General features: G+C 38.2%; 4 protein-coding genes and 1 long non-coding RNA gene across 18 annotated transcripts; 2 read left to right on the forward strand and 3 right to left on the reverse strand.

Moving 5' to 3' along the window:
- Positions 1 to 755: 755 nt before the first annotated feature.
- LOC109256555 (zinc finger protein 585A) lies at positions 756 to 23,170 on the reverse strand. 6 transcript variants are annotated; one of them, XM_053906325.1, is made up of 6 exons: positions 21,139 to 21,300; positions 20,110 to 20,325; positions 16,731 to 16,817; positions 9,812 to 9,938; positions 9,460 to 9,552; positions 756 to 7,733 (listed from the first exon to the last, which is right to left on the reverse strand). In XM_053906325.1, exons 3-6 carry the CDS (start codon positions 16,776 to 16,778, stop codon positions 5,398 to 5,400), a joined length of 2,604 nt encoding a protein of 867 aa, XP_053762300.1. In that variant the 5' UTR covers positions 16,779 to 16,817; positions 20,110 to 20,325; positions 21,139 to 21,300; the 3' UTR covers positions 756 to 5,397. The 6 variants fall into 6 exon arrangements, with proteins under 6 accessions (XP_053762300.1, XP_019287490.1, XP_019287491.1 ...); XM_019431945.2 differs by lacking the exons at positions 16,731 to 16,817; positions 21,139 to 21,300 and adding an exon at positions 23,083 to 23,170; XM_019431946.2 differs by lacking the exons at positions 16,731 to 16,817; positions 21,139 to 21,300 and adding an exon at positions 23,092 to 23,142.
- LOC128778076 (uncharacterized) lies at positions 2,457 to 11,664 on the forward strand. The gene is made up of 2 exons (XR_008423472.1): positions 2,457 to 2,568; positions 11,301 to 11,664. It is a non-coding gene; the product is annotated as an uncharacterized LOC128778076 (long non-coding RNA).
- An 18,720-nt stretch (positions 23,171 to 41,890) lies between the features above and the next one.
- On the reverse strand, positions 41,891 to 76,650 carry ZNF570 (zinc finger protein 570). The gene is made up of 4 exons (XM_053906485.1): positions 76,618 to 76,650; positions 61,214 to 61,337; positions 42,193 to 42,816; positions 41,891 to 42,108 (listed from the first exon to the last, which is right to left on the reverse strand). Exons 1-4 carry the CDS (start codon positions 76,648 to 76,650, stop codon positions 41,891 to 41,893), a joined length of 999 nt encoding a protein of 332 aa, XP_053762460.1.
- Positions 76,651 to 88,840: 12,190 nt separating this feature from the next.
- Positions 88,841 to 113,288, forward strand: ZNF383 (zinc finger protein 383). Of its 9 annotated transcripts, none has more exons than XM_053906397.1 (7): positions 88,841 to 89,188; positions 89,961 to 90,028; positions 101,604 to 101,679; positions 103,084 to 103,144; positions 105,299 to 105,425; positions 105,734 to 105,829; positions 110,822 to 113,288. In XM_053906397.1, the coding sequence occupies exons 4-7, from the start codon at positions 103,136 to 103,138 to the stop codon at positions 112,015 to 112,017; spliced, it is 1,428 nt and encodes a 475-aa protein (XP_053762372.1). In that variant the 5' UTR covers positions 88,841 to 89,188; positions 89,961 to 90,028; positions 101,604 to 101,679; positions 103,084 to 103,135; the 3' UTR covers positions 112,018 to 113,288. The 9 variants fall into 9 exon arrangements, with proteins under 9 accessions (XP_053762372.1, XP_053762373.1, XP_053762371.1 ...); XM_053906398.1 differs by having other exon boundaries at positions 88,841 to 89,146; positions 103,052 to 103,144; XM_053906396.1 differs by having other exon boundaries at positions 88,841 to 89,146.
- A 5,335-nt stretch (positions 113,289 to 118,623) lies between these two features.
- On the reverse strand, positions 118,624 to 119,067 carry LOC109256560 (60S ribosomal protein L35a-like). Its single transcript, XM_053906434.1, has one exon. It carries the CDS (start codon positions 118,996 to 118,998, stop codon positions 118,663 to 118,665), a length of 336 nt encoding a protein of 111 aa, XP_053762409.1. The 5' UTR covers positions 118,999 to 119,067; the 3' UTR covers positions 118,624 to 118,662.
- Positions 119,068 to 144,179: the final 25,112 nt, after the last annotated feature.

The raw sequence follows: 144,179 nt of genomic DNA on the forward strand, positions 1-144,179 counted from the left end.
TTCTGGGGTGGATGCTGACAGAATGGTTCCCTGTTGGTTCCCCACTACTGTCCCTCCCCACTTTACACGGCCTGCCCACAGCAACCAGGAGACTGAGTACGGAGACAGCACGGACCTTGTGGACACTGGGGAAGGATGCAAGTCAGATACACTGGGGATGGGAAGGATGGGTGGTTGGGTGAGAAAGGGTTAGGGCTTAGGTGTGCTGAAGTGTGGGGAGGGGCATTAAATCTTGAATTAGGGGACTGTAACCAACCCACCCTCCCTTCCTCATCCCCTACCCCTGGAGTTTAGCTCACTCAGTGTGGGGCACGTGGTCAACTGTTATTACTATCATTCATTTTTCCACTTAAACTTATACTGAGTGTCTACTTTGTGCTAGTGCTGTGCTGGGTGCCCTGAACACAGTTGAAAGAAGACAAAGCCTGGGCATCATGAGGTTGACAGTCCAGTGGGGAGGGGGGAATGATAAACCCAAACCAGAAACATTTAATATCAGGTCAGATAGTGGTACTTGCAATACAAATATAGTACAAAATAGTGATCCCAAGAAGTGTGTTACTCCACATATAATGGTGGAGATGGTGGTGGCAGGGGGTTCTCCAAAGAATAGAAAAGGACAGCAAGCTGCAGCATGGGCGCTGGGGAAGCAGAGTACTCTCAGAGAATACAGCTGAGCAAAGGTCCAAAGTGGAATAAGCTTTCTTGATGCTTGAGCTGCTGACAAATAATAAAAATGCTGACCAGCTACAACCGCAGGCTCTCCAGACCGTATGCCCCTTTTATTATAGTTATAACTTTACACTATAAACATTAAATGTAAACATGTAAAAATATAAATAACTTAAGTGTGAAAGTCTGATATAAAAGTTACATAATTCAGTAATCATACATATTAGATATTATATAAATAAACATTTTAATATACAATAAATATAATGTGCTATATATTGTAAATATACATTACTATAATAGTAATATGCACATATAAAATTATACAAACCTATATTTATAATCTAATATCTAATAATCTTTTATCAAATATAATTTAAATTATCACATGGTAAAACATACTTTCTTGAGATTCATCCATATTGTAACTTGTGTCAATAAATTATTCCTTCTTATGTGTAAGTAGTATCTCATTGTATGTCCTACAATTTATTGAATTATTCACCCACTACATTTGGGTTGTTTCCAATCTTTTGGCAAGTGAATATAGTTTCTGTCAACATTTGAGTCCATATATAATTTTTCATTTCTCTAGGTTAAATACTGAGGAGCAGAACTGCTGGTTCATAGTATATTGTATATGGTTAATTTTATAAGAACCTGCCAAATTTTTGTCCAGAGTGGATATATCATTTTACCTTCCCAACAGTAACGCATTAAAGTGTCCATTGCTATGCATCCATGACAACTTTTGGTACTATTAAAAAAAAAATTATTTTAAGCCATTCTAAGCGTGTAGTAGTATCTCATCACGGTCTTAATTTGCATTTTCCTAATGACGTTGAGCATCTTTTCATCAGCTTATTTTCACCTGTATCTCATACAACCATGTGGATGAATCTCAAATACATCACAAAATGAAAGATGTCAGACTCAAAAGGATACATACATATGTACATACAGATACCCATATATTTCTGTAACACTGTGGAAAAGGCAAAACTATAGAGACCAGTAACAGATCAAATTAGTGACTGCAAGAGGCTGGAAGTAGGGAGACTGCCTAAAATGGGATAGGAAGGAATGCTGGGGAGTGAAGGAAATGTTCTCTGTCTTGACTGTGGTGTTGATTACATAATTGTCATTTGTCAAAACTCTCAGAATTCTACACTAAAAAGGGTGATTATCCACACCTCAATAAGTCTGACTTTAAAAATATCTCAGTACTATAATATCATAATACATATAAGAGAGAAATAATTGGAATTGACAAAAAAAAAATAACATGTTTCCCTCTGTGAGGTTTGGGCACAGTCATGCAGATGTTGGTCAGATGCTGTGTCCATTTATAAATAGTAATGATATTAACAACAACAGGATACCCTAATTGGTAACCACTAGCCCTGCTCCCTTATTCAGCCCTGATTAAGTCACTTCATTCTCAGTAATTCCATTTTACAGGTGAGGCAATTGAGGCTCAGGGGGAAGGTTTGCTGGACTGGCCCAGAATCCTCAGCAGATCAGTGTCGGCACCAGGATTTGAATCCACATCCACAGCCTTCTCTATTCTGGTTGCATCATGGGAATCCCAGCTGGTGGTCTCCTGGGCCCCTCAGATCCTCCCCAGCCCACTCTGGGTCACTAATTCCCCAGAGGGGCCTATGAGGCTAGGACCTCATCCTCATCCCTTCTCTCTCTTCCAGGTTTCTTGTCCATGTAAACAGTGGGGATGTGGAGAAGCGATGCTGGAGAACTTGGCAGTAGCCACACAGGGGCCTCATGAAGCAATATGGGCAATGGGGAACCAGCATTATGTTAGTGGAGACCAATGGGGAAAAGCAAACTACCAGTATTTAATGGAAGGTTTAATGGAAGGTTCACAGACACTCTTAATAGGTAATGGACATCAGCAGACTTTTTGCTGGTTATTAATGTAGGTACTATAGAGGGGGATAGTGGAGGCTCCAAAACGCAGATGGATAATGTGGAGTTTATGGTGCATTATCAGTCATTGCCCTTACTTGTGTGGAGGGAAGCAGGTTAACGACACCAGTGTTCAGAGAAGGTATTGAGGGCATCACCACATGCTGGGTTGGGGACAGTTACAAACAGTGCTAGATGGGGAAATGGGAGATCATTAGTCACCATTGTTGCAATGGACAAGTAATGAAGGGGGATCACAAAGCATCCTACTAGAAGTGTAGTAAAAGTATCAGAAGATATTATTAATAGTTGGATTAGGTGGGGTATATCACAGCTTCCTATTCTGAAGATTGTAGGAAGTGGTCATCAGTTACTACTTACGTGAAAAGTGGGAATAAATGGGGAATATGGAGATTACTAGGCTTTGTCACAAGTGAAGTGACAGACATCATGCTGGAGGTTAGTTGTGGAGGAGGTAATGACATCTCCAGGACAGTATTTCCTGGAATTAAGGAGGGGTGATAAACGTAGTACTGAGTGAAAGAGGGATAATGGGTGTGCAAATACTGTGCTGCAGTGGGGTAAGAAGTGGGGGGGGGATGTCCTTCAGACACTCTCTTGAGGGGGTCAGCAAACACTGTCATAAATTGAGGCATAATGGTGGGTTGCAAGACATTTAGTGAAGCCCCAGATACAGTACTGAATGAGATAAAGGGGGTTAACAGTGGATCACCTACCATACATTGTTCTAAGACAGGAATAAGAGTATGGTGGATCATCAGATACTGTCAAAGGGTGAGATGAAGGGAGTTAGTGATGGATCAGACATCGATCCAAGGTGGAGTAATGGCACTACCAAATTTGGGTGAGAGGGTTCAGGAGTATTCCCAGCCTTGCCCCCTGACAAGGTTCTGTCCCCATCCCCAACCACAATGCTGTTGTTCACAAAGGCAACAGCACCTTGCACAACCCTATTACTTGCCACTCCCAGTTGTTACCAGTGGACTGACCTAGAGGAAACATTCTGCTCTTTCCAATTTGGCTGCCCAACAGCTGAGTGTTCAGTCAGACCCTCTGCCTGCATTTGAGAGACCACTGCTGCCAGTCTTGGGTCAGACACCTAACTTCCCAGGAAGGTCTGCCCTGCTCTGCTCTCAGCCCCTTCATACTATTAGCTGTGGGCCTGTCGGGACACGAGGAGTGGGTCTATAGGTGAGGGTCTGGGGTGGGGTATTTGGAGCTGCGAATTTCACAATCATGGTAGGAAATCCTGAACACCAAGCATCTACGCGGGATTTCCTGTCTCAGTTTTCCCTTCTTTAAATTGGCTGGCATCAGGCAAAAGGTTTATAATAATGTTTCAGCTTTGGGGAAAGGAGGCAGAGGCCAGGTAAAAACAAGCTGAAAAAGCCTGGTGTTTTAGGCAAGTTGGTTCTCCCCATTGCAGCATCGTATGCTGCAATACAGAAAAGATTAAAGGAAAGTTGTGATGAGCAGGGTCAACACTTCACAGTGTGCATTCATGGAATGCCTGTTGTTGTCAGGCACGGGTCAAGGTTCAAAGTGGTGAATAAAACAGAACATTCTAACATAGGAGCCACAGACAAGTAAAATATACAGGGCATTGTGGCAATAAGTGCTATGGAGAAGGATAAAGGATAGAGGGGAGAGGGTCAAAATTTTAAACCAGGCAGGAAAGCACAGGGAAAGCCTCTGTGAAGAGGTGCCATTAGAAGACATGAAGGAGCTAACCACACAGATATGAGTGCTGTAGATGCAAAGGCCCTGAGGCAGGACCTGAACTGATGTGTTTGAGGCACACGGGGAGAAGGTGCTTGTGGAGTCCATGGCATAAAGATGGGACACAGAGAAGACTTGAACAAATGTTGAGGTGTGTTTTAATATGAGTTTCTAATTTGTTATTATTATAAATGTCAGGGCATTAAGGCAGACAAATAAGCTGGAAGAACTATGACAGCAAAAGGGAGATGGAGATGAAAAGTTGACCAAAATGACCTGAAAATTCTTTTCAGAAGCTTTCCTGAGGGTAGTGGAGGTTCACAAAACACTATGTTGGGAGCTAAATGAGATAATGGCAGTCAGCAGACATTAGTATTTAGCACTAATGCAATTATGTGGGTGTCAGAAGACAATATTCTAGGAACTAATGAGGGTCAAATACACTTTAGTGGTAGAGATGATAAGGGGTGGGGTTACAAGTCATGACGCTAGAGGATAATGGGTCAACATACACTCAGAGGTTTGTGTCTGCATACATAAAGAACTTTTTTACTGAGTTATCTCTTTCTTGATGGAAATACTCAATGGGGGACCAGACACACACAACCATGTTAGATTCAGCAGAAGAATGAGAAAACACCCCAAACGGTGTTAGATAATGTGTTCTGCAGCAAACATCTCACAGAACTCAGGATCTGTCACTATCATATACATTATGTTGTTGTACCATTCAACCTGTTGGTAATCTACCTATTCCACAGTAAACAGGATTATCATCAACATGACTTAATATAACCTCTCCTATGCAGAATCTGGTAACAATGTCCCATCATATTTTTATGAGAAGCCTTCTATCAATCTTCCTAGTATGAACGCTTCAAGGTTTAATGAAGGTGGTGGTAATGTGGGAAGGGCCCCCTTCATTCAGGGCCCTATTCCTTACAATAATGTGAGACACTTTGATGGGGTATTTCTACTTATAATATGCATATTTTTCTGCTAACAAATTTAATGATATACAATCAGACCTGATCTCACTGAGGTTTTCTCACACTGTTCTTCTCAAGTGTGAATACTCTGATGGACATTGAGCACAGATTTCTGGACGAAGCCTTTCCCGCAGACTACACACTTATAGGGTTTGTCTCCAGTGTGTGTTGTCTGATGTTTATTCAAATTTGACCTGTCTGTGAAAGCCTTCCCACACTCAGCACATACATAAGGCTTTTCTCCTGTGTGAATTCGCTGATGCACTTGGAGTTGTGATTTCTTAGTGAAAGATTTGCCACAGTCACTGCATTCATAAGGTTTCTCTCCAGTGTGGATTCTATGATGTATAATCAACTCTGACTTCTGTCTGAAGGTCTTCCCACATTCAGAACAGATGTAGGGCTTTTCTCCTGTATGGGTTTTTTGGTGTTTACTGAGATTTGATCTGCCACTAAAGGCTTTCCCACACACAGCACACACATACGGTTTTTCTCCTGTGTGAATTGGTTGATGCACCAGGAGCTGAGATTTGGACGTGAAGGATTTCCCACAATCACTGCATTCATAAGGTTTCTCTCCAGTATGAATTCTCTGATGAGTAATGAAGTTTGACTTCCGGATGAAAGCTCTACCACACTCACCGCATACATAAGGTTTCTCTCCTGTATGAATTTTCTGATGCACAATAAGTATTGATTTCTGGTTGAAGGCTTTCCCACATTCATGGCATTCATATTGTCTTTCTCCGGTATGAATTTTCTGGTGTATATTGAGGTGTGACTTTTGGGTAAAGGCTTTTCCACAGGTACCACATTCATAAGGTTTTTCTCCAGTATGAATTCTCTGGTGTGTAATCAAATCTGACCTTTGTGTGAAGGCCTTTCCACATTTAGGACATATATAGGACTTCTCCCCTGTATGAGTTTTCTGATGTGTAATGAGATTTGACCTGTTGGTGAATGCCTTCCCACATTTAGCGCACATATAAGGCTTCTCTCCTGTGTGAATTCGTTTATGTACATGGAGTTGTGACTTGGAAGTAAAGGATTTCCCACAGTGGCCACATTTATAAGGTTTCTCTCCAGTATGAATTATTTGATGTGCAATCAAGTGAGCCTTCTGGATAAAGGCTAGTCCACATTTCATGCATACGTAAGATTTTTCTCCTGTATGAATTCTCTGATGCACTGTGAGTGCTGACTTCTGAGTAAAGGCTTTTCCACAATCACTGCATTCATAAGGTTTTTCCCCAGTGTGAATTCTCTGATGTATAATCAGTTCTGACCTGTACGTAAAGGCCTTACCACATTCAGTACATATGGACGATTTCTCTCTAATTTGAACTTTCTTATGTGTAATGAGATTGGAACTATTGTTGAACATCTTCCCATATTCAGTATATATAAAGGGTTTCATTCTTGTGTGAATTCGTTGATGTACCTGGAGTTGTGACTTAGAAATGAAGGACTTCCCACAGTTATTGCATTCATATGGTTTTTCTCCAGTATGGATTCTTCGGTGTGCAATCAAGTGTGTCTTCTGTATGAAGGCCTGTCCACATTCAATACATATATAAGATCTCTCACCTGTGTGAATCTTCTGATGCATCTTGAGCGTGGACTTTTGTGTAAATGCTTTGCCACAATCACTGCATTCATGGTGTCTCTCTCCAGTATGAATTTTCTGGTGTATACTGAGATCAGAGTTGTAAGAGAAGCCTTTTCCACATTCACTGCATTCATAAAGTTTTTCTCCAGTATGAATTCTTTGATGCCTTAAGAGAGAAGATACTTGGAAAAAAGCTTTTCCACATTCACTGCACTTATAGGGCTTCTCTCTAGTATGGGTTCTCTGATGTATAATGAATTCTGGCCTCTTTACAAAAGCTTTCCCACAGTCAATGCACACATAGAGTTTTTCTCCTGTATGAACTTTCATATGTACCCTGAGCTGTGACTTCTGGGTGAAGATCTTTCCAAATTCAGCACATTCGTAAGATTTCTCCCCAGTATGAATTTTTTGATGTTGAGAGGGTGCTTGTTTATAGCTGAGGATATTTCCACATTGATTATGGTCCCATAACTTCTCTCCTGTTGGAGAACACTCAGGGTCAGTAGAGGAAGAAATTTTACCATATTCAGTAATCTTATTCATGTTCTTTGATGCACTGTTTCTATAATGACTGTGTAAATCTAAATTATGCTTCAAAGCGTTTCCAAATGAATCACACTGATGGGCTCTTTTGGGGGAAAGAATGTTTTGGCTCACATGGATTATTTTTCTAATGTCCTTATATTCATAATCCTTCTTTGTAGTCAGTATTTTCTTGATGAAAACAACATCTCTTAAAGATTTGTTTTCTCTTTGCTGATAGCTTTCTGTCTGGTCATCAATCTGCCACAATTCTTCTAGAATGAAATACAACAAAATATCACTTGTAGCATCACCTTCCTTCTCAATGTAGAAAAGAAGCTTTTTCATGAATTCTCTGCTGTGAAGTCTGCAATCTAAACTCTCCTTCACAGAGGAGAATGATGGTTTAGCTGAAAGAGCAGCTAGCAGAGGCTAGAGGGGAGGGTCATATGGATCATCCAAGTTGAACACAGAGAAAAGGGTGAGGGTGACTCATTTGAGGAGGAGGCGGGTAACAGTGGTGATAGGAACATTCTGGGATACAATCAAATGGTTAGAGGAAATAAACTTTGTGAACATAATCCACCATGGACAGAAGTAGAAAAAGTAAGGCAAAACCCAAGCTATATAGCACAGTAACATTTATATAATAATACATACCCCAAGTCACTTTAAATTTTAAAAGAATATGCACGAATTAAAAAATATGTTTCCATCACATAAAACAGTTGCCTACAGTGAGAAGTGAGATGGGTGTGGGGAAAAGAAAGAAATGGGAATAAATCAAAAAACAAAATACAGGAGTCCCTTCCCTTATCGGAACGGGACATGTTCCAAGACACTCACTGGATGTCTGTCTGAATCCTCAGAGGTACCAAACCTGATTTTTTTTCTTATTCAGTGAAGAACGTTTTAGCTTTTCACTTAAAGGAAGCACTTTATGGCTTCTCTTTGGCATACCACAACTGCCACCATTACTACTCTTTTGCTCTGGGGCCGCTGTTAAGTAAAATAAGGGTTACTTGAACAGAAGCACTGCAATATGACAGTCAATCTGACAAACGAGAAGGCTACTAAGTGACTAGTGGTCAGGTAGTATATACAGCGTGGATATGCTGGACAAAGGGATGATTCAACTCGTGGGCAGGATGGAGTGGGATGGCATAAGATTTCACAAGGCTACTCAGAAAGGCACACAATTTAAAGCTTGTAAATTGTTTATTTCTGGAATTTTCCATTTAATATTTTCAGACCATGGCTGACTGTGGGTAATGAAAACCATAAAAAGTGAAACTGCAGTCATAGAGAATCTTTACCCAGACTGATAATGACAGTGTGCCCTGAATGAGGACCACAATTAAACTCAAATTTCATCACGTGAAGTATAGAAATAAAGCAATTACAAAAATCAGGCAATGAGGCAGAGAGACCCCAGTTAGTGTAACGTCAACCAATATTGGAAGGAAATAGCAGAAAAGTACTTCTAAAGGTTAAGTGACAATTACCCCCAAGTCATCAGTTGGGTGAAAGACATGGGGAACAAGGAAGTAAGAAATCTTATGTCAGTGCCTATGGAGAAAATAGGAAGAGAGCCTGGATGGACATAATATTCTGAAGCATCTCATAGTAGAAAAAAAGAAATGATAGAGGACTATGAGAATGGGAGTGTGACATATAGTAAGTTTGAAAGAAAGCAGATCCATGAATGCCTGAATGCATAAAGAATCATAGACAATGGGGAAGACAGAAAGAAAAAAAAAAATCCTTAATGAGGCAGATTAGCATGTGATCCAGACTCCAAAAAGCCAAAGAACATGGTTAGAAATGATGAAAGCATTTAGTTATTTGAGAGGCCAATGTCAAGGGTCCTCAAGCAGTAAATTAGAACAAAAAAATTAGAACCTTCCAAAAGAGTCATCTTAATAGCATTTTAAAGATGCCAGTCTTTTTCAAGACAGCTGAGAGCTCCCCTTTCTCCCACCTCTGGTCATGCACACTCACCTGAACAGCTCTGATGTGGGCTCTCACCCTGCAATGCCCAGGGCTCCTTTCCTTGCTCCAACATGAAAACTTCTGGTTGGGGAACTTCATACCCTGTTTATGAGAAATGATAAAAGACTGGATCCAGCTAATTGTGTTTCAAAATGTAATCAATAGTCTTGTTCAATGAAGTTTTGTTCTTCAGGAATGTAACCATTTATTTCTTGGAACAGAGTAACGTTCAGAATGCCCAAGGGGATAAAGAACCCTAGACAAATCAAAGTCAAAATCATTACATACTTCAGATATCTCACAGCATTCAGCAACTGAGAACAGAAATACTCTCACTGTGGATCTGAGTAACTGTGCTTACCTACTGAAAGCAGGTGACTGTAGGTCTCCAACATCACATCCCGGTACAAGTTTCTCTGAGCAAGGTCTAGATGCTGCCACTCCTCTCTGCTGAAATCTACAGCCACATCCCTGAAGGACACCGATCCCTGTAAGGGAACATTTCCTGTTCAATATGAATAGTTAGCTTTGGGGGATGGAGACTAGGAATACGGAATGTGGGTTTTGTTGTTATTAATTTATTTCCTCTTTCTAAAAACTCACCTCCCATTTCCCTGACATTTTATTATGGAAAATTTTGAACATACAGAAAATTTAAAAGAATTTGTAGAGTGAAAACCTGTTTCCCAACCACTTAGAATCTATCATTAACATTTTGCTCTATTTGTTTTATCATACATTTATCCATCCTTTTATCATCAATCCATCTCATTTTTATGCAGTTCAGAGTAAAGTGTAGATGCCAGTACACTTCATCCTAAATACGTCAGAATGTAAATCGTTTAACTAGAGTATAATGTTTGTTTACCTTTTTTAAGGTAAAATTTTCACACAATGAAATGTACAAATCCACAATGTACCATTTGAAGTTCTGATAAATGCCTACACCTGTGTAGTACAGAAACTTTTAAAAAATGGTATTTCATTCAGGGTGCATATTAAAATATCTAGTTTTACACAATCATTTTGTGGGAGAAAGAAATCTAAGAAAGAATTTCTGCCATTTATTCTATACTACAGTCAGTCAATTACTTATTTTTCAAAACTGAAGAATGAAATAGGCTCTCTCTTAGTCTTCTAGCAAGTGGATGAATGACCTATGATACAGTTTCTGAGCAATTTAGGACCAGCCATTATGCTAGTCCTGAGAACAAAGAAATGGATTATTTATGTTTCTAATCTTCTAGCAACTTAAAAGACCTAAGATTTAAAAGAAGGGAAAAAATAGACACAAGTTCACTTAAGTGTCAAAAAGTAAATCTCTCAAATGGAACAACACACTGAGGACCCAAACACACTGAGGCAGTGAGTTTGTATTAGTTGAATTTAAGTTGAAATATGATAAGTGTAATACAGAATGGGGGGTAAAGGAGGTCACTTCCCAGAGAAGACAGAAGCAAAGGTGAGGAGACAGGAAAATACATGATGAGTTTGGGGAACACCAATAATATATATATATAATGGAGAGAAGTCTGCATGACATGTCAGGAAGGTGGTTATGGAAAAAACAGTTTGATCATAAAACAGGGATTTTTTTTACTTTTAGTAAAGGTGATTAAGGTAATCAGATTTATGTGATTTTTTTTCCATAGAAGCTCCCTATTGCAGGATAACCAAATAAATGATGAAGGAAGTTTCTTACATAACAATTCTAGCAAATAAATGAAGTTGTTAGGGTAGAATTAGAATATCATAATTTTGTAATTCCTAATGAAATAATGAATTTATTCAGTAATCATTAATTTATTCAGTATTCACTAATTCAGTAAACAATTGCTTAACTGTTTCAGGTGAAAGACTGAAGAGATGTTTACAATGATAGACCAGCTAATAACATCTACATTCAACAATCAATTTTAACATCACAAAAAGAGAGATAACCAAATATGTGCTTCCTGACATTATATAGTAATTGATTTCATTATACCATCTATTAAGTATTCTTAACAAAGAAAAAGAAAAATCCAACCTGAATCTCATTCAGCCTCTAAATCTAACAAATCATTCACAGGTAAAGTGAAAGTGAGAGAAACATATTGAACAATATTAAGACTGAAACGTAAGCTAATCCAGAAGGCAGAAAATGACCCCTTTCTTCAAAAAATAAATTATAAGGGCGCCTGGGTGGCTCAGTCAGTTAAGTGCCCAACTCTTGATTTTGGCTCAGGTCATGATCTTGCAGCTCGTGGGCTTGAACTCTGCATCAGGCTGTGCGCTGACAGTACAAAGCCTGCTTGGGATTCTCTCTCTCTCTCTCAAAATACATAAACTTTAATAAATAAATAAATTACAATAGAAAAAATAATAGGAGGGAAGCTTTTCTTTATTAAAAGAAACTTCAGAGTCATACTAACCAAATGCAACTTGAGGACCTTGTTTGGCCCTTCATTAAAACAAACCAACATTGGGGCGCCTGGGTGGCTCAGTTGGTTAAGCATCCGACTTCGGCTCAGGTCATGATCTCATGGTCCGTGAGTTCGAGCCCCACGTCAGGCTCTGTGCTGACAGCTCAGAGTCCAGAGCCTGTTTCAGATTCTGTGTCTCCCTCTCTCTCTGACCCTCCCCCATTCATGCTCTGTCTTTCTCTGTCTCAAAAATAAATAAACATTAAAAAAAATTTAAAAAACAAACAAACAAACCAACATTAATAAGATATTTATGATGGGTTTTATTTTATTTAAAAAAAATTTTTTTTTAATGTTTATTTATTTTTGAGACAGAGAGAGACAGAGCATGAATGGGGGAGGGTCAGAGAGAGAGGGAGACACAGAATCTGAAGCAGGCTCCAGCCTCTGAGCTGTCAGCACAGAGCCCGACGCGGGGCTCAAACTCACGGACCGTGAGATCATGACCTGAGCTGAAGTTGGACGCTTAAGCGACTGAGCCACCCAGGCGCCCCTATGATGGGTTTTAAAAACCTCAAACAATAACCAGGTATTAGATGATATCTAGGAATTACTGTTGTTTTAGATGTGATAAAGGCTTAGTGGTTATGTTAAACAAAAAGAAAGAAAAAAAGAATTCTCATCTCTTAAAAATGCATGTCAAATTATTTACAGATAAGATATGGTGTTTGGGATTTGCTTTAAAATAATCCAGCAGCTGAGGGAGTGGGGGGGGGGGGTGGTTTTAGATGGAATTTAAATGGCAGAATATTGATGACTAATAAAGCTAGGTGGTAGGCACGAGAAATACAAGGGCTCCTGATACTATTCTCTTGACTTTTGTATATGTTTACTTTTTTCATAATAAAATGTTTTTTAAAAACATGATCCTCCATATTTAAAAAATTTCATCTGTAAATGCATAATTGAAGGAATGGCTATTTCTACCTAAAGTCATGAACATTTTAAAAAAGAATTATAGGGGTGCCTGGGTGGCTCAGTCAGTTGGGCGTCCGACTTCAGCTCAGGTCATGATCTCACAGTTCGTGGGTTCAAGCCCCACGTCGGGCTCTGTGGTGACAGCTCAGAGCCTGGAGCCTGCTTCCGATTCTGCGTCTCCCTCTCTCTCTGACCCTCCCCTGCTCATGCTCTGTCTCAAAAATAAATTAAAAAAAAAAAACATTAAAAAAGAATTATATAGACCTGAATACCCACACTTAGCAATTTATAGAAACAGTAGACAGGAAATAATCAATGATATAGAAGAAACAAACAATTGGATCTAACTGAAATTTACAGAATATTCCAACTAACAACAGTGGAGTACACATTCTTTTCAAACACCTACAGAAGAGTGACCAAGACAGACCATAACCTAGGCTGTGAAACAAACTTTAACAAATTTAAAAGAATTAAAATAACACATAGCATCTCTGATCATAATGGAACCAAACCAAAAATCGGTAACAAAGACAACAGAAAAATCTGCAAAGGAATTATATTACAAAGTAGTAACAAAAGCTATCCGGAAAGCCACAAAATATTTGGAAATGAAGTAACACATTTCTAAATAACCTATAAATCACAGAGGAATTCTCAAAAGAAATTTAGAAAATACACAGAACTGAAAGAAAGTGAAAATATATCAAAATCTGTGGGATGCAGATAGAGCAATGCTGAAAGGGAAATTCATAGCACTAAATGTTTACATTAGAAAAGGGGAAACAATTTAGAAAATGGGCAGAGGATCTGAATAGATATTTTTCCAAAGACATATAGAAGGCCAAAAGGTGCTCAACATCACTAATCATCAGGGAAATGTATATTAAAACCATAATGAGATACCTTACACCTGTTAGAACGACTATTATCAAAAAACAAAACAAAACAAAAAATAAGAATTAACAAGTACAGATGAAGATGTGGAGAAAAGGGAACCCTTGTGCACTATAGGTAAAAATGCAAATTGGTGCAGGGGTGCCCGGGTGGCTCAGTCAGTTGGGCGTCCGACTTCAGCTCAGGTCACGATCTCACATTCCGTGAGTTCGAGCCCCACGTCGGGCTCTGGGCTGATGGCTCAGAGCCTGGAGCCTGCTTCTGGTTCTGTGTCTCCCTCTCTCTCTGCCCCTCCCCCGTTCATGCTCTGTTTCTCTCTGTCTCAAAAATAAATAAAAAACGTTGAAAAAAAAATGTTTAAAAAAAAAATTTTTTTTTAAAATGCAAATTGGTGCAACCACTACAGAAAATAGTATGGAGGTTCCTCAAAAACTTAAAACTAGAACTACCATATGATCCAGCAATTTCATGTCTGGATATTTATCCAAAGGAAATGAAAACAAACTCAAAAAGATATATGCATCCCTCCATGTTTACTATAGCGTTATTTATAACAGCCAAGACATGGAAGCAACCTAAGTGTCCACCAGTGGATGAATGGATAAAGAAAATGTGGTATATATATACAATGGAATACCATTTGGCCGTAAAAAAGGAGTCTTGCTATTTGCAACAGCATGGATGGACCTTGAGGATATTATGCTAAGAGAAATAAGTCAGAAAGTAGAACAATTACCGTATGATCTCATTTATATGTGAATCTCAAAATAAAAAAAACCTAAAGTCACATATACACAGGACAGACTGGTAGTTACCAGAGGTGGGGAATGGGTAGTGGGCAAAATGGGTGAAGGCAGTCAAAAGGTAAACTTTCAGTTATAAGATAAATATATCATGGGGCTATAATGTTACAGCATGGTGACTACAGTTAGTAATACTGTAATGTATACTGAATGTTGCTAAGAGTAAATCTTAAAAAATTTTCATCACACAAAAAATTGTAACTATGTACAGTAATGAATGTTAACTAGACTTATTGTGGTGATGATTTCACAACATATAGAAACATATTATGTTATATACCTGAAACTACTATAATATTTTATGTCAAGTATGTATCAATTAAGAAAAAAGGAAAGGGGAAAATTGTTAAATCAAGAAACTAGAAAAAGAAGAGCAAAATAGACTCAAAGCAAGGAGAAGAAAGAAAATAATAAACAGCAGGTATCAATGAAATTAAAAACAAAAATTTTAAAAAACACAAGAAAAATCAATAAAATACAATGCAGTTATTTGAAAAAAATCAATAAAATTGATAAGCTCTGTTGACTGAGCTATTAGACTGGCAAAGATAAAAACAAGATACAAATCACCAATGTCAGTAGCGAAATAAGAAATACTGAGGCACCTGGGTGGCTCAGTCGGTTAAAGATCTGACTCTTGATTTTGGCTGAGGTCATGATCTCGTGGTTTGTGAGATCAAGCCCCAAGTTGGGCTCCATGCTGTCAGCTAGGAGTCTGGTTGGGATTCTCTCTCCCTCTCTCTCTACCCCTCCCCCACTTGTGCACATGCGCATGCTCTGTCTGAAAATAAATAAATACTTAAAAAAAGGAAAAGAAATATTATAGATGCAGCTGCCATTTAAAAGGAAATACAGAGAATAGAAAAATCCTATGCTAATAGATCCAAAAACTTAGAAGAAATATATTACTTCTTCAAAAACCACAAACTAACAAAACGCAACTATTATGGAACAGAAAAGATGATCCTATAATCATGAAATTAAAGTCTTAATTTAAAAGCTCCTGAAAAAAAGAAATCTCCAGGCCCAGAATGCTTTATTAGAGAATTCAACTAAATATTTAAAGAAGAGTTAGCCTTATTTTTACAGTCTTATCCAGAAAACAAAAGAGAACACTTTCCAAATAATTTTGTGGGGCCAGCATTACCTTGATATCAAAATTAGACAAAGATAGTACAAAAAAGAAAACTACAGATCACTATCTTTCATGACCTTACATGCAAACATCCTCAAAAAATATTACCAAATTACAACCAGTAATGAAAAAAAAAGAATCGTGCACCACCACTGTACTATGTTTCGCAATGCCCTTTTAGGATCTATAATTGTTTCAAAATAAATAAAAAGTTTAAAAAAATATATTGAAGAAAGTGTATTCTTAAAACAGAACATTTGGAATAGACAAAAGTGGAAAATCAGTCATGAGACCCACTGCACAATTCATGTGAGAGAATATGAATTTCTTACTTAACTAAACTTAAGACTGGAGTAGTAAGGCTATAGAAGGAATTGATATTAAGAAGATAAAACTGACACCAACTGTGAAGGTGAGAAAAAGGGACTCAAATAAATATTAGTTATTAGTTCAGTCCAATATCAGTTATTAGTTCAGTCCAACTGTAGATTTTGGTGTCACTGATGGATTTAAGGATTGGAGGAGGAGGCTGGGGGAACAAGAAATAATGATTTAAATTTTGTATGTATTGAAATTTAGGTGATAAGACATATACAAGGGTATATACTAAGTAGTTGAATAGAGAGATAGTATGGAGATAAAGATTCAGGAGTTGTATGTACACAGCAGGCCACTGAATTCAGGGGAGGGAATGAGCATAGAGGAAGGACAAGGGAATACAGAAGTATATCTCTCTCTTTGGGAAGTATATCTTAGATACCTGTGGCTTTTAATGACTAAAATTATGTTATTTGAAGCTATCTTTTTTATTTCTTCATTTAATTGTGTTCAGAGATTATAGTCTGCTTCTTTATGATGTGTTGATTATGGGGCTTAAAACACTGTCATTTCTTTGAAAATGTTCCCTATGTACTTGCAAAAATACATGTGCTCTGATTTTTCTCTTTCACACACTGGCATAGTCATACCCTACATACACCAAAACCCCAGCCCCCAAACCCAATATCATCAGAATTAATGGCGAATAAAGAAGATGTTATATTAGTAGCTTTGACTCCTTACCAAAATGAGCTTCTTATAAACAGTTTGTCCAGGAAAAAATCTCCTCATTCAAAGATAATAATAAACATCTCCTGATGTACAAAGATACTATAAGTAAAAAGAATGAGAGAAAAAAAAAGAAGAAATTAAAAGGAACATGCTAGAAATAAATTGTCACATGACAGAAGAAAACACATTCACCATGATTTCAAGGAATTCACTAAAACAAACAAAAAACTACCTAAAATAAATAGGAATCTCAGAGTCCAAGGAAGAAATAATGGAAAAACAGGCTACAGCAAATGGTTATTCAAGTTTTTGAAAAATAAATTGGCAGCACTCTGTAAAGAAGTGAAAAAGAAAAGCAACACAAAAATGGAGGTCTCTCTGAAAGCAATAAAACACCACGTGAAAACACAAAAAGCGACAAGGATAAGATTAAGACAACTGAGCAACGTGAAACTTTTAGAGGAAAATAGAAAAAAATAGAATTTAATAAAAACATCTAATAAACAGAAGAATCCTTGAAGTGGAAACATAGAACTTTTATCATTTTTCACAGTATAAATTTAATAGATATTGTCTAAAACAAGAGAAAAGATTTAGTTCAAGACGTTAATGTGATAAAGATCACACTAAAAGGGCCAACCATACAAAAAAGAAACCAAACCTTCCAAATTACTGAAAGGGACAAAGAAACAAAAGCAAGAATACAAGGTCTAAGGTGAAAGATCTATAAAAGAACTATCTTTATCAAAAGTGTACATAAAATATATCTTTTCTAAATGCTATACAAAAAAAAGTTCACAAGGACTCCGAGGACAGAAAAAGGATGAGCAAAAGTTGTATCTCAAAATGCCAACAGGAAGGAAACGAGCCTCCAAACATATAGGGCTGAATTCTAGGGAAAAAATATTAAACATAACAAGAACGTAATCCAAAATTAATTTCAGATGTCATTACTATCACTACACAAATTTCATAGCATCCAAATTCATTCACAGAAACTACAGATAAATATAGACAAATATATTCATGGTGGGAAACTTAGTATCTCTCAGATACTGTTAGTATCAACAGATACTTAGTATCTCTCAGATCTGTTAGTATCAACAGATAAAGGAAAAAATAAATAAACCACATTTGTAAAACTTCATAACTACATAAGATAGCTTATTGATAAGACAGCAAATTCTGTATCCTGAGACAGTCTTTTCAGGTGCCTATGTAACATTCAGAAATATTGAACATAAAATCTGCCCACACACACGTACGCACTTTACACAAAACTTAACATTCCAAGAAGCAGAATAAAATCAGTGCAAATAAATCTCTCCAAAGCTGCAATCCTAATTTTATTAAAAATAGAATTACTTAGGGAAACTAAAATAACATAAAAACAGGGAGGGGGACAAAACAGAAGAGACTCATGGAGAACAAACTGAGGGTTGCTGGAGAGGTTGTGGGAGGGGGGATGGGCTAAATGGGTAAGGGGCATTAAGGAATCTACTCCTGAAATCATTGTTGCACTATATGCTAACTAATTTGGATGTAAATTTTAAAAAATAAAAAATAAAAAAATAGAATTACTTAAATAAAAATCTTAATATCTAAAAGTGAAAATGTGGAAAACAGTAATTAAAGATTTGGTGAGAAATTTACTATGTTTCTAGAAAATCATCCATTTCATCTAGATTTTTACATTTATTTGCGTGACACAAATTATTTTTCTAAATTATCTCTCAATGCTGTTTTGCTATATATTTTGATATACAGTATTGTTATTATTGTTGTTTTAAATATTTTACTATCTTAACTTCTTTGATTTGGAGTTGACTACTAAATGAGAAAGAAGTGTCGGCTTCACATGTGTCCCTATGATAAGCCCTATTTGGCTACTGTTTTCATGTATTCTTGAATTCAGTTAATTAATACATCTGACTTCTGAATCTATGTTCATAATTTCCAGTTGTTGTTTTTTACTGTCCTTGATTAGTTTGGGCATCAAGTTTAAGGTAGTAAACAAAATAAAACAAATACCACAAACAAGGCTGGAAATATTTTTAGATACCATCTTTACCCAAACTTTGGCATACGGGTCAAATGTAAATCCCCATGAAGTTTACCACCACTTTTAACTGTGTGTTCAATAAACATTTTAATTTCTTGAAAGGCTTCTGAACCATTTGTATCCACCAATTTTGACATTTAGTTTTTGTAAAGCTATATTCCTGTTGTTTATACGATTTTATATAATTTTCATTCACAATTGTTTTCATCTTTTTTTTTTTTACAATGGTTTTAATCTTTGATGAAGCAGTAACTGTCTCCGATGTTTTGTTACACTCTTTAAGTGTATCTTTACTCTCTGTTCTTATCAGCGTGTAGAAGCCACTTATGCTTCTATTAGACATCTTCATCAATTAGTTTTGTTCTCCATGTGACTAATTTCTTCCCTTAACTGTTTTTTACTCCTTATTGTTACTTTATATTTATTGAGTTCTTTTTTTAACTTCTTCAGTTTTAAGCATTACTCATATCTTACGTCTTTTCCCCCCTAAACTTCAAGGATTCCTTAAAAAGGCATTTAAATCTATGATTTGCTCCTCTGTAGTTTAGCTTCACCACCAACTTTCAAATGTAGTTCTTTATTTAACTGAAATTCAACTCAAAGAATTTTCTAAGACACTTTATGGTTTTCCCTTTAAAGAATATTTATGTAGAAAAAAAATGTTCAAAGTTTTCACATATAGGGGTTTCTTTTGCTAGCCTTTTACTTTTTTTAAATTGTGGTAAAATATACATAACAAAATTTACCATTTTAAAATGTATAGTTCAGTGATATTAAGTCTATTCCCAATTCCGTGCAAAAGTCTTTTACTTCTTATTTCTAATTTAATGCTCTTGGTTAGAGAATAAAATCAATATTATAGCAAAGTTTCATATTTTTTATCTGCCAGGATTAGTAAGTTTTTGGAAGTAGCTCATAAAAATGATCAACAGAGAACCAACATCTAAATTTCAGAAAGAGAATAGAGAAATATTTATGTGGGGAGAAGCAGTTTAAGAAGAAATAGAGAAATAGTTTCAACATCGTGCACAAAAATTATTTCTAATCAGTAAGTTTATCCTCAGCCAAAAGATCAATATAGCATGAGGACAGAATAAAAGACAGTTTTTGACATTTCACCTCTCCACTATCATACAGTTGGTCTCTAGATGTGGAGACAATACCCATGTGTTTCTTATTCTTGGCAGAAAGATCAAGATTTGCTTCAGGGTAGTAAGAGAGTGTGGCTGCTTCCTGTGGCCCATCTGCCACTGCCCAGAGGCTCTGGTGACATATCAGAGGTATCTACTCCCAGGATGAATTCTTACCCCCGACATTCTTCCTTCTCACCTCATATGAACTGTCATATTCCTCTGGAACCAGGATCAGGGATTTTTGGGGAGAGGTCTGATTAGCTGACATCGTCATGGTAGGTCTCAAACTTTATTCTCTCAGGAGCCTAAAGCCTGGTAGACATCTGTAAATCCAAGCAGAGCTGCTGGGGGGAGGCAGGCTGGAGTCTGGAGAAAGATCTAACCCAGGGGCTCCCCAGAGACAACAAGAAACCTAGAAGACAATGTCCACATGGTCACATACTCAATATTCATCACATAAACATTTCCTGCCAACACCAAGGCACCAAGGTGAAGTTCCCTGAACTAGACACAGAGAGCAGAGGCTCTCAAACTTTAATGTGGATTCAAAACACTTCGAGGGCTTGTTAAGATACAGTAAAAACCCTCCATCTCACTCCGTTTCTGATTCAATAGGCCTAGGGTAGCAACTTTCTTAGTACAGTCAGACTGCTATAATGAAACACCACAGACTGGGCAGCCTATAAACACCTGAGATTTATTGATCACAGTTCCGGAGGCTGGAAAGTCCAAGATCAGGGCATCAGTGTGGTCACATTTCAGTGAGAGACCTCACTAAAGGTTCACAGCCAGCACCTTCTGTGTGGGATCTATTTTACAAGAGCACTAATCCCATTTATGAGTAGTCCACCTTCGTGACCTAATCAGTCCCCAAAGATCTCACCTCCTTATACGGTATTTCTGGATTTCAACATATAAATTTTGGGGGGACATAAACATTCAGACCATAGCAGGGCCCAAGAATTAGCATTTTGAAGTAGTCCCCAGGTCATGTTGATGTTGCTGGTCCAGAGACCACACTCTGAGAACCACTGCTGTGGAGAATGTAAAGTTTAACAAAACCTGTGATGAGTACTGGTCAATGAGATACGGAGTAATATTCCTTAAGATTTGAACTGCAGCTCTGCTAACTTTCAGCTATGAGAATACGAACAAGTTACTTCCATTTTAGTTTCAAAAATGAGGATGAAAGTACCTATTTCAAGAGTTATAAAATTAAGGGCACCTGGGTGGCTCAGTCAGTTAAGCGTCCGACTCTTGATTTCGGCTCAGGTTATGATCTCATGGTTCATGAGATCGGCTCCGTGTCTGGCTCTGCACTGACAGCATGGAGCCTGCTTGGGATTCTCTCTCTCTCTCCCTCCCTCTCTCTGCCCCTCCTCTGCTCACTTTCTTTCTCTCTCAAAATAAATAAACAAACATTAAAAAAAAAAGGTTATAAAAATTAAATGAGATGATGCTTGTAAAGTATTCAACATCTTCCTGGCACACAAGAGGCATACAATAAATATTGGCAATTACCATTCTCTATTAGATATTAAAACTTAAATATAAAAACAATGTAATCAAAACAGAGAAAACAATACCTCAGACAGTACTGACTTATGTATGTAATAAAAATGGCATTCAACTGAGTGCGCACAGAACATTTATTGTATAAGTGGCACTGATATAATTGACCATCCACCTAGAAAAAAACAAACCAGATTGCCATCACACACTATATATTAGACTGAATTCCAGCAGAACTAAACATTTTAAGTATTTGTATTTAAAAAAATGAAATAAATTTTAGTAGTATATGTTTGTATCAACATTGTGGTGGGGTGGGAGGAATTTTTAGTACACATGTGAGAAAACCCAGATGCTGTAAAAGAAAAAAAACAGATATTTCTGGTTAGATGGCATTTCCTAATTACATGTTAAAACATACTTTAAAAATAAAAATGAAGGGGCGCCTGGGTAGCTCAGTCGGTTGAGCATCTGACTTTGGCTCGGGTCATGATCTCAGGATTGGTGACTTTGAGCCCTGCATGACTCTCTGCTGTCAGCATGAAGCCTGACTTGGATCCTCTGTCCCTGTTCTCTCTGCCCCTCCACTGCTCATGCTCTCTCTCTCTTTTTCTCAAAAATAAATAAAAATTTAAAAGATATGTAAGTAAATAAAAATAAAAATGAAGAAATATATATATATTTTCAAAATGTGAAAATAGATTATCTCTGAATTTAAAAAAAAATCTAGCAATCAATATGGGGAAAAAAAAAAAAAAGCCCCGGAAAAATAAAAACTGAACAGAGGATATGAAAATTCACAGAAAAGGAAATTTAAATGGTAAGTAACCAAAAAGATACCATTTTACTAATAGGAAAATGCATTAGAGCAATTAGATATAATTTCACCTCAGAATAGTAAAAACTTATTTTAAAAAATCCACTGCTGGAAATTGGGAAAATGACCCCTTTTATAAATTATTGGTGACAGCTTGAATTGTTACTGTATCTTTTTAGTTATTAGTCATATTTATTATTAAAAATAAACAACTGATCTTAATAGTAGTTTCAAATATACAAAGCAGAAACTGACAGCAGAAAGGACAAGTGAACATATCACCTCCACGAGTTCACCTTTCTCTGTAATTAGTTAAGCAAACAAGATAAACTGTGAGACTATATATGAAACACAATAGAGGACACACACTGCTTTGATGTAATAGAAATGACATTTATGAAAACTGACCATGAACCAGACCGTAAAGCAATTTTTAAATTCGAGCATTACCCAGAGACATTATTTGAGATAGAGAATGCACTTCTAAATAACTCATGACTGAAAGAAAAAAATAACTAAAACTGAAGAAAAAAACAGTACTTAGATTTGAACAATAAAATGCTACACACCACAGCTTACTAATGCTTAGAAAGCGAGCTCATCACAGCCCTCACAGAGCCCCATAGCTGACGCCACAGATCAGTCACTGACCACAGACTCCCATCACTGAGCCGACAAATCCCACACTCATCTCAAGATCCCCATCATTGAACCAAGAGACTCCTATCATTGCCCTCACAGCAACGGATGCCACAGACCCAGAAACCACCATCATTCACTCCACGGACAACACACCCGTCACGGACCCCCAGAATCCCTAATCACGACCAACCAAATCACCTCAGAGACCTCTCGGAATTAAACTGCGGAGAAGCTACAGACATCATCCGCGAAAAAGCATTCGAGGACCGCTTCCGCTTCCGGTTTGGCCTTCGGCACCTCCTCTCACGGACAGTCGCTATCGCGCATGCTCTGAGTTACCTTGGAAGCCGCATATGCCAATAGCCAACATGGCGTAGTTTCCGTAAGAGACGCTGTCGGGCCGAGAACATGGCCTCGCCTAATGGTGCTTCTGAGCGCGAGCCGCCATCTTTGAGGCGTGTCCATTCCGTACGGCGGAGGAATAGGCCTCCCGCGCGTTTTCTTAGCGCGAGGCGGGGATTGCAACGTAGAATACAGGGGTGGGGCCCTGGTCGAGGTAGGCTTCTGGGAGGAGGGAGGTCTTGGCTATGGTGTATGGTGCTCTGTGTCATATTTAGAAAAGCTAATTTGCCTTCCGGGATAAACCTCTCGGCTGAGAGTTAATTTTCTGCTGGAAGAAACCACCGGGGATGAGGGGAGCAAGGGAGGAAAAATCACCAAGTTATAAGGACAAACGTTTTATATGCTACGGCTGAATCCTGGGAGAAATCGGCGGATGAGGGAAGTCGCGACAGTACAATCTGAATTTTGGAGACACCGTCGGGGAGAATGTGGAGAGGTCAGAGTGGGAGCCCCGTTTCTGGGCGAAACCACCGTTAACATAGATGTCAGAATGGGCAGTCGGCTGCAGGCAGGGTAGTTTAGCCTTTTGTGGGAGAAACCCCTCCGGGGATATAAGGTACTAGTCGGTGTGGTCTAGTTCTCTCCTGAGGGATGCCGCCAGGGCAAGATGGCACTTTCCAAAGGGCTGGTGGAGGGAAATGGAGCCTTCAATCCTCATTAATTTCCATTAGTAGCGACAATTATAAAAATAATAATAGTTTTTAATACCGTCAACGTGTGACAAAAAGCACCTAAGGAAACTGCTATTTTTGTTTATTTGTAAATTAAAATCTAAGAACAACGTCATTATTATGTCAATGAAGCCTAAAGTCCACGGGGGTGCTTATGACTGGGAGGTTGTAGAGACACAATTCCTTTCATCTGGCGAATTCCTAAACATTCTTTAAAACCCAGCTAAATACTGGCTTCTGCCAGGACGTTCTATCTGACAGTGGTAGGAGGTTCTACTGAAAGTCTTTTAGCAGTCGCAGCGGTGGGATAAGCTCTGATGTGGGCATGCTGGGTGTCTTCAGGCTATTTATGCCCCTCTCTGGGCTTTAGCTTCAAAATTGGGCCAGTTACAGGGTTGGACTGTGCTTTCACCAGCTTGTCTTTCTTCTCCCAAAACTGGTTTAAGGAAAAATCTGTGGAAGTCTATTAGTGAACACACATTTTTACCAGAGGCCCAAGAATTACTGTTAATTTTGTTGGTAATATGATTATGTTTACAAGAAGACTTAATCTTTTAGTGATTTATGTGGAAATACTAGCAAAATGTCAGCTTAAAAAACTTCATTGAGCAGGGTAAAAGGATAAAACAAAAATAACAGAATGTTGGTAAATGATGAAAGCAGCTGACAGGTACATGAAGCTCATTATAATGTTCTCATTTCTTTAGTATTTGTGTGAAAATTTCACAGTAAAAATTTAAAAAGGAAATGAATTTAAGAATCATTTACAAGGGCATATTATCAAGAAGAAAGCAGGTGTGTTGATAGTATTAGATTATACAAATTTCAAAGCAAACACTATTAACAGAGATGTTCCATGTTTTAATAAGATGCAGCTACCAAGAGCATACAACACTAATAAAATTTATCTAACAATATAGCTCTGAAATATATACAGCAAAAGCTGGTAAAACAGGGAAATTTTGAGGAACTCACAATCACAATAACTAACATATCTTTCAGAAACAGATCAAATAGAAGAAAAGTAGGTATAAGACTATATTGGGATAACATAACTAATTTGTTTGATGTGTATCTACGTTTTATTTTTATTTTTAACCAGAAAATTACATTTTTTCAAACATACATGGAACAATCATAAAAATTCTCCAAAAAGTAGGCTATAAAAGACATTGTAAAGCCCCCAAACTGATATCACATATGCCGTGTCTCAGACTACATAAAAATGAAGATAGAAACCAACAACAGACAACAGAATATGTAAAATGTTCCAAATGCATGTACATTAAAATACACACATCTGAATAACCCTTGGGTTAAGGACAACATAATATGGGATGTTGGGAACTATTTAGAATGAAGAGGGAAATGATAGTACTATATACATGAAAAATCTAAGGGATGGACCAAAGTGATATCCAGAAGAAAATCTAACCTAAAATTAGGATGCCAGGAGGACTGAAAACATTAATTAAGCTTTAATTCCATCACATTCTACTAAAGTCCTATTAAATACTCCCAAAGAGGGGCACCTGGGTGGATCATTCAGTTAAGCCTCTGACTCTTGATGAAGGAAGGCTCAGATCATGATCTTGTGGTTCGTGGGATTGGATCCCACTGGGCTCCACACTAACAGTGCGGAGCCTGCTTGGGATTCTCTACCTCTTTGCCCCTCCCCTGCTCACACGCTTGCTCTCCCCCCCCCCCCCTTAAAATAAATAAATAAACTTTAAAAAAATACTCCCAAAGAAATTGGGAAGGAGTAATCAATGTGATAAGCAGATGTTAATAAAACAAATAGGAAAAAAACCCTACTAGAGATAATAAAACCATGAGCTGGTTGTCTGTAAAAGAGTGAAGTCATTTTTAAGAAAGATGAAAAAAAAAATAGAGAAGATACACACAAACAACATTAGGAAGAAAGGGGGACATTCCTATAGAGAAAGAATTTGAAAGTCAGAATTCTATGGTTATTTTGAGTAATGACTTTGAAAGCCTTACTGAAATACAAAGCTTTCTAAAAAAAGCATAGAGGAAGAAATTGCCATATGAAGGGAAGCTGGTCAGGCCAAAAACCATAAAGAAAATGGTTTTGGCACCATATGAAAAAATCAACCCTAGAAGGATTAATGATTCAAATGTCAAAACATAATTTTAATAAAACTGTTAGTAAAAAATATCAGCAAATATTTTTTAGACCTTATGGTAATAGATTTCTTAAACAGAACACAAAAGAAATATGAGAGTAATAAATTTGACTATCTTAAAATCAGTACTTCTGTTCCTCAAATGACAGTAAAGAGAATGAAAAGATAAGTTATAAACTGGGACAGATAGAATACAAGCCTATAGGAGACTGGTAGCAGGAACAACTCCAAATCATTTAGTAAAGCGTAACAAGGGGCACCTGACTGGCTCAGTCGGTGGAGCATACGACATTTGATCTTGGGGTTGTGCGTTCGAGCCTCCCGTTGGGTGTGGAGATTACTTAAAAATAAAATCTTAAAAAAAAGTAAAGCATAACAAACCCAATACATATACAGCAAAAGATACAAAGAGGCATTTCATAGAAGAGGAAACTTATGTAGCCAATACTATGAATATTATAAAACATGAATATTATATGAATCATGTGAGCGTCTAGGGAGTGTCCAGAAAGAACGAACCACAGATACAAAGACTTTTAGGAATATCAAAGAATCCAGTGCAGTGGGAGTAGAGTGAGCCAGGATAAAAATGATAAGGAGATGAGGTCAAAGAGGTGATGAGGGAGCCAGGTTGCAGACCTTGAAGACCATTCTAAGAATGTCAGTTTTGGGGGGCACCTGGGTGGCTCAGTTGGTTAAGCGTCCAACTTCAGCTCAGGTCATGATCTCACAATTTGTGAGTTCTAACCCTGCGTCAGGTTCTGTGCTCAGAGCCTGGAGCCTGCTTCAGATTCTGTGTCTCCCTCTCTCTCTGCCCCATCCCCACTCGTGCTCTGTCTCTCTCTGTCTTAAAAATAAATAAATAAATTTTTAAAAGAACATCAGGGTTTTTTTTAATGTTTATTTATTTTTGACAGAGAGAGAGAGAAAGAGAGAGTGAGCATCCAAGCAGGGGAGGGCAGAGAGAGAGGGAGACACAGAATCTGAAGTAGGCTCCAGATTAGCTGCTCCTGTTAGCACAGAGCCTGACATGGGGTTTGAACTCATGAACTATGAGATCATGACCTGAGCTGAAGTCAGACACTTAACCAACTAAGCTACCCAGGCACCCCCAAAAACATCAGTTTTTACTGTGAATGAGACCCATAGAGGATTTTGAAAAGAGGAGTGACATCATTTAATTAACTTTTTAACAGGATCCCTTTTGCTGCTTTTTATGAGTTGAGGGGAAGAAGACAAGGGAAAAAGCAAGAAGATCAGTTGGGAAGATTCTGCAGTAGCCCAGATTGCCTACTGCTACTTCTACCTCCACTGTGCACAGGTACCACAGCTTGTTTTGCTAACAAAGATATGGGATATAGCAGTTAGGACTATGGCCTCTGGTGCATCTTTTTGACACTCATCAGAATCAGTTCTATGTATGTCTTTATTCTCCACATCATTCTTCTCTGAGCCAAGGGTACCTTACCTTGAGGGGAGTTTCTGGTTAGGAGCTTCAGGAGATGGGTCTCATGATGTAGCAAACCCCGTGAATATAGGGTGTGCAAAATGTGCCAGGCAGCCAGAAGGCATGACTAATGCCCACTACAGTCCATCCCTTTGTTGCCCAACATCAGTATGTACTCTCCCTCCAAACATAAACCAAATAAACAAGCAAATAAACAAAAATGCTCCCTCAAATAATGCAACTGTAACTTGTACAAATCAAAATATGCAGTCTCCAAAAGAGTGAATCCCAGGTAACATTAGTGAATACATCTAACTTCACATTTGGAATTTCTAGGTGATGTTCATTCATTTCCTGGTTCTGTCACAATCTTATCTTGTGGAATAATTGGTTAAGATATGGTGTGCCTGGGTGGTTCAGTCAGTTAAGTGTCTGACTTTGGTTCAGGTCATGATCTCGCGGTTCGTGAGTTCAAGCCCCATGTCGGGCTCTGTGCTGACAGCTCAGAGCCTGGAACCTACTTCGGATTCTGTGTCTCCCTCTCTCTCTCTGCCCCTCCCCTGCTCACACTCTGCCTCTCTCTCTCTCCAAAATAAATAAACATAAAAAAAATTTTTTTAAGATATAAATAATATGCCCCTTATAAAATAATAGGGGGATGGGTGACAGGTAATAATAAATTTCTAATATATTATGAATCTGTAGAAGACAAAGTATGAAAGAAAATATAGGTAGAGCCAATAACCTTTTTTTTTTTTTTTTTAATGTTTTTATTTCTTTTTGAGACAGAGAGAGACAGAACATGAGCAGGGAAGGGACAGAGAGAGAGGGAGACACAGAATCTGAAGCAGGTTCCAGGCTCTGAGCTGTCAGCACAGAGCCCAACACAGGGCTTGAATTTACAGGCTGTGAGATCATGACCTGAGCCGAAGTCAGAAGCTCAACCGACTGAGCCACCCAGGCGCCCCGAGCCAATAACCTTTTAAAACTACCTGGAAAACCTGTTACTTGCCTTTTGGGTAGCAGGAACCTTATTTCCTTGTGCAAATCAGAATTAATCATTAAATGCTGAACCCTCTTTATATCATGTTACTCAGTGATTTTGAGGACACCAAAATGGCTATGTGGCACTCTCAATTTCGTATTCAATGGAATAAATATGAGGGAATAGTTTCTCCTTGAACATTAAGACCTCACCAGCAAAGCCCGTAGATGGTAATTTTTTAAATAGGAGGGAGCAAATATTTTAGTAGTAGATAATTAGGTGTTAATACTAATAGGTGCTATCCCAGTCTCCATTTTGGGTACCCAGACCCTAAAAAAATACCACATATTGGTTCTGATGAGACCATGTACTGGATGTGAGGGCAATACCCACCTTTGCAAGGTATAGTCTTCTAGATGGTACTCTTTTTCAGTTTTTAACAGTTTTAGAATAGTAGAGCTCTAAAATGTCTGAGCTTTGTGGGTGATGAGGCACTGAATAAAACCAGCAAATCTCAAGAGCATCAACCCAGCAAATCTCAAGAGCATCAACCCATTGCTTTACTTTTTTCACTATAAAAGAAGCTCTTTGGTCCAAAGTAACGTTATGTGGGAAGCATGATCATGAATAAGGAATTCATAATATCCATAGATGGCAGCAAATTTAATTTCCAAGGAGTATCTACCCCAGTAAGGAGAAAAAAATCATCACCTCTTTCATAGTGGAAGAAATCTAGCTGACTGGTCAACATGGTGATGACATAATCCTGTTGCTCATGGTTGGATACTATAGCAAACTGACAGTAGTGAGGTAATCCTTAGTAAGGGTAAATCCACACTGTTAATACTGTGAATAACTATATGGTTCATGAACCCAATGAGCAAGCATTGGGGTGGCTGGATGAAGCTAATATCCACAGAGCATGTCATCCTCACCTCTTAATCACAAAACACTTCTACAGAGGTAAGACAAAGAGAAGAGATACAAATATTCTCACTCTCTCGATACATTCCAAAGTGTCCTTCCACATACTTCTTCCCAAATGCACTCACTATCAGTACTCCCAAGTGTGCTCTTTTCAAGTCATTTATCCTCAAAACTAACCTCTGGATATGAATCAGTGTAGATACCTCATGCTGTCTTTTTTAAATGTAGAACACACATGAGATTTAGCTCTCCAAGTTCTGGCCATTGGGTGAATTTCCCTTCCCAGTCAGTCTATAAAACTCCCTATGAGGGGTTGCAAATCTCCAGCAGTATATTTCTAGTGGTTGTCAGCATATCGTGCCATTATCTAGAGATCAGGCTCAACTTTTTGCAACTGATCATACAGAACTCTTCATGAATCTGTAGCTCTGAGAGAGGCAGAAGTAGCAATGAGAGTACACACACTGGGGGTATGAGACATTTTAGGACTTGCTTGGGCCTTTCCTATTTATAACCCTCCACTTGATGAAATGTTGTTAATAACATGGTAGACCAGATGACATTCTGCTTATAATATGGACCCAGGTTGCAGTTGTCTGTGTACCATAAATAGGTGTGTAGTCTCTACCAGGGACCCAATGCAAGGCAAGAGCTAGTTCACAAAAAAGGATGATAATTTCTTAATCAAGTGAGTGTGGATCTACTCCAAAATCCTAGGGGCCTCTGCCATAGTGTCTCCTACTTGGGATTTCCACAAACTCCTTCAGCATCCTGATTGGCTACAGACATTCTCAACACCATTGGATCCTTGATTAAGGACCAAGTGGTCAAAGAGCTTGTATTGCAGCCTGGACCATCTGCAAAGCCTTCTCTTTCTCTGAGTCCCACTCAGACCATATAGCCTTATGAAGCACAGAGTAAATAGACCCAACCATGCTGCTCTCCAAAATCCAAAGAAAACAAGCATTGTCCCTCTGTCTTAACAGATATATGGTGGGAAGTTCAGGAACTTTTCTTTCACCTTGGGAGGAGAGATACCCTGACATCTGGCAGCAGAAAGCCCATGAAAATACAAGTCTCTGTGTAATTGGGGGTTTTATTTCCTATCGCCTTCATTCATTTGTCTTACCAATGCAGCTAAAAAGCTGCTATTTTCTACTCTCCAGGTCTTATTGGCATGCTTGAAACTGGGCAAGGCCTTCACCACCAGAGCTAGATTTTGACTGCTGTACAGGTCAAGTTGGATTTTGTGGTCCGTTCAGTGCTAATGGTCCCTGTGGGTCAAATTGAGAGTAGGGTGCAAAATATCAAAATTTTAAAGAAAGACAGAATCAGTATTAATGTTTTCTTTTAGCCTCAGGCTTCAATATGGCTTGGCATGATACTGATATTTTGTTCATGGGGCTTTTGGGTACTAATTTTGAATTTAAAAAATACTGCGTTAAAATATTATTTATTTTGATTACTGAGTTTTTTTGGTGTGATTTTACATTTTACACCCATGGCAAGTATCTCACTTGCCTCATCCTAGTCCCAGCCTAAATTATCATTAATCAACCTTCAGACCCTGCTGCCCTTAACTGTAACCACCTTATTTCTAGCTGTTAATTGTTTTTCTTGGTCTCTGCTGGCTTTTAAATCCAACCAGGCCACAAAAACAGTCCCATAATCTCATTTCCTTAAGGTCTGCTGCTTGCTATCACATCCAATGCCACTTCTTTGTACTAGTCACAGTACTTGGATGCAAACAGAACAACCTACTCTTGCTAATTTTAACCCCAAACAGGATTTGTTAAAAGATACTGAATAACTCACTCTCTGTGTATGAGGGCCAGAGAATGAGGCTTGGAGGCTATGTGGTCAGGAATTAAACCATTAGACCCCTCCAAGGAGAACAGTTGCTGCTGATGCTGGGCACAGGCACCGCCAGTGCTAGGCACACAGTGCAAAGCTGGTACCACAGAGACCTGCTGCACTTGAATGCTGATGGCTGATAAGGATCAATTCTGCATGGCACCGCATCCCCCAGTGGGAAATGAAAGGGAAATTCGGTATGGAAGTAGAGTGTGGGATGTTGCCCAAGAAAGGGGGGTGTGTGTAAAAAAAAGCCACAGTTACTGTCCAGGGATATGGGGACATGGCATAAGACAAATTACACTTCACACTAAGGATGGCAGAGCAGAAATAGTGGAGCCTGGGACACAGATGACATCGTGGTTATGTTGTTCCAGCCTGGGGTGTCTCTCCGCAGATTTTTTTGTTATATAAGAAAAGTTGCCCTGGTTTATAGTTTGTAGCAGATGAAGGTATTCTCAATTGGTGATTGACCAAGAGGAAGCCATTCTGAGGAGGTAAGAAGAAAGCAGAATCCTGATTGAGGGACCAAATTATAAAGATACTTGTGAGTGAGGAATATACCAGGTAAATGGACAAGTGTGAATGAACATGAAACCACAAGCGCAAGAATAGTAAACAAGAGAAACCAGGAAGAACTCATACAAGAAATAATAAACATAGAAATCTATGAAATACTGGGGAGTCTTCGTGGCCCAGATGGTTAAGTGACTGACTCTTGATTTTGGCTCAGGTCATGATTTCATGGCTCGTGAGTTTGAGCACCGTTTTGGGCTTTGTGCTGACAGCATGGAGCCTGCTTGGGATTCTCTCTCTCCCTCCCTCTCTGCCCCCCATACTCCCGCCCCTGCTGCTTGTGTGCCCTCTCTTTGTTTTGAATACATTACTGAACATTCATGAAGGTCAGGGATTCTCAGTAAGGGTGAAACCAATCCAAGAATGAGGAGCTGGACATTTGTGGGACAACTGCTGCCATTAAATGTGGGGAGCCCACAAATGCTGATGTTCTGAAATGCAAAAAACATTCTTGTAAAATGAAGAATTGTCCCACACCACCACAGTTTTTTAATATCCTGCTGGATATTTAAATAGGTGAAAACCTGCTAATGATTACCTGAGCCTATAGCCTATTTTACATATAAACACAGTGGTGTTTTTTTTTTTTTTTTTAGATGGTTTCAATACATACCAAATTTTCTAGGTATGTAACTACCAAGGCAGTTGAGGCAAAATTGCACTTTCTATTCGGAACTTTATCATGAGCTTTGTCGTTTTGGAAAAATCACGTTAACGGTGGCAACACTGCTTACAGTATTTACATCACCAACATGTGTAGAAGTCTGCATTTGTAGCTGTAATGTTTATGGTAAGTGTATATACAGGTGTAACAATATGTTAGTTGTCTGGCATTTTTGTATTACAATTTTCTTTCCATTAATGTTCCTATTTATGTCAAGTTAGGGCATTATATTGAGTTTTAAAAAATTATGATTGGTGAGGGATTATACTACCTGTGAACTTAATTTTAGGAAGGCAAAGAGTTGTAATAAAATATTTGTTGCGAAAAGGAGACTGTGTGTAATTTGAGAATCTGCACTTGAAAAAGATCAATAGCTTATAAATAAGTTAACTTTAAAAATAGTACAAGAGAAAATATTGTCAACTCATAGAAGGCAAGAAGGGAATAAATGAAACAAGAAACATGTTAAAGGAAAAACAAAACAAGATGGCAGAAATAATTCAAATATCATACTTACAATAAATACAAAGAGATTAACCTCACTTATTAAAAGACAGAGATTAGGGGCGACTGGGTGGCTCAGTCAGTTGAGCGTCCAACTCTTGATTTTGGCTCAGGTCATGATCCTGGGGTGGTGGGATTGAGCCCCACATCCCTGAAGCCACTTAAGTCAGTCTCTCCCCCCCCCCCCCCCCCCCGCTCTCCCTCCCTCGCCCCTCCCCCACTCACGTGCGCACGTGTACTCTCTCTCTCAAAAAATAAATAAATCATCTTAAAAAAATAAAAGAGATTATAGAAAAGGTGACAAAACAAAACTAGGTATATAGTATTTATAAAAGATAAACATTAAGAGCAGATTGAAAGAAAAATAAAGACTGAAAGTAAAGGAAAAAATGTCCTATGCAAAAAAATACCCCACCATAAAGATTTAATAGTGAAGAACGTGTATGGCTTTAATAAAATCTCAAGGTATGTAAAGCACAACTTGAGGGAATTACAAGGGGAAAAATTAACAAATCTACAATCATAGATTTTTTTAACATAAGTCCATAAACTGATAGATTAATTAGAAACAGTAAGAATACATTAAAATTTAACACAACTATCTTGATTTATAAGCTATATTTTGAAAGCTTCTCTGCAAAAATACTTTTTTATACTTTTTCACAAGCAGAAACAGTATTTCTCCGAAATTGCCCATACTCCAGAGATTAAATATCCTATGGCCCACCTGCTAGACTACAAGATAATTAAATTGGAATAAATAAATAAATAAATAAATAAATAAATAAATAAGGCACATATGTTTGGAGACTCAGAACAATCTTAAAATTTTAATAGGTTAAAAAGCAATTGTAAAGGAAATCAGAGAACATTTAAAACTAAAAAGAACTTTATGTCAAAATGGACATCTAAAATTAATAGCTTCAAATACATTAACTACAAAACAAGTTGAAAATAAAGCATTTTTCTATTCAAATAGTTTTTAAAAAGGAAACTCAAAGAAAGAAGAAATGAAATAATAAACATCAGATGTTAATGAAATAATAAGTAGCAAGCAAAAATACTGAAGGTATCATTTATAACAATGCAAACTGGTTTTGAGGGAAAAAAATAAACAAAACTTTAATATAATTCATCAAGCAAAAGGAAAGCTATAAAAATAGGACTATCAGAGATTTAACTAACTGTAGATAGTTACGGGAGGTATTAAGAATCAGTAAAGGGAGGGGTGCCTGGGTGGCTTAGTCAGTTGAGTGTCCAGCTCTTGATTTTGGCTCAGGTCATGATCTCACAGTCATGGCATTGAGCCCCTGGTGGGGCTCTGTGCTGGGCATGGAGCCTATTTGGGATTCTCTTTCTCCCTCTCCTTCTGCCTGCTGCACCCTCAAAAAAATCAGTAAATGGATTTAATGCTAATGTTTTAAATACCTAGGTTAAATGAACAACTTTTTAAAATTATCAAAAGTTTCTCGAGAAGAAACAAAATCTCAATAGGCCACTAGCCATTGAAGAAAAGTAATAGTAGTTTAAGAACTCTCCAGCCAAACATACCTTGCATAAATGGTAAGGTTGGTTTTTTTTAGTTTTATTTTTAAGTAATCTCTATACCTAATCTAGTGTTTGAACCCACCCCACAACCCTGAGGTCAAGAGTCGCACACTCCACCAACTGAGCCAGCCAGGTGCCCTGATTATAAGTAAGCTTTTAACCTCCAAGGAAAAGATACTTTCAAATCTTACAAAAATTGTTTCAGTGACTACAAAAAGAAAGCTACTGAATGCACTCTGAGATTACTATAACCATAACAGATACACAAAGAAAACCCAAGGAACAAAAAATTATACACTGATATTATTTATTATCATATATGCAAAAATCCTAGATAAAATATTAAGAAATAAATTATAGCTGTGAGTTAAAAGAAGGCATACTGTGACAAGGTAGTGTTTATTCCAGAAATGCAAAGATAAATTTAATATCAGGAAATATATCAGCTGAACAAACTACACTTTCAGATTAATGAAGACAAATCATGTATTTCAGCAAAAGGAGCAAAAATGGTTGATAAAATTCAAAATTACTTCATGATAAGAGCGGGGAAAGCCCCTTTTGGGTAACTAGAAATAGGGGACAACTTGTTAATTTCATAAAAGCTTAATAAAACCCATTGGAAACATCTTCCTTAATAAGAAAACTCTAGAAGGCACACCAGTAGACATAGAAAAAAACATTTGAAACTAGTATTACACTGTATGTTAACTAATGAATTTAAACTAAAACTTTTAAAAAAGAATTTGATAATATTAAATGCGACTTCCTAATTTGAAAACAAAACAAAAAATTTACCCAACCTGATATAGAAGAGAACATTTTAAACCTGATAAAATATTTCTAACAACAACCCAAAATGTATTACATACTTTAGGATGAAATACTAGAGGTATTTTTTTTTAAGTTTTATTTTATTTACTTTGAGAGAGAGCGAGCGAGCAAGTGAGCTGGGAGGGGTCTGGAGAGGGAGAAGGAGAGAGAGAGAATCCCAAGCAGGCTCCACAAAAATGCCAGCGGGGAGCCTGACGTGGGGCTCTAACTCACGAACAGTGAAATCATGACCTGAGCCAAAAGCTAGAGTTAGACGCTTAACCGACTGAGCCACCCAGGTGCCCCTAGAGGCATTCACATTAAGTCTGGACACGACAAGTATGGCCCTTAACAGAGCCCACATTCAACTGGAAGTTCTAGTTAAGTGCTAGACTAGGCTAACTTTTTTTTTTTTTAAATTTTTTTTCAACGTTTTTTATTTATTTTTGGGACAGAGAGAGACAGAGCATGAACGGGGGAGGGGCAGAGAGAGAGGGAGACACAGAATCGGAAACAGGCTCCAGGCTCCGAGCCATCAGCCCAGAGCCTGACGCGGGGCTCAAACTCACGGACCGCGAGATCGTGACCTGGCTGAAGTCGGACGCTTAACCGACTGCGCCACCCAGGCGCCCCTAGGCTAACTTTAAGACCACCAAATTATTCCAGATTAGACAGAAACACTCCCCAGTTCATTTTTTGAAAATAAGCATTAGTCCTAAATTATGATAAAAATAAGTCTTGAAATAGGAAGAAAATCCACATTTACACACCAATTTCTCTTATGTATAAAGATGCAGGGGCACCTGGGTGGCTCAGTCCGTTAAGCATCCGACTTCAGCTCAGGTCATGATCTCATAGTTCATGAGTTCCAGCCCTGAGTTGGGCTCTGTGCTGACAGCTCAGTGCCTGGAGCCTGCTTCAGATTCTGTGTCTCCCTCTCTCTGCCCCTCTCCCACTCATGCTCTGTCTCTGTCTCTTTCTCTCTCTCAAAAAGAAATAACACATTAAATAAATAAAGATGCAAAAATTCTAAATGTTATCACATGATGTATAAGTTATTAAAATAACTCATCTAAAAAAAATAACTCATCTATGGAGAGGCAGAAAGTTGTAATTTCACATTTTCTTAATGTAGAACTCTGATTACTATATTCTTTCTCAGTTCTTTGTCTACTAGCTATATGTATATGTTGTATGGATGTGTGTTATAACATATATGTTATTACACACACACATAAGTTATTTTTGTTCAGTCTTGGCTGAAGCTGGAGTTGTACAATATGAGCTTGTAAAAAAGAGTCAGTATTGTCAGCAACAAAATTCTGAGCAGAGCAGCAATTTATAAACATTTTTTGCAAGAGCTAGAGACTAAGAATATTAAAATATTGAACTGGAGATAGACAAAAACAAAAAAGAACTCTAGTTATCAGATTATCAGATATATATATATATACCCCAGTTATCAGATGATTGTATTCTGCAAACTTTCTGGTGTACTTCTCTACTTAAAGTACCTTGGTTTGTGAGTATAATTTGTCCTGGAAACATGCTTGTAATCCAAAGCACTTGTATATCAAAGTGAATTTCACGAACCATTGGCTCAGTTGTGATCATGTGACATTTGACATCATGTACTACTTGTATTGCAAGACCGCTCATTTATCAAGTTAAAATTTATTAGAAATGTTTGCTCATCTTGCAGAACACTCACAGACCAAGTTACTCACAATCCAAGGTTTTACTGCACTGTGATAACATGGGTGAACATTCTCTTGTACACACCTGATCTCCAACAGTTCAGTGCTATTTGCCTAGCAAGAGAGCTGTCAGTCTCCAAGGCTTGCTAACTAGCTGCCTTCTGCAATGGAACTGACCATAACCCAAGTTATAAATAGCTGGATTTTCCTAGATATGCAGAAAGGTTTCAGATTTATTATATCCTCAACTTTGCCCTTCAATCAAAATGCTAAAAATTAAATAACTCTGTAATAGTCTTTGTCTTAAAACTTAACACATGGGATATTTAGCTTTCATATTATAGCAAAATAGAATTTCTGTTGTAATAAAGTGTACTTATTTAATATCAGGAAATGATTTATTATTCAATAAGGTAAAGGATAAAAATTATTATGATTATCCCCAAAAGGCATATGATAAAAACTGAGTTGTCATTTCTAATAAAATTCATATAAAGATAAAAAGGCCACCCTTTACTATGATCAAAGCTGTCTACCAAACCCCACAGGCAATATGCTACTCATTGAAATGCTGAAGCCATTTCCATTTATATCAGAAAAGAGATGAGGACGAGTACACTTATTGCAGCTATTAAACATGGCTTTAGAAATGTAAAGCAATTGATAGGTATAAAAAATAACTGATGTAGGGGCACTTGGGTGGCTCAGTCGGTTAAGCACCTGACTTCGGCTCATGTCATGATCTTGCGGTTTGTGAGTTTGAACCCCGCATCGGACTCTGTGCTGACAGCTCAGAGCCTGGAGCCTGCTTCAAATTCTGTGTCTCCCCCTCTCTGTGCTCCTCCCATGCTCATGCTCTGTCTCTCTCTGTCTCTCAATAATAAATAAATGTTAAAAAAAATTAAAAAAAAATACCTGAGGTAAACATTGGAAAGGAAGAGTCAGAATTATTTCTATTTAAATCATATATTTGCACATCTGTATAAACCAAGACACTTTAGGAAAATATTCTTTGGTATGATGACTAAATATAAGATACAGATATATTTAAGGACAGCACCTGTTGGGATGAGCAGTGGGTATTATATGTAAATGATGAATTAGTAAATTCTCCTGAAACCATTATTACACTATATGTTAACTAACTTGGATTTAAATAAAGTAAAAAAAAAAAAGATACAGATATAAAAATTAACACTTTTCTATATAAGCTATAATCAGTTAAAATGAATTATATATATCTATATATCTGTATCTATATATCTATATATATTTAGTTTCAAAGTCATGAAACACAAGTTCTGAACAAGAAAGCATTGAGATCATATGAAATATTACAAAATTTTACTAAAGGGAATATAATAAGATCTGAAAAATCAGTGTGAAAGACCGTGTTTCTTTTTTTTTTTTAAGTTTATTTATTTATTTTGAGAGAGAGAGAGAGAGCCAGGGAGGGCCTGAGAGAAGGAGAGAGATCCCAAGCAGGCTCTGCACCATCAGTACAGAGCCTGATGTGGGACTCGAACCTGCGAACCATGAGATCATGACCTGAGTGGAAATCAAGAGTTGGACACTTAACCAATGCCCCAGCCATGTTTCTTGTTGGAAAGATTTAATAGAATAAAAATTCAAATAGGGGCGCCTGGGTGGCTCAGTCGGTTAACCATCTGACTTTGGATCAGATCAGGTCATGATCTCACTATTCATGAGTTCAAGCCCTGTATCAGGCTCTCTGCTGTCAGCACAGAGCCCACTTCAGATCCTCTGCCTCCCTCTCTCTCTGCCCCTCCTGTGCACATGTGCTCACTCTCTCTCTCTCGAAAATAAATGAACATTTAAGAAAAATAAAAATTCAATTAATATAAATAGTTGATATAATTCTAAGCAATAGAAGAACAAATACCTGAGATTAGGCACAAAAAGAAAAAAAGCGTGGTGGGAGCTTAGATTACCATATTTAAAAATATTGTATATTCTTAAAAATATTGTATATTCTAGTTACTGTAATACTTCAAAATTTAAATTGTGCAAATAAACATTACACATTGCAACTCTTTAGACTATGTAAATATACAACAAATGAGTCCAGAAGATGGGGTTAGATCATGTCTTTTGAAAATTGTGTTTTCTTAGATTTGAGATATAACAGACCCTAGATATATCATTAATTGAAAGCAGGTTAGATGGGCTAAATGGGTGATGGGTATTAAGAAGAGACTTGTTATGATGAGCACTGGGTGGTATATGTAAGTGTTGAATCACTAAATTCTACTCCTGAAACAAACAAAAGTAAAAAAAGAAAGAGAGCAGGTTAGGTCCTGGACAATCTGGGTAAATTATATGGTAGTAAACTCTAATACAGTGGTAGGTTTGATTTCTTAGTTATCAGTTAGGATTTTTACATCCCTCTTTGTATTTTTTAAAACATGTTTATTTATTTGAGAGAGAGAGAGAGAGCACGAGCACAAGCAGGGGAGGAACAGAGAGAGGGAGGGAGATACAGAATCTGAAGTAGGCTCCAGGCTCTGAGCTGTCAGCACAGAGCCCTACATGGGTCTTGAACCCATGAACCGTTAGATCATGACCTGAGCCAAAGTCAGGCACTTAACTGACTGAGCCACCCAGATGCCCCTACATCTCTTTTTATAAATAAAGATGTAAAAAGTCCTTTACATTAGCCTTTTTTTTTTTTTTTTTAATGTAGGCTCTATGCCTGATGTGGAACCCAGAGCAGGGCTTGAACCCACAAGCCTGAGATCAAGAGACGCTTAGCTAACTGAGCCACCCACCCAGGTGCCCCTACATTTTTTTTTCAGTAGGCTTCACACCCAGTGCAGAGCCCAATGTGGGTCTTGAACTCAGAACTCTGAGATCAAGACCTGAGCTGAGATCAAGAGTCTGATCTTAACTGACTGAGCCACCCAGGTGCCCGCCAAATTGGCTTTTAATGTTAATTATGTACTCTGTATTTGCTTGCTAGGGCTGCCATAACAAGTATCACAGACTGGGTGGCTTAGACAACAGAAATCTATTGTGTCATAGTTATAGAGGCTAGAAGTCTGAGATCAAGGCTTGGTTTCTTCCAAGGCCTCTCTCCTTGCCTTACAGATGGCTGCCTTCTTGTTAGGTCTTCACCTGGTCTTTCATTTGTGCACGTGTATTCCTGGTGTCTTTGTGTGTCTAAATTTCCTCTTTTTATAAAGACATCAGTCAGGTTGGATTAGGATCCACCCTAAGGGACTCATTTTAACTTAATCATCTTTTTTAATAGCCTTATCTCCACACAGAGTCACATTTTGAGGTATTGGAGATTAGGTCCTCAACATGGATTTGGGGGGACATAATTCAAACTATAACATACTCTTTGCCCCATTTAACTATCCAAGTTTTAGTGACCTCTTATATAAGTTGGTAAGCATTCTATTTTTTTTCCCAGGCTCTGGAAGAATTTATATAATATGTAAATTATCTATTACTTGAAGTATTGGCATTCTGTGTTCTTAAAAACATCTGGCTTTTTAAGGGGTTAGATTGTTAAATATTTTAATTTTTTTCCTGTTGGTTATGTTTTATTCAGGTTTTCTACTTCTTCCTGAATAAAATTAGGTTATTTTCTTAGAAAATGATTAATTTCATGTAGATCAGTAGTTGCCGACTGGGGGCAATTTCACCCTCCACTCTACTCCAGACCTTTAGGCGATGTCTGGAGACATTCTTATTTGTCAGAATTAGAGGGAAGGGGAGAATACTGACATCTAGTTAGCAGAGGACAGGGAGGCTACTAAACACTGTACACTATACAGGACAGCCCCCTATAACAAAGAGTTATCTGATCCCAATGTCAGCAGTGTGAAAATCCTCCTCTAGACGTTCAAATTTACTTGTATAAAGTAGTAGAATGGTTAAGAAGAATCTCGGTTTATAGAGTTAAATAAAATTCCTCATTTATAATGTCTTTAGTTTTTAATTTTTTTCTTGACCACGCCCATATTCTGACCTCTAGAAAGAACACTTCTGGATTTGGACTAAATCTAAACTTGACTTGATTTAATCTCTATTTTTTATTAATTCATATCTTCTTGTTTTGAAAGTTGTTTTATTTGCTTTCTACCTGTTTTATGCATAGTTTGTTTTTCTGTTTATTAAATTATATCCATGTATCAAAGGATATACATTTTCCTATCAGTACAGATTTGGATCACATTACACAGCTTTTGATATGTACTACTCTCAATACCATTCATTACTAAAAATTCTGTATTGTTTACTTTTAGTTTCTTCCTTAAATTACCAAGTTGATAGTGTTTTGTTTTAGATCAACTTTTTTACTTGATTTATCATCTTATTGCCTTTCTGTCAGAGTTTTTCTTTTGATGTTCAATAAAAGATAAGTGGTTACTGATGACTTTCCTATATTTTTTATATTAAAGAATGTTTTTATAATGCCCTAATGTTAAGTAAAATCCTGGTAACTGTTTCCTACATTTGTTACATTCATCATAAAGACTCTTTATAATGTAGAATAAAGTATAAACTTAAACTAAGTTTTTCCTCATTATTTACATGAGTATAATTTCATGCTAATATAAATCACTGACATGATAAGTAAGAATTAAGATAAATAAAAATTTATTACATATTACATTCATGTGGCCTTTCTCCTGAATGAATTCTCTGATGCCTTCCTATACTTGCTATATTCACAGAGTTCTCATCTGGTAATTCTCTGATGTCCCATAAGAGTTTACTTAGAAGCAAAATACTACATTCATTACAGTACTAGAGATTTTCTTTCTCCAATATGAATTTTCTCATGTCGAATAAGACATGAACCACGGATAAAGGCTTTCCCACATTCTTTACATTCATAGGGTTTCTCACCAGTATGAATTATCTGATGATGAATAAGTTGTGATCCTTGACCAAAAGATTTGCCACATTCCTTACATTCATAAAGTTTTTCACCAGTATGAATTCGTTGATGGTGTGCGAGTTCCCTGTTATGACTAAAGGACTGTCCACATTCCTTACATTCAAAGAGTTTTGCTCTTAAATGAATTTTCTGATGTCCGATAAGATTTGAGTGGTAACGGAAGGCTTTATTACAATTGTTACATTCATAGGGTCTTTCTCCAGTGTGAATTCTCTGATGTTGAATAAGGATTGAGTGGTGATGGAAGGCTTTCCCACATTCACCACATTCATAGGGTCTTTCTCCACTGTGAACTCTCTGATGTCCCTTAAGAATTGAAGCGTTGCTAAAAGCCTTCCCACATTCTTTACATTCATACTGTTTTTCTTTAGTATGTGTTTTTTCATGTCGAATGAGGGATGAGTGGTAACTGAAAGCTTTTCTACATTCTTTGCATTCATAGGGTTTCTCTCCAGTATGAATTCTCTGGTGTAGAGTAAGGTGTGAGCCACGACTAAAAGCCTTTCCACATTCCTTACATTCATAGGGTCTTTCTCCAGTATGAATTCTCTGATGTCGAATGAGATTTGAGGGGTGGTGGAAAGCTTTCCTACACTCATTACATTCATAGAGTTTGTCTCCATTATGAATTCTCTGATGTCCAGTAAGTTTTGAGCAACTGTTAAAAGCCTTTCCACAATGCTTACATTCATAGCATTTTTCTTTAGTATGTCTTCTCCCATGGTGAATTAGCAGTGAGTGGTAATTGAAGACTTTCCCACATTCTCTGCATTCATAGGGTTTTTGCCTAGTATGATATATCTGATGTAGACTATAGGATGTTTGTTGACTAAGACTTTGCATATTTTCATGGGTGACTGTCACAGGTTTAAGATATTCTTCTTTATTTCCCTGTTCTGTCTGAAAATGGTGATTATACTTCCAATCATCTTGAAAAATGGAACATCCAAATTCATGGGTTGGAAGTCTTTCCATTATCTTCCACTGAGATGACTTTACTTTATAATTGTCATCATTTGGTGATAACTCCTTTGTTGCACATTGGGATTTCATATCTGAGAAGTAATGAGAAAGAAAATGTGCATTTTTTTCCAGTTCCTGGAAGAACAAAATTTCTGAATAGGAATATGAACACATTACCTATAAGAAATTGATGGCTTGACAAGACCTCAAATATAACTATGGAAGGTGAGCATAGTGTGGACACAGAGGTGTTAAAGAAGCAGGGTAACTGTTTCTAAAATGTTGCTTCAGATCAGAATTACTGGAAAACTTGTTAAAAACAGAAATGGTACAAGTATCACTTCAAAGCAATTGAATCAAACTACAGGAATAGACCTTAGCTTTAAGAAAAATCTCTAGGGGCGCCTGGGTGGCTCAGTCAGTTAAGCGTCCAACTTCGGCTTGGGTCATGATCTCATGGTTTGTGGGTTCGAGCCCGCGTCAGGCTCTGTGCTGACAGCTCGGACCCTGGAGCCTGCTTCGGATTCTGTGTCTCCCTCTCTCTCTGCTCCTCCCCCGCTCATGCTCTGTCTCTCCCTCTCCTTCAAAAATAAATTAAAAAACATTAAAAAAAAAAAAAAAGAAAAATCTCTAGTGATTCTGATGTAGCCTGAAGTTGGAAAATCATTAAGGTTTTCCTCTGTACTTAGTGTAACACTTGAATAACTTACCATTAACTCAAAGGTGATGTCATGATCTGGCCCTGGCTAACATATCACTGAACTATGCTCTTCCCCAGTTCACTATGCTATGTTCCAAGAGCAGATAAAATACTTTTGTATATTAGTGTGATTTCCACTGCTGTTCTCTCTAGCAGGTATTGTTTTTGTTTTTCAATTTTTTAAAAATTTTATTTAAGTGATCTCTCCACCCCATGTGGGGCTCAAACTCAAGACACTGAAATCAAGAGTCATATGCTGTTCCAACTGGGCCAGCCAGGCACCCCATTTGGAGGTACCGTCTGTCCTTGTATGGCTGGCCCCTTCTCACCCTTCTTGTCTCAGTGTAAATATAATTACAAATAACACTAAAAATCCCCCCTCTCAAACTGTGTCGGACAACACCAAATCTTATTCTAGTGCCCAAATGATTAATCATAACCTTCACGATTTTTCTCATCTATTTTTTCTCATTTTCTATGCTAGACTATAAGATTCCTATTAGAAAGCATCATGTCTGTTTAACTCACTACTATTTAATTAGCTTTTAGCACAATATCTACCATATAACAGGTGTTCAATAAATAGCTATTGAATGGTGAGGATTAAGGAAAAGGAATTAGAATGGGAATATAGGAAAATATCAGGAAATTAATAGGGAAAACAATTAAGTTCCACAGTCATTATTTTAGAAGAATCTTTATGGTGTTTTATGCATTGTGGCAAAATTATATAACCAAAGTTTCATGTAATTATGAACATATAGATTTGTTGATGTAGGAAAACTAGAGGATACCCTCCAATGGGACAAAGGGTGTCTCAGTGGCTAATGAGCTAGAAACTGTAATAAAAAGAATGTTGGGTCTTAGTTGATGGGGCAAGATGATGGCAATACAAAGTGGAGAATATCCTGGGGAAATTTCAAAGGGTGGAATGAGTCAGCTATGAACAGATAACAAGGAGGTAGTTTTTGTGTCTAGAGTAGATACTATATAAAACACCATTTGCCTGGCATGTGACGATATTGGCCAAGGATAAGAAACAAGTAGCCTCACCAATGGCAACAGCCACTGACAGTCTGAAGTAAAAGCAACCTTCAGATAGCATGACAGAATAAAATGCACAGTGGCATGGTGGGAAGATCCAAGGAACTGTATCATAGAGACTGGATTTCAAGTCTCAGTTCTCTAATTACAAGGTTTATGTCACTGGAAGAATTACTTACAATCTGTAAGTACCATTTCCATATCTGTAAAATGATGGTAACGCTTAACATAGGTTAATTGCTAAAATTAACAGTAATTTAGAGCGAGACTGAGAAAAATAATGGTAACTGTTTGAAGCTCAGTGATAGGTACATCATTATTTTTGCAAATATTTGAAAATTTCTGTAATAAAAAGAAAAGAAGAGAATAACTTGGGTAAAGTCCCTGGAAAAAATAAGTAGTAATTACAATAAAGGAAAAAAATATTTTCACAAAAATGACAAAAGTGGACAAGGGAAATTATTTTGAAGACATCAAAGTAGTGCCAGGCTGAGAGGCATAAGCCAAAAGGTAAACATTATTCTGGCATCAACTTCTTCAACATTCAGAAAGTCTTGTCTAGCTCTTAAACAGGTCTTCACTTTTTTTTTTCTCATTTCTTGATATCCACTGCCAATACTCAAACCGAAGCATAAATGATTTCTCAAATAAGAAAATATTTGCAAAGAATTTGTCTGATAAGGGGTTAATATCCAAAACATATAAGGGACTCATTTAACTCAATGGCAAAAAAAAAAAAAAAAAAAAAAAAATAGTGTGATTAAGAAATGGGAAAAGGACCTAAACAGACATTTTTCCAAAGAAGACATACAAATGTCCATGAAAATATGCTCAACATCACTAATCACTGGGGAAATGCAAATCAAAACCACAATGAGATATCACCTCACACCTGATAGAATGGCTATTATCAAATTGACAAGAAATAACAAGTGCTGACCAGGATGTGGAGACAAGGGAACCCTTGCACACTACTGGTAGGAATGTAAATTGTTACAGCCACTGTGGAAAATTTGAGGTTGCTCAAATGATTAACAATTGAATTACCATATGATCCAACAATCCTACTCCTGAGTATATATTCAAAGGAAATGAAATCACTATCTTGAAGAGATATTTGCACCTCCATGTTCATTGCAACATTAGTTGCAAAAGCCAAGACCTGGAACAACTTAAGTGTCCACTGACACATGAATGAATAAAGAAAATGTGGTGTTTACATATACAATGGGATGTAATTCAGCCATAAAAAAGAAGGAAATCCTGCCATTTGTGACAACATGGATGAACCTTGAGGGCATTATGCTGTGAAATAAGTCATATGGAGAAAGGCCAGTATTTCATGATCTCATTTATATGTGAAATCTAAAAAGCCAAACTCATAGAAACAGAGAGTAGATTGGTGCTTGCCAGGGGCTAAGGGTGGAGGCAATGGAGAGATGTTGATCTATGGGTACAAACTTCCAGTTATAAGATAAATAAGTTCTGGAATCTAATGTACAGCATGGTGATCATAGTTAATCTATATTGTATACTTAAAAGTTGCTGAGAGGTGGGGCGCCTGGGTGGCTCAGTCGGTTAAGCGTCTGACTTCGGCTGAGGTCATGACCTCATGGTTTGTGGGTTTGAGTCCCGCGTCAGGCTCTGTGCTGACAGCTGGGAGCCTGGAACCTGCTTCAGATTCTGTGTTTCCCTCTCTGTCTGCCCCTCCCCAGGTCGCACTCTGTCTCTATCTCTCTCAAATATAAGTAAAAATTTTTTAAAACTTGCTGAGAGAGTAAATTTTAAATGTTCTCACCATGCACACGCACACACACACACACACACACACACACACACACACAGGTAATTATGTGAGGTGATGTGATAATTAACTTTATTGTAATCATTTCACTGTATATACATGTGGCAAATCATTATGTTGTACATCTTAAACTTACACAATGTTATATGCCAATTATATCTCAGTAAAGCTGAAAAAATTAATCTCTCATCTGAATTGCAGTAACTCCTGTATGGTCTCTTTAATTTCACCCCCACCACCAGTGGCAATGATTGCTACTTGATACCCAATATATCATCTTCCTTTCTGTTCCTTAATAACAGAATCCTGATTTAAAATTTTTTTCATTTTATTTATTTGAGGGGGGGGGGAGGGAGAGGAAAGGACAGAGAGAGGAGGAGAGAGAAAATCCCAAGCAGCCTCTGCGCCACCATGGGGCTTGACCCCACAACCCTGGAATCATGACTTGAGACGAAACCAAGAGTTGGACACTCCACCAACTGAGCCACTCAGGTACCTGCAGAATCCTGATTTTAAATGAAGCAGCAATGTGCCCAGCTGAAAGACTATCCATGCAGTTGAGTGTGTCCATGTGATTAAGTTCTGGTCCCTGAGATATATGCAAAAGTTTTGTGTGGTACTTTCTATGGTATTTTCTGAGAGGATTACTTGAAGAGAGCTGACCCCAATGAGAGATGTACACTTCTTGTCCTCTACCACCTCTTTCTTCCTTCCTCTTTTCAGAATGCAGATGTGTTTGCTGGAGTGGCAGTAGGCTTTTCAGATCATGAGATCACCTTGAGGATGGGAATGTCAAAGAAAAACTGTAGGGCGCCTGGGTGGCTCAGTTGGTTAAGCTTCTGACCGGCTCAGGTCGTGATCTCACAGTTCCTGGGTTCGTGCCCCACATTGGACTCTCTGCTAACAGCTCAGAGCCTGGAGCCTGCTTCGGATTCTGTGTTTCCCTCTCTCCCTGCCCTTCCCCTGATCATGCTCTGTCTCTCAAAAATGAATAAACGTTGGGGCACCTGGGTGGCTCAGTCAGTTAGATGTCTGACTTCAGCTCAGGTCATGATCTCACAGTTCGTGAGTTCAAGCCCCCGTCAGGCTCTGTGCTGACAGCTTAGAGCCTGGAGCCTACTTCAGATTCCTGTGTCTCTCTCTCTCTCTGCCCGTCCCCGCTTCCCCCCCCCCACTCACAATCTGTCTCTCTCAAAAATAAATAAACATTAAAAAATGTTTAAAAAGGGGTGCCTGGGTGGCTCAGTCGGTTAAGCATCCGACTTCAGCTCAGGTCACGATCTCGTGGTCCGTGAGTTCAAGCCCCACGTCGGGCTCTGGGCTGATGGCTCAGAGCCTGGAGCCTGCTTCAGATTCTGTGTCTCCCTCTCTCTCTGCCCCTCCCCTGTTCATTCTCTGTCTCTCTCTGTCTCAAAAATAAATAAAAACGTTAAAAAAAACAAAAATAAAAATAAATTTTTAAAAAGACTTAAAAATGAATAAACGTTTAAAAAAGAAACAAAAAAAAAAAAAAAGAAAATTGCAAGTTAAACAGGCAAGGAAGACTGTATTCAAGATTACTGCAGTAAGGGTCTGAACTATTCCAAGGGTAGAAATGATGAACTCAACTCTAAATTCAACAGGGACATCTGGGGATTTATACCCAACAGGCAGATTGAAGGAGTCACTGGATAGAAAATTACTCAGAGTAACTTGGTTAGGTATCAGGAGTGTGGGAATTCTTGCTAAACTGCCTTGGCAGGATTCTTGCTGAAATGGGCTCAGCAGACCTTGGACAGAAGGCCAAAAAATAAAGTCTACTCAAGAAGAGGGCTCAGAGGAGCCTGACTAAACTTTGGTCAAAGACGGAGACTCCTTATCAGAGCTATACATTAAGATAGGAAAACAGCAAGAAAGGAGCCTGGGTTCTTAAGACAAAGGAAATCAGGTATCAAAAACTGCAAACCCCTGGGGCGCCTGGGTGGCTCAGTTGGTTAAGCGTCCGACTTCAGCTCAGGTCATGATCTCGCGGTCCGTGAGTTCAAGCCCTGCATCGGGTTCTGTGCTGACAGCTCAGAGCCTGGAGCCTATTTCAGATTCTGTGTCTCCCTCTCTCTCTCTGACCCTCCCCCATTCATGCTCTGTCTCTCTCTGTCTCAAAAATAAATAAACGTTAAAAAAAAAAAAAAAAAAAAAACCCTGCAAACCCCATAAACCAATGGAAGTAATAAGCCAATTTGGCAAGGATGGAAGGATTATAAAAAAACAGCTGTGAAAAATAAATTGTATGTCAGTAATAATCAATTAGGAATTATAACAGGAAAATGATTTTGTTTATAACAACTAACAAAAGTTCTCAAGTTTTAAGGAATAACTCTTAGCAGAGATGTTCAAAGATTTTCAAGGATAAAACTATAAAATTTAAAATTCTTAATGATGATCATAAAAGATCCCAATAAAGGGATGGATATGCAACATTTATGGAAGGGATGCTCAATGTAGGAAAAATGTCAACTCTTGCCAAATTGATATAAAACTTGGTGTTAACTCTAATGAAAAGCCCAAAAGGACTTTTATAATATTTGACAAGGTGATTAAAAATGTATATACAAGGGTATTTATATAACAACCATAGATAATAATATTCTGACAAAATAAAATGGGGGCTCTTATATTATTAGATATTAAATTATAAAACAGCTTATAAAAACAGGATTTTTAAGTGAAAATGCAAATAGAAACAATATAAAAGCCATGCATACTTGAGAATTCAGTAACGACTTGCTATATTTATCCTCTTCTATAGTCAGTTATTTTTGCATCTTATTTAAGAAGTCATTTCCCACCTCAAGGTCTGAAAGATATTTACCCCTATTTTCTACTAAGGGTGGATGGAAAATGTGATGCAATATAAAAATACACAGCATCATCTTTAAAGTATTCTTACCACAAATGTTTAAGCTGAATCCAAACAAGCTATGAAATCTAACTTCCAGGTAGTACAGAATACAGAGGTACAAGTTAAAGAATATTATAAGTGAGGAATTAGAAAAACCCAGAATGTGGAATATTCTATAAGACAACTGACATGTACTCTTAAAAATTTACTATCATGGAAAAAAATGGTTCTAGATCCAAAGAGATTAAATACATAGAACCACCAAATGCAAAGTATGCATCTTGACTGAATTCTGATTCCCTCTTCCCTATTGAAGATAGGTCAATATAAACTTGCCAAAATGAGTGCAAAAAGAAAAATGAATTTAAAAACAAAACAAACAAAAAACAGAACAGATCATCCAAGACTTACGGGATAATGTCAAGAGGGCACATAATCAGAATACCAGAAGGAGAAGAGAGAGACAAGTAGAATTATTTGAATTAATTATGGCCAAAACCATAACAACGTCTTTCTAGATACGTTTCCTGAGCCAAGGGAAACAAAAGAAAAATTAAACAATTGGGACTACATAAAAATAAAAGCTTCTACACAGTGAAGGAAACAATCAACAAAACTAAAAGCAACCTACAAAATGGGAGAAGATATTTGCAAATGACTGATATATCTGATAAAGGGTTAGTATACAAAATATATAAATAACTTATCAAACTTAACACTCCAAAAATGAATAATCCAATTTAAAAATGGGCAGAAGACATGAATAGACATTTTTCCGAGTAAGACATACAGATGGTTAACAGACACATGAAAGATGCTCATCATCACTGATCATCAGGGAACTATAAATCAAAACTACAATGAGGTATCACCTCACACCTGTCAGAATGACTAAAATCAACAACAGGTGTTGGTGAGGATGTGGAGAAAGGAGAACCTCATGCACTGTTGGTGAGAATGCAAACTGGTGCAGCCATTGTGGAAAACAGTATGGAGGTTCCTCAAAAAGTTAAAATAAAACTACCCTATAATCCAGCAACTTCACTACTAGATATCTATGCAAAGAATATAAAAATACTAATTCAAAGGGATACATGCATCCCAGTGTTTATATGGCATTATCTACAATAGCCAAATTATGGTAACAGTCCAAGTGTCCATTGACTGATGAATGGGTAAGGAAGATGTGGTATTTGTATGTGTGTGTATATGTGTATATATTTGTATATACATATTATGGAATATTATTCAGCCACAAAAAAGAATGAAATCTTGTCATTTGCAATGACCTGGATGTAGTTAGAGAGTATTAGGCTAAGCGAAGTAGTCAGAGAAAGATAAATACCATATGATTTCACTCATATGTAGAATTTAAGAAACAAAACAAGCAAAGGGGAAAAAAAGAGAGGGGCAAACCGAGAAATAGACTCCTAACTATAGAGAACAAACTGAAGGTTACCAGCGGGGAGGTGTGGGGGGGAATGGGTTAAATAAGTGACCGGGATTAAGGAGTGCACTTGTGATGAACACTGGGTTTAGTATGGAAGTGCTGAATCACTATATTGTACACCCGAAACTATTATTACACTGTATGTTAACTAACTGGAATTTAAATAAAAACTTTTTTAAAAATTGGGATTGTTATGGTAAATCAAAGGGACGATTGTTTTAAGTGTAATATCTCTGAGATGAATTCACAGGTGAATTCTACCAAACATTTGAAGAGTTAATAGCTATTCTCCTCAAAATATTCCAAAAAAAGAAGAGAAGGGAATGCTTCCAAATATATTCTATGAAGCCAGCATTACCCTAATAATAAAACCAGACAAAGACACCATACACACGAAAAAACTACAGGCCAATATCCCTGATGAATATAAATGCAAAAATCCTCAACAAAATATTAGCAAACCAAATCCAACGGTTCATTAAAAGGATCATTCACCACGATCAAGTGGGATTTATTCTGGGGATGCAAGGATGATTGAATATTTGCAAATCAATCAATGTGATATACCACATCCATAAAAGGAAGGATAAATATCATTATGATCATCTCAATAGATGCAGCAAAGGCATTTGACAAAATTCAACATCCATCCAGGAAAAAAAAACTCAACAAAGTAGGTTAGAGGGAACATACCTCAATGTTACAAATGCCATATATGAAAAACCCACAGCTAACATCATACTAAATGGTGAAAATCTGAGAGCTTCTAAGATCAGGAACAAGACAAGGATATCCACCTCACCACTTTTATTCAACAAAATACTGGAAGTCCTAATCACAGCAATAATACCAGAAAAAGAAACAAGAGGCATCCACATTGATAAAGAAGTTAAACTGTCACTACTTGCAGATGATATACTATACATAGACAATGCTAGACTCCACCAAGAAACTACTAGAAGTAATAAATGAATTCAGTAAAGTTATAGGATATAAAATTAATACCCAGAAATCGGTAGCATTTCCATATACTAATAATGAAGCAGCAGAAAGAGAAATTAAGGAAACAATTCCATTTATAATTGCACCAAAAATAATAAAATACCTGGGAATAAATCTTTTTTAATTCAAGTCAGTTATTTTTTTTTTCCCTTCCCCTCCCCCATGGGTTTCTGTTACGTTTCTCAGGATCCACATAAGAGTGAAACCATATGGTATCTGTCTTTCTCTGTATGGCTTATTTCACTTAGCATCACACTCTCCAGTTCCATCCACGTTGCTACAAAAGGCCGTATTTCATTTTTTCTCATTGCCACGTAGTATTCCATTGTGTATATAAACCACAATTTCTTTATCCATTCATCAGTTGATGGACATTTAGGCTCTTTCCATAATTTGGCTATTGTTGAGAGAGTGCTGCTATAAACATTGGGGTACAAGTGCCCCTATGCATCAGTACTCCTGTATCCCTTGGATAAATTCCTAGCAGTGCTATTGCTGGGTCATAGGGTAGGTCTATTTTTAATTTTCTGAGGAACGAGGAGGTTAGAGTGGGAGAGAGCCAAAGCATAAGAGACTGTTAAAAACTGAGAACAAACTGAGGGTTGATGGGGGGTGGGAGGGAGGGCAGGGTGGGTGATGGGTATTGAGGAGGGCACCTTTTGGGATGAGCACTGGGTGTTGTATGGAAACCAATTTGACAGTAAATTTCATATATTAAAAAATAAATAAATAAATAAATAAATAAATAAATAAATAAATAAATAAATAAAAATGCAGTAATTCAAGTCAGTTAACATATAGTGTAGTATTGGCTTTAGAAGTAGAATTTAATGACTCATAAGTTCCATATAACACCCAGTGCTCATCCCAAAAAGTGCCCTCCTTAATGCCCATCACCCAATTAGGCTTATCTTCCCACCTATCACCCCTCCTGCAACCCTCAGTTTGTTCTCTGTATTTAAGAGTCTCTTATGGTTTGCCTCCCTCTCTGTTTTTATCTTATTTTTCCTTCCTTTCCCCTATGTTCATCTATTGTATTTCTTAAATTCCACACATGAATGATATCATATGATATTTGTCTTTCTCTGACTTATTTTGCTTAGCATAATACCCTCTAGTTCCATCCACATTGTTGCAAATGGCAAGATTTCATTCTTTTTGATTGCTGAGTAATATTCCATTGTATATATACACCACATCTTTTGTATACACTCATCAGTCGATGGACATTTGGGCTCTTTCCATAATTTGGCTATTGTTGATAGCACTGCTATAAACATTGGGGTGCATGTGCCCCTTTGAATCAGCATTTTTGTATCCTTTGGATAAATACCTAGTAGTGCAATTGCTGGGTCACAGGGTAGTTCTATTTTTAATTTTTTGATGAACATCCATACTGTTTTCCAGAGTGGTTGTACCAGTTTGCATTCCCACGAACAATGCAAAAGTGTTCCCCCTTCTCCACATTCTTGTCAACATCTGTTGTTTCCTGAGTAGTAAATTTTAGCCATTCTGACAGGTGTGAGGTAATCTCATTGTGGTTTTGATTCATATTAAAATGTCTGGGAATAGGGATGCCTGGGTGGCTTGGTCGGTTAAGCGTCTGACTTCGGCTCAAGTCATGATCTCACTGTCTGTGAGTTCGAGCCCCACATCGGGCTCTGTGCTGACAGCTCAAAGCATGGAGCCTGTTTCAGATTCTGTGTCTCCCTCTCTCTCTGCCCCTCCCCTGTTCATGCTCTGTCTCTCTCTGTCTCAAAAATAAATAAACGTTAAAAAAAAGGTTTTTTTAATAAATAAATAAAATGTCTGGGAATAAATTTAACCAAGGAGGTGAAAGACATGTACTCTGAAAACTATAAAACATTAATGAAAGAAATTGAAGACAATACAAATAGAAAGATCTTCCATGTTTACAGATTGGAAGAATTAATATTGCTAAAAGGTCTATACTACCCAAAGCAATCTACAGATTTAGTGCAATCCCTATCAAAATGCCAACAGCATTTTTTGCTGAACTAGAACAAATAATCCTAAAATTTGTATGGAACTACAGAAGACCCTGAATAGCCGAAGCTATGTTGAGAGAGAATAACAAAACTGGAGGTATCACAATTCCAGATTTTAAGATATACTATGAAGTTGTAGTCATCAAAACAATATGGTACTGGCACAAAAAAAGACACATAGACCAGTGGAACAGAACAGAGAGCCCAGAAATAAACCCATGCTATATAGTCAATTGATCTGAATATCCAATGAGGAAAACATGGTCTCTTCTTCATCAATGGTCCTGGGAAAAGTGGACAGCAACATGCAAAAGAATGAAACTTGACCATGTTATAACAACATATACAAAAATAAACTCAAAATGGACTACAGACCTCAATGTAAGGCCTGAAACCATAAATATCTTAGAAGAGGGCACAAACAGTAATTCTCTGACATTAGCCATAGTGACATTTTTCTAGATATGTCTCCTAAGGCAAAGGAAACAAAAGCAAAAATAAATTGTTAGGACTACAAGCTTTTGCAAGGCAAAGGAAAGCATCAACAAAACAAAAACACAACCTACTGCATGGGAGAAGATATTTGCAAATGATATATCCAATAAAGGGTTAATATCCAAAATATATAAAGAACTTCTATAACTCAACACCAAAAAACAAGCAATCTGGTTAAAAAATGGGCAGATAACCTAAAGATGTCTTCTTTAAAGAGTGACTAAAGATGACCAAAGATGGCCAACAGATGGCCAGTTAGTCAATCAATCAACCAATGTAACATCTCTGATTTTACAAAGAAGAATGTATGTATGTATTCCTTTTGTAATTAAAAATAATTTTTAAAAATCAAAGAAATAATTATTCAAGAACAGAGTAATAGAGATAATACTCTTTTATAACAGCTTTATTGAGATATAATTCATATAATTTGCTCATTTAGAGTGCATTATTCAGTGGTTTTTAGTATATTTACACAGTTTACAACCATCACCACACTCAAGTTTAGAACATATTCATCATCCCCAAAAGAAACTTGTATTCTTCAGCAGTAACTTCCTGTTGTCCCCCAACCTCACCAGCCTTAGGCAACTACTAATTTACTTTGTATCTCCATAGATTTGACATTTCAAATGTTCTGGACATTTTATGTAAATGGAATCATACAATATATGTTCTTCTGTGTTGGCTTCTTTCACTTAACATATGTTTTCAAGGGCTATCCCTATTGTGGTATATATGAGTATTTCACTCCTTTTTAGTGACAAATAATGTTACATTGTATGGATATACCATATTTTATTTGTCCACTCATCAGCTGATGGACATTTGGGTTGTTTCTACATTTTAGTGATTGTGAATAATGCTGTAATGAATAGTCACGTACAAGTTTTTCTGTGGATGTTCAATTTTCTTCTATACCTAGGAGTATAATTGCTGAGTAAAATGGTAACTCTAACTTTTTGAGGAGTGGTCAGTCTTCCAAAATAGCTGCCCCACTTTACATTCCCACCAGCAGTGTATGAGGGTTCCTTTTCCCCACATCCCAACACTTGCTCCTATCTTTTTTAGTATAGCCGTTTTAGTATGTACGAAGCGGTAAAGTTATATATTTAATAGCAAAAATTTTTAGACAGTGTCTGTATTTATCATTGGGATTTTGGTTAAATAACTGAAAAATATCCATACAACAGAATACTAAGAAACTAAAAATACTAAAAACTAAAAAATTCCAGACTTAGGTTTATAAACCAGTAGTTATCCATGATACAATAAAGTTCACCCAGAGCAATCCTGTGGTTTTCTCTAGTTGATATAATTACAGGTCTGCATTTTCTTAATATTTTACTAAGCATTTACTCTCCCTCCTGGGTTGATGGGAGTGGGAGGGAGGGGAAAGTGGGTGATGGGCATTGAGGAGGGCACCTGTTGGGATGAGCACTGGTGTTGTATGGAAACCAATTTGACAATAAATTTCATATTAAAAAAATATTTTACTAAGCATTTATAAACTTTTTTTTTTTTTTTTTTAAAGAAAGGCAGACTGCCACGTGCAGCGCCTCATTTGGATGTGTCTGGAGTCTTGGAAGCTTGACTACCCTACGTTCTCCTACAAGTGGACCTTGAGAGCTTGTTTGGAGGTTCTAGCAGGGGAGCGCAGCTACTCGTATACCCTTGACCGAAGAACGGTCCTCCTCTATCAGGGAAGGTCGTCCTCTTCGACCGAGCGCGCAGCTTCGGGAGGGACGCACATGGAGCGGTGAGGGAGGAAGGGGACACCCGCCTAGCCAGCCAGATCAGCCGAATCAACCCTGGCGATCAATGGGGTGACAGATGTCGCAGCCAGATCGCCCTCACATCCAGCATTTATAAACTTTTAAAGTAAAGAAGAATAATGCTACGTAGTATTCCCCAAAACAAAAAGGATTTACTTCTACCAGGTATTAATTGATTGTAAATAAGAACAGAATATTGGTTTGTGGGCAGAGAGAAAAAGAGGTAAAAGCTAATAAACCAAAGGAACAGAAAACCTGACTCTGAAAATTAATCTGCTTAAGAACAAATGCTCAAGGTGGCAGAGCAAAAAAAAAAAAGGCAAAGAAAGAAGTAGTCTCTAAACGTTGCTTGGTAAGAAGGCAATTTGGACTAAACTGATACCATGTGTTATTTCAATAAAAGATTTTGTAAAGTTAATTTTTAAAATATGTGACAAGGTTGTGCCTGGGTGGCTCAGTGTGTTGGGTGTCTGACTTCAGCCTAGGTCATGATCTCCCCGTTCCCGAGTTCAAGCCTTGCATTGGTCTGTTTGCTGACAGCTCAGAGCCTGGAGCCTGTTTCAGATTCTGTTTCTTCCTCTCGCTCTCTGCCCCTCCCCTACTCGCACCCTGTCTTGCTCTCTCAAAAATAATTAAAAAAAAAATTTTTTTTTACATTTTATTTATTTTTGAGAGAGAGAGAGAGAGAAAGAGCACAAGTAGGGAAGGGGTAGAGACAGGGGGAGACACAGAATCCGAAGCAGGCTCCAGGCTCTGAGCTGTCAGCACAGAGCCCAACGTGGGGCTCGAACTCACAAACCGTGAGATCATGACCTGAGCTGAAGTTGGACGCTTAACTGACTGAGCCACCCAGGCGCCCCCCCAAAAATTTTTTTTAAATAAAATATGTGACAATGTCTGTCAAGAGTATCTGAGTACATATGATAAAAAGCTAATTTTTTTTCCCAGCATGTTTGTTCAAGTTGATAATAAAAGGAAATCAATGAATAAATGCATCAAGACTATGAAAAACTCATGACCTCTCTATGCTGTACCTGTAGAGAACATCAGACAGCCTTCCTAGGCCATAAAATAGCCCTCACCAATGCTAGTTTTCACAAATGAGTCCTAAACAACAACAGGCCTTACCTTCATAGATCATTGCTATATCTTGTGGAAATAACCCATAACCTCTATGAGAGTTATGATTCTGATTCACTGCCTTACCTAATAATGTTTTGCCCAAGTAATTATAGTTCAGTTCATTTTCTTTAAGCTCTTCTGCCAGATGTAAATAAAATAACATTTTAGTTCTTATAAGACTGAACTGTTGTAAAAAACAAAAAAGCCTAAATCTACTCCTGAAATCATTGTTGCACTATATGCTACCTAATTTGGATGTAAATTAAAAAAATAAATAAAATTTTTTAAAAAGCCTAAATTAAATAGAACACGCTAAGTATTTACTTGTGTTATGGACCAGAGAAGTTACTACATGCACTAAAACTGAAGATTACATAAATATAAATAAGCATAAATGTGGGTGTATACCTAGATTCAGTTGTGATTGAAATAACTCATCTTTATAAATTGATTCTTATAAACCTCAGACAATACTGCAAATTATGTGGACCTACACAGTTATACTTACATTACCTAGGTAAAGTTTTGTGGTTTTTTTTTTTAATTTTTTTTTTAACGTTTATTTATTTTTGAGACAGAGAGAGACAGAGCATGAACGGGGGAGGGGCAGAGAGAGAGGGAGACAGTATCGGAAGCAGGCTCCAGGCTCTGAGCCATCAGCACAGAGCCCCACGCGGGGCTCGAACTCACGGACCGCGAGATCGTGACCCGGGCTGAAGTCGGACGCTTAACCGACTGAGCCACCCAGGCGCCCCTACCTAGGTAAAGTTTTAAGGTGTTATATTTTTCTGTTATATTCTTAAATCAACATGACCATGTTCTTTACAATGTGATCCTAAGTATATTTTCTAAAACTCCTAATTATTCTTGGGATGTTGTACTAATACAATATTGAGTTCTAAAGAAATTAAAATTCAGATAAAGAAAATAGTTACCACAAAACCCCCATAAATGTATATACTTATATATTCTTATCTATGAATAACTCTACAATTATGATGGTAAAACAAGCATTTATAAACATAAAAGGTTTCAGTAAGATGAATTATTAAAAACTAAGCTTTAAGAATATTGTTACTGAAACATATTGTTTGTACTGAAGAATTTATTTGTAATGTCTGGGACAGGCTTCAAAATACTGCAGAAAAAACAACAACAACAACAACTTAGGACTAGATAAAACAAGATTGGTGAGGGGTGCCTGGCTGGCTCAGTTGGAAGCGCATGTGATTCTTGATCTTGGGGTCGTGAGCTCAAGCCCCACATTGGGTGTTGAGTTTAATTAAATAAATAAATAAACTTGAAAAGACCTAAGATTGGCAAAAAGTTGATAACTATTAATGCTGAATGGTACATGGGTTGGGTCAGGGGATGGTCACACTATTCAGTCTACTTTTGTGTATGTTTCAAAAATTTTAAGATAAAAAGTGAAAACAATAAATGTATCGTTTGGTCGGATTATATACAGACATATGTATATATTAAGTTATATTAAATTGAGTTATAAAAACAACTTGTATCTGAGAGAAGAGAATTATAACCCAGAAGTTTTTAAGTTTATTTATTTATTTATTTTGAGAGAAAGAACACAAGTGGGAGAGGAACAGAGAGCCAAGGAGAGAGAGAAAATTCCAAGCAGGCTGTGCAGAGCCTGATGTGGGGCTTGAACTCACAAACTGCAAGATCATGACCCGAGCTGAAATCAAGAGTTAGAAGCTTAACCGACTGAGCCACCCAGGAGTCCCTCCAACTTTTTTATCTAATTCTTTGGATTGCTTTCTCTGCATCTGACAAATTTTAGCACTTTAACTTCAAAAATAAGTAGGCTGGTGAAAATAAATTTAAAAACTCATATATCATCAAGTGATCTTCAACAAGGATGTCAAGGCTACACAGCAGAGAAGGGATAGTCTTTTTAAAAAATGGTGCTGAGAAAACTGGATATCCACATGCAAAAGAATGAACTTGGATCCATACCTTAGACCATACACAAAAATGAACTAGGAATAGACTAAAGTCCTAACATAAAAACTGAAACTTGAAAGTCTTAGAAGAAAATACTGGGGAAAGTTTTGTGACATTGCATTTGGCAATGATTTCCTGGATAGGCCACCAAAAACAAAAAACACAAAAACTGGATTACATCAAACTTAAAAACATCTGCACAGCAAAGGAAACAGTCCAGAGAGTGAAAAGGCAATCTGCAGAATGTGAGAAATATCTGCTAACCATATATCTGATAAGGAGTTAATAGCCAGAATATACAAAGAATCCCAACAACTCAACAACAACAGAAAAACCAACCTGATTTAAAAGGGGCAAAGGACTTGAATAGCTGTTCTCCAAAAAAGAAATACAAATGGCTAACAAGCACATGAAAAGTATCACTAACCATCACAGAAATGTAAAATAAAACCACAAGATATCACCTCATACCCATTAGGATGGGTGCTATCAAAAAAAGAACAGAAAATAATAAGTGTTGACAAGAATGTGAAGAAATTGAAACCCTCATGCCCTATTGGTGGGAATGTTAAATGGTAGAGCCACTATGGAAACCTGAGAGGTTCCTCAATATATTAAAGTAGAGTTACCATACGTTCTAGCAATTCCACTTCTGAGTATATATCCAAAAGAATTGAAAACAGGATCTTGAAGAGATGTTTGCACACCCATGTTAACTGTAGCACTATTCACAATAGCCAAGAGGTAGAAGCAACCTAATGTCCTGACAGTAGAATGGATAAAGAAAATATGGTATATACATATAATGGAATCTTATTTGGACCTAAAAAGAAGGAAACTTGTCATATACTACAACATAGATAAACCTTGAGGACATTAAGTGAAATAGCCCAGTGACAAAAAGACAAATACTGCATGATTCTACTTATATGAGATATCTAAAGTAGTCAAACTCTTAGAAACAGAAAGTAAAATGGTTGCCAGGGGATGAGGAGGTGGGAAAAGGAAGTGGTTGTTCCATGGGTATAGAATTTCAATTTTGCAAGATGAAAAAATCTTATAGCTCTGTTGGACAACTTATGTGCATATAATTAACACTACTATACTGAATGCTTAAAAATGGTTAAAATGGCAAATGTTATGTATGTGGGTATTTTTTACCACAATAGAAAAATGAATGTATTCTATGATCTGACAAAAAATGGAATAAATAAAACACTGAATCAAAGAAAAACTAGTAAAGAAATGGGTGCAGATTATTGGAAAGTAGCTAAAATAAGAGTAATATTTAGAGAAAATACATACACCAGGAGATGGAGAAACTATTTAAGACCAAAAGAGAAAGAGAAACAGGGAAAGAACTGGATCTTAATTGTAGCCAGAACGCTTGTCACTGTGGAAAAAAAGAGAACACCTCCCTCTTTGAAGGACATTCTGGATGCTCTCACCTAAGGGCTATCATCTCACTGAGCAGGTGGTCTATTCTTGCACAGCTTCCCCCTCTCTAAATTTCCCTCACCTACCTGGGTACAGGCCTTTTGGTGACTCTCTCTCAACAATCCAAGGCTCATTATCTTGTTCCAAAAAGGAGATCAAAGTTGGTTTAGGAAGAGAGAGTCCTATTGAAAACAATAAAAAAGGAAACAGGACTTAGTTATGTCAAGGATATCCAAAATTCAGACCTAATTCCTTGGTGAAGAAGGGAAAAACTCAGATAAATATGTCAAGATTGTCTAAAGGATGGGGAAGATGAAAGGCACCTAGAAAATTTACAGCAGAGGATGGAGACATTGTAGGTAACAGGGTTTTTGGGTTTTTTTTCCCAGTATCAAGTACTTTTATGTACTAAGTTCAAAAAAGCTGTCCTATATGCATACATAAAAGTTGTTTATACAAAGATCTGTACATAAAGCAGAATCTTAATTACTGGGAGACGGGAGAGGGGTGTCCTTACCCAATGAGACCAAGTTGCTGTAGTTTTCCAACATCACATCTCTGTACAAGTTTCTCTGCTTCAGGTCCAGAAATTCCCACTCTTCCTGTGAGAAGTCTACAGCCACATCCCTGAACATCACTACCTGCTGTAGAAACAAAGCTATGCATTACTTATAAAATTCATCATATATCTCTACTTCACTAAAGCCCAAATCTGATGAGGGATGACTTCATGGTTCCTTAAGGGAAGTGCTCCTATTAAAAGACTGAGCCAATATTTGCTCATTGATTCACTGAATGAATATGGAAAGGTGTAAAAAGAAGAGAATGGTATGGACTGAGGCTCTGGACTATGAGTCCCACCACTGTTGGGAGGGAGGAGCTTGGAACCAGGCTCCAGGATGGGGCTCAGTTTGAAAGAAAGTTTCAATATAAGGAAACTTTATATAATGGCCTGGAAATAAATTATTGTAATCTTGGAAAAAGAGAAAAAAATACCAATAACCTCAGCCATGACTTAGAATTACAAATACTATTCAGTTCCACTCTTTCTTCTCTCTTCAGCTTTACTCTCTCTTCCCTTGAAGACAGGCTGAGTTCAAAGAAGACACAACTAAGAAAGGAAAAGAAAGGGAAGTGAGAAATCAGACATGCTAACAGCTCTCTGAATCATCAGGTGACATACAACTACCATTACTACAAGAATATTTGCCTTGTAATAATTCATTAAGCTAAACATTTATACTGTATACATTTATACTGTATACATTTATACATCATGATGCCAAGATGGCAGTTTTCTTTGTTACATTTTGCAATTTTTTAAAACAGAACTATCATTTTCTCTCTCCTTCCTATTCCATTTCTCCTTGTCCATGCCAACTACTAACAAACATAATAAACACAAGGATCATATGAGGGAATGTAGAACTTAATGGCTGTCCCCTACACTAAGGATTTGAAGCTCTTGAAGGAATGGCTTTCCAAACACACAGTAAAAGAACCAAAAAAAACTTCAACTTATAAGAGAAAAACAGCCAATACATGGGAATGTTAAAATGAAACAGATGGTTAAAATTATCAATTACTTTAAAGAAGCTTTTATGACTCTGCTGTAACAAGCAAGAGTGAACATTATTGAAATGAAGAAATAGAGAAGACCTCAGATTATGGGAAGATGGTGGTGTTAGAAGGACCAGAATCTGTCTCCCCACCTAGAGGACAATTTTGCTGGCAGAATCTGCCTGATGTAACTGTTTTTAGAATCCCGGAGTCTGTTGAAGGCTTGCAAGGAAAGAATTGGATAGTAAATTACAGTCAATTTTAGCCAATTTCAGCTCTTGGAAAAGTAGCAGATATCCATCCCCAGCCAAGTGGCAGGCACCTGTGCACTTCCTTGGAGCTGCTTGCACATAGCTTACAAGAGCTAGGGTGAAAGAAAAGGATGCTGTCCTCCAGATGTCAGGAATTTGTGCTCTGATTGCTGATTGTTGCTTCTGATCCGAAAGATGCAGACAAAGAAGCAGGTTATTGTTGCTGCAATTCCTCCTTTGTTGCAAGCCCTCCCTCTCCAGCTGAAATGACTTCCAAGAGATTTAAAAGGCCAGTGTCCCTCTATTCGCCTCACATGTTTCACTTTTCCCCTTTGGAGAGTCAGACATTAAAGTCTGGTACATTAAAAAACAAATGTATCTCATGGGTTGGAAGAACAAATATCGTTAAAATGTCTACACTACCCAAAGCAATCTACAGATTTAATGTAATCCCTATCAAAATACCAATAGCATTTTTCAGAGAAGTAGAACAAACATTCCTAAAATTTGTAGGGAACCACAAAAGATCCCAAATCTCCAAAGCAATCTTGAAAAGTAAAAACAAAACTGGAGGTATCATAATTCCAGACTTCAAGTAATATTACAAGTAACCAAAACACTATAGTACTGGCATAAAAACAGACACATAGATTAATGGAACAGAATAGAAAACCCAGAAATAGACCCACAATTATATGATCAATTAACCTTAGACAAAGAAAGAACATGCAATGGGGAAAAGACAGTTTCTTCATCAAATGGTGTTGGGAAAACTGGACAGCAACATGCAAAAGAATGAAACCGGATCACTTTCTTACACCATGCACAAAAATAAACTCAAAATGAGTCAAAGACCTAAATGTGAGACCTGAAGCCATAAAAATCCTAGGAGAGAGCACAGGCAATAACTTCTCTGATATCAGCTGTAGCAACGTTTTTCTAGATATGTGTCCTGAGATGAGGGTAATAAAAGCAAAAATAAACTGTTGGAACCACATCAAAATACAAACTTCTGCACAGCAAAGGAAAAAATTAACAAAGCTAGAAGACCTACTGAATGGGAGAAGATATTTGCAAATGACATATCCAATAAAGTGTTAATATTCAAACTACATAAAGACCTTATATAAGTCAACAGCCAAAAAACAATCCAATTTTAAAATGGCAGAAGACACGAACAGAAATTTCTCCAAAGAAGACGTACAGATGGCCTACAGACAGATGAACAGGTTCTCAACATCACTTATCATCGGGGAAATGCAAATCACAACCAAAATTGAAAAATCACCTCACACCTGACAGAACGGCTTAAAATAGAAAACACGAGAAACAAGTGTTGGCAAGGATATGAGGAAAGAGGAACCTAACATACTGTTGGTGGGAATATAAACACTGTGGAAGACAGTATGCTGCAACTTTGCTAAATTCATGTATCAGTTCTAGCAGACTTTTGGTGGAGTCTGTCGGATTTTCCATGTATAATATCATGTCATCTGCAAAAAGTGAAAGCTTAACTTCATCTTTGCCAATTTTGATGCCTTTAATTTCCTTTTATTTTCTGATTGCTGAGGCCAGAACTTCCAACACTATGTTAAACAACAGCAGTGAGAGTGGACATCCCTGTCGTGTTCCTGATCTCAGAGAAAAAGCTCTCAGTTTTTCCCCATTGAGGATGATGTTAGCTGTGGGCTTTTCATAAATGGCTTTTATGCTGTTTAAGTATGTTCCTTCTATCCCGACTTTGTTTTTATTAAGAAAGGTTGCTGAGTTTTGTCAATGCATTTTCTGCATTGATTGACAGAATCATATGGTTCCTATCTTTTCTTTTATTAATGTGATGTATCACGTTGATTGATTTGTGAATGTTGAACCAGCCCTGCATCCCAGGAATGAATCCCACTTGATCATGGTGAATAATTCTTTTTATATGCTGTTGAATTCGATTTTTTAGTATCTTATTGAGAATTTTTGCATCCATATTCATCAGGGATATTAGCCTGTAGTTCTCTTTTTTTACTGGGTCTCTGTCTGGCTTAGGAATCAAAGTAATACTGGCTTCATAGAATGAGTCTGGAAGTTTTCCTTCCCTTTCTATTTTTTCGAATAGCTTGAGAAGGATAGGTATTATGTCTGCTTTAAACGTCTGGTAGAACTCCCCTGGGAAGCCATCTGGTCCTGGACTCTTATTTGTTGGGAGGTTTTTGATAACTGATTCAATTTCTTCGCTGGTTATGGGTCTGTTCAAGCTTTCTATTTCCTCCTGATTGAGTTTTGGAAGTGTGTGGGTGTTTAGGAATTTGTCCATTTCTTCCAGGTTGTCTACTTTGTTGGCATATAATTTTTCATAGTATTCCCTGATAATTGCTTGTATCTCTGAGGGATTGGTTGTAATAATTCCATTTTCATTCATGATTTTATCTATTTGGGTCATCTCCCTTTTCTGTTTGAGAAGCCTGGCTAGAGGTTTATCAATTTTGTTTATTTTTTCAAAAAACCAACTCTTGGTTTCATTGATCTGTTCTACAGTTTTTTTAGATTCTATATTGTTTATTTCTGCTGTGATCTTTATTATTTCTCTTCTTCTGCTGGGTTTAGACTGTCTTTGCTGTTCTGCTTCTATTTCCTTTTGTGGAAGACAGTATGGAGGTTCTTTAAAAACTTAAAAATAGAACTACACTATTATCGAGCAATCACACAACTGGGTATTTACCCCAAGAATACAAAACACTAATTCAAAGGGATATATGCATCCGTATGTTTACTGCAGCATTATTTACAATAGCCAAATTATGGAAGTAACCTAACTGTCCATCAATAGATGAATGGATAAAGAAGATGCAGGGTGTGTGTGTGTGTGTGTGTATGTATGTATCTACACATACATATATACAATGGAACATTATTCAGCCTTAAAAAGAATGAAATCTTGCCATTTGCAATGACATGGATAGGGCTGCAGAGTATAACGCTAAGCAAAATAAGTCAGCCAGAGAAAGACAAATATACCATAAGCTTTCACTTATATGTGAAATTTAAGAAACAAAACAAATGAGCAAAGGGGGAAAAAAAGACAAACCAAGGAACCGTGTCTTAACTATAGAGAACACACAGATGCTTACCAAAAGGGAGATGAGTGGGCAGATGGGTGAAATAGGTGATGGGGATTAAACAGTATCCTTATCATCATGAGCACTGAGTAATGTACAGAACTGCTGAATCACTACATTGTACACCTGAAACTAATACTACACTGCATGTTAACTATACTGGAATTAAAATTAAAAATTTAATTTAAAAAACAAAAGAAAATAGCTGCATATACAGGAAAAATTAGAAAGTTACTGTGCATGCCTAAAGAAAGGCTCAGAAAAAACATAAGAAGGCTTTAAGTTTACACACCCAGCTTATCTTTGGCACAGAAATGGCCTACAATCAACCAACCAATCAATCAATCTATACAACAACAACAACAAAGTCCAGCAAACCCTGGAGGAGAGAAGAAAATCTGATTTCCAGAGTTACCACATTATTAGATTCAAATGTCCAGTGTTCACCAAAAAAATCACAAGGCATACAAAAACAAAGGAAAGGAAAGTATGTCCCATTCAAAGGAAAAAAATAATTCATCAGAATCTGTCCCTAAAAAAGATCTTATGGCAGATATATTAGACAGCATTTGAAATAATGGCCTTAGACTGTTCAAAGAACTAAAGATTTGAAGAAAGTCAATTAAACAATATGTAAACAAAATGAAAATATCAAGAAAAAGATAGAAAACCTAAAAAGAAAACAAAAAGAAATTCTGGAGCCAAAAAGTATAACAGAAATGAAAATTTCAATAGAGAGATTCAAAGGCAGATTAAGCAAGCAGGATAATCAATGAACTTGAAGATAAGACAATGGAAATTATCAACTCTGAGGAACAGAAAGAAAAAAAGATTTAAGAAAAGCAAATGGAGTCTCAGGGACCTACGGGACACCATCAAAAAGACCAACATACAAGTCATGTGAGTCCTAGAAGGAGAACAGAGACAGGGGCAGAGAGAACATATTAGAAATGATGGCTGAAAACTTCCCAAATATGGTGAAAAAAATGAATATAAATATGCAAGTACCTCAATGAACTACAAATAAGATGAACTCAAGACCGCCAATGAGACACACTGTAATCAAACTTTCAAAAGATTAAGACAAAGAATGAATCTTCAGAGTAGAGAGAGAGAAGTGAATCATCACATACAAGGGATCCTCAACAGGATTATTCAACTGAAGGCCAGAAGACAATGGGAAGATATATTCAAAGTGCTCAATGGAAAAACAACAACAACAACAATCCTGTCAACCAAGAATCCTATACCCAGCAAAACTGTCCTACAAAAGTGAAGGAGAAATCAAATCATTCCCAGATAAATAAAAGCTGATGGAACTTGTAACCACTAGACAAGCCATCCGAGAACTGCTCAAGGGAGTTCTTCAAGGTGAAAAGAAAAGAGAGAGAGAGAGAGAGAGAGAGAGAGAGAGAGAGAGAGAGAGAGAGGCAAACCATAAAACAGACTCTTAAGTATAGAGAACAAACTGACGATTGCTGGAGGGGAAGTGGGCAGGGGGATGGGTTAAATGGGTGATGGATATTAAGAAGGGCACTTGTGGTAAGTACTGAGTGTTGTATGTAAGTGATGAATCACTAAATTCTAAGTCTGAAACTAACATTACACTGTATGTTAACTAACTCAAATTTAAATAAATATTTGCATAAAGAAAAAAAAAAGGACACTAGGCAGTACCCCTTGAATGTCTATGGAGAAATAAAGATCTTAAAGGTTCTTGTTTTGTTTTGTTTTAAGTAGGCTCCACACCCAATGCAGGGCTTGAACTCATGACCCTGAGATCAAGACCTGAGTTGAGATGAAGAGTCAGATGCCTGACTGAGCCACCCAGGTGCCCCCAAATAAGGATCTTAATAAAGGTAAATAAATGAGAAATTATAAAAGCTAGTATTATTGTAACAATGGCTTGTAACTTTTTTGTTTTCTACACAATTTAAGAGACTAATACATTTATAGAAAAAAGCAATTATTACTGTAATAGCTAGTATTACTGTGACCTTAGTGTGTATCTCTATACTAGGTTAATTAGGAGATTAATGCATTTAAAGGAATTAGCAGTTTATGGTTGGGGCACACAATGTATAAAGATGTAATTCTGTGACATCAACAACCAAAAGGGGTGGGGATAGAGATGTAAAGGAGAAAAGCTTTTGTATGTCATTGAAGTTAAGCTGCTATAAATTCAAATTAGAATATTGTAACTGTGGGATGTTAAATATAACAAAGAAAATAGCTGGAGAATATACACAAAAGAAAATTAAGAAGGAATTTAAACTTTTCACTACCAAAAAAATCAACTAAACACAAAAGGAGACAGGAATTCAGGGAATGAGGGACAAAAAAAGCTACAGAGCTTATAAAAACAATTAGCACAATGATAGAAGTAAGTCCCTCCTTTTCAGTGATTACGGGTAAATGGATTAAAATCTCCAATCAAATGACAGAGATCAGCATGATGGAGAAAAACACATGATCCAAATATAAGCTGTCTACAAGAGTCTCATTTGAGATCCAAAGTCACAAACCAGTTGAAAGTGAGTGGAAGGTAACAGATATTCCATGCAAATAGTAACCAAAAGAAATCAGAACTGGGTATACTAGTATCAGACAAAATAGACTTTAATTCAAAAAAGGTACAAGAGACAAAGGACACTGTATATTAATAAAAGGCTCAATACACCAAGAAGATATGACAATTATAAACATTTATAAACCTAATGACAGACCATCAAAATATACGAAACTAAAGCTGACAGAACTAAAGGGCAAAATAGTTCTACAATAATAATTGGAGACTTCATTACTTCACTCACAATAATGGATAGAACACGACAAAACATAAGGAAGGAAATAGAGACCATTAACAAGGTAAACCAATTAGAACTAACAGACATATACAGAACATTCCACCCAATAACAACAGCATATACATTCTTCTTCTCAGTGCACGTGAAATATTTTCCAGGATAAACCACATGTTAGGACACAGATTAGATCTCAATAGATTTAAAAGATAGACCATATAAAGTATCTTCTCTGACCACAATGTGATGATGTCAGAAATCTATAACATGAAAACTAGAAAATTCGCAAAATTGTGAAAACTAAACAACACAATTTTAAACAATCAATGTATGAAAGAAGAAATCACAAGGGAAATTAGAAAATACTCAGAGGTGGAAAAAAGAAAATACTGAGAGATGAATGAAAACAAAAATATAGTATACCAAAACTTACAGGACACAGCAAAACAGTGCTAAGGGAGAAACTTGTAGCTATAAATACTTATATTAAAAAGCAAGAAAGAACAGGGTGCCTGGGTGGCTCAGTTGGTCAAGTGTCCGACTTCGGCTTATGTCATGATCTAGTTTGTGAGTTCGAGCCCTGCATTGGGCTCTGTCCTGACAGCTCAGAGCCTGGAGCCTGCTTCAGATTCTGTGTCTCCCTCTCTCTGCCCCTCCCCTGCTCATGCTCTGTCTCTGTCTCTCTCAAAAATAAACATTAAAAAAAAAGAGAGAGAGAAATATTTGAGATCAACAACCTACCTTTATAACTTAAGGAACTAGAAAAAGAACAAACTAAACCCAAAGCTAGCAGGAAGAAGGAAATAGTAAAAGTCAGAGCAAATATAAATGAAATAGAGAATAGAGAAAAACAGTGAAACCAAAAGTTGGTTCTTCAAAATGACCAACAAAATTGACAAACTTTTAGTTACATAGACTACGAAAAAAAGAAAACTCAAATTGCTAAAATCATAAATGAAAGTGGGGACATTTACCACCAATTCTACAGGGGGGAAAAAGAGATTATAAGTGTACTAAGAACAATTATATGCCAACAAATTGGATAACCTAGATGAAATGGGCAAATTCCTAAAACCACAAAACTTACCAAGACTAAATCACAAGGAAATAGACATAATTAGTAAGGCTATGGAATAATTAATCAAAAATCTTCCAACAAATAAAAGACCTGGAACAGATGGCTTCACTAGTAAATTCTACCAAACATTTAAGAAATAATGCCAATCATTTTCAAACTTTTCCAAAAAATTAAGAGGCGGGACTACTTCCTAACTTATTCTATGAAGCCAGCATAATTCTAATACAAAAGCGAGAAAAAGACACTACAAGAAAGAAAAGTACAGACCAATATCCATTATGAACATTTAGGAAAAAGCCTCAACAAAATACCAGTAAACATAATTCAGCAGCATATTAAAAGGATTACACACCATGACCAAGTGGGATTTATTTCTCAAGAAATAACACAAAATTCAAATGCAAGGATGGTGTGACATAAGAAAACGAATCAATGGAATATACTACATCAACAATATAAAGGGGAAAAAACACAGGATCATCTTAATTGATGCAGAAAAAGCAATTGACAAAATTTAATACCCTGTCATGACAAAACACTTAATATAATAGGAATAAAAAGAAACTGTCTCAACATTAACAAAAGCTATACATGAAAAGCTCATAATGAATACCATACAAAATGGTGAAAGGCTGAAAGCTTGTCCTCTAAGATCAGGATCAAGGCAAGCATGCCCTCTTTTATCTTTTTTTCCTTTCTTTTCTTTTCTTTTCTTTCTTTCTTTTTTTTTTTTAGAGAGAAAGAGAGAGAGCAAGAGAGCATGCAAGCTGGGGAGAGGGACAGGGGGAGAAAGAGAGAATATCTTAAGTAGTCTCCGTGCTCAGTGTGGAACCCAATGTGGGGCTCCATTCCACGACCCTGGGATCATGACCTGAGCAGAAATCAAGAGTCAAATGCTCAACTGACTGAGCCACCCAGGCACCCCAAGGACGTCCACTCTTACCACTGCTATTTAACATAGTACTGAACGTTCTAACCAGAGGACTAGGCAAGAAAAAGAAATAAAAAGTACATCCAAATTGTAAAGGAACAAGTAAAATTATCTCTGTTTGCAGACCATATGATCTTATATGTAGAAAATCTAAAGACTCCATAAAAAAAAACCCTATTAGCATAAATGAATTTAGCAAAATTGCAGGATACAAAGTCAACACACAAAAATCAGTTGCATTTCTATACACAAAACAGTGAAGAATCTGAGAAGAAAATTACAAAAACAATTCCATTTACAATAGCATCAAAAAGAATAAAATACTTAGGAATTAACCAAGAAGGAAAAGACTTGTAGAAAGCAACTAAAAAATATTGCTGAAAGAAATTAAAGAAGGCATAAATAATTGAAACAGCCTATGTCCATGGATTGGGAGGCTTAACGTTTTTTTTTCTTTTTTTGGGGGGGGGTGTCTTTTTTTTAACTTATTTTTTTTAATTTACATCCAAGTTAGTTAGCATATAGTGCAATAATGATTTCAGGGATAGATTCTTTAATGCCCCTTACCCATTTAGCCCTTCCCCCCTCTCACAACCCCTCCAATAACCCTCTGTTTATTCTTCATATTTAAGACTCTTATGTTTGTCCCCTTCCCTGTTTTTATCTTATTTTTGCTTCCCTTCCCTTGTGTTCATCTGTTCTGTGTCTTAAAGTCCTCATATGAGTGAAGTCATTTGATATTTGCCTTTCTCTGACTAATTTCGCTTAGCATAATACCCTCTAGTTCCATCCACGTAAGAGACTTAACATTTTTTAAATGTTCATATATTTATTTTTGAGAAAGAGAGAAGTGGGTAAAGGGACAGAGAAAGGGAGAGAGAATCCCAAGCAGTCTCCATGCTGTCAGTGTAGAGCCTGATGAGGCCTCCAACTCATAAACCGTGAGATCATGACCTGAGCCAATACCAAGAGTCAGCCACTTAACTGACAGAGCCACCCAGGCACCCTGGGAGACTTAACATATTAAGAATGTTAATAGTACCCAAATAAACCTTTTCCACAACGATACTGGGAAAACTGTATATCCATATACAAAAGAACAAAGTTGTGCCCTCACCCAACACCATTAAAATATTAACATCAAAAATTAATCCAAAATAGATCAAAGAACTAAACATAAGACCTAACAATTAATCGTCAACAAAGCAGGAAGAATACCCAATAGGAAAAAGGATATCTCTTCAACAAATAGTGTTGGGAAAACTGGACAGCTACATGTAACAGAATGAAACTAGACCACTTTCTTACACCATACAGAAAAATAAATTCAAAATGGATTAAAGATCTAAATGTGAGACCTGAAATCATAAAAAAATCCTAGGAAAAAGGGGCACCTGGGAGGCTCAGCAGATTAAGTGTCTGACTCTTGGTTTTAGCTCAGGTCATTATCTCATGGTTTATGAGTTCGAGCCCCACGTCCGGCTCTGCACTGACAGTGTGGAATTCCTGCTTGGAATTCTCTTTCCTCCTTTCTCTCTGCCCCTCCCCTGCTCTCTCTCGCTCTCTCTCAAAATAGATAAATAAACATTAAAATTTTTTTTCAAAAATCCTAGAAAAGAACACAGGTAGTAATTTCTTTGACATCGGCCACAGTACATCTCCTGAGGCAAGGGAAACAAAAGCAAAAATAAACTTTTAGGACTACATAAAAATAAAAAGATGCTGCACAGCAGATTGTTAAGGAAACAATCAACAAATTAAAAGGCAGCCTACAGAATGGGAGAAGATATTTGCAAATGACATATGATAAAGGGTTAGTATTCAAAATATATAAAGAAATTATAAAACTCAGCTAATCTAATCTCCACTAATCTAATTAAATCTAGTTAAAAATGGGTAGAAGACATGAATAGACATTTTCCCAAAGAAGATGTACAGATGGCCAACAGACATATGAAAATATGCTCATCATCACTTATGATCAGGGAGATGCAATCAAAACTACAATGAAGTATCACCTCACACTTGTCAGAATGGCTAAAATCAACAACACAAGAAACAACAAGTGTTGGCAAGGATATGGAGAAAAAGGAACCCTCCTGCACTGTTGGGAATGAAAACTGGTGCAGCCACTCTGGAAAATAGTATGGAGGTTCCTCAAAAAGTTAAAAATAAAACAACCCTATGATCCAGCAATCGCACAACTAGGTATATACCCAAAGACTACAAAAACACTAATTTGAAAGGATACATGCACCCTGATGTCTATAGCAGCATTATCTACAATAGCCAAATTATGGAAACAGCTCAAGTGTCCATCAACTAATGAATGGATACAGATGTGATGTATATATACAACGGAATATTACTCAGCCATAAAAAAGAATGGAATCTTGCCATTTGCAACAACATGGATAGAGCTAGAGAGTATAATGCTAAGCGAAATAAGTCAGAGAAAGACAAGTATCATATGGTTTTACTCATATGTGGAATTTAAGAATCAAAACAAACAAGCAAAGGGGAAAAAGATAGAGAGAGAGACAAACCCAGAAACAGACTCTCAACCATAGAGAACAAACTGATGGTTAACAGAGAGGAGGTGCGTGGGGGATGGGTTCAATAGGTGATGAGGATTAAGGAGTGTACTTGTGATGACTACCAGGTAATGTATGGAAGTGCTGAATCACTGTATTGTATACCTGAAATTAGTATTACACTGTATGTTAACTAACTGGGATTTAAATAAAAACTGTAAGATAAATCCATCCATCCACCCATACATACATAAAAGACCTAAATCAGTGAAAGTCTTGGAAGAAAACACGGTACAAAAGCTTCACAATATCAGAGTTGGCAATGATTTCTTGGATATGACATGAAAGACAGAGGCAACTAAAGGAAAATGTTGACAAATTGTAGTTCATAAAACTTGAAAATTTCTGTGCATCAAAAGATACTCTCAACAGAATAAAAAGGCAACCCACAAAATGGAAGCATATACTTTCAAATCACATATAAGAGATTAAGATCCAAGATATATAGAGAACTCCTAAAACTCAACAACAAAAATACAAACAACCTGATTCAAAACTGAGCAAAAAATTAAATAAACATTTCTCCAAAGATGTACAAATAGCCAATAAGCACATGAAAAGATGTTCAATCATTAGGGAAATGCAAGGCAAAACTACAATGTGATACCTCTTCACACTCATTAGGATAAAAAAACAAAAAACAAACAAAACAGAGAACAACAAATGTTGTTGAGAATATGGATAAAATGGTTGGATTTATGCCTGCCATCAATATCAATAATTACATTAAGTGTGAATTGATTCAACAATGCAATTGAAAGGCTGAGACTGTCAGACTTGATTAAAAAAAAAAAAACACAAACAGATCCAACTCCAAGGTGTCTGCAGGAGACAGTTTAGATTCAAAGCTACAAACAGATTGCAAGCGTAAGGATGTAAAAAGATATACCAAACAAAGAGAAACTATAAGAAAACTGGTGTTCTTATACAAATATCAGACAAAATAAGCTTTAAAACAAAGTAACTAGAGGAAAGGAAATTTTATAGTGACAAAGTCAGTCCCTCAGGAGGATATAAAAATTATACATGAACCTAGCAACAGACCCAAACATACATGAGGCAAACATTGACATATTTGAAGGGAGAAATGGATAGTTCAACAAAAATCATTGGAGGATTCAATACCCCACATTTAATAGTGGATAGAACAACAATGCAGTGAAACAAGGAAAGGGAAGACTAGAACAACATATAAACTAATTAGACCTAAATACATCTATACCACCATGTTCATACAACAACAGCAGAATATACATTCTCTGCAAGTACACATAGGACAGTCTCTAGCACATGCTAGGTCCTAAAAGAAATCTCAATAAATTAAAAAGAAATGAAATCATATATGTTCTCCAGCCACAATGGAATGAAACTATAAATCAATGACTCTAATACACCTGGAAATTAATAATATGTAGAAATTAAACAATTCATTCTTTTTTTAAATGTTTTTAATGTTTATTTATATCTGAAGGAGAGAGATACAGAGCCTGAGTGGGGAGGGGCAAAGAGACAGAGGGAGACACAGAATCCAAAGCAGGCTCTGTCAGCACAGAGCCCAACACAGGGCTTGAATCCATAAACTATGAGATCATGACCTGAGCCGAAGTCAGATGCCCAATGGACTGAGCCACCCAGGTGCCCAAACAACTCATTTTCAATCAATGGGTCAAAGATGAAATTATATGTAAAGTTAGAAAATATTTTGAGATGAATGAAAACAAAAACTCAACATGCCAAAGCCTATAGGAAAAAGCAAAAACAGTGCCCAGGAAAAAAGTTATAGCTATAAATGCCTATCCTAAACAAAAAGAAAGGTCCGCAAACAATAACTTAACTTACAGTGTATTATGAAAACCATGCCCCTCCCCAAGTACTAGAACAGGGTTTTACCTGTTGCAAAATTCCAAATTCTAAGTAACAATCCTAAAGAAATAATTATGAATGAACACAAAATTATATTTATAAGAATGTTTGACAGGGAAAAATTTACTGGAAACACAGACTTCAATTAGGCAACTAGTCAAATAAATTATGGTACATTAAGATAACAATTCAACACAATTATTAATTATGATAGTGCTTATTCACAAAGGAAAGGTCTCTCTTCTGTATTATTGAGAGGGGAAAGCAAGTAACAGAAGATAAGTGTATTGTAATCTCACCCTATTAAATTATAAGGCCATGCAAGTAAAAATTTGGAAATACATTCTTGAAAATAGTGATTACTTCTGGATGATGTGTAATTATAGGTAATTTAACTCTGATTCTTTATAATCTCAAGTTTCTGATTTTTTTCATTAAGTCTGTAATACTTTCATCAGAAAACAGACTACAAAGTCATTTTTATGTTGTGGGGGAAAAAAACCACCAGAGACAGGGTAGATGCATCCTAAATGGTAAGAAAATTATGAATAGGCTATAAACACGTGCCAGGGACAGGAATATGGGCCATTAAGAAAATCAATTTGACTGAAGCAAATAACATGACATGTTTTAGAACATTAAAAAAATTACACAAACTCTGAAAACTATGTATTAGTTGTAAAAAATTATATTACATGGATATAGCCTGGATTAATGTAACCACATCTCCACTGTTTGGATATTATCATCTTAAAAGTCATTCCAACACTTTGATTTTAGGTCTGGTCTTTTACTTTAAAATTTTTATTATTATATAGGGGCGCCTGGGTGGCTAGGTAGGTTGAGTACGGACTTCGGGTCAGGTCATGGTCTCACGGTTGGTGGGGTCTGGCAGATCTGGCGGTTCATGGGTTCTAGCCCGGCATGAGGCTCTGTGCTGACAGCTCAGAGCCTGGAGCCTGCTTGGGATTCTGTCTCCATCTTTCTCTGCCGCTCCCCCACTCACGCTGTCTCTGTCTCTCTCTCAAAAATAAATAAATATTTTAAAAATTATTATTATTAGTATTATTATTATTTTGGCATGGGGGTCCAGTCTTGGGATTCTGTGTTTCCATCTCTCTCTGCCCCTCCCCCACTCATATTCTGTCTCTGTCTCTCTCTCAAAAATAAACATTAAAAAAATTTTTTTATTATTATTTTGGCATGGGGTCACCTCCCTCCTTGTGATTCTCAGGAAAGTAGAGGGGTGGGGGGGAAGCACAGAATCAAGTAGCTGCAAAATTTGTGGTTATAGTTTGAATTGAAGGGAATTTTCATCCCCTGTAAACTACTCTAAGCTTAATAATTACTGCTCTAGTTCACTTCAATACACTGATCATCCTCTTATTTGCAAGCGCCATCACAATCTACTTCGTATTTTTACTCCTCCTGATCTACAGAATCAAGTAGATGTAGTCCGAAACAAGGCTGCCCGATCTCAAGCCAGAACTGGCTACCGCTAAGAGGGTCTGTTAAAAATTTTCCAACAAAAACCGTGCCCAAGCCCTGTCTCAGCCCCATTCCTCCCATCAAGAGAGGTGGGAGGTCCCATGAAGCTGTCTCAGGGAAGGAGTGGTTAGAATCCGGGGACAGAGCACTGGAGTCACAAGGGCAGCCAAAGGTAATCCATAGCCATACACGCAATGCCACAGTCACACGGTAACAATCGCACACTCACCTCACACACACGACACCTGCACGGTCATAGGCACCACACGCTCGTACATGCGTTTTCTCGGACACGAACCAAACCAGGGATACACAGTTACACCTGCTGAGTCACGGGCTCCCCGCACCTACACGCGCGCGCGCGCACACACACACACACACACACACACACAGCCACACAACGCGTCACAATCATACACCCATCACGGGGACATCGTGATTGTCAAACCCAGCGTCACAGGCACCGCACACCGTCACACAGTCACTGACACCACCCCCATCCGCAACTGCTATCCCTCAGCCCGCTGCATTCTTAGCCGCCAGAAGCTGTGGATCAGCTTTGCTTCCACCCAGGCACAGGCTGCCTGCCTCACCTCAAGCCACTCCAGGGTTAGCTCCAAACAAGCCAAGCTGAGCCAAGCCTACCGCAGTTTCCTGCGGCTCTCGGCGAGGGGTTAAAGTCCGGCCACCGTGGGAAGAGACCCAGAGATGTCACGGAAAGTGCAGTAGGGCCCGCAGGACCTCTGGAAAATGTAGACTGGAGCCAGACTGCGCGAAGAAAATGGCGCCGGGCTGGGATCCCCGCTGAATCCCCATCCCCACGCTTCGGGAATCCTGGTCTAGAATCCCAGCGACGGCCCCCCAGGCGTGGCCCACCGGCCTGAGTGTGGGCTGCACCAGGAAGCAGGAAAGAACTCCAAGTTCCTGAAAGAACTTTATGTGGGAAGTTGCAGAGCTATCTGAAAACTGTAGTCTGGAGATAAAAACACCTGGAATCTGGTGGAAGGGACTTTGTAGTCCACGAATCCGGGCTTGGGACTTGTCCTTACTAGGGGTATTCATAGGCTGACTCCTTTGGTAGGCATTTTTTTTGGTGCCTTGAGATGGGTGCTTAGCCAAGTGGGCGATAAACACTGGGCTTCTCAGACCCTGTTAAAAAAACAAAATTCAACTGAGTAAATTTTAAGATTTGATTGGCTTTATTGAACAGTTATTTTATCACCAAAGATGGGCTTATTTAGGAATAAAAGATAATCACAAACTGAGACAAAACCCTTAAGCAAGTCCAGGGAACAGAGGATATAGGTGGTGAGCTGTTTTTAAGGAGAAAGGGTAAATTGGGAAGACTGTGACAAAGGAAAAGTCCCTTGGATTGAAGAGGGAGTTCAAAGTATGGTGGCTTTTCAGTGGCTAAGCTGTTGCCATGGACATAAGGAAAAGTGTGTTCCTTACCTGGAATAGTAGTTTCCACTTGCAAGGTCAAGTTTGTCTCTTCTTGTTGGGTCTGCAGTTGACTAGCAATGGTAGGGCAATAGCACTCCTGCCCAAAACTCCTGAACTCATTTTGGTTAGGTTTCCCATTACTAATTTTCACAGAATCATTCATGAGTTGGGCAGCATCCCATCTAACAAATAGGAGCTCAAGGGAGCTATGCAAAACAGAAAGTATTTCTGTGAAAGGGGAAAGGATAAAGAAAGGATTATCTCATCTTCCTTTGGTTTATGTGGCAGATGACCTCATTGGTGCTGACCAGAAAACCAGTTAACCAGAAAACCAGAAAACCCTCCCCCCATTCCTGGGGGAGACTGTAACTGCAATTAGGTTAGGAATTAAGTCTCAGTGGACCTAGCACAAGTGATTCCATTTTGAACCAGTTGTTTCTTTTTTAGCAACCCAAAGGGCAGGAACTAGTGGGGAGTGTTAACAAAAAAGAAGAACCACAGATTAACCAAATCTGGAAAAAGGGGAGAAAGACAAGTACACAAACTGAGAAATAACAAGGAAGGAATAATCATTGGAAGAGAGAAATTGTTTTAGTCCTAAGAGACTACTTCATACAATTTTGTGTAAATAAATGTGAAAAATTTAGTTGAAATGGATAATTTTGTAGGAATATGTAATTTACCAAAGTTGATCCCAGCCAAGATAGAAAGTCCAAATAGACCACTATATGTAGAATAGAGAAAATTGTCAGATTTATCTTTGATAAATACACACACAAGGTTTTGTACAGATTCTATTAAAAGATTAAAAGCCAAATGTCCCACTATCAAAAAGTAAGGAGAAAGAAATAGAACTCTCACATGTGTTTCCTGTTTCAAAGTACTTTCAAATCTTGTTTATAATTGCATAAAAATTTATATAGCCTAATCATAGTAATGAATATTAATGAAAAATCTTTAAATCAAATAGTGGCAAGGAGAGTTAAATGGAATTTTGTTTAAATGCAATGAATGCCCAAGTGAATTTTATTTTAAAAATGAAAGAATGACAACATCTGGAAAGAAACTTTCATATAATTTATCGTATTAATAGACCTAAGGAGAAAATTGTCCATATATCTTAAAAAGGCATTTGAAAAACTTCAAAACCTATTTCCTTTTTAAAAAAAAATTTTTTTAATTTATTTTTGAGAGAGAGAACACACAAGCAGGGGAGGGGCAGAGAGAGAGAGAGAGAGAGGGAATCCCAAGCGGGTTCTGCACTGTCAGCACACAGCCCAATGTGGGGTCTCAACGCACAAACCCTGATATGATGACCTGAGTCAAAATCAAGAGTTGGACACTTAACTGACTCAGCCACCCAGGTGCCCCTTCAAAATCTAGTTTTAAAAAAAAGAAAAGGAAAAGAAGGGTAGGATTTTATGCTTTATTAATACTTACCAAATGTATATTCTCAATCTCAGCCCAAAAGTCAACGTCTTACCTTACTTAATAATTAATTTAAGGAAGCATTTCTGCTAAGTCAGAAACAAGGCAAGGATGCCTATTATTACAACACTACTTTAGCATTGTTTTATTAAAAACAAATTTTTTTTAATGTTTATTTTTGAGACAGCGTGAGCAGGGGAGGGGGAGAGGGATGGAAACACAGAATCTGAGGCAGGCTTCAGGCTCTGAGCTGTCAGCAGAGCCCAACGCGGGGCTTGAACTCACAAACTGTGAGATCATGACCCGAGCTGAAGTTGGACACTTAACCGACTGAGCCACCCAGGTGCCCCTAACATTGTTTTAAAGGTATTAGCCAATGCAATTGAAACAGAAAACAATCTGAGTTATAAAATTCCCCAGCAAAAATGGAGGGGTGCCTGGCTGGCTCAGTCAGAAGATCATGCAGTTCTTGATCTCAGGGTTGTGAGTTGGAGCCCCACATTGAGTGTAGAGATTACTTTAAATAAATAAATAAATAAATAAATAAATAAATAAATAAATAAACAAACAAACTAACTAACTAACTAACTAACTTTTTTAAAAAGTTAAAACTCTCTCTACTGGCAGACAGTAAGAAATTTAAGAATATCAATGGGAAAATCCTAAAATAAGAAAATGTAGTAACATAGCAAGATACAGTACACAGAACCCAATAGTCTCTTATATATAAAAAACAACGTTAAGAAATATGATAGAAAAGAAACCACTTACAAAAGCACAAAATATGCTAGGAATTTACCCAAGGGATACAGGAGTACTGATGAATAGGGGCACTTGAACCCTAATGTTTATAGCAGCACTCTCAACAATAGCCAAATTATGGAAAGAGCCTAAATGTCCATCAACTGATGAATGGATAAAGAAATTGTGGTTTATATACACAATGGAGTACTACGTGGCAATGAGAAAGAATGAAATATGGCCCTTTGTAGCAACGTGGATGGAACTGGAGAGTGTGATGCTAAGTGAAATAAGCCATACAGAAAAAGACAGATACCATATGTTTTCACTCTTATGTGGATCCTGAGAAACTTAACAGAAACCCATGTGGGAGGGGAAGGAAAAAAAAAAAGAGGTTAGAGTGGGAGAGAGCCAAAGCATAAGAGACTCTTAAAAACTAAGAACAAACTGAGGGTTGATGGGGGGTGGGAGGGAGGGGAGGGTGGGTGATGGGTATTGAGGAGGGCACCTTTTGGGATGAGCACTGGGTGTTGTATGGAAACTAATTTGACAATAAATGTCATATATTGGAAAAAAAATAAATAAAAAATAAAATAAGCCATTAAAAAAAAGCACAAAATATAACATATCTAGATACAAACTTAAGAAATGTACCTTCTGTAGGAGATAGGCCTTAAAACACTCTTGTAAGAAAAAAAGTTGACTTGAACAAATGGAAAGACTTTAATTTCTTTTTTAAAAAATTCTCCCCAACTTATTTAGTTCAACTTTGTGTTTTGAGATAGAGATTCACACACAGTTGTAAGAGTAATACAGAGATCTTGTGTATGTTTAATGCAGTTTCTCTCAATAGTAACATCTTGCAAAACCATGGTATAATATCACAAGTTCTAAGTATACAGTCATGATACAGAATATGCCCATTACCATAAGGATCCTTTATGTTTTCCTAGTCATACTTATTTTCCTCCCAACTTCACCCCCTTCTTAATCCCTGGTAACCACTACTCTGTTCTCTATTTCTACATTTTGTCATTTGAAGAATGTTATATAAAATGGAATTACATAGTAGATAATCTTTTACTGTTTTTTTTTTTCACTCAGTACAATTCTCTATGTATTCAGATGGGTTATTGTGTGAATCAATAGTTCATTTCTTTTTATTGGTGAGTAGTATTCCATGGTATGGATATACCACATTGTAACCATTTATCACTGGAGGATATCTGGATTGTTTCCAGATTTTGGTTATTATGAATAAAACTGCTATACAATGCTATATTCATGTTCAGGGTTTTTAAAATTGTTATGAAGTATACATAATATTTATCATCTTAACTATCTTTAAGTGTACAGTTCAGTAGTGTTAAATACATCCACATTGTTGTACAACTAAGAGTTCTCCAGAACTCTTTTTGTCTTGCATGTTTAATGTCTACGCTCATTAAACAACAACTCTTTATTCCTCCTGCTACCCATCCGTCTCCTGGCATCCACTAACTACTTTCTGTCTCTATGGATTTGACTACTTTTAGTGCCTCATGTAAGTGAGATCATATATATTTGTCTTTTTGTGACCAGCTCATTCACTGATCATAATGTCGTTGAGGTTCATCCATGTTGAGGGATATTACAGAATTTTCTTCCTTTTTAAGGCTGAATAATACTCCATTCTACGTAAACTTTGTGTAACCATTCATCCATTAATGGACACTTGGGTTGCTTCTACCTTTTGGCTACTATGAATAATGCTGCTATGAACTTGGGTGTACAAATATCTCTTAGGTATATACATAAAAGAATAGGCTTTCTAAGATTAGAATTGCTAGATCATATGGTAATTTTTGATGTTGGCAAGTTGGACAGCCACATGCAAAAGAATTAAACTGGACCACTCTCTTACTACATACCTAAAAATTAACTCAAAATGGGTTAACAACTTGAATGTAAAACATGAAACTAAGTGCTGTCAAAACTCTGACTTTTAAATAAATGGAACATTAATGTATGAGAATATTTTCAACTTGCTTTGAAAACTATAAAATACTATAGATATAAGGAATAATGATGATGATGATGATGATGATGATGATGATGATGATGATGATGATGTTACTATGACTATATCAAATATTCTGATTTGGAAAGGTTAAAAAAAAACCTAAAACTATAAAACTCCTAGAAATAAACAGCTGTTAGCTCCTTGACATTGGTCTTGATGATGATTGTTTGTATTTGACACCAAAGGCAGAAAAAAGTAGGACTACATCAAATGAAAAAAGCTTCTGCACAGCAAAGGAGACCATCAACAAAATGAAAAGGCAACTGAATGAATGAAAGAAAATATTTGCAAACCTTATATTTGATAAGGGATTAATATCTAAAATATATAAAGAAGCCATGCAACTCTATACCTAAGCAAACAAAAACATTCAGTTAAAAAATAGGCAGAGGACCCAAGTAGATATTTTTCCAAACAAGACATACATATGATCAATAATTACATAAAGATGTACTCACCATATCAAGGAAATGCAAATGAAAACCACAATGAGATATCACCTCATACCTGTTAGAATGGCATTATCAAAAAGACAAATATATGTTTGACAAGGAAATGGAGAAAGGAGAAATTTTATGCACTGTTGGTGGGAATGTAAACTGGTGCAACCACTATGGAAAAAAGCATGGAATTTTTCTCAAATAATTAAAAGTAGAACTACCATATGATATATCAATTCCACTTCTGGGTATTTACCCAAAGGAAAAGAAAACACTAAGTCAAAAAGATGTATGAAAATGTGGTATACTTGGGAAGTGGAATATTATTCAGCCACAAAAAGAAGGAAATCTTGCCATTTGTAACTGCATGGATAGATCCTGAGGGCATTATGTAAGTGAGATAAGTCAGACAGAGAAAGAAAAATACTGTATGATCTCACTTATATGTAGAATCTAAAACAAAACAAAATAAAACCCAAATTCACAGAGAACCTATTGGTGGTTTTCAGAAGTGAGGAGTGTGGGGTGGGTAAAATGGATGAAGTTGGTCAAAAGTCTAGTTATAAATAAGTTCTAAGGATATGATATACAGCATGATGGCAATAGTTAATACTACTGTATTGTATATTTGAAAGTTGCTAAGACGATATATCTAAAAATTCTTATCACAAGAAAAAAGTTGTAACTATGTTTAGTGATAGATGTTAACTGGACTTATTGTGTTCATTTCACAATATATACAAATATTGACTTGTTCTATGGTAGAAAAAAATCCGTTGTATTCATATACACTTGCAATGTACAATCTGAAAATGAAATTAAAAACTAAAAAATTCAATTTACAATAGCCTCACAATAATATACTTAGGAATAAATGTAACAAAAGAAGTGTAAAACTTAGAAAACTATAGAACATTTGGTGAAATAAATTTTAAAAGACTTTAATAAATGGAAAGACATCCCAAGATTATAGATAGGAAGACTTAATATATTTTTTTAAGTAGGCTTCACGGCCAGAGTGGAGCCCAATGCAGGGCTTGAACTCATGACCCTGAGATCAAGACATGAACTGAGATCAAGAATCAGACGCTTGACTGACTGAGCCATCCAGGTGCCCCTCCTTTATTTTTTTTTTAAGTAATCTCCACACCTGGTGTGGAGCTCAAACTTACAACCCCGAGATCAAGAGTCACATGCTCTACCAAGTAAGCCAACCAGGTGCCCCTAGGAAAATTTAATATTGTTAAGATGGTAGTACTTCCCAAGTTGATCCACAGATTTGAAACAATTCTATAGAATCTCAGTTGACTTATTTGTAAAAACCGACTGATCCCACAACCCTGAGATCATGACCTGAGCTGAAATCAAGAGTCAGATGCTCACCTGACTGAGCCACCCAGGCGCCCCTTTACTTCTCTATTTAAAGTTACTGTAAGGACAATTACACACTATTATATTGGTACAAGGATGGGAATGTAGATCAATGGAATAGAATTGAGAGTCCAGAAATAAACCCATGCATCTATAAGGTCAATCAATTTTGATGATTCGACTGAGAAAATTTGAGCAGGCTTTTAAAATAAATGTGCTGTAACAACAGCATAGTTGCCTGCAAAGAATAAAGTGGGACCCTTATCTCTCATCATATACAAAAATTAACCCCAAATGGATCAAACTGATAAATTCAAGAGCTAAAACTTTTATAAAACTCTCTGAAGGAAACACAGGGGCAAATCATCATGGTCTCAGATTGCCAAAGGATTCTTAGATATAACATCAAAAGCATGACCAACAAAAAAATTAGATAATTTTCATTTCAAGATAATTAAATATTTTGTGCTTCAAAGGACACCATGTAGGGGTGCCTGGGTGGTTCAGTTAGTTGAGTGTCCGACTTTGACTCAGGTCATGATCTTACGGTTTGTGGGTTTGAGCCCCACATCAGGCTCTGTGCTGACAGCTCAGAGCCTGGAGTCTGCTTTGGATTCTGTGTCTCCCTCTCTCTCTGCCCCTCCCCCCACTCATGCTCTGTCTCTCTCTCAAAAATAAACATTAAAAAATTAAAAAAAAAAAAGGACACCATCTAAGAAGTGAAAAGACATCCCATCAAATGAAAGAAAATATTTGCAAATCATATATCTATTAAGGAACTTCTATCCAAAATATACTCTTACAACTCCATAATAGACAACTCAATTTTTAAATGGGAAAGGATCTGAATAGACATTTCTATGAAACTGACATTCAACATCGTTAGTGATCAGGGAAATACATATTAAAACCACAATGACATGTCACTTCACACTCACTAGAATGGCTATAATTTTAACAAACGGAAAAATGCCAAGTGTTTTTAACATGTGGAAAATGTAACCCTCAAACAATTGCCTGTGGGATTGTGAAACAGTGCAGCCAGTGTGCACTGTTTAGCCATTCTTCAAAAAGTTAAACATAGGGGCACCTGGGTGGCTCGGTTAAGCGTCAGACTTGGGCTCAGGTCATGATCTTTTAGTCTATGAGCTCGAGCTGAGCCCCATGTGGGGCTCTGTGCTGACAGCTTGGAGCCTGGAGCCTGCTTCAGATTCTGTGTCTCCCTCTCTTTGTGCCCCTCCCCCGTTCATGCTCTGTCTCTCTCTGTCTCTCAAAAATAAATAAACATTAAAAAAGTGTGATAAAAAAAGTTAAACATAGAATTACCGTATGACTTAGCAATTCCACTCCTAGGTATATACACGAGAGAACTGAAAACATATATTCACACAAAAACTTGTACATGAATATTCATTGCAGCATTATTTATAATTTCCCAAAACTAGAAACAGCTCAGAAGTTTATCAACTGATGAATGGATAAACAAAATGTATACGTTTGTGCAATAGAATATGATTCAGTAATAAAAAGGAATGAAGTACTGATACATCCTAGATTAATCTTGAAAACAGTATGCATCAGTAAATAAGCCAGACACAAATGGCTTCAAAATGTATAATTGTATTTATATGAAATGTCCAGAATAGGCAACACCATTCAAACAGAAAGTATATTTTTGGAAACTAGTGATGGAGGAAGGTGAGAATGGAGAGTGAGTGCTACAAGTACATGGTCTCTTTTTTCGATGATGAGAATATTCTGGAGTTAGATAACAGTGATGATGGCCCAACCTTGTGCATATAATAAAATCTACTGCTGAACTGTTAAATTTAAAATGAATTTCATGCTGTCTGTTATATCTCGATAAAAATTATTTACATTAATATTTGCTAAGAATAAACATAGAGATGATTCCAGAATTAGACCTACACATACATAGTTAATTGATTTTTTTTTTTTTTACAAAGTCGATGTATTAGTTTCCTATTGTTGTAACAATTTACCATAAACCTAGTGGCTCAAGACAACACATAGTTATCTCATACTTCTTTAGGTCAAAAGTCTGAAATGAGTTTCACTGCTTAAAGTCAACGGTTGACATGGCTGCATTCTTTTCTGGATGCTCTAGAAGAGAATCAGTTTCCTTCCTTTTCCAGCTTTGAGAAACTCTGCTGTCCTCAGCTCATGGCCTCCTTTCATCTTCAAATCCAGTAATGACTGAGTCTTCCCTCACACCACTCTGACACTGACACTTATGCCTTCCTCTTCCCCATTTAAGGATCCTGTGATTACACTCGGCCCAACCATATAATTCAGGACAACTCCCTATTTTAAAGTCAGCTAAATATCAACTTTTCATCCCCACTGCCATGTAACAATGGGTTCCAGGAATTCAAATGTGGACATTTTGGGGAGCCTAATATCTTGCTTACCATAGACATTAAGGTAATTCAACAAACTGTCAGCAAATAGCTTAGAACAACTGGATTTCCATATGGAAAAGTATTTTTTATTATTACCTCACACCATACACAATAATGAACTTCAAGTGGACCATAGATCTAAAGATAAAAAATAAAACTATAAAAACTTTCGAACAAACAGAGGAGAATAACACTGGGATAGGCAACGTTTTCTTAGAAAGAACACAAAGAGCATAAAGCATTAAAGAAAAGAGGTGATAAATTAGATTCTATGAAAAGTAAAATTACTTTTTGAAAGACACTATTAAGAAATTGAGAAAGGCAAGCCTTAGGCAGGGAGAAATATTTACAATATGTATGTCTGACAAAAGACTTTTATCAAAGTATGTAAAAACTACTACAACTCAATAATAAAAACACAACCAATTTTTAAATGGAAAAAAATTTAAGATGTCACAAAGGAAATAAAAGAACCGTTAATAAGTGTATGAATATGCTGAAATCCATAGTCATCAGAAAATGCAAATCAAACCACAATTTGATGCCACAATTTGAACCCTCTCAAATGGTTACAATCAAAAAGACTGACAATAGCAAATATAGAAGGGATGTGAGATGTGAAACAACTGGAATTTTCATATACTTCTGGTGAGAATGTAAAATGGTACAACTTTGTAAAACAACCTGGCAGTTTCTTTTAAAATTATACACTAATCATATAATCCACCAATTCCACTCCTACATATTTCCCAATATAAATGAAAACATATGTTTACGAAAAGATTTGTACACAAATACTTCATAACAGATTTATTTATATTAGCCAATATGGAAACAACTCAAAAGTGCATAAACCCGTCAATGGTTACACAAATTCAGATATACGATGTCTACATTTGTTCAAACTCATCAAATTGTTCACTTACAATGAGTGCATGTTATTGCACCTAAATTGTAACTCAGTAAAGTTGATTTAAAAAAAAATGCACATAGGAGAGCCTCGCTGGCTCAGTCAAAAGAGCATACAACTCTTGATCTTAAGGTCACGAGTTTGAGCCCCACATTGGATATAGAGATTACTAAAAACAAACTTTTTAAAAGTATGCACATAAATAAATATAATTAACAAACCATAAAATTAACTCTTAAGTTGTACAAGTTAGTTACTTTTAGCACATCCATAGAGTTTGTATGACTATCTTCATCATCTAATCCAAGAACATTTTATCACCCCAAAAAGAAACCCTACACCTATCAGCAACCACTCCCAATTCCTCTTAACCCTGCCAACCCTAAGTAACTTGAATTTACTCTTTGTATCTACAGATTTGCATACTCTAGGCATTTTTTATAAATGAAATGTGGTCTTCTGTGACTGGCTTCTTCACCTAGAATAATTTTTTCAAGGGCCATCTGTGTTGTGGCATGTTTTTTTTATTGCCAAATAATACTCTGTTGTAAGGATATAACACACTTTCTTTATCCATTCATCTGTTTACAGGCATTTGGGTTGTTTCCACTTTTGGCTATTGTGAATAATGCTGCAATGAACAATTGTGTATAGGTTTTTGCATGAATGTACATTTCCAATTTTCTTGGATCTATGTATAGGACTGGAATTACTGGGTCATACAGTAACTCTATATTTAATACTGGCCTCAAATAATGAGTTGGGGAGTGTTTAATGTAATAGCCTTTAAGAACTTATTTTGTGTAAGCTTTACACATGTTTTCTTAATCCATATGACACTCCTGAAAAAAAAAAATACTGTGTTCAAGATTTTTGATGATGTAGAATATGTTGTGCACACAGCACAAATCATTAGTTCAAGGTCATAGATGGTAATTTTCAGGACTAGGATTTGAATCTCAGGCTTGTCATGATCTGAAGCATACAATTTTCATAACAAGCCATTTTATTTCACACTTTACTTTCTTCCTCATAGTTCTTTTCTACGCTCATCTCTGCAATAGCTGCACCCATACTCTCCGGTCCTACAGAATTCTCATGAAAACTCTGTTCCACCAAGTCCTACTTATTTTACTTTATTTCTTTCATCCTCTTCCACTCGTATCAGGCTCAGCCAAAACTTTGGTGTCTTTTTTTGATTTGGTTTGTTTTTAGCTATTTTTACATTTTAATAGCCATCCTCTTTTTTTTCTTTTTTCTATTAGGAATAAGTAGGTGGCAGAGGGACAGAGAGAGAGGGAAAGAGAGAATCCCAAGCTGGCTCCCTGCTATCAGCCTGGACCCCCACTTGGGCTCTACCTCCCCAACAAGAGATCATGACCTGAGCTGAAATCCAGAGTTGGAGGCTTAACCCACTGAGCCACGCAGGCACCCCTGACAGTTTTGTTTTTAAGGTTAACATATACAAGTCCCAAAAAAGTCTTGGGTGAGGCTCCTCTCTTCACTGTGGTGAAGTTCAGTCATGTAAGACACTCTACATGGGAGGCAGTCTCACCCTTTCCACCTCTAGACTACATTTCCCAGAAGTTCTTTCGGCTCTAATCAACTTCCGTGGGAACCCAGCAACCTTTTTCTATTTTTAGGAAATATGTGGCTCCCAGGGACTGGCAAGCTCCATGGAGGAAGCTTATCTCCAGGATATGTGGGCTGTGTCCTGTGGGAGCCTAACCTGGAGACTGAGCGTGCATCTGGACGGCCCCTTGATGCGATATGGAGAGGGGAGCAAGGATATTGGCTTCACCCAGGTTTTTGCGCCTTCAGGAAATCGAAACACCAGGCGCCATCTTGTCTGAGCCGACTCCTTCCGGACTACATTTCCCAGAGGCCTCGCAGGAGCACGGCCGTTCCTTCACTCGCTTGCCCGACCGTCGGCCTCCCGGGAAGGGTAACTGCAAGGTGAGCGGCCTAAGTTTTGGGGGGCTCCACCAGGCTGCGCAGGTGCGTCCGTAGGTTGACCGGGGCAACCTGAAGGTGCGGTCTGGGCGGGTCCGTAGTCTCGGCAGGGGTGACTTGGTGGGACTGGGGGAAGGGGCAAGAGGAACAGGATTCCATGTGTACGACTGTGACCTTATGTGACTGTGCGGCGTTCTGTGTAGGGGTGTGATTGTCTCTGTGGTGGGTGTGTCATTGCGACTGACCATGCGCGGACCTCTGTTTGCAGGTGTAACTGGAGATGTCAGTTGTAAATGTGTGGTTCTGACTGTGCTGCTCTGTGTGTCGGTGTAGCTGTCCCCATGGTGGGTCTGCGATAGTGTGCGTTCGTTTTGTGTGACATTGTGTGTAGGAGGTGGGGAGTGTATAGAACTTGTGATTATGCGACTATGACTGTTGCCTGAGGGGTGTATGTGTGGTTGTGGTTTATGAGCGTTAGCAAAACTAAGCCTACTGCATATCTGTGACTATGTGAGGATGTGTAAGTATGAGCATGTAATTTTTTGTGGCACCGTGTGTGCAGTTGGAGGGTGCCTGTCATTGTTGCCAGGGTGGCAGTGTGCGTTGTCCCAGTGGTTGTGTGAGGTCAAGACAAGATTTTGGTCTTGGACAGCAGAGGCTTCTCCCCTTCTGACATGCTCAGACTGGAATGCTCCCAACAGCATAGACTCTGATCTCTCTCCATGAGTGGTAGGTGTGAGTCCAGAGCTACTACTGCTCTGGTCCTTTGGGCCACAAGGAAGGCCTGGCATCTCATGATTCCTTTCTACTTCCTCAGCTCTGCTCTTCTCAGATAGGTCCCCAGAGGAAGAAGGAGGAATGGCTGTTGACCAAGCCAAATAAAAGGTGCGATGAGGTTTACTTTTTGCTTTTCTTCTGGTTGGCCGTGTTTAACATAGACTCACCAAGTGACCTGGTTCCTACAAATTCTCATTAAAGAAAATGATGAGATGCTGTAGGGTGGGCACACAATCCCAGTATTCTCCATCATTTCCGTCTACATAGTGTTCACATATTAATTTAGAAAATAGCTTCATTTCTCCTATGTATTAAGCTTTTGCTTCTTTTAAACACACACACACACACACACACACACACACACACACACACACACACACCATGATTAAAGAATTTGGAAAATGGAAAGTTACAGAGAGCAAAAGTAAGCTCCTACTACCCGGATATAACCGCTGTCAATATTTTTATCAATTTCCTCCTAATACATTTCCTTATGTACATACAGTATACATTATTTTCAAGATTGGAATCTCATAGCATTCATCATTTCATATCTTATGTTTTCAGGAAAAATTTATAGCTGTTATATAGTTAATTTTTCCTTTGTTAAAAATTCCTAAATATTAGATACACAAAAGTGCTTAAAATATAGACATTTTAAGAAGTAATTATAAAGGGCACCTCTAATATAACAGGAACCTGTGTCAGCCCTCCAGTAGCCTCTATTAGTCCTGCCCCAAGAATAAACTTCTTTTCACCTCTTTAAGTAACTCTGACTTTGGTGATAATGTATTTTCTTGTTGATGTTTAAAAACAAAAAAAAGTTTACCTCATATCTACACATCCTTAAGCAATATAGTCTAGGTTTTCCTTTTTAACTTTATAGAAATTAAATTCTGCTGGGTAGTGTTGTTTTGAGTCTTGTTTTTCCTCACAATATTGTATTTCTTAGACTTACCGTTATTGTTATACCACAGCTATATGTTTAGATATTGGTTGTTTCCTGTTTGGGGTTGATTTGAAAGGGCTGCTCTACACATATTTTTATAAGTACTCTGGTGCACATATGCATGCTTTCCTAGGGTATAAACATACAAATGGAATTGCTAAGCCAAAGGATATGTGTATATCTTCAAATTTACTAGATAATACTGAGCTGGTTTTCAATATGGTTGTACCAGTTAAATTCCTACCAGCAGTTTATAAACATAGTCATCTGTTTTCTAATACCTTGGCATTTTAATTTTTTTCTCTGCAGATACGAAGGTATGTCATATTGTTTTTAAGGTATAAAATACATTACAAAAGTAGAGAAATCAAAGAATATACGACTTGATGAATTTTTTTAAGTAAGCATATTCATTTAACCAGATCCCAAATCAGATTAGGAAATAGAACGTTACCGGCATTCTAGAAGCCTGATTCTTGTCCCACCCATTCACTACTCACCTCTCCCAAATATAACCATTATTCTATCTTCTACAGCCATAGATTAATTTTCCCTGTTCTGGAATTTTATATAAATAGTACCACACAATTTGTGCTTGGCTTTTTTTGTTTAACATTTTATTTCACATGTAATATGAATGTATATGTAATAATATTATGTAGTATGAATATGCAAGATTCATCCATGTTGCTTCATGTAGTTGTGGGCCATTCATTATTATTGCTGTTTAAAATTACATTGTATGAATAGAACACAATTTATCCATTCCATTATTATTTTTTTTTTTTAATGTTTATTTATGAGACAGGGAGAGACAGAGCATGAACGGGGGAGGGTCAGAGAGAGAGGGAGACACAGAATCTGAAACAGGCTCCAGGCTCTGAGCTGTCAGCACAGAGCCCGATGCGGGGCTCGAACTCATGGTGGACCGCGAGATCATGACCTGAGCCGAAGTCGGACGCTTAACCCACTGAGCCACCCAGGCGCCCCTATCCATTCCATTATTGATTGGCATTTGAGTTATTTTCAAGATTTCAGATTGGGCCTATTATGAACAAGGCTACTTTGAATATTCTTGTACATGTCTTTTGGTACACATATGAATGCACTCTGTTGGGTATATCCATAAGAGTGCAATATTTGTGTTGTAGGTTATGCATATATTCAGCTTTAAAATACACTGATAGTTTTCCTAAAAGATTTTTATCAATTTACACTCTCACTTCATTGTATGAGAACCGACTTTAGAACAGAAGCTTTGTTAGAAAGAAAAATAGTTTATAATAAAAAGGTCAGTCCACCAGTAAGATATTACACTCCTAAGTGTACATACCATTGTAAAATGTTTCAGATATATTTGACAGAACTAAAAGATGTAGTTGGACAAATCACAATCATAGTAGGGGATATTTAGCACTTTTCTCACTTTTCACAGCACTTCTCACTGACAGAACAATCAATATAAAACCAGTAAAGTTGTATAATATTGGAACAGCGTAATTGACAAATGACCTACTTGACATATGTGACAAATGTACCTTACAACTGCAGTATACATTATTTTCAGATGCATGAGACATTTATCATATGCTGGACCATAAAGGGAATCTCAATAAATTTTAAAGGACTGAAATAATACTGTATGTTTTCTTTTTAAAATTTTTTAAAAAGTTTATTTACTTTTTTTTTTTTTGAGACAGAGAGAGTGAGTGGGGGAAGGGCAGAGACAGAGAGGGAAACAGAAAATCTCAAGTAGGCTCTGTTCTGTCAGCCTATAGCCCAACACAGGACTCAGTCTCACAAACCATGAAATCATGACCTGAGCTGAAACCAAGAGTCAGACGCTTAACCAACTGAGCCACCGAGGTGCCCCCATACTGTATGTTTTCTGATCACAGTGGAATTCGGCTAGATGTCAATAACAAAAAGATGCCTAGAAATATCCGCAATATTTGGGATTTAAGCAATGTATTTATAAATAACAAGTGACCCACAGAAGAAATTGCAATGGAAATTAAAAAATATTGTTAACTGTACGACAATGAAAATATATCACAATGTGTGGTGTTGCTAAAGCTGAACCTGAGGAAAATATATAGATCTGCTAGTAAATAACATTGAAAAATTAGTGATCTAACTCAAGATGTTAAGAAAAAGCATACTAAAACCCAAAGAAAGCAAAAAATGGGAAATAATAAGAATTAGAGCTCAAATAAAAATTTATGTATATTGAAATACAAAATGAATGTACAATAGAGAAAATTAATAAAGCCAAAAATTTTGTCTTTGGAATTAATAAAACTGATAAACCTCTAGAAAAATGTAAAGAAAAAAAAAAGAAGACACAGATTACCAAGTCAGATGGGAGAAAGACTGAGTTCTCACTTAATTCTTGGTTCATACCTGGGACTTAGTTGCACAATATAAGATGATTAGAAGCTGAGCCTAGTGATCATCGTGCTGAGTCCCTTTTTATACTTCATCAGACATGTACATTTCTGCTTTTAATACAGATTTCTATTGGATGTGATGTGTGTTTAAAGTTTTGCATGGTCTGCAATGTCATCACAGCTCATTGTCCTGTCATGAAGATGTACTGGGCTAGGCTAGGTGTTCTTAAAAAGAACTAAATCTTCCTAATTAATATCACTATTTAATTATTTGGGGTTTAATTTTGTTAATAAAGTGTTTATTTCATAGGTGATAATAAGAATTGAGTTTGCAGTGAGCTCTCATTTGGGACATTCGGCTTATTATTTTATCATACCTTATTTCTACTTGGATTTGTGCGTGCCCACTTGTGCCGACTAACTGTGAAGTACCCTCTATCCAGGGTTATTGTGTGAGGCCACAGGTGTGATGGGTCCTTCCTGGTTTCAGTACAGTTTTTCCTATTTCGTTTTTTGGAAGGTGGGAGGGGCAGAGGGAGAAAGAGAATCTTAAGCAGGCTCCATGCCCAGCGTGGAGTGCGATATGGGGCTCCATCTCACAACTATGAAATCATGACCTGAGCCAGAATTATGAGTCAGTCACTCAACTGACTGAATCACCTAGGCACCCCAGTTTTTCCTATTTCTAAGGCTGTTTTTTTTTTTTTCAAAGTTCCTTGAGTCTATACTTTTCAGATTATATAGGTGGAAACAAGCACTTATACCAGGAATATAAATAATAAGATGAGAAAGAATACACATACCTATAATCACTAATTATGGCTAGTTAAAAATTTTTTTATTCACTCTCTTTTGCGCACTTTATATTTTTCTCTCACATGTTATTATGGACTTAAAGCATTTTTCAATGTTTTAATCAACTGTTGGTTCTTGTAGACTCCATCATAATACAAGGAGGAGTGGCAGGAGAGGTATTCATAGTATATTGTATAAATTTTCACTGTGTGGCCAATGAGGGCCCCCTTTAGGAGTCTTTTTTTTTTTTTTTTAACTTTTATTTATTAAGTAATCTCTACCTGCAGTGTAGGGTTTGAACCCCCAACCCTGAGATCAAGAGTTGCATGCTCTACTGATGGAGCCAGCCAGGCTCCCCTTAGGAGACTCTTAAAGGGAATCCTTTCAGCAGAGCACCTGATACTTTGAGAGTATCATCTTTTGGCAACAGCAGCAGCAGCAGCAGCAGAACATGCCAATTTTGTTTCTGTTCTAAGACATGGAGTCAGCTACTATTCAGGAACCCTCTTTTCTTTTTTCTTCACTTCTCTCCTTTCCTACTTGGAATTGAATAAAAGACCAAATACAAAAGACTCTCTTATACCTGAGAGTTTATGTTGAGCAAAAGTGCTGCTATTGTTGGGCTACTTTAAGTGGCGCCAGAGCTCAAAAGTTTTTTTTGTTTTTGTTTTTTTTTTTTTAATTTTTTTTTAACGTTTATTTATTTTTGAGACAGAGAGAGCATGAATGGGGGAGGGGCAGGGAGAGAGGGAGACACAGAATCGGAAGCAGGCTCCAGGCTCTGAGCCATCAGCCCAGAGCCCGACGCGGGGCTCGAACTCACGGACCGCGAGATCGTGACCCGGGCTGAAGTCGGACGCTCAACCGACTGAGCCACCCAGGCGCCCCTCAAAAGTTTTTTTAAGGTTTAGTTAGTGTTCACATTGATTTTTTTTTTTTTTTTTTTTGGCTTTCTTGTGGTAAGTCATTTTTTCAACCTTCAAAACTTTCTCATACTTTGATAGATTATTGGGGGCAAGGGGTTAGCAGTTAATTGAGGAAGTAATTAAATTTGAGATATTTCCCCAAGTAATGTCTATTATGGAATAGAATTTTTATTAAAAAAATTTTTTAAATGTTTATTTATTTTTGAAGGAGAGAGAGAGAGAGACAGTGTGATGGGGGAGGGGCAGAGAGAGAGGGAGACACAGAATCTGAAGCAGGCTCCAGGCTCTGAGCTGTCAGCACAGAGCCTGACACGGGGCTTGAACTCACAAACTGCGAGATCATGACCTGAACCGAAGTCGGACGCTTAACCGACTGAGCCACCCAGGTGCCCCAAAATTTGCTTTTTTAAAATGATCAAACAAGACTTAAATTTTATATTCGGGTGGGCACCTTCTTCCTCAGGAAAGGAGCTATGGGCACAACAGGTATGTGCCCCTGTTAAATATTAGCTTCATTACACAGTGATTGAAAACTCCAATGGTGACTCTGTGATTTCATAAGACTATTAACTTTCCTTATGACTCTATTTACCTAAAAATTAGCAGCCACAAGAGTAGGAGAGTTAGAATACAGATAGTATTTTTTCAAGATTAGCACTCAGTGTTTTGAGCAGGTTTACTCTGGATTAAAGTAATATGGGTTGTACAGGTGAAAAAATGAACTGAATGCCTGGAGTTTACTAAAGAGAATCAAGATTAGTGTCAGTCTCCCCAGTTTTATTGGGCCTATGCCCTTTCTGTCTTAATTACTTCCATCATCCCTTCTCCCAGCCAAAACCATGCAAAGATGTGCTGGTTCCCCTGTCCCATCAGCCATTCAGAATATTCATACCACCCTCAATTTCCTTGTCCTTAATAGGAAATAGAGTTGTTGCCTCTTCCAACATGAATGGGAATGCCTTGGGGAAAGTAATGGACTGTCGTGGAAATTACATTAGGAAAGCATTCTAAAGAACTGGGTTCTTTTTTTTTTTTTTTTTTTTTCAATATATGAAATTTATTGTCAAATTGGTTTCCATACAACACCCGGTGCTCATCCCAAAAGGTGCCCTCCTCAGTACCCGTCACCCACCCATCCCTCCCTCCCACCCCCCATCAACCCTCAGTTTGTTCTCAGTTTCAAGAACTGGGTTCTTAAAAGCTAACTTCACTCAGCATCTTTAGTCATAAGGAAAATGTAAATTAAAACCACAGTGAGATGCCACTTCATAGCTACAAGGATGCCTATGATGAAAAAGATAATAACAAGATGAAGATTTTGAGAAATTGCTGGTGGAATGCAACATGGTTCAACTTCTTTAGAAAACAGTTTGGCAGTTCTTCAAAAAGTTAAACAGTTGCCATATGATTTAGCAGTCCCATTTCTAGGTATATACTCAAGAGAACTGAAACATTTATTCACACAAAAACTTGTCCATGAATGTTCATAGCAGCATTACTCACTATAGCCAAAAAGTGGAAATAATCCAAATGCCCATCAATTGATGAATTCATAAACAAAATGTGATATATCCATACAATGGAATATTATTCAGCAATAAAAAGTCATGAAGTTCTGATAACATGCTATAACATGGATATAAAAACATGCTAAATGAAAGAATCGAGTCACAAGAGGCCACATATCATATGGTTCCATTTATATGAAATGTATAGAATAGGCAAGTCCATTGAGGCAGAAAGTAGATTGGTGTTTGCTCAGGGCTGATGAAGGAGGGGAAAATGGAGACTGTAAATGGGGTTTCTTTTAGGGGAAATGAAGATGTTCTAAAATTAGATTGTGGTGATATACTAAAAGACATAGAATTTAAATTTTTTAAATGATTGACTTAATACAGTATGTTGAAGATTATCTCAATAAAACTATTAAAACAAAAATCACAGCTAACCTAAAATTAGTGGAGGAGAGTCTGGATTGGCTATGACTTGATAATTATTGAAGCTAATGGGTATATGGAAGGTTTTCATACTATTTAAACTCTACTTTTGTGTATGTTTGGAAACTTCTGTATTAAAAAGTTAAAAAAAAAAAAATCCTCCAGAAATCATTATTGTGCTATATGCTAACTTGGATTAAATTAAAAACTAAAGTTAAAAGAAAAAAAAAAAAAGCAAAACTAACTTAAGGCCTAATGGTGAAATACCAGAAATATTCACAATAAAATCAGGGAGAAAGCAATTTCAGCAGTTATTATTTAACCTTTTTTGGTTTTTTTTTTTCTAAATCCATTAGAAAACTAGTACTCCATAGGAAATAACTAAAACACAATTGCTTTATTTTTTTCCTATAACTTCTAGTATCACGCTTCTCTAGGCCAGTTCATTTTCTGCCTATGGATAAGTGTTTCATTTATGGTTGGATAATAAACAGTCCTCTGGTTTCTTTCAGTCCAAAAATGGGTCTCATTTTAGTAATTAGAATGTTCATTTCACTGTACTAATCAATGCTGTGAACTTTTTAAAAAATTTAACCTCCTGGGGTGCCTGAGTAGCTTGGTTATGCGTCTGACTCTTGATTTTGGCTCAGGTCAAGATCTCATGGTTCATGAGATTGAGCCCTACCTCTTGGGGCTCCTCATGAGGCTCTGCGTGGAGCCTGCTTAAGATTCTCTCTCTCTCCCTCTCTTTCTTCCCCTCCCCTGCTAGCACATGTGCTCTCGCTCTCTCTCAAAAAAAAAAAGATAAAACTTTAACCTCCTGGGTCCTTGAACTGGAAGCTTCCAGTGAAAAAGCTTGATGATTGCTTCTCTTTTTTCTCTGTCACACTAGACAACTCCTTGAAGTAGGAAGCAGCAAAAAGAGAGGAAAAGAAAAATCTTAATTGTATGGATGCTTATTCTCTGTTGCTTTGGGCCATGTTCAGATCTGTCTACTCCTTTTTTTTTTTTTAATGTTTTATTTATTTAACAGAGAGAACACAAGCAGGGGAGGGGCAGAGAGAGAGGGGGACAGAGGATCCAAAGTGGGCTCTGCCCTGACAGGGTGATAGCAGTGAGCCTGATGCAGGGCTTGAAGATCTCTCAAACCACGAGATCTTGACTTGAGCCGAAGTCAGATGCTCAAACAATTGAGCCACCCAGGCACCCCACATCTGCCTACTTCTAAGGAGAGGGCAATGGCTCTACTCCAGGTAGCTGCTTACAGTTCCTACATTCAGGCTTTGGGCATCAGTCCTCCATGGAGCTCTTCTCTAGAGCTGGAAATCCTTTTGGTAGGTTTAGAATAAACCTAGACCTTTGCCCACTCCTACTGTGGGGCCCATATCTAGTCCCAAGAGGGTATCAGGCCCCACAGTCTTTGTGCTTTCTAAACTCTGGAACATAAGGAAAGTTTTCCCAAGAACTCCTGTCACATTCTACTTGGAACCCTGGTGGCACTTGGGTCCTACTTTTCTGTCCTTGTGAGGTAGGAGAAATAACAGAGCACAGCAGTGCTTTCCAGAAATAGATCTTTCTCTCAAAGACGGCTTCTCTCATACATGCTCCAATCTCCAAAATACCTTTAGAATAGATGTTGAATTGAACCAAAGGCACACAATCAGTTTGCAGCCAGCTCCTTTTGCAGGACACATAAGATGGCCAGGGTTCTCACTGTGGAATGGAGAGTTTCATGGTCCCTGTTGTCTTGTTCTTCTTCTCCAGGGCTTCTCCTAAACTGGGAATGAGAGAGGCATAGTTTAACATCCTATTACAGACTGAAAACTAGTACAAACAATAAGAGAATTCAAAAAGGTACACAGTGAATATCCAGAAATGAATAGAACTTTGTATACTTAAAAACAGATGGAAGATACATTGGAAAAAGTATAACAATAAGTAAATAATAATGTATATGTATAACATATTTATATATAACATAATAAATATAGGGGCGCCTGGGTGGCTCAGTCAGTTGAGCATCCAACTTTGGCTCAGGTCATGATCTCAGTTTGTGAGTTTGAGCCCCATGTCGGGCTCTGTGCTGATGGCTTGGAGCCTGGAGCCTGCTTCAGATTCTATGTCTCCCTCTCTCTCTGCCCCTCTGCCGCTCGCTCTCTCTCTCTCAAAAATAAATAAACATTATAATATAAATATGTAATTTTAGATATTGTGTTCGTTAATTTATATACTTATAATTATTATATTACATGTGCATTAATTACTATACTTACAATGTACACATATAATTAATAGCAGCCACAAAAATAGTATAAAATACCCAGGAATATCTGAAAAAGAAGTGAGCATGATACATATGGAGAAAACTTCATTGTTCCTGAAGGACACAAACATTGACTTGAATAAATTGAAAAGTATTCCGTGTTCTAGGAAAGCAAGACTCAAAATCATAAAGGTGTCAAAACTCCTTAAAGTTAACGTGTTCATTTTATGCAGCCCCAAGAAAAATACCAGTACCTTTTTTTTTAAATGATTTATGCTCATATGGGAAAGTAAGTCAGAATATCACGAAACTTTTGGAAGAGATGAGTAATGAGGGGTTATTTTTAAATTTTTATTTATATTTATTTATTATTATTATTTTTTAATGTTTTAACATTTATTTATTTTTGAGAGACAGAGAGAGAGCAGGAGCAGGGGAGTGGCAGAGACAGGGAGACACAGAATCCCAAACAGGCTCCAGGCTCTGAGCCATCAGCACAGAGCCCGATGTGGGGCTTGAACTCACGAACCATAAGATCATGACCTGAGCCAAAGTCGGACGCTCAACCAACTGAGCCACCCAGGCGCCCCTATTTATATTTATTTTTTAATTTTTTTAGAGAACGTGTGCAGGTGGGGAAGAGGGGCAGAGAGAGAATCTTTTTTTTTTATAAGTTTATTTATTTTTGAGAAAGAGAGAACACAAGCAGGGAAGGGGCAGGAGACAGGGAGATACAGTATTTGAAGTAGGGTCCAGGCTCTGAGCTGTCAGCACAGAGCCCAGCGCAGGACTCAAACCCATCAACCGTGAGATTATGACCTGAGCCAAAGTTGGATGCTTAACCGGTTGAGACACCCAGGGGTCACATAGAATCTTTTATGGATTTTTTTAACGTTCATTTATTTTTGAGACAGAGAGAGACACAGCATGAATGGGGGAGGGTCAGAGAGAGAGGGAGACACGGAATCTGAAGCAGGCTCCAGGCTCTGAGCTGTCAGCACAAAGCCTGACACAGGGCTCGAACTCACGGACTGCGAGATCATGACCTTAGCTGAAGTCAGATGCTTAACCAACTGAGCCACCCAGGCGCCCCTTTTATGGATTTTTTTTTTTTAAGTTTATGTATTTTGAGAGAGAGAGCATGAGCTGGAGGCAGGCAGAGATAGAGGGAGAGAGAAAATCACAAACAGGCTCCATGCTATCAGTGCAGAGCTCGACATGGGGCTCAGTCTCACCAATTGTGAGATCATGACCTGAGCTGAAATCAAGAGTAGGATGCTTAACTGACTGAGGCACCCATATGCCCCCATTTATTTTTAATCTAGACAGTCTGGCTTCAGGGTGTCCAAGGTTTTTTGTTTTTTGTTTTTTAAAGACTTTATTTTTTTAGAGCAGTTTTAGGCTTATAATAAAATCAAGAGGAAGGTACAGAGTTTTCCCACATATGCCCAAAGCCTCCTCGTTCATTATCAACATCCCCCACCAAGTACATTTAGTACAACTGACGAACCTACACTGACACCCTATGATCATCCAAAGTTCATAGTTCAGATTATGGTTCATTCTCATACATTCTGTGGGTTAGGACAAATGCATAATGACATGGATCCATCATTATAGTATCGTACAGAGTGTTTCAGTGCCCTCCAAGTCTTCTGTACTCTACTTATTCATCCTTCCCCCAGTCCCTGGAAACCACTGTTCTTTTTGCTATCTCCATAGTTTTGTTTTTTCCAGATTGTTACATAGTTTGAGTCATACTGTAGCAGGATTCTTGCACAGAGTCGTGACACTGAGGCTTTTCTTTCCAGGAAGCAACTTTACTCCTGCAGGCACTGCTCAGTTGGGTTCATATCCAAAGAACTGAGCCCCAAATGCCACGTGCCGCAGTTTTTAAATATATTTTTACTTCTTTGTCTCCCATATATGGTAACACACAAACATGTAGTCTGATTAAGTGGTCTCATGTTACAAGGTCATTAGGGATGTTGTGAAGTACAGGAATAGCAAGATTGCCTTGAGGGTTCTTTTTTCTTTCCTTAGGAAGGGGACCTACCACAATACAGTCTGAGCCATTTTTCATATTGGCTTCTTTTACTTAGTAATATGCATCTAAGCTGCCTTTTTAGCTTTTCGTGGCTCTATAGCTCACTTCCTTTTATAACTGAATGATACTCTGTTGTCTGGATATGCCACAGTTTATTTAACCATTCACCTACTAAAGGTTCCAAGTTTTGGGAATTAGTAATCAAGCTGCTATAAATATCTGTGTGCAAGTCTTTGTGTGGACATAAGTTTTCAGCTCCTTTGGGTAAATATTGTGAAGTGTGATTGCTGGATCATATAATAAGAGGATGTTTAGTTTTGTTAGAAACTGTCAAACTGTCTTACAAAGTGGCTGTACCATTTTACGTTCCCACCAGCAATGAATGAGAGTTCCTGTAGCTCCTCACCAGCATTTGGTGTTATCAGGGTTCTGGATTTTGGCCATTCTAATAGGTATGTAATGGAAGCAGCCTTTTATTGAGACATATTTTTAAATTACACAACATAATTTTTAAATTATAGTAAATAGAGAGTGTGATGCTGGCCAAAGAATAAGGATGGATCACTGAATCAAAATAGAACCACAAATAAATCCAAACATGTATCATCTATAATAATGGCATAGCATTTAAATCAATGCTGTAGTCACCTGCTGTAAGGCTCACTTTTCCCCCTGCTTGTTTCAACATATCTGAAATCAGGATATATCTTATACAGTTTTTTTTTCTTTCTTAGTGGCATAGAAAATAATAGTGAATTTTAAGTCAGATATATTATTCACATGTGACTTTGATACACTTGGGTAGCCAGCCTCTTCTGTGAGAGAAATTAAGTAGGATTCTTAACTGATATATCATAAATTTATAATCTTATACTATAGTCTTTTATTAAATAATATTATACCAAAATAAAATAATAGTTGATTAAAGACATAAGTGTTGAAAAAGTGTTAAAAAAGAGGAGTTAAAAAAATTTTTTTTTATGTTTTCTTTTTGAGAGACAGAGAGAGCACTAGTGGGGGCAGAGAGAGAGAAGGAGACACAGAATCTGAAGCAGGCTCTAGGCTCTGAGCTGTCAGCACAGAGCCCAATGCGGAGCTTGAACTCAAGAACTGTGAGATCATGACCTGGGCCCAAGTCGGATGCTTAACTGGCTGAGCCACCCAGGTGCCCCTAAAAAAGAGAAGTTTATATAAATATGCATAAGTCAGAAAAATTTTCTTACCCAAAAGCTATGAAAGTTGACACTTTGACTGTTTTGCATGATAAAAACACATAAGCAAAATTAATTGTTTTTTTAAGAGCTATAGGGGAAGAATGAGGAGTGCCTTTGTGTATGGTGGGGGTGGGGGGTTGTCTTGGGGAGGTGGAAGTTGACAGACCATCTTGGGCTTGGGAAGTAAGAAGACTTGATTAGGTAAGTCTTAGTCCTTCTGATCGAAGCATACTGTGTTCTTGGCCAAACAGTATCATTTGGGTAAATGTGCCTGGGGACCTGAGTGAGGGCTGCAGAGGAGGGATCTGCTCAGGCAGGTCACAGCAGCTGTGTCTTGGGTTCAGAGCAACATCACTGAGGTGGGACAAAGTCTGGCCTGAATCATGTGGCTGAGGCAAGAACCTGGGTTAATCGGATGAAGGAGAGGAAATCTCAGTCTATATTCCTTTGAATCCACTAGCCAGGATCTATCATACTGTAGCTAAAGCCTGGGGCTTCTGGGATTGAAGGAGTCGGATTTATCCCATACTCCCACTAACCACAGTTATAAGACCCAGAGTAGTCAACTGGAAAGCCAGTGTGATTTCTACAGCATTCTTTGCTTCCCCAGCTCTGCTTTCTCAAAACACTATCCTTTCTCAGGAAAACAGCCCCAAGGAGAACTGATCCTCTCCTGCAATACTGAAAGAAAGCCATGGCCCAGGTAAGTTGATGCTTTTTCTTTCCTGACATTTAGTTTCAAATAAAAAAAAAATGTTTTAATGGTCATGTATTTGTTTTCCTACTCCTGAAATTTCTAGCTATCAGGTTTGCCCTTCAGGATCCTTGGTCCCCTTTTCTCCTTTTCTCTTCAGTCTAATCAGATAATCCTTTACCATTCTTTTTTTTTTTTTTTTTTTTTTTTTAATAATTTTTTTAACATTTATTTTTTGAGAGACAGACAGAGACAGCATGTAAGTAGGGGAGGGCAGAGAGAGAGGGAGACACAGAATCTGAAGCAGGCTTCAGGTTCTGAACTGTCAGCACAGAGACTGATGCAGGGCTCAAACCCACAAACCATGAGATCATGACCTAGTCTGAAGTCGGACGCTTAACCAACTGAGCCACCCAGGTGTCCCAGTCCTTTACCATTATTTTTTTTTAATTTTTTAAAATGTTTATTTATTTTTGAGAGAGAGAGAGAGTGTGAACAGGGGAGGAGCAGAGAGAGAGGGAGACACAGAATCTGAAGCAGGCTCCAGGCTCTGAGCTGTCAGCACAGAGCCCAACATGTGGCTCCAACTCAAAAACCGCGAGATCATGACCCCAGTCAAAGTCAGATGCTTAGCCGGCTAAGCCACCCAGGTGCCCCACCAATCCTTTACCATTCTTAAGTGCCCCCTATTTTTAATTTTTTGAGGAACTTCCATACTGTTTTCCACAGTGACTACACCAGTTTGCATTCCTACCAACAGTGCAAGAGAGTTCCTTGTTCTCCATATCCTTGTCAACACTTGTGATTTTTTTGTTTTTGATTATAGCCATTCTGACAGGTGTGAGGTGGTATCTTATTGTAGTATTGATTTTCATTTCCTTGATGATGAGTGATGTTGAGCATCTTTTCAATGTGTGTTGGTCATTTGTATGTCATCTTTGGAGAAATGTCTGTTCATATCTTCTGCCCACTTTTTAACTGGATTATTTGTTTTTTGCGGTATTGAGTCAGATCAGTTCTTTATATATTTTGGATACCAACCTTTTATCAGATATGTCATTTGTAAATATCTTTTCCCATTACATAGGTTGCCTTTTAGTTTTGCTGATTGTTTCCTTTGCCGTGCAGAAGATTTTTATCTTGATAAGGTCCCAATAGTTCATTTTTGCTTTTGTTTCCCTTGCCTCAGGAGACATATCTAAAAAGATGTTTCAGCTGATGTTAGAGAAATTACTACTGTATTTTTTTCTAGGAATTTTATGGTTTCAGATCTCACATTTAAGTCTTTAATCCATTTTGAGTTTATTTTTGTGCATGGCGTAAGAAAGTGATCCAGTTTCATTCTTTTGCATGTTGCTGTCCAGTTTTCCCAGCTCCATTTGTTGAAGAGACTGTCTTTTTCCCATTGGATATTCTTGCCTCCTTTGTCATAGATTAATTGACTATACAATTATTGGTTTATTTCTTGGCTTTCCGTTCTGTTCCATTAATCTATGTGTCTATTTTTGTGCCAGTACTATACTGTTTTGATTACTACAGCTCTGCAATATAACTTGAAGTCTGGAATTGTGATACCTGCATTTTTTTCCTTTTCAAGATTGTTTTGGCTAGCTATTCAGGGTCTTTGGTGGTTCCATATACATTTTAGGAGTGTTCTAGTTCTGTGAAAAATGCTGTTGGTATTTTGATAGGGTTTGCATTAAATCTGTAGATTGCTTTGGATATTATAAACATTTTAACAATATTTGTTCTTCCAGCCCATGAGCATGGAATGTCTTTTCCATTTGTTTTTGTTTTCTTCGATTTCTTTCATTAGTGTTTTATAGTTTTAGAGTATGGGTCTTTCACCTCATGTTTATTCCTAGATTTTTTTTTTTAAAGATTGTGGTTTTTTTTAAGTAATCTCTACACCCAATGTGGGGCTCAAACTTACAACCCCGACATCAAGAGTCCCATGCTCTACTGACTGAGCCAGCCGGGCACCCCCAAATATTTTATTACAAAATAAACTGATTACTCTTGCATCTATTTTTAAGATCCTAAAAGATAATGATTGAGTGATATCAATGTAATTGCTCATTTTCTTTACCCCACAATACAAATGCAGTAGCCTCTGAATTGTTTCCCTTATTACACAAGTAATGCATATATTTATTGTTTCAGGGCTCAGTGGTGTTCAGTGATGTGTCTGTAGACTTCTCGCAGGAGGAGTGGGAGTGCCTGGACTCTGGTCAGAGGGACTTGTACAGAGATGTGATGTTGGAGAACTATAGCAATCTGCTGTCAATGGGTAAGGGCTCCTATACCAGTAATTTAGAGTTCTCCTCTGGAATGTTTCTTTTCCACAGTGAATTTCCCAGCTGCTTTTCAAGTTACCAGCTGAATTTCTGCTCCCTATCCCAAAAAAATGGTTTGAGCTGCAATGAAAAGGAAGAGTTGGAAATGGGCAACTGCAATGACTGTGGCTGAAGCGTCATCCTTTTTCTCTGGCTGTTCCTGTAGTGGCATCTCTTCTTTGGTCACCAAGGGACTGGATCTGATTTCTGGATCTGGTTTACCCACCGCATAACCATGTTCCGTATCTTTTCTTGTGAGCAGGATTTTACATTCCTAAGCCTCAAGTCATCTCCTTATTGGAACAAGGGAAAGAGCCCTGGATGGTTGGCAGAGAGCTGACAAAAGGCCTATGTTCAGGTGAGTGAGAAATGACTGGGCAGGAGCAAGGCACTACGGCTGATCCGTAAAGGAACAGCACCTTTGGGTGTTATCTAGACTTGTGGGGAAAAAGTAAGTCCTTTTAGCATGAGTTTACAAATGACCTGTTTCATTCCTTCTCTCACTTACTACTCTTTCTACTACTTTTTGCCGACACCCCTCGTAACTTCAGGTAGAAGGTGCCCTTTACTTCCCCTCCAGTAAAACTCTTACCTGTATTTTAGAATCAGTTTCTTGCTAGCTTTTCTTCCTCTTGGACTCCTTTAAATGTTTTCTGTTACCACCCCCCAAAAAAACATGTGTGTGTATGTGCACTGCCCCTCCTCCAAGTACTCGTCTTCATTAGTATTATTTGTTAGTGACTTGCTTTATCAGTTTGTTGTGCGTTTTTCCTTTACCCAATGTTTTTCTTTTATTAATTTGTGCAAAGGAGTCTGCCAGGTGCTGCAGTTTGCTAATCATGTATGTTACTAAGAACTGGAATCAAAAAAGTAGGGCTAAAATATATCCATAAAAAAATCAGAATATCCATAAAAAAGTAGAATCTAGTAAAGAGAATCAGGAAGCTTAGCAGAAAGTCAGAAGCTAAATATGCAGAAGTAGAAAACCCATACTGAGGGACACCTGCGTGGCTCAGTCGGTTAAGCATCCAACTTCAGCTCAGGTCATGATCTCATGGTTGGTGGGTTCGAGCCCCACGTCAGGCTCTGTGCTGACAGCTTGGAGCCTGCAGCTTGCTTCAGATTCTATGTCTCCCTCTATATCTATCCCTCCCCAACTCCTGTTCTCTCTCTCTCAAAAATAAATAAACATTAGAAAAAATTAAAAAAAAAAAAAGAAAATCCATACTGAAATAGTAGTTGAGAGTCTTGTATGTGATTGTAGTCACCATCTATGATGGACAGTGTTGGGAAAAACAGAAAGGTCTGTGCCCATAACGGAAAGGGAGAGGTGGCAGAGGAAGAGAGATTTAGGATAAAGTGTTACCTTATCTTAAAGGCTCCAGGAGAGCATTACTGTCTAGTAAGCATTGGTCCTTGTGCTGGGATTACAGCACTGAACAAAAAATTCAGAGTTTTGCTCTTCTGAAGCCTATGTCCTATAAGGTGAGAGAGAAAAAAATAGATATATTCATAATGTCAGATGGTGGTAAGTGATATGAAGGGAAGGTAGAGAAGGCCTCTTTGATGAGGTAATATTTTAACCAGGGCCTGAAGAAAGTGAGGGAACAAGTAGTGTAAATATCTGGTAGAAGAGATTTAGGCAGAAGGAAAAGGAAGAACAAAGTCCCTGGGAGCTTTTTTGGCTCCTCCCGTTATGGTTGGAGCAGAATAAATAAGCAAAGAGGGACTTGTGTGAAAGGAGATCAGCAAAGTAGCAGGATGTACATGTGTTTGTGTTTGTGTATTAGGTGCAGGTGGGAAGTAGGTATACCTGCAGATGATTTGGGGTGTGGTGGGCCTTGGTACGGGCTTTGAATTCTATTCTGAATGAGATGATTTGAGCAGAGGAGTGACATCATGTTTTTAAAGGATCACTCTAACTCAGAGGTTGCTGATTTTGGATTCTTTTGGATAAAATTTAGGGAGTCCATGAACCTGGATGAAAAGAAAAAATGCATCTTTATATTTAGTATCCTCTAATTGAAATTTAGCATATCTTCCTATTATGGTGTATGAAACAAACCATAGCAGTATTAGGAGTTCCTATGATTTTGACATGAATGGAAATCACAGATATTTTCATATCATTTTACTGTTGTGGGTTTTTAAAAAATGTTTTTATTTATTTTTGAGACAGAGATAAAGCACAAGCTGGGGAGTAGGCAGAGAGAGAGGGAGACAGGAACCAAAGTATGCTCTGCACTGACAGCAGAGAGCCCGATGCAGGGCTTGAACCCATGAGCTGTGAGATCATGACCTGAGCTGAAGTCGGACACTTAGCTGACTAAGCCACCCAGGCGCCCCTGATTTTACTGTTAATGTAGACATAGTGAAAAATCATTTGTGCTCATCAGTATTTCAGAATTACTGTAGTACTAGGCTCAGTGCTAGGTCTTACTATTTAAGATATAAAGAAAACTCCAGGCAGAGGGAAGAACCCCTGTGTGGCCCTGCTAGGAGGGGAAAGCTTGGTGTGTTTGAAGAACTGAAAGAAAGCCAGTGTTACTGGGCCCATGAGCAAGCGAGAGAGGAGTGTGAGTCAAGACTGGAGATCATTTAGCCTTTGCCAGTGAGTATGGGGAATTTGGTTTTGAGCAGTGGAAGGCCAGGTCACATTAATTTTGGTTGCTGAATAGATTAAAGAGTCTGAGAACTTGGTGAGGTGATGGGCTGGGAGGCTACTGCAGTGGTCTAAGTAGGAGGTGATTCTGGTTTGGAAGAGGCCATTCATTGGCAGTAGACATAGAAGAGGACAGTTTTAAAAATTACTTAGGGGTTTAACTAGGTGAAAGTTGCTGAAAGATCATATGGGGATAGAAGAAAAAAGTTTATGCTGGAATGGATTCCTTGTTTCTGACTTGAGATGGTCCGTTAGGCTCCATTTTATTTGCCTAAAATCCCCATTTTGGGTAAAAAATTCTTTCATAATAATAGCTATCAAATACTGAGCACTTTACTCAAAGACATTTACATGCATTATTCCTTACCCTCCCAGTAATCATTAGGTAAGGATTATCTCCCATTTGTAGAAGAGGAGATGGGGACTTAGAAAGATGAAATAATTGCCCAGGAACAGACAGTGAGTGGCTGTCAGAGTTGGAATTCCACTCCAGTCAGTTTGCTTCTGGTTCCTGTCATCTTTCCATGAAAGTATTTTTTTTTTTAATTTTTTAACCTTTATTTATTGTTGAGAAAGAGAGAGAGACAGAGTGTGAGTGGGGGAGGAACAGAGAGGGGGAGACACAGAATCCGAAGTAGGCTTTAGGCTCCAAGCTGTCAGCACAGAGCCCGATGCAGGGCTCAAACCCACGAACCGTGAGATCATGACCTGAGCTAAAGTCGGACGCTTAACCTACTGAGCCACCCAGGTGCCCCACCATGACAGTATTTTGCACTGTCTTCTTTTCTTTCTGTCTGCCTCAAACTTTAGCTGCCTCCTCTGTCAGTCACTGCAGCGGTACATGAGCAAGTCTCTCTCTTCTCACGAGATCAGCACCACAAAACTCCAAGGCAAGCAGTATTTTTACTGAATCACTAGAACATAACATATTCTGAGTCTTCCCTATAGGCTACTCGCATCAGTTTAGTTCCAAACCTTAGACTTACTTTAGGCTCTTCTCCCTCGTGGCTAGCCCTCTCTCTTTCAAATGCGGCTAATATATCCTTACTTTGGAACCTATTCTGTTTCCACCCCAACTGGGAGTGCTGCAGTTCTGATACTAAGTACCCAGAGTTAGCATAGACCCCACAACACAGTAGGGTTGTACTCAAGACTGCCCTCCCTCCCTTTCTTTTTTTTAAGTTTTTTTTTAAATGTTTATTTATTTATCTTAGAGAGAGAAAGAGCTAGAACAGGGGAGGGACAGAGAAAGAAAGGGAGAGAGAAAGAATCCCAAGTAGGCTCCATGCTGTCAGTGCAGAGCGTGATGCAGGGCTCGAACTCATTCACTGTGAGATCATGACCTGAGCCAAAACCAAGAGTTGGACGCTTAACCAGCTGAGCCACCCAGGTGCCCCATGTCTTTGTTAATTTATTAAAAAATTTTTTTGATTATAGAGAGAGAGTGAGAGTGTGAGCAGGGGAGGGAGAGAGAGAAAGAATCCCAAGCAGACTTCACACTGAGAGTGGAGCCTGACACAGGGTTCGATCCCATGACCCTGGGATCATGACCTGAGCTGAAGTCAAGAGTTGCATGCTCAACCGGCTGAGCCACCCAGGCACCCAAAGACTGCCCTCACTTTAGATGCCAGCTGCAAGTCTTGGGGTTCTTAGAGGCCTACACTTGTGAGCAACTGGCTATAAATTTGGGGATTTCCACGAGTATAATAATTTCCTGCAAGTATAATTTGCTGTAATGATTCACAGAACTCAGGAAAGCTCTATACTTATAACTGCAGTTTTACTCTGAAGGATACATATTAGGGCAAGGTCTAGTGGGCTTCCAGATGCAAAGGTTCTATGCCCTCTCCCTGTGCAATCAAAGTGTGTCACCTTCCCAGCACATCGAGTGTGTTCACCAACCAGAAAACTCCACTGAGCTTTGGTGTCCAGAGTGTTTTTTAGAGTTTAATTACTTCGGCATGATCGATTGAGTCACTGGCCACTCAGTCTCTGGCTCCTCTTTTATCCCCAGAGGTCAAGTAGCTGAAAGTCCCTACCCTCTAACAACATTCTCGATCCTTCTGGTGACCAGTCCCCATTCTGTAGCTATCTAGGGATCTGCCAAGAATCACTTCGTTAGCATAGCAAAAAACCCACTCCTATCACTCAGGAAATTCCAAGGGTTTTTGAAGCTCTGGGACAAAGACCAAATTTATTCTTTATGATACCACAGAGCCCAAGAATCTTCCCCTATATGTATTTATTCCTCTTAGGAAATCTTTAATGGAGGTCAGAAAATTATTCACTTTTTGTAATACACATAGTATGATGGTACACTGTGGTTTCTTATACACACATACATCCATGCTTATATAGATGTATATATAATTTGTAATCTCTTAATATGCCCAAGTATTGTATATTTATCATCCTTTCCTTATGATTCTGATCCATATCAATATTTGAGAATCATTGTGGTTTCCTGTTTCTGTAGTCTCTTCCCTCCACATTCTGCATTATATCTCATTAATTTCAATGCATTCTTTTGGTCCATTTTCAGATTAAACAGATATATTTGATAACTGTATGTCATTTGCTACCAGATCTTATTTTCACTTTAACTTTTCCATTTCTATTATAAAAGTTTAACTTTTCACAAATGGGGGGCAGGGGGAGGAGAATATTTATCATTCCATTTTCTTTCAGATCTGGAATCAATGTGTGAAAACAAGTTATTATCTCTGAAGAAGGAAGTTTATGAAATAGAATCATGCCAGAGGGAGATAATGGGACTTACAAAGCATGGCCTTGAGTACTCCAGTTTTAGAGACATTTTGGAATATAGAAGCCACTTTGAAAAACAACTGGGATATCAAAGTGGGCATTTAAGCCAAGAAATATTCACTCATGAATACATGCCCACATTTATTCAACAGACATTTTTTACTCTACATCAAATAATTAATAATGAAGAAAAGCCCTATGAATGTAAAAAATGTGGAAAGGTTTTTAGTCAGAATTCACAATTTATTCAACATCAGAGAATTCATATTGGTGAAAAATCTTATGAATGTAAGGAGTGTGGGAAATTCTTTAGCTGTGGCTCACATGTTACTCGACACCTGAAAATTCATACTGGTGAAAAACCCTTTGAATGTAAGGAATGTGGAAAGGCCTTCAGTTGTAGCTCATACCTTTCTCAACATCAGAGAATTCATACTGGTAAGAAACCCTATGAGTGCAAGGAATGTGGGAAGGCCTTTAGCTATTGCTCAAATCTTATTGACCATCAGAGAATTCACACTGGTGAAAAACCCTATGAATGTAAAGTATGTGGGAAAGCCTTTACTAAGAGCTCACAACTTTTCCAACATGTGAGAATTCATACAGGTGAGAAACCCTATGAATGTAAGGAATGTGGCAAAGCTTTTACTCAGAGCTCAAAGCTTGTTCAGCATCAGAGAATTCACACTGGTGAAAAACCCTATGAATGCAAGGAATGTGGCAAAGCCTTTAGTAGTGGCTCAGCACTTACTAATCATCAGAGAATTCACACTGGGGAGAAACCCTATGATTGTAAGGAATGTGGGAAAGCTTTTACTCAGAGCTCACAACTTCGTCAACATCAGAGAATCCATGCTGGTGAGAAACCCTTTGAATGTCTTGAATGTGGGAAGGCCTTTACTCAGAACTCACAACTTTTTCAACATCAGAGAATTCATACAGATGAAAAACCATATGAATGTAATGAATGTGGAAAGGCCTTTAATAAATGCTCAAACCTCACACGACATCTGAGAATTCATAGTGGTGAAAAGCCCTATAACTGTAAGGAATGTGGGAAGGCATTTAGTAGTGGCTCAGATCTCATTCGTCATCAGGGAATTCACACTGATGAATAATAAAAGTTAAAGCTCTTGTCACTTTCCTCATATTTTAAATGAAAAGAAATTCATATTTGATAGTTACCCTTTCACTATTTTTTATTTTTAAATTTTATTTTAATTTCTTTTTAATCCAGATATATTTCACTCTAAATTATGAATTAAGATTCTAAATTGACATTTGCATATTCTCTGTCCCCCAACCTGTACTAAGGGCAGTTTTTCAATAATTCTTTCCTTCCCCATTATTTTGTTCTGCCTTCTTGGTGACACATTATATTCTTGTTTATATTTGCTTGTAGTTTTTCTTCTCCGATCTATATATTTGTGCTTATACCAATATCACAGTGTTTAAAATTGTGTGACCTTGTTAGTTTTTAATTGTGGAATTATATCCTTGGTTTTGAAGTCAGTATTAATCATTTGTTCATGTTACAAATTTATACTTTCTTACATAAAACAGAAAGTCAGAAAAACAGAAACTAAAAAGCCAAGATTAATTGTAATCATACCAGCTATAGACGACTACTCTTAAGTTGGTAGAGCAAATCCTACCAGATTTTGTTTTTAAGGAAGTCATGGTATACATGTTATCCCTTCACCTGTTTTGATCATGCCAAAAAAATATGGTTGCCATTTCAGTAAATATAGGTTTTTAAAATGATATATATATACTTAATGACTTTTTAAAATGACTTTATTACTCATGTTTTGTTTGCATCTGAACATTTGCAGTTATGAAATCTGCCCTGATTCGTATGGCCAAAAATTTAACTTTGGATATTTCTTTCTTTTAAAATATGTTTTATTTTTATTTTTTTAAATGTTTATTTATTTTTGAGAAAGAGAGAGTTGGGGAGGGACAGAGAGAGGAGACACAGGATCTGAAGCAGTCTCCAGGCTCTGAGCTGTCAGCATAGAGCCTGATGTGGGGCTCAAACTCACGAACTGTGAGATTATCAACTGGGCTGAAGTTGGCCGTTTAACTGACTGAGCCACCCAGGTGCCCCAAAACATCTGTTTTAATTGTTGAAATTATCCACATTTTCTCTCCATAAACTGTTTTGTTCCTTTTCATCAACTCTAACCCCAATCTCATACTAGAAAGATAATTAAACCACTGTTATCAAAGTGTTTATCCTTCTAGTTTTGTTTTGGTTTGGTTTTACTTTTTACTTATATATGTTAGTGACTTTTTTTTCTCATGTATTAGTAAAAATAATCATGCTATATGTATTGGTTTGTTGTGAAGATTCAATGAATTAATAAATGTAAAGTGCTTAGAACTATTCCTATCACATAGTAAATGTTTAGTGAAAGTCCACTATCATCAATGATACATTTTCATAGTTTTCTTCATTATTATTTGTGGAAAGGATTTTAACCATGTTCTTTACCTTTGTCTAAATCAAAGAATTCATAATGAAAAAAGAGAAATGAATGAAATAAGTATTGGAAAGCTTTTCTCATCACTCATTATCCTGCATGGAAATTTAAAAGGAAAAGAAAAAGAATGTATGAATAGTCTTCCTTCAGACTTCATCTTCTATGCTGCACAAAAATTAATGTCAGTCTGAAACCCTGTGGATATAATGATGAGTAGTTAAAAAGACAGCTGTCAAAAAACAAGAAGAGATAAGTATATTTTTCCTAATAATTAGTTACCCCCAAAGCAGAAAACATACAAGCCACTTTTTTTTTTTTTTTTTTTTTTTTTTTTTACCAGAATCAGGGGAAGAAACAGTAACAATAGGATACCCATCAAATATCTGAATTTTAACTTAGTGCCCCCTATTGATTAACATGGGTTAAGGAACTAAGTCCTTAACATATGTATTATTTAAATGTGAATGAAAATGAGAACACGAATGAAAAACCTGTGAACGGCAGGTTGTATTGGAAGTTTTATAAACCAATATGCACGTATATCTCTTATAGAGACATCATTAATAAATTCAATATAGAACCCAAGGAGCTTAAACAAGCAAAAATAAGTCTAAAACATGGGTAGAGAAAGGCATTGTTAGTTATGCAAAAATAAATGGAAGAAAGAAGTAAAAGATCTGAAACCAAAGCTCTGATTATTTGACAGAAAAAAGGTAGACATACTTTAGTCATTTGTGTGGGGAAGTAAGGATGATAAATGAACAGCAGTGTGAATTAGAGACTGAAATGACTACATATTTAATTTTGAAAGGACTATATATTTTCGGATAATGACAACGTTCTGAGATTACAGTGGGTTGCACAGCTTTGTGTATACACTAAAACCACTGAACAATATACTTTAAAAGGGTGAATATAATAGCATATGAGTTTTAATCTCAGTTAAAAAACTTAAAAGTACAATAGATATTTTTATACCATATCTGAAAATCTAGACGAAGTATGTGACTTTTATAAAGAAATTGAATTGACATCAGAATTGACTACAGAAAACGTATAAAATCTTAATAGATTCTCCTCCAAAAGGAACTTAAAAAAAAAATTTTTTTTAACGTTTATTTATTTTTGAGCGACAGAGACAGACCATGAGCAGGGGAGGGGCAGAGAGAGAGGGAGACACAGAATCCCAAGCAGGTTCCAGGTGCCGAGCCGTCAGTACAGAGCCTGATGTGGGGCTCGAACCCATGAACCGCGAGATCATGACCTGAACCGAAGTCTGATGCTTAACCAACTGAGCTACCCAGGCAGCCCAAAAGGAACATTTTAAAATTAGACCAAAATTAAATGTCACAGAGCTATTACTAAGGAAGACACCAAATTAGATGTATTTAATAGATGAAATCTATGAAATGTTTTAGGAACTCTTTTAGGACACAGACTGAGATAGCAAGTTATCTGTTTTTCTGAACTTACAATCCTAGTGTTAAAACTTGCCACAAGAACATAAATAGACAATATGTCCAGAATTGGTAATTAAAATGTGCAGTGTTATAAATTAGTAAATAAAATCTAGTAATCTATTGAAAGAAAACAAATATCTGTCATAATCTGGATTTAGGAACAAAATGTTTCTGATAAACCGTTATCCAAACTTCCTACTTGCTTTCTGAAACTTGAAAATCAAATTGATTTAGGTAACATGGTATCCCTTAGTATCAGAAACTCAGGAACCAAATGGATTGGGAGAGCAAGGAATTCTTGGAATGCAATACAAGGTAAGTGACATGGAATTTCTAGAGTTCAAATAACTAAAGCACTTCAAGTGAAAATACACTATCAAGCCCCAATGCCTTCTAGATGCACTCTTCTTGTTTTTTCTTAGCAGTATTTGACAGAATGGGATTATTTTATAAATAAAGAGTTATCCTACTTGCTGCAAAACCACAGCATTCATCCATTTATACCCTGTCTACTTCTCACTTGAAGTCTTTAAAACAGCCAATGAACGCAATCATTGCCATGTATGTTAGTACGAGGGTGAAGTGGGAGGTGGGAAAGAGATTATTAAACACAGAATTTCAACTTTCATTGCAATTAGAATGTAGAGGGGTACGAAAGGCCTTTACTTCCACAACAGCAAGAAAAACCTTGACAAGATAAAAGTAATAGTTTCCTATGGGACTAAGAGTGGCGGAGGCAAGGAAGTACTGAACTGAATTTCTGATAGAATAAGCCCTTTTCAGATGACCAGATTGCTATGTGACTTTCCATACCTGGGTGCGGTGCATGGGATGGGGATGGGAATGGATATGGGTGGATGAAGGGAGTACAGATAGAGACTGCAGAGATAAAGAGAAATTAGAGCCTACAATGATACTGAGGACTTTCTGGATGGATTAAAACCCAGATTAAACAGCACTATTAACCAACTTTCCCTAACTGACTTAATGATACTCTGTACTCTGTACCACAGAATATACTTGCTTTTCAATTGTACAGGAAACACTCAGACCACATGTTGGGCCGTAAAACATTCAGTAACTGTCAACAGACTAACATCATACAGATTATGTTCTTTAGTGCAGAACTAAACAGAGCTCAGTGATTAAAGATTATATAGAAAATCCTGTTTTCTTCCAGATGCTTGATAGTCTTAACTTTTCACTTTAGGTATGTGATTCGTTTAGAATTGATATTTGTGTATGGGATAAAGTACAGGTTGAGGTTCATTTTCCCCCCTCACATAGATACTCAGTTGTTCCAGTACTTTTTGTTAAAAGACTTCCATCTCCACTGAGGTGGTTTGGCACTGTTACCAAAAATCAATTGACCATAAATGTATACTTTTACATGAGCAATATACAAGTGTAAATGAAACAAAAAGCAAAATATAGTTTATTGAAGAACATAAGATACTTAGTTGAATAAGTGTAATAAAAGATATGAGAGACCTTTATATAGAAAAGTACAAAACATTGCTGAAAGAAGACAAGATCTAAATGGAGATGCTATGGCTGTGGCCGGAAAACTCAGTATCTTTCATCAAACTTCCCCAAATTTATCTGTAGATTTGATGCCATTCCAGTCAAAACACCAGCATGCTTTTTAAATTTTCATTGGTAAATCTATTCTAAGATGTGTACAGTAGTTCCCCTTCCCTTATCTGTAAGGGATATGTTCCAAGACCCACAGTGAATGCCTGAAACTGCAGCTAGTGCAGAATCTGATTTTTTTTCTTTCCTTATGAAGTCAAGAACTTGCACCTTTTCCCTTTACAGCTTCTCTTTGACATTGTCAAATTGCCAGCATCACTACTCTTGTGCTTTGGGGCCATTAATTCAAATAAGGGTTACTTGAGTACAAGCACTGTGATACCACAAAAATTGATCTGATAACCTAGACAGCTAAGTGACTAACAGGCAGGTAGTATAGAAAGTGTGGATACACTGGACAAAGGGACACATCCTGGGTGGGGTGGAGCGGAATAACAGGAGATTTCATCACACGATCCAGAATGGTGCACAAGTTAAAACATGAATTGTTTACTTCTGGAATTTTACATTTAACATTTTGGGACTGTGGTTGACTATAACAGAGTAACTGAAACCTGGGAAAGGGAAACCGCGGATAAGTGGGGAGCTACGGTATAGAAACCCAAAGACCTAGAACAGTTAAAAATAAGCATTGAGAAAAAGCAAATTGGATGACTTATGGCATCTGATTTCAAGACTAGCCAGAAGACTATGATAAGGCAAGAAAGACTGTAGTGGCTGTCTAAGGATAGACAAACAGGTCAATGCAGTAGAATAGAGTCCAGAAATAGCAGTAAGCCCCAGAGTTCAACTTGTATATTCCAGCATGTCACAAATTAATTTGATGAAGGGGCGCCTGGGTGGCTCAGTGGGCTAAGTGTCTGACTTTGGCTCAGGTCATGATCTCACGGTTCATGAGTTCAAGCCCTGCGTCGGGCTCTGTGCTGATAGCTCAGAGCCTGGAGCTGCTTCGGATTCTGTGTCTTCCTCTCTCTCTTCCCCTCCCCTGCTCACACACATACTCTCTCTCTGTCTTTCTCTCTCTCTCTCTCTCTCTCAAAAATAAATAAACATTAAAAAAATTAATTTGATGAAGAAAACCATTTTCCTCCTAATGGCCACTAACATTTGTGAGAAACACAACTGGGAAGGATTTGCTTGACTAAAATGCATAAATAGCAGGATAAAGTTTAGGAGATTGCTGTAGGTAGCTAGCTAAGTATCTGGCATTAGAGGTTTTTCCAGGGCTCTAATACCAGGCCCTGGTTTGTCCGAGAGACTGGTCCTGCTCTGCAAAAGGAAATGTCCCTCACCAAAGGTGTCATAAGTCTTTCCTTCCTCTATAACTTTCTGTCCAGCCAGATCCTGTGAGAGAGATTTTCTTGAACATGATATTTGGGAATTATGGTAATTTCTACAGGAAAAATGATAATACATTAAATTGCATCGTTACAAATGTTTGAAAAAATCAGCAGTTAATATTCTAAGGAAGAAAAGCACCTCAAGACTTTAAAAAGACAGAAGTATCTGGAATTTCAGCTCTGGCTTTGTTTCTACTTCTACTTGAAAATTTGAATAGGAGCTATCCAAAATTGAACTTTTCTTTTCCTCGAATGTACATATTTTTAATATGTCTTTTATTATGTTCCTCTACCAAAATTACAGCAGTAATATATTTTCACAACTAGTATACAATGAAAAGACATATAAATAAATATCATGCCCCGCTTCAATTCTTTCAGACCTATCTATAACTTCAACAAAGCTTATTTATCTTTTCATACCTTTTTCCTTGCTCATATCAACATTACACGTTAGATTTGATTTGTCCTTGTTCAAGTTTTTAAATGGCACCAAGCTAGGGGCACCTGGCTGGCTTAGTCAGTTAGAGCACTGGACTCTTGATCTCGGGGGTCATGAGTTTGAGCCCCACATTGGGTGTAGGGATTACTTAAATAAATAAATGGCACCAAGCTCTGCATTGGTTCTCTAACTTTCTTTGCTCAAGCAATAGCCTATCTTGTACATCCCTTAGATAAATAGGTATAGTCTTACTCTTTCTGAAATCTGTATTATATTGTGCATTCTACTCCTGCTCTTGGTTATTTGTGCCTTGTCTTTTCCACTTGATTAGTTTTTGCAGTGGTTAATAAACCACTTTTGAAGTCTTTTGAAGGAATGACTTTTTTTTTTTTTTTTACAAGAAAACAAATCTACACCTTTATTTATTTACTTTTCAGTTAGTTTAAATCCTTGAGGGGTACAGCATCACAAGGATTCTGTGGCCAATGGCTTTAGCAGGAAGGTTGCTTCGGAATTTGGTGCAAACCATGCCACTGTTTCCATGAGCACGAGTTAGTTTTCCCCAGATTACTCTGGTTTTATTCGGTTTGCCACCAGGAGTCACTGTGTTGTTCTTTGCTTTGTACACATAAGCACATCTCTTGCCTAGAAAGAATTCAGTTTCATCTCGAGCATAATAAACACCTTCAATTTTAAGAAGAGCTGTGTGCTCTCTCTGGTTCCGGAGACCCCGCTTATAGCCAGAAAAAATGGCTTTGGACCACAGCCTTCCAGACATATTTGTCGTTTCAGGAGTCCTGTTCCCAGCAGGCCTCCACAAGTTCCAATATGGTGGAAAGAGCTTGCTCTCTGGATAGGCTCTATTATGTGACTATATTCTATTTTATTTAATCATTTATAATTTTCTTATTCATCTTTGGGTTTAATTTAATGTAATTTAAGGAATTGAGGTGAATTTCATTGATTTTCCCCATTTCTTCTTTTCCAATGTGTTTATTTGTGACTATAAATTTCCTATAAGTTTTACCTCATCTTGTTTCTTATGTTTTATTTTGATTATCATTTAATTCAAATAATTTTATAAGTTCAATGGTAATAATTTTCTTTATAATCGTAGAAGGAGGTCCCATGTACTCGGCACTCAGTTACCCTCAATGGTATATATTTTGCGTAACTATAGTACAATATCAAAAAAAGATTTCACCAGTTTTATGTGCAGTTATTTCTGTATGTAACCGTTCTATATGGTTTTGTCATGTGTAAGTTTCATGTAGCCACCACCACAATACACAAAACTGTTTCATCACCACAAGGCTACCTCATGTTACCACTTTATAGCCATGCCACCCCTTCCCACATCCTTAAGCTGTGGCAACTTATATTAATATGTTTACCATTTTAATAATTTTTAAAATTTTAAGAATGCTATATAAATGGAGGCAAACATATGTAACCTCTCATGAGTGGCCTTTCCCCCCTTTTTTCTCAGCCTAATAGCCTTGAAATCATCCAAGTTGTTGCATGTACCAGTGGTTTGTTCCTTTTTATTGTTGAGTAGTATTCCATGGTGTGAATGTGCCACAATTTTTTATTTGTTTTTATTTTAATGTGCCACAATTTTAAAAACTGAAAGGAATCTATTCAAAGCACCCCTCCCCCTGCAGCCATGCTTATAGGCAAAACTCACAGGTGTCTACACTTGGTCCTAACTCTGTTTTTCTATGTCACAGTCCCCTCCACTCTTGGAAAGTAGACCCCAACTACTAAACATATTCTTCTCTAGGGACACCTTGGTGGCTCAGTCAGTTAAGCGTCTGACCTTGGCTCAGGTACGATCTCGCGATTCATGGGTTCAAGCCCCATGTCGAGCTCTGTGCTGACAGCTCGGAGCCTGGAGCCTGCTTCAGATTCTGTGTCTCTCTCTGCCCTTCCCCCGCTCACACTCTGTTTCTCTCTCTCTCTCTCTCTCTCTCTGAAAAATAAACATTAAAAAAATAATAAACATACTCTTCTCTAGCCTGACCGCAACCCACATCCCTAGCAGGCCTCAAACAGAGTCCCTCAAAAACCTGCCACCTTCTGCTCTACCAGTCGATCCACCTGCTCCCCACATCCTTCCATGGGCACACCTTTAACCCTCTCACATCCTTCAAAACCCCTTCGAAGGCCCAGACTGACAGAAACTCGGGGCTGACATTTCTCTTGATGTCTGACCCCTCTCCTCCCTTGGACAGTGAATAAACTCCGTCCTGCTTTTTGCTCCACTCTTTGTGCAATTCTTTGCCACATGCATCACCAGCCAGCCTAACAAAACTATTCTTCCACTTAAGGATATTTGAATGATTTCCAAGTTGTGGATATAATGAATAAAGCTAATATGAACATTTGTGTACAGATTTTGTGTGAACACAGTTTTCGTTTCTCTGGGATAAATGCACAAGAGTTCAACTGCTGAATCACATGGTAGGTGCATTTTGAGTTTTATAAGAAACTGCCAAACTATTTCAACAGTGGATGTGCTTGCTGTGTTACTATATTATATGTACCACAATATATGGGTGATCTAGTTCTTCACATCCTCACCCCCATTTGCTGTTGTCACAATATTTTAGCCATCCTGGTAGGTGTGTGGCTCTCCCAGAAATGGAATCTTAAACCAGTTATTCAGGAATTGCCTGATCAGCACTAATTAGGTAATTTGCTCGATGGACTCCCACTATGCCTTAAAGGAAAGTAACTTTGCAATAACTACTCTAATTTTTTTGCCAAGTACAACTTACCCGTTCCTGCTCCCTTCTGCCTATAAAATCTCTTGCTATGTATGGCTCTTTGGAGCCCCTTTTTACCTGCTAGGTTGAATGCTGCCCGATTAATGAATATTGAATAAGGTCTTTTTTCTTTTAAGTTTATTTATTTATTTTGAGAGAGAGAGAGAGAGAGAGCGAGCGAGCACATGAGCAGGAGAGGGGCAGAGAGAGGGAGAGAGAATTCCAAGCAGGCTCCATACTGTCATTGGAGATCCTGACATGGGGCTCAAACTCATGAACCGTGAGATCATGACCTGAGCTGAAACCAAGAGTCAGACACTTAACCGACTAAGCCATCTAGGTGCCCCAAGCCAGTAAGATCTTTAAATTTTACCCAGTTCAATTTTAACACAGCAGCGGTCTTTAGTTGCCTGGTACCTGGTCCTGGGATGATTTAGGTTAGAGGAAATATTGACTTCGTGTAGTTAGATAAGGAGATGGTTGGGGTCTATAGACTCTGGTTTGGTTGGTTTGTATATACAAGACATGCTTCTGACTAAGCCCCTTGCTTTCTCTAAGAATTGGTTAGCCCTAGGAGGGAATCTCTCTCTAGGTCTATAAGTCTCCCAAATGCCAGGGATTCCCATCAATAATATAGAAAATAAGAAAATACAGTTAATGCCATTAATCCTGTGATGAATAGATGCCAAATAGACAAATACAGACTCTAAGAAAACACAGATCACATATATACAATAGAATAATACCCATCAATAAAAAGGAGTTAGCTATGGATATGTGCAACAACTTGGATGGGACTTAAGGACATTACGCTTAATGGAGGAAAAAAAAGCCAATACCAAAAGGTAAATTTTGTGTGCTTCCATTTGTCATCTTCAAAATGACAAAACTCTAGTGACAGAGAACAGATAAGCAGTTCTCAGGGGACAGGAGCCTGGATGGGGTTGAATGGGTCTGGCTATTAAGGCGTGGCAGAGGGAGTCCCTTTGTGGCTATGGAACAGTTCTATCTCCTGATTGTGGTGGTGGTTACAGGAATCTGCAAACGCACACATACACACATGAGCAAATGTACAAATTGATGACAATGGGGAGTAGGGTGTGTGGCCTGGTTAACAGAATTGTACAAGATCAATTTCCTAGTTTTGATATCGTACCACAGTATCACTTCTGGGGAAGTTGGGTGAAAGGTTCAGGACTGAATGTACTATTTTTGCAACTTCCTGTGAGTCTATAATCATTATGAAATAAAAAGCTTAAAAATTATTTAAAAAGTAAAAAAAAAAAAAATTAAAAAAAGAAGAGTCAGTGCCAATCCCAGACCAATCTAAAAGTCTTATTTTTTAATTTTTTGTCCCCATTTATTACACTGATCACAACATGTGGTCATAAACTGCTGGTACCGGAAGCAAGAGTAATGCTGGCCTCAAATACATACACCTAAGGGGGCCTCTCTCATGCAAACAAAACAAAGAAAAGCAAAACCAAACCAAACCAAAGGTTGCAAGCGGTAAGAGAGAGGATGGTCTCTCGATGTTTCATGTTCTTATACAAATACATTTTACCCCCAGTTTTTAGCCTTGGCGGAGCAGCTCTGGTCTCAGCCTTTCCATCCTCGCACAGGCAGCTGGGGCTCCTGCTCCCAGACCAGCGCCACCATCACTGGGGAGCTGAAGACTGTCAGGGCTGTTGCCTTGTGCACAGCCTCCCCTCAGGATGCCTCGGTCAGGATGTCCTCGCAAGCCGGAGCACGTGGCAGCCTCAGAGCAGGCTCCCCGGTGGACCCACTGACTTGTGCACGCATGTGGGCAGCCCGCACGCATGCACAGTGCTCTCACTGGGCTGGGTGGGCAGTGTCTGCGTGATGTCTACCTGGACAGGCTTGAAAGGTCCCTGGGTGGACTGATCCCCAAATTCTCTAGAAGTATCCTGATTAGTGTCAGAAGTTTGAACCCTAGATGTTGACAGAAGCTATGGGCGCGAACAAAATCATCCATGTTTTTTAAAAATATTTTAAAAAATATTTTTATTTATTTTTGAGACAGAGAGAGACAGAGCATAAGCAGGGGAGGGGCAGAGAGAGGGAGACACAGAATCCGAAGCAGGCTCCAGGCTCTGAGCTGTCAGCACAGAGCCCGACCCGGGGCTTGAACTCACAGACTGCGAGATCATGACCTGAGCTGAAGTCGGACGCTTAACTGACTCACTACCCAGGCACCCTCATCCATGTTTTGAGAGATGGAGCTTCGGTTGTTGTGAAGTCGTTTTAAACTCTTCTTGAGGGAGGTGATGGGATAGGAAACCCTTAGCAACAAGGATGAAAGACCCAAAAATGAACAGTGGAGAACACCTCTTGGGAAACAACAGCATAAGTCACTCAGAAAGTGGACGTGAATGCTCCTTTTAGTTCCAGTCCAGGGAGTTTTACACATCAATCCCAGCCTCCAGGGAGTCACAGGATTCTGCTGTGTTGGGCTGGAGAGAACTGCAGTCTTGGTTTCCCCAAGGTTTATCACCATGGCTTGAAGTCACTCAGGCCCAGAGAAGCTCCTGGCAACAGCCACAAATCCCCTTCGGGGAGGCTGATGGCTGTGACAGGCAGCTGGTGGACTCTAGACTGGCAGAATGGAACCCCTTCTGCTCCATGCTACTTTCTAGTAGAAAGTCAGGGGAATGGAAATGGTCCCAGGGCATCCTCAGAACTGTTGGGAGAATATTAACTGCAACCATCTGGGTAAATTTCTAGGACTCTTCTCTGTTTTTTTATTGAAAAAAAAATCCCCCTTTGTTTGCCACTTGGGTCTCCTAAGGCCTACCCATCCAAGGTTATTGTATTAGAAACGGGAAAATTTTCTTAATTGGCTCAGAGGCAGGGTATTGTAGAGATTAAGAACATGGGACACTGGAAAGGTGGGGAAAACAGGGAGATGTTGGTCAAAGGGTACAAACTTCCAGTTTTAAGAGGGATTAATTCTGGGGATCTGATGTATAGCATGGGACTATATGCTAAGAGAGTAGATGTCAAATGTTCACACACACATACACACAAATGGTAATTACGTGATGAATGTGTTACCTAACCATATTGCGGTAATCGTTTTTTGCAATATATACATGTATCTAATCACCACATTTTACACCTTAAGCTTACACAATGTTATATGTCAGTTATATCACAATAAAGCTGTGAGGAAAAACAATAACATGGACACTCACGTCAGAAATGTCTAGGTTCAAATTCTTGCTTTACCACTTTGTAACTTTGTGGGTTGGGCAAATTACCTACCTGTAACCTCAGTTTATTGATATTGAATACGAGGATAATGATAGAATATACTTCATAGGGTTGTAGCAAGGATTAAAAGAGTTAATATACATGGAATACTTAGAAGAGTCCCTGACATTATTTATATTAGTGTTTTCTCTTGTTATTGTAAGACAACTAAGTTAAGGCCATCCATTTGATTGAACTATTTTACCTTCTTGGTGAAACAGGGGTTTATTTATGAAACTAAGCATTTTTGCGACTGATGACTACTGACACTTTTTTTTCTCCCATACAATGATTCGAAACAGTACATAATAAAGTAAAACATTCAGCATTTCAACCTAATCACCCCATATGTACATTAAACTTATTCAATAACCATCACTTTTGGTGATGTGTCCTGAAGCATTTAAATATTGTTCTAAAGGTCTTATTTTCCTCATGAGTAAAAAGAGAATAAAAACATCCCATTTATATTTGTCACCAAGAATTAGCTTAGGAGTGCCTAGACAGCTCAGTCAGTTGAGCATCTGACTCTTGATTTCAGTTCAGGTTATGATCCCAGGGTCCTGGGATCAAGCCCCATGTTGGGCTCTGTGCTGAGCGTGGAGCCTACTTAAGATTCTTTCTCTCCCCTGCTCACACCCCACACTGAGTATAGAGATTAATTAAATAAAAAACTAAAAAATAATAAAATAAAATAATAAAATAATTTATTTCCCAGGGTTACATACACCTACAGAGCTCATTTAAACAAGGATAGGATAATCATGCCCTATACTACCAGTCTGAATTCTTGTCTGGTTCTCAGTTCTGCAAGTTCTTCAAAATAATGTTTTCCAGGAGGTTCCAGGTACTAAGCAGCTAAGTTAACAATGTGTATTGTCTTTGGCAAAATTAAACCTCTTTGGGCTTTTGTATATTCTGGCTTAAAGTGTATATAACATAACCATACCTTCTGCCTCATAGAGTGGTCATGAAGATGGGTGAATCGATGTAACTAAAAATGCTGAGCAAATGGTAAAGGGATATGTTTTGTTATTAATTCGACAAAATTACATTGAAGGCATAATAAAACTGCAGAGAATTGATTGGTGAAGTACCCGCAATAAGGACAAAGAAAAATCTATGTTTGTAAGACTATTTTCTATCTCAAGAGTCCAAGCACTCATTTCCTAAGCAAGGAATAAACACTGTCAATTTTTTTTTCAGTCAGCTACAAAACGCTTCCAATTCTGCTTGTTACTAAACTCATTTTGTTATAGTAGTCCTTCTTCACACTCTCCTGTGTTCAACCGCTCATGTCTCCCTTGGACACCATCACTAGCACACGTTGTATTTATCCTCACTATGTGTTCATGGTTATTCATTTCCCTTTCCAAAGCTGTCCTTTCTACCAAGGAGGCGGCTCTTTATCACAGCATATTGATATTATCCCTCACTCCAATTAGAATGAAACACATAAGACCAAGATCCCACCACATTGATTCTGATAACAGTTGGTGCAACAGTATTATCAATGCATATCTGAATTGACTTGACTGCTTTAACCAGCTTTATCTCAAAGATGGTTCCTTCTGGGAGGGTTTCCTATCAAACCAAGGATTAATCTAGAGTGATCAACCCTGCTGGTTTTCCCAGGATGAGGGATTTCATGGAACACAAGACTTTCAGATAAACCAGGATGACTTTGCCCTGAACTAAATAAATATACTTTTCTCCCTCTGAGCTTCATAGAGCCCTCTGCTTTGGGCATGCTACCACTGCTCATAGTTCTCATATTTCTCTCTCAGGTGGACAAGGCAAAGGCCTGAATTTGTTCTTTCTTAATTTAGGAGACACGACAGAATGGGATGAGTTTGAATCACTCTGTACCATCTGGTGGAACGGTCTCAAGGAAGTGGTCACCATCAAATGTATGGTTACCCCACTATCCTAGGACAAGGACAGCTGCCTGTCAAGTCACCTCAGCTTAACCCAGCCTAGAAAAGCGGCCTCCCAACCAACCTCCACACGTGTGAATATAAATACTTGTTTTACACCAGAACTTAAGGGCAGATTATTATGTAGAAATGGCAGACTGACATAGGGAGGTAAAATCTTCCGGAACTGAAAAGCTGGGAAGTAGGAACTCATACATTTATACTGGTGGGAGTGTAAATCTATGCAAGCACACTGGGAAGAAACTTCTCACTCATTAATAAAATTTTAAATGTTTGTACCCCAAAATATTCTATTTGTAGGAGCACAAAATGGAAAAATGTATATATATTCTGGTATCATAATGAACACATAAACTGAAATATATTGAGAAAATAGAATATTAAATTGAAGCTAAAACAAATAAACTATGGGTTTCCAACTATTGCTCAACTATCAGACATGTATAAGTACTACTTGAAACATGTAATAATTTGCTTTAAGTACTTGCGGAGATTATACATGAAAATGATACCATTGAGTGGCTTGTAGTGCAACCAATGATATAAAACAAAAATATGCAGAAACTGTATCTAATGCAATGTATGGAAAATGTCAGTAGAATACAGTAGTGATGGCTCGTGAGAATTCTGAAAAGAAAACCTCATTCTGCTTGCAAGTAAAACTACAACCTTGAGCACCTGGGTGGCTCAGTCAGTTAAGCATTCGAATTCAGCTCAGGTCATGATCTCACGGGTGGGTTCCAGCCTCTCACGGGGACTCTGCTGTCAGCACAGAGCCTGCTTCGGATCCTCTGTCTCCCTCTCTCTCTGCCCTTCCTCCACTCACGCTCTATCTCTCTCTCTTTCTCTCAAAATAAATAAACATTAAAGAAAGAAAAACTATAACCTTATAATTCTTGGGAACTATGCAGACAGCATTGGAATTTGTGGGGAAAAAACACTATTGCTATTGTCATATTTCTGATTATAGTAGGTCCAAAGTGATAATTATCAACAAAGATTATTCTTCACCATTAGGGTATTATGGCTAACTGGGCTCAATCAGAAGAAAAAAGAAGACCACCATGAAAAAGAGATGTGAGAAAGTAACAACATGAACACCCAGCGCACCCACGACACAGTTTGAAGGACGTAGGAGTTAACTTTTAGACAGAATGGAAACACACACCCAAATGCTTAGAAACACAGTTTTTTTCCAATATTGAGAACTAATGAGCACAATGAAAAACCATTCAAATTACAAAAGCTGCTATTACTTATTTATTTAATTTGCAATGTTTATTTATTTTTGAGAGAGAGAGAGACAAAGCACGAGTGGAGGAGGGGCACAGAGGGAGACAGAGAATCGGAAGCAGGCTCCAGGCTCTAAGCTGTCAGCACAGAGCCTGAAGCAGGGCTTGAACCCACAAGCTGTGAGATCATGACCGGGGCCAAAGTTGGATGCTTTACTGACTGAGCCCCCCCCCCCCACAGATACCCCATGAAAGCTGTTTTTAAGAATAGCAAGCTTTTACTTTTGCCCAAGGAAAAATAATTTTTAAGAATGAGCTACTTCAGGGATGCTGGATGGCTCAGTTGGTTAAGCATCTGGCTCTTGACTTCGGCTCAGGTCATGATCTTACGGTTCATGGGGTCTAGCCCCACATCAGGCTCCAAGTTGACAGTGCAGAGCCTGCTTGGGATTCTCTCTCCCTCTCTCTCTCTACCCCTCCCCCCTCTCAAAATCAATCAATCAATCAATAAACATTTTTTAAAGAAAGAATGAGCCACTTCTTCACCTCTTTAAATAAATGAATCTGGGAAGAGCTATTAACAACTAAAACAAAGCAAAATCATCTTTTATATGGATAGTACCAGAAGTAGTAACAAGCATGCTTAAGTGATGCATGCTTAGGCAAAAGGGAAAAACCCAAATCACCTGGTAATACTTTGGTTACAACTTTATAGGCTATTTATCATTTCTTTTTCTATCTCTTATGTATCAATGGATCTATTTTTATATAATCATCAAGTTGATCAAGCAATATTCAAGGAGAGTAAAAAGAAAACAGCTTCATTTTTATCTCTCATTGTCACCTTAAATATGTCAGGTGGAGCTAGATTTTCCCTAATCCTGCTGAAAATTTTATTTAGAGGTCATGATTTTTTTTTAATCACTCCTACCTACTACAAACAGTTTCAGCTCAGTAATATAAATAAATGTTCAGTCTTCAGTGAAAGTTAAGACTTATTCCTCTGCTTCTATCTGTTTGTAGTTTATGGTAAATTGCATTTTCTTTCTTTTTCTTAATTTTTTTATGTTTATTTATTTTGAGGGAGAGAGAGGCAGAGCACGAGCCAGAGAAGGGCAGAGAGGGAGACACAGAATCCGAAGCAAGCCCCAGGCTCTGAGCTGTCAGCACAGACCCCGACCAGGGCTCGAACCCACGAAGCACGAGATCATGACCTGGGCCAAAGTCGGACGCTTAAGACACTGAGCCACCCAGGCGCTTGGCAAATTGCATTTTCCAAAAATGACCACAACTATATTTTTCGTGTCAGATGGTCTTCCAGAACCTTGCCACTTTCCTGTAAGGAAGTAGAGGCACTTTCGCTTTTCACTGAATCTGGATAGGCCTTTTAAATCATGAGCACAGTGTTAATGATGCTATGTGATTTTGAGGCTAGGCGTAAAAAGTGATACAGCTTCCATCTGGATCTTTCTTGGGACTCTTGCCTTTAGAACCTTGAGCTGCAATGTAAGATGTCCAAGGCTACCATGCTGTTAAGAAGCCCAAAGTAGCCCACACAGAAAGACCACATAGAAACCCAGAGATTACATGAAATAAGAGAGATGCCCAGCCAGCCCCCAGTGGCTCCCGGAACTGTGCACAGCTATCATGAAAAATTCCAGCACAAACTGTCCAGCCAGATTGTTCTAGAATTTCTGATCGTGAGAAACCATGAAAGATAATAAATGAGTGCTGTTGTTTGGAACCATTAAACTTGACAGAGTGGATATATACAAACAGATCGTATATAAAATAGAATTCTGACCTACAAACTCTGCAGCAGCCAACCAGTTTCCAACAGGAAACCAACCTACGACCTTGGCAGCAATCAGCCCACAACATCCAGGATTTGGACAATGACTGCTAGCTTCCCTAATTTTTTTTTTTCCTCTCTGTCTCTGCATCCAGTTCAGGACCAACCACAGAAAGCCAAATTCTATCTTCAAACCAGTCATATAAAATGGACTGCTTCTCATTAGTCACCTCCAGCTTCTCTATACCAATAACCAATCAATGTATCCCTGAAGCCTTCTCTTTTCAACTATAAAGTTTTCCCACTCCCGTGCCTGCCTTTGAGCTCTGCCAAACACACGTTATGGTGGCTGTAATACCGGTAATTTGAAAAAACCTAATGACAAGAAGATAAGACAATTACATAAGTGGCATGTAGAATTTACAAAATACTGCGGAAGAACACTTAATGTTCAATATATTTTTGATTTAAAAAGCAGGTTAAGATGACATAAATATTCATATAAAGGATATAAGCTTATATACAGCTATCTCTGGATAGAGTAATTACTGGTATTTTTTATACCTGATTGCAGACGGCGGAGGCACGTGTCCGTTTTTGTGTTTGCGGGTCTAGCGCTGCCAAAGGGGATGTCCCCTGCTGAGACTCTGGGTTCACCTGCACGGTCTGCCCGGGTCTCCGGGAGGGGCTCCCTGCGCGCCCCCGGCCTGCGCGGGGGCTTCTGGGAGATGTTGTCCATCCGCCGGACTCGCGCACCTCCGTGCTCCGCGGCACCAGCCACTGGGTCTTATTCCGCGGTGCGTGTGGGCAGGGCTGGTTCCGGGGGACGCGCCCCGTGAAAGTCTAGTGGCGGTCTCCGTGCCCAAGACCTCCAGGCGGATACCTGGAGAGGTGAGTCCCCCAATCTTACGGGGGCGCTGATGGCGGCAGGAATAGCCGAGAGTACCCGGGTCGTGCGAAGGACGAACGAAAAACGTTCGGCGCTCGCGAGGTCTGAGGGATGATATAGGATCTTCTTGGTTCTGTTGAGATGTGGAGGATGGCTACGACTTTGTGTTCCCAGGTTGGTGGGCTGTCCGCATCCTTGGGTTGGGGGGCAGAAGCCAGGGGTCCTTGGATTTAAGGGACAAATCTCGCCGGGTATTTTGGTTTGGGGCAGCTGCGACACGACAACCCCAGTTTGGGGGAGAGGACAGTGAGGTAGGTAGTACAGGGATTTGGGGGACCGTCTGGGGCTGTATGTTCTTAGGTGTTTGCGGTTCGTGGCTAGCTAGATCTGTGTAGTTTGGGGTTTGGGAGATGAGGGAGGAGTTAGGAAGTGGATGCCCCTGGTTTGGGGATGTGGTGGGGTCTTCAGGGTGAGGATGTGTTCTGGCATCCCAGGATTTGGAGATGTGGCTTGGACTTTGAGGAGGGGGGTCAGAGTCCCCACTTTCCTTGTAGATGTTCCTTCCTATGAGACCACCTTCACCTCTGACTCAGAGGGCTTTTCCGAAAGTGGGCCAGGGGATGTGTTATCAGAGCGATGGGCAGGTTGTCCTGGACACCAGGGTGGGCTGTTCCTTTGGCCAGGCCCTCTGTGGGTTGCCAAAAGACTGCCCCTGCTTTGCATCTGAGAAGCCCCAGAGCTCAAAGGGGTCAGCAGCTTCGCTACACACCCAGGTGCTGTGGAGTTAAAAGACCTAATCCTGGGGACTTGTTTCTGGCGGTAGTGAAGCCAGGAGTATCACACCTTATAATCACCAGCGCAGATATCTGCAAAAGAGAATTCCCCGTACTCTTGGCCACAAAGGCTGTAGAGATGTTGTTTTAACTTTGTTGTCCCCGTGGAAGTTATAGCTCCACATGTTAAAGGTGGAGGTGTGAGTTTAGTAACAGATGAGCCCTGAGTCACAGCCTGGCTGTGCAGAGATTCTTTACATTCTTTATGGACTTGCAGGTGGAGGTTGTTTTTGTTTTTTGGGTTTCTTTTAGTTTTTATTTTAATTCCAGTTAGTTAACATACAATATTATATGAGCTTCAGATGTACAATATAGTGATTCAACACTTCCATACATCACCCAGTGCTCATTACAAGTGCACTCCTTAATCCTCATCACCTATTTAACCCATCCCCCAACCCTCTCCCCTCTGGTAACCATCAATTCTTTTTTTTTTTTTTTTTTAATTTTTTTTTCAACGTTTTTTATTTATTTTTGGGACAGAGAGAGACAGAGCATGAACGGGGGAGGGGCAGAGAGAGAGGGAGACACAGAATCGGAAACAGGCTCCAGGCTCCGAGCCATCAGCCCAGAGCCTGACGCGAGGCTCAAACTCACGGACCGCGAGATCGTGACCTGGCTGAAGTCAGACGCTTAACCGACTGCGCCACCCAGGCGCCCCAATCAATTCTTTATAATTAAGAGTCTGTTTCTTGATTTCTCTCTCTCTCTTTCATTTTCCCTTTGTTTGTTTTGTTTCCTAATTCCACATGAGTGAAATCATATGGTTTTTGTCTTTTTCTGATTTATTTTGCTTAGCATTATACTCTCTAGTTCCATCCATGTAATTACAATGCAAGATTTCATTCTTTTTTTATGGCTGAATAATGTTCATTATAAATATAAATATAAATCCCACGTCTTTTTTATCCAATTGATGGACACTGGGCTGCTTCCATATCTTAGCTGTTGTAAATAATGCTGCTATAAACATTGGGTGCATGTATCTCTTTGAATTAGTGTTCTTGTATTCTTTGCGTAAATACTCAGTAGTGTGATTGCACAAGGTAGTTCTATTTTTAACTTTTTGAGGAACTTCCATACTGTTTTCCACAGTGGCTGCACCAGTTTACATTCCCACCAATAGTGCAAGACGGTTCCTTTTTTGCCACATCCTTTACAACACCTGTTGTTGTGTTGTTGATTTTAGCCATTCTGACAGGTATGAGGTGATCTCATTGTAGTTTTGTAGTTTTGATTTGCATTTCTCTAATGATAAGTGATGACGAGCATCTTTTCATGATGGCCACCTGTATGTCTTCTTTGGAGAAATATATGTTCACGTCTAATGCCCATTTTTCAATTGGATTATTTGTGTTTAGGGTGTTGAGTTATATCAGTTCTTTATGTTGGATACTAACCCCTTATTGGATAGGTCATTTGCAAATATCTTCTCCCATTCTGTAGGTTGCCTTTTAGTTTTTGTTGATTGTTTTCTTTGCTGTGCAGAAGTTTTTTATTTTGATGTAGTTCCAATCATTTATTTTTGCTTTTGTTTCCCTTGCCTCAGGTAACATATCTAGAAAGACGTTGCTATGGCTGATGTCAAAGAAGTTACTGCCTGTATTCTCTTCTAGGATTTTTATGGTTTCAGATCTCGCATTTAGGTCTCTAATCCATTTTGAATTTTGTGTGTGATGAAAGTGGTCCAGTTTCATTATTTTGCATGCTTCTGTCCAGTTTTCCCAACACCATTTGTTGAAGAGACTGTCCTTTTCCCATTGGATATTCTTTCCTGCTTTGTCAAAGATTAATAGACCATATGATTGTGGGTTTATTTCTGGACTTTATATTAATACTTTTATTTTCCTTTTAGGTAGAGTGGATCTGCAAAGACTGGGTATGAGGATTTCTGGCATGTGACTCAATCCTCACTGCTCCTACCTCCCTATTCTGCCCTCTTGGAATCTGCTGGCCCTGAGAGATCTGTGAAAAGAGGAGAAAATGGCCCCTAGATTCCTGGCAGCGAGACCCCAGTGAGTGGGATTTAACCTCTTTCATGCAGTAATCTCTTCCCCCAGTTAGATGACATGTGTTTATTTACTGCTTTGCAGAGCCCACTAAGTCTCTAAGACAAATATGAAACGTGGAACAGCTTTAGGAAAGTCCTCTTTCCCTCCTCAATGTACTCTCCCTACCTCACCACCATATCGGAACCCTGGCACACCTTAACCTTTGCCCCTACTTTCCATTAATTTAGTTCACAAATGATTCAGTATCTCTTCCACAAGCCCCAGTGTCTGCTGTGTACATTGAGAAGTGCTGTCTTTTCTTGAGGGCTTGTAGGCCTTGTTGAGGTTTTTGCTTTTGTTTTTGTTTTTTACTGCAGAAGATTTTAAAATTTAAATAGCATCAAGTTTATAGATGAATTGCAATAATAGTACAAGAACACCAATGTTCCCTTTACTCACATTCATCAATTGCCAACTTTTGCCCAGTTTCTTTATCTTTGTATCTCTATATATTTATAATTTTCAGAATCATTTGAGAGTAAGTTGCAGACATCATCATGTCTTTTATCCCTAATTACTTTGGCATGCATCTTCTGATCTCTCCTCTCTCATTCATGGTTTTACCTATTTGGGTCCTCTCTCTTTTCTTTTTGAGAAGTCATATGTATATGTCATATGGAAGGTATATCAAAGCCTATGAGGACAGTAAAAAGATCAGCGGTTACCAGGGATTGATGGGAAGTGATGAATAGGTAGAGCGCAGAAGGTTTTTAGGGTGGTGAGAATACTCTGTATGATACCGTAATAATGGATACATAGCATTATACATTTGCCCAAAGCCATAGAATGTGCAAAATCAAGAGTGAACTCTAATGGAAACTATGAACTTTGAGTGATTATGATGTGTCAATGTAGGTTCATCATTTGTACCAAATATATCCAGTGGGGATGCTGACAATGGAAGAGACCATGCATGTGTGGAAGCAGGGGATATTTTGGAAATCTTTGTACTTTCCCCTCAATTTTTCTGTGAACCTTAAACTGCTCTTAAAAGATAAAGCCTTAAAAAAAACTCACATAACACAAAATTAACCATTTTAACCATTTTTCAGTGAACACTAGTACAATAGTGTTAACTATATGCACTTTGTTGTGCAACTAATCTTCAGAAATATTTACTATTTATTTATTTATTTTTAAAAGTTTGTTTATATATTTTGAGGGGGGAGGGCTGCAGAGAGAGTAAGAAAGAGAATCCCAAGCAGGCTCTGCACTGTCAGCACAGGGCCCGACGCAGGGCTCAAACTCACAAACTGAGATCATGGCTGAATGGAAACCAAGAGTTGACTGATCAACTGAGCCACCCAGGAGCCCCTAGAGCTTTTTTTTGTTTGTTTTTTGTTTTTTAATGTTTATTTTTTTGAGAGAAAAAGAGAGAGAGTGAGGTAGGAAGGAGCAGAGAGACTGGGAGAGAGAATCCCAAGCAGGCTTCTCACTGTCAGCACAGAGCAAGATGCAGGGCTCGATCCCACAAACCATGAGATAGTGACCTGAGCTGAAGTCGGACACTCAACTGAGCTACCCAGGCAGCCTGAGAACTTTTTTATCTTGCAGAGTTGAAATTCTATACCCATTGAACTATAACTCCCTATTTCCCCCTCCACTCAGGCCTTTCCTTTACTTTTTTTTTTTAATTTTTTTTAATTTTTTTTTTTTTAACGTTTATTTATTTTTGAGACAGAGAGAGACAGAGCATGAACGGGGGAGGGTCAGAGAGAGGGAGACACAGAATCTGAAACAGGCTCCAGGCTCTGAGCTGTCAGCACAGAGCCCGACGCGGGGCTCGAACTCACGGACCGTGAGATCATGACCTGAGCCGAAGTCGGCCGCTCAACCGACTGAGCCACCCAGGCGCCCCTCCTTTACTTCTTTAATCATGGTTTCCCTTAGGTCTGTGAGCATGTTTGTAATGGCTCTTTTGAAGTCTTTTTCTGATGAATCTGACAAGGCAGTTTCTCTTGCCTGCTTTTCCAGGGTATGGGTCATACTTTTCTGTTAATTTGCATGCCTCACAATTTTTGTTGGGAAATGGACATTTTAGATAATAGATTGTATTTAAAAATATTTTTAATATTTACTTACTTTTGAGAGAGAGAGAGAGAGTGTGTGAGTGGGCAAAGGGCAGAGAGAGGGAGCCACAGAATCCGAAGCAAAATCTGTCAGCTCAGAGCCCAATGCAGGCTTGAACCCACCCACGGTGAAATCATGACCTGAGCCGAAGTTGGACACTCAACCGACTAAAGCTACCCCCAGTTGTCACCCTCCCCCCCCTTTTTTAAAATCATTGCTGTGTTGGTGACTGTTGATATTTTATTGTGGTTTTCATTTACATTTCTGTAATTACTAATGATGTTGAGTTTCTTTTCATGTGTTTATTGTCTATTTGAATATCTTCTTTAGAGAAATGTTTATTCAAGTCCTTTGCCCTTTTATTTTATTTTATTTTATTTTATTTTAGTTTAGTTTATTTACTTTGAGAGAGAGACAGAGACAGAGAGAGAGCACATGTGCATGCAAGTGGGGGAGGGGCAGAGAGAGGGAGAAAAAGAATCCAAAGCTGGCTCCATTCTCTGAGCTGTCCGCACAGAGCCTGACAAGGGCTCGATCTCATGAACCATGAGATCATGACCTGAGCTGAAATCAAGAGTCAGAGTTGGACACCCAACTGACCGAGCCACCCAGGTGCCTGAAGTGTTATTTCTTCATGTGGATTGAGTTATTGTGTAGTGACATTTTGGTTAAGCCTAAAGGACTTCTCCCCTTATAATTTTTCGTTAAAAACCAGAACTCCTGACTATTATGACAACTCTAGAGATTATATTTGCCCTGTTCCCCAGGTTTACTTTGGTTGCTTGTTATAGTTGTTGATATTTGTTCATTTACTGGCTTTTCTGAACTAATTTTGTAAAGTCTAAATTCATTGTTGTATGTGGCCATAGAAGTCTCTTGTTCTACTGGTGAACTAGTGATTCAATAGAAATTTTCTTTCCCTGGAACCAGAAATAATGCCCTAGTCTTTGCAGATGGTGTGTGTGTGTGTGTGTGTGTGTGTGTGTGTGTGTGTGTGTTGTGGCACACTTTTAACACTTAGGCATTTGGCAACTATGCCTTTATTTTCACTTCCTGGTTGGATAGAGCCTGAAAGTAAATCAGAGGTGAATCTTAGGGCCTTTTCTAGTAAACACTCATAAAGGGGCGCCTGGGTGGCTCAGTCGGTTAAGCGTCTGATTTCGGCTCAGGTCATGATCTCACAGTTTGTGGGTGTGAGCCCCACATCGGGCTCTGTGCTGACAGCTCAGAGCCTGGAGCCTGCTTTGGATTCTGTGTCTCCCTCTCTCTCTGCCCCTCCCCCACTCACGCTCTGTCTCTCAAAAATAAAGAAACATAATAAAAATTTTAAAAAAAACAAAACTCATAAAGATACAAGTAAAAATAATTTATTGAAGCTTTAGTTTTAGTGACAAAAGTATTTCAACATCTTAAATTATTATTATTATCCTATTATAGCCTATCATATAATGGAGGATACTTTAACTCTTACAAGGGATGAGTTTGCTCATTATCTACTGTTCTTTTTGTTTGTTTATCTACTGTTCTGAAGTGATAGCCATGGTAAATTATTATATGAAAAAACTGAAATCATTTATAATAAAATAATGAAAACACAAAACTTTATGTATACTTTTGAATGTTTTCAAATACTTATATGAATCCTGGAGAACATTGTGGAAAGATGTTCATCATCTTGTTAACATTGGAATTGAGTTAGAGGATGAAGTGGAGGGGAAATACTGACTTTTCCATATATAATTAAACAGGGAAAGGTGAAGAAAACTGATTAAAAATGCCCAAAGGGAGAGGGAAAACTGATTAAAAATGCCCAAAGGGAGAGGCAACATTTTAAAAAGAGTATAAAAGTAGCAGTATAGGGGCACCTGGGTGGCTCAGTCATTTAAGCAGCTGACTCTTTATTTCAGCTCAGGTCATGATCTCAACGGTTCATGAGTTCAAGCCCCACATCAGACTCTGCGCTGACAGTGCTGAGCCTGCTTGGAATTCCCTCTCCTCTCTCTCTGCCGCTCCTCCTGCTCGCACGTGTGCTCTCTCTCTCTCAAATAAATAAACTTTAAAAAACATTTAAAATGTAGCAATATATCATGGTGACCAAGCTTGTGGACTCAGAAGCCAGTCTTTGTGGGTACAAATCCATTCTTTCCATTTGTTGTGTTACATGAGGCAAATTCTTCTAATGCCTTTTCTGGTCTTATTTTATACATTTAAATAATAGGAGTAATTGTATCTCTCTCTCTCTCTCTCTCTCTCTCTCTCTCTCTATATATATATATATATATATATATACATATATATATGTATATATAGAACATATATGTTCTCTCTCTCATATATATATATATAATATATGTTTATTTATTTATTTAAGTGATCTCTACACCCAAAATGGGGCTCAAACTTATGACCCCGAGATCAGGAGTCACACACCCTTCTGACTGAGCTGGCCAGGTGCCCCTATATATATATTTTAGCATGGAATGGCATAGTCCTTTTTTTTACAATCCATGTAAAATCTGTACATGAGCCTGCTGTGTAGTAATAACTTAACATTGCTTTTAAAAAAACTATTACTTTTGAATCCTTAGAAGAATGTTGAATTATTGAATGAAAAGAGAAAGACTCTAACATTGGAAAAGAAACTTCCAGCTACATGGTGTTTATAAGAGACAGCCAAAACAGATTCATACACGCTAAAAATAAAAAGATGTTTTAAAATGGTATCACAAGAAAGTGTTAACAAAATAGTTTCAAGTGTAGCAATAATATCAGACAAATAGGAAGCAAGGAATAATATTAAATAAGGAAAAGGGATTAAAATTCTGTATCACTATATGGGAAGAAACTAAAATGAGTGGAACAAAAGTCAGGAATAAAAGAACAAGAAAGCAAAATAAATAGGATTTCTTGAATATGAAGGGAGCAGTGAGTTTAAATATTAAGCATACAAATATGTTAAATATAAATACCCTAATAGGAAAAAGCTACTTATTGTTGTACAATGTTAATTTTTTGGTTTTGATAATTATACCGAGATTCTATAAGATGTTAATATTTAGGGGAAGATGTTAACACACAGAAGGTCTCTATACTATTTTTGCGTCTTCTATGGTAGGTTGTGGTTAAAAAGTTAAGCACTTACAGAACCGAGGCAGATGGCTAATAAAGAAAACAGGGCAGAATATTAAAATGAGTCTAATTACTCTGATCAGTGAAATATAAGTTATTACTTTAAAATAGCTTGGAAAATAAAAATGAACTTGTTGAAATTAAAAGCGTAATAAATGGGCTGGATGGAAGAATGAATACAGTTTATTTAAAAAATTTTTTTAAATGTTTATTTATTTTTGAGAGAGAGACAGAATGCAAGCGGGGGAAGGGCAGAGATAGAGGGAGACACAGAATCTGAAGCAGGCTCCAGTCTCTGAGCTGTCAACACAGAGCCCCACAAGGGATTTGAACCCATGGACTGCGAACCCATGGACTGCGAGATCATGACCTGAGCCTAGATCGTGACCTGAGCTGAAGTAAGCTGCTTAACAGACTGAGCCACCCAGGCTCCCCAAAATGAATACAGTTTATTTATTTATTTATTTATTTATTTATTTATTTATTTTTTAACGTTTTTATTTATTTTTGAGACAGAGAGAGACAGAGCATAAACAGGGGAGGGGCAGAGAGAGAGAGGGAGACACAGAATCTGAAACAGGCTCCAGGTTCTGAGCTGTCGGCACAGAGCCTGACGCGGGGCTCGAACTCACGGACTGCGAGATCATGACCTGGGCCGAAGTCGGCCGCTTAACCGACTGAGCCACCCAGGCGCCCCATGAATACAGTTTAAATGCATATGTTGAACAGGAAGATAGATCTGAGGAATTTTTCTGGATTCAGTGCATTTGACAGCTATGAAGCAACAAATGAAGGGCATGGAGGATTCTGAAGGTCTACTATGTTCTCATCTTAGAGAAATTCCAGAAGGAAAGAGCAGCCAACACAAGGGGAGGAAAACACAGAAGCCTATTCTTCATCCCCCGCCCCCCACCTCTGTCCCCAGCTACAGACAAATGGGAGTCCACTAGTCCAAGGGGCCACAAATGGTCCTGGGTGGTCATGTTGGCAGCTGTGGTAGAAACAGACACCCTAATAGGTGGCTTCTGGGAAAGAATATTTGACCAGACAGTCTCACGGTGCCTATGAAAAGTCAAAATGCACAGACTCTTTGGTGAGCAATTTCAACCTAAAGCAAAAGTCACATCACATAAATGGAAAAAGGTAACACTTTAAAAATACTCATTACAGGGGCGCCTGGGTGGCTCAGTCAGTTGAGCGGCCGACTTCGGCTCAGGTCATGATCTCGCGATCCATGAGTTCGAGCCCCGCGTTGGGCTCTGTGCTGACAGCTCAGAGCCTGGAGCCTGTTTCAGATTCTGTGTCTCCCTCTCTCTGACCCTCCCCTGTTCATGCTCTGTCTCTCTCTGTCTCAAAAATAAATAAACGTTTAAAAAAATTAAAAAAAAAATACTCATTACAGTGTTGCAATGAAATCAAAACACTGAAAATAATTTAAATATCCACCAGTAGGGAATGGGTAAATAACCATGGTTCATCTTTACTGTGAAACTAACCAGTTTAAAACAAATTTTTTAATGTTTATGAGAGAGAGAAAGCGCATGCAGGTGGGGGAGGGGCAGAGAGAGGGGGAGACAGAATCTGAAGCAGGCTCCAGGCTCCTGAGCTGTCAGCACAGAGCCCCACACGGGCTCAAATTCACAAACTGCAAGATCATGACCTGAGACCAAGACGGATGGTTAACCAACTGAACCACCCAGGCGCCCCCAAACTAACCAGCTTAAAAAAAAAATGAAATACTTGTATGTACCGAGATGGAAAAATTCCCAAGAAATAATGTTAACTAACCAAAACAAGTACAAAACAGTATGTGTAATTTATTTAAGCAAAGCAAAACTACATATTTCTTTTATTTATTTATTTATTTATTTATTTATTTATTTATTTCCTTTATTTATTTTAGAGAGCGAGAGTGTGGGGGCAGAGGGAGGGGGAAGAGAGAGAGAGAGAGAGAGAGAGAGAGAGAGAGAGAGAGAGAGAGAGAGAGAATCTTAAGCAGGCCTCACACTCAACACAGAGCCTGACATAGAGCTCAATCCCACAACCCTGGGATCATGACCTTAGCCGAAATCAAGAGTCAGGCGCTCAACCGCCTGAGCCACCCAGGCCACCCCCAAAACTACCTATTTCTACATGTTTTATACTCAATATAAATAAGTTCAACTCTTAAAAATGTACACACTAGTAACAATCACTTAGAAAATGTAGTATATAATCACAATATAAACTATCATACAAATAAGACCTTAGGTCTAAAAATAAGTCTTGGAATAAAGCCTGAGAGAAGTCTAAAAAGAATAATGGTAGATCTGTATAAATAAAAGTATAAAATTTTACTGAAGGACATAAAAGACCTGAATATAGGGAAAGAGATATCACAATTCTAGATAGGTAGGTTTAGTGTTAAAATGTCAGTTCTTTCTAAGGTAATCTTTAACTTCTAGGCCATCGCAATCAGAATGCCGGCATCAAAAAAATAGAATTCACTAGCTCATACCAGTTCTCAGTTGGAAGACAAAATGGGCCCGAAGAGCCAGAAAAGTTTTGGAAGGTAATTACATTAATGGAAAGACTTGCCCTATCAGGAGCCAGACATTCCATAAAGCTTCAGAGTGGTATTGGGATAGGAACACAAATGTAAAGAGAGCCGGAAAGAATGGCTGTTCTGTAAATGGTGTGTGGACAGTTGTTTATCTGGGAAAAAAAAGTTACATCTCTACCTCACACTGTGCTCACTTCAGCAGCACATAACTCAAATTGGAATGACAGGCTCTGTAGCTCTGGAGTGAGAGCACTGGTCTCATAAAATTGGAATGACAGAGATTAGCATGGCCCCTGCTCAAGGATGACACCCAATTTTATCTCTACCTCACATGGTACCCCAAAATCAACTCCAAAAGAAATTTAAGAATCAGAACTCTAACATAATTAGAAGAAAATAAAGGGTTTTTAAAAAAATTTTATTTAATGTTTATTTTTGAGAGAGAGGGAGATATAGAATCTGAAGCAGGCCCCAGGCTCTGAGCTGTCAGCACAGAGACCGACAGGGGGCTAGAACTCATGAACCGGGAGGGGCTCATGACCATGAGCCACCCAGGCGCCCCTAAAGGTGTTTGTTTTTTTTTAAACGAAAGATGAAAATACCTTTGCATGTAAGAAACGAAGTTCAGAATCCATAAAGGAAGAGAATGATAAATATAACAGCAAAAACTGAATATTTTAAAAGTTCAAAGACGCCACCCCTTCCACCCAAGATGTGTAAATTGAGATTAAAACCTCTGGGACCAATTCCAATCCAGTCAAGGGAGGAGAGACTGGGGACTAATATCCCCTTCAGATCCCCGTAGAAGAGAGAGGTGTGCCTAGTACAGAGTGGGAAACCTGACTAGGCAAAGGTATGGTGTAAAATAAAGATAGCGGAATAAAGACACCGCCTTAGTTGGCGCATATCCCACCCTTCCATGCTCTCCCCTCCCCAGCTCCTACCAGGCTCCAATTCTGCCCTCTTCCCAGGTATCTCATATTTAAAACCTTCCGGGAAAGACAATGATTCTTCTGTCACAGCCTGGGGATCCTGCGTGGGCAAAGGTGTGGAGAAGCCGGTCCCCCCTCCTCCCCTCCTACCCCACAACAGGTACCCCGGACCTGCCCCTCTTCCAAAATCCCAAATGCCCTCTGAGAAGCGAGCGAAACAGCCAATCTAGCTGGGACAAGGGACAGCACGCGACAAATACTAGCGGTAATGAGGTGCAGACGAGTGAGATTAGCGCAGTGATTTAGGAAATAGTCCCGAGACTAGAGAAAACTCCACTGCGGAAATCGGCACATTGGGACCTCATAGGGAGATGAGCCAGTAACAGAAAAATTCTCGGAGAAAGGATCTAATTAAGATCTGAAAGGCCCTTGGTTCCCAAAGCAACGCTTCAGCGTCCCTTGGTGCGGTGGATTCCCTCCCAGGGACCTTTTGCTGTTGCAAGGACCTGCCCCCACCGGTCACTCACAGCCTGATTGGCCCGGCTTCGCAGGCCTCCCCTTAGCGCCTTTGCTGTTGGAAGGTCCAGCCTTAGGAGCGCTGGTCTGTCAATCATGGTCTCTTTCCGTCCTCCTGTCCCTCAAAACCACAGTCGAAGTGCATGGCACTGTCTGGACTTGAACGCAAATGCCCAGATCAGAACCAGAGAGCCAGTCTGCATGATATTGTTACCTCTTTTTGGAAAACAGTCGCGGAGCAGAATAGGGCTCTGAATTCTGTGGGTGGAGATTGGAGTCGAGTGGCTCGCGGGTTCCAGGGAAGGCCAGGAAACAAACGCAAGAAGGCCACAGACCCTTTGAAATGGAAATTTTAAACTGTTCCCTCCAAAGAGAGTTCCAGATACCTACATAAAGAGGAGTTTGCTGAAATTAAACCCGTTGGTCACTGCTTCCTGTAAGCGAAGCGCTGCGCCCAGAACTGAGGCAAACTGGAGAACATTAAAATGGCTGCAAACCCTGGGACTTTACTGACAAGTTATTTGAATCAAATGCAAAGCCCTGCTACCTGCCCCCTCTGTACTCTGATTGCTGGTTGGAAACCTGCAACTTGCCCCTGGATTTGGTTTTTGCAAAGAAGGGGCCCTTCACCGCAAGCGTCTGATTTTATTCATTAATATCTTCTCTGTCCATTTCCTTTATTATTTATGATTTATTAGCCAATTGGTAGAGACCTGCCGTGTACAAAGTCGAGCCTCGGAGTTTACGGGTCGTAACAAGGCCAGAGGATCTCCTGCGCCGAGTGCAAATCTCCGAGAAGATGAAGCCAAAAGCGCGAAACATGATTGCAAGCCGAGATGCTGCGCCCAGGGCAAGGGTTCTTGCCCAGGGTCCCGCAAGAAACTTTTGTTATTGTTTGTAGGTGGGTGGCCGCAAACGCTTTTTATTTGTCAAGAAGAGGAGAACCCCTCTTCCCTTGCACATCCATTGGCTAAGGACTCTATGTTTGAGATACCTTCATTCTTCCCTTCTTCGGTGTGGCCTTGAAACCGAGTACAGTGTATTAACATTTAATCGGGTTTCCCTTTGACCACCGTTTCCGAAAGCCCGTCCCCACGCGAAGGCACAGGCGAGCGCGGGGCCGGAAGAAGCCATACTGGCGCTGAGCGTTGTTGCACATTTTTGCGTTGTCCCGGCAAGAGACCGCCCGACGAGGGACGCAGCCACCCTGAAGTCCTCCGGGTGCGTAGTGCGTGCCTGGGATTTCAGCAGTCGCGAGGGTTCCAAATCCCAGAGGTAAACCTTCAGTTCTGCCTGCTCTAACTGGATTTGGGCGCAGTCGCAGGGACTGCTCCACGTGGTTTCCCGACCGCCGACTGGCAGTGTCTTGATATTAAAGGTAAAAGCGAGCATTTTTCAGTCCACCCGGGTGAAACATCCTTTTATTTTTCGGCAGGTGTTTTTTGCAGGACGCCCTTCAGGAACAGTTGGCCAGTGGGTTCAAGTTTATTAAATAAATTCCTGGTTTAGAATGTATTGATACTATAGCGCCCAACCTTTAAAAAAATTCCATTCTCCCAAGGGATACAGGAGTACTGATGCATAGGGGCACTTGTACCCCAATGTTTATAGCAGCACTCTCAACAATAGCCAAATTATGGAAAGAGCCTAAATGTCCATCAACTGATGAATGGATAAAGAAATTGTGGTTTATATACACAATGGAATACTACGTGGCAATGAGAAAAAATGAAATATGGCCTTTTGTAGCAACATGGATGGAACTGGAGAGTGTTATGCTAAGTGAAATAAGCCATACAGAGAAAGACAGATACCATATGGTTTCACTCTTATGTGGATCCTGAGAAATGTAACAGAAACCCACGGGGGAGGGGAAGGAAAAAAAAAAAAAAAAAAAGAGGTTAGAGTGGGAGAGAGCCAAAGCATAAGAGACTGTTAAAAACTGAGAACAAACTGAGGGTTGATGGGGGGTGGGAGGGAGGGGAGGGTGGGTGA

Source organism: Panthera pardus, unplaced genomic scaffold (assembly GCF_024362965.1).
Source record: "Panthera pardus isolate Hobbes unplaced genomic scaffold, ASM2436296v1 HiC_scaffold_18, whole genome shotgun sequence".
In the NCBI taxonomy this organism is placed as follows: domain Eukaryota; kingdom Metazoa; phylum Chordata; class Mammalia; order Carnivora; family Felidae; genus Panthera; species Panthera pardus.

Coding starts and splice junctions, on each gene's coding strand:
- ZNF570 (XM_053906485.1), bottom strand. CDS start 76,650: ATGTACGAGCGTGTGGTGCCTATGACCGTGCAG. Junction 61,338..76,617: donor TGGTGCCTATGACCGTGCAG/GTGTCGTGTGTG, acceptor TTTCTACAGCAG/GTAGTGATGTTCAGGGATGT. Junction 42,109..42,192: donor CCGTTACCACTCAAATCTTA/TCGGACATCAGA, acceptor ACAGGGAACTCG/CACACCATCAACGAATTCAT.
- LOC109256555 (XM_019431945.2), bottom strand. CDS start 20,187: ATGACGATGTCAGCTAATCAGACCTCTCCCCAAAAATCCCTGATCCTG. Junction 9,939..20,109: donor AATATGACAGTTCATATGAG/GTGAGAAGGAAG, acceptor GTTCCCTTACAG/GGATCGGTGTCCTTCAGGGA. Junction 9,553..9,811: donor CAGTCACCTGCTTTCAGTAG/GTAAGCACAGTT, acceptor TCTCATAAACAG/GGTATGAAGTTCCCCAACCA.
- LOC109256560 (XM_053906434.1), bottom strand. CDS start 118,998: ATGTCTGGAAGGCTGTGGTCCAAAGCCATTTTTTCTGGCTATAAGCGG.
- ZNF383 (XM_053906397.1), top strand. Junction 105,426..105,733: donor TAGCAATCTGCTGTCAATGG/GTAAGGGCTCCT, acceptor TCTTGTGAGCAG/GATTTTACATTCCTAAGCCT. Junction 105,830..110,821: donor GACAAAAGGCCTATGTTCAG/GTGAGTGAGAAA, acceptor ATTTTCTTTCAG/ATCTGGAATCAATGTGTGAA.